Genomic DNA, 115641 nt, shown 5'->3' on the forward strand with positions numbered 1-115641 from the left:
CACCACCATTTTTGTTCTGTTTTTTCCTTTTTTTTTTTCATTCCACAAACAACTTTCCCTTTGTGTTGGTGTTCTTTAACTGCGTCCTCCATTGTTCTCTACTTCTCCAGTCACCATTTTGTTTTGCTTTGTTTGTTTTTTGAGACAGAGTCTCAATATGTAGCTCAGGTTGGGTTGAATTCCAGATCCTTCTGCCTCAGCTTCCTAACTGTTGGGATTACAAGTGTGTACCACAATGTACAACCCGGTTTACTTTTGTTTGTTTTTTCACTTATTTTGAGACAGGGTCTCACTAATTAATCATGGATGACCTGAAACTGTGTAGACTAGGCTGGCCTGGAACTCATAGACTCACAGAGATCCTACTTCTGCCTCCCAAGCACCCAGTAAAGGCACGTACCACTCCCATCCTCCCCTTCTGAACAGCACCTTATGATGGATCCCTTCTGCCTGAGCACCAGAATCATGTATGTGCCCACATAGACAGATCTTTATTTACTCTTTATAACTAATAGGTTTTCTGTACCACAATAATAGGATTCTCCGCCAATGCAGTAAGCCAGATCAAGCCAAATTGAAAAAGCAAAAGAACAAGTATATTTGAGCAAAGCAGCTCCTTGGTGGGTTCTCCAGCACCAGAGATCAGGGCCTGGGCAAAAGCAGGGAGGTTCTATAGCTGTAGACAAGCGGTGATGTCTCGTCCGCCACAAGCTAGGTTTGTGTCAAAGTATGGTCAAAAGCTGATGTTGGACAACTTCAGGGAAGGAGCTGCCACAGCCACTGAGAATGCAAAACTGGGTTTTTCGGTGCCTTCCCTTTGTTTGGAGATTTTTCTGAGTGGGTGGGTTTTGGAGAAATAGGAATGGCAATTTCCTTATGATTTGGTTCCAGCCAAATAAGGTTATGAGGATGTGTGTGTGTCTATGTGTGTGTATGAGTACAAGTGCCCACAGGGGTCAGAAGAAGACATGGATCCCCTGGAGCCAGAGTTACAGTTTCCAGTTGCTTGGTGGTGTTGGTACTGGGAACTGAACTCGAGTCCTCTGAAAGAGCTGAAAGCTTTCTTAACCACCGAGTCATATCTCCAGCCCTTATACATACATTTGGGGGTCATAAGTCAACATCAGGTATCTTTCTAAATAACTCTCCACCTTATTTCTTTGAGACACTGAATCAGGGAGCTCACCAATTTGACTAGAATGACTTGCCAGAAAACCCCAGGGACCCTCCTGTTTCTGTCCCACAGTGCTGGATTTACAGGTATGTGCCTGTTTTCATACCGTAGATTTTTTTTTTTTCAAGATAGGGTTTCTCTGTGTAGTTTTGGTGCCTGTCCTTGATCTTGCTCTGTAGACCAAGCTGGCCTCGAACTCAGAGATCCGCCTGGCTCTGCCTCCCAAGTGCTAGGATTAAAGGTGTGCGCCACCGCCACTCAGTCATATCATAGATTTTTAATAATTAATTTTTTGAAGCATGTTAATTTTCTGTAGCCCTGGTTGTCCTGGAACTCACGATGTAGAGCTCAAACTCACAGAGATCCACCTGCCTCTGGCTCAGGGTACTGAGTGCTGAGATTAAAGGCCTGTGCCACCACACCCATCTACTCTGGTTTTTTATATAGGTCCTGGGAATCTGAACTCACAACCTTGTGCTTGTGAAGCAAGAATTTTACCAAGAGGACCATAGCCTCAGGCCTCCTCCCCTCCTTTTCCCAATGCGTAAAATATCTAAAGAACTTAAATCTTTCAGCATTAAATTCAGAGGAAGCATCACCCCCAGCACCATGAAAACAATCAAATAAACGTTATAGGGATTTTACTTAAAGGAGGTGCTTAAAAGAAACCAAAACCACAGACCGAATGGTGGTTGCTAGGGGCTCAAGGGAGAGAATGGGAATTATCCTTTAATGGGGAGAGTTTCCATTTTAGAAATGAGAGTTCTGAAAATGGTGATGCTCTGGTGAGAGCAATATGAATGTACTTATACCACCCAACTGCACATATAAGGGGATAATTGGGAAGGGAATGACAGGGATTGAAGCCAGTGCCTTGCACATAGTAAAAAGTGCTGTACCAGTGAGCTGCATTCCCCGCCTAAATTATCAGATGAATTTACAACTCTAAGTTTTTTAAATGTCTGGGTGTTGGGCCTGTAGGTATGACTATCTGCCACTGGCATGTCTGGTGCTCTGAGGGCATCAGATCTGGAACTGGAGTTACAAATGGTTGGGAGCCACCACATTGGTGCTGAGAATCAAACCTGGGTCTTCTGGAAGAGCAACCAGTGATCTCAACCGCTGAGCCATGTTATATATCTATAAACACATATATACATATATATATATTTTAATATTTGAGCTCGTGTGTGTGTGTGTGTGTGTGTGTGTGTGTGTGTGTGTGTGGTTTCCACAAAAGCCAGAAGCAGATGTGTAATCTTCTGGAATTGGAGCTACAGGAAGCTATGAACAGCTTGATGTGGGTGCTGAGAACCAAACCCAGGTCCTCTGAAAGACCAGCAAATATCTTTACTACTGAGCCATCTCTCCAGATTCACAACCATAATTTTTTTTTAAAAAGGGCAGAAGGATGGCTAATAGGTGTAGTGGTTTATTCTTATAATCCCAGCATTTGGTATGCTCAGGCAGGAGGATCACTGTGAGTTCAAGATCAGCCTGGTCCAGTGATACCTTCTCAAAGACAAAACAAAAAAAGCAGGGCACAGTCGGTACAGTGTCTGCCCAACATCAAAGTGCTGGTTTTGGGGGTTGGGGACATGGCTCAGCAGTTAAGAGCAACTGGACCTGGGTTCAATTCTCAGCATCTACATTGTGGTTCACGACCATCCATAACTCCAGTTTCAGGGGATCCAATGCCCTCTTCTGACCTCCTGGGGCACCGGGCACTCATGTAGTACACATACATACATACATGTAGGCAAAACATACATAAATGAGTAAATGTAATAAAAAACAAAGTAGTGCTGGGTTTGATTCCTAGCTCACCAGAACACTAGGTGTAGTGCAGGTATTGGTGACATTTTTGATACACTATATTCACCTGGCACTCATTCATGCACCTAATTAAATCTAAAGAACAGATAAACAAACCCACAGAACAATTCTCAGTCTGAATTTCTTTGACTTTTAAAACAATTTGTTTAATTTCATGCGTGTGTGTTGCTTGTATGTATACATGTGCACTGTGTGCATGCCCAGTGGTGACTCTATAACTGGGTACTGGACCCCCTGGAGTTACAGATGGCTGTGGTCACCATGTGGGTGCTGGAAAATGAACCTGTGAGAACTGGGCATGGTGGTACAGGCCTTTAATCCCAGTACTCAGAGGGCACAGGTAGGTGGATCCCTGAGTTTGAGGCCAGACTGGTTTATAGAGCAAGTTCCAGGGTAGGGTAGCAGGACTATATAGAGACTCTGTCTCAAAAAAAAAAAAAAAAAAAAATTGTTTCAAAAAATGTTATTCTCTAATATTTACTTTTAAAGTATAGGTCCAGACATTTTCTTTTTCTTTTTGGTTTTTCAAGACAGGGTTTATCTGTGTAACAGTCCTAGTTGTCCTGGAACTCACTCTGTAGACCAGGCTGTAGACCAGGCTGGCTGTAGTCAGTTTTCCTGTGTCCTACCCGGTCCTGCAGCTGCTTATAAAATAATTACACAGAGGCTTCTATTAATTACCAATTCTATGACCTATTGGCTTAGGCTTCTTGCTAGCTAGCTCTTACAACTTAAATTAACCCATTCCTATTAATCTATATGCTGCCACGTGGCCGTGGCGTTACCTGTCGGCTGGCATCTTGTTGATCCCTGAGCGGCAGGCTGGTGTCTCTCTCACTTTCTTCTCTCTCTTCCATTCTAATGTACTGTCTAAGCTTATTCTGCCTCACTATTGGCCAAACAGCTTTATTTATCAACCAATCAGAGCAACACATATTTACAGCCTACAGGAAGATATCCCATAGCAGCCGGCCTTGAACTCAGAGGTCTGCCTGCCTTTGCCTCACACATGAGGGATTAAAGGTGTACTCCACCACCACCTATTTAAATCAATCTCTCCTCTCTCTCTCTCTCTCTCTCTCTCTCTCTCTCTCTCTCTCTCTCTCTCTCTCTCTTGCGAAGGTTTCATTGTGTAGCCTTGGCTGTCCTGGAACTTGATCTGTAGGCCTGGCCTTAAACTCACCAGAGAACCACCTGCTTCTGCCTCCCTTCTACTGGGATTAAAGGTATGCGCCACCACTGCCAGGCCTTCAGGCATTTCTAAATGCACAAAATAACTCGTGAGCAGTGAAATGGCTCAGCAGGTAAATAAAAGGTGCCTGCTGTCAAGCCTGAAGACCTGAGTTTGATCCCTGGGACCCACATAGTGGAAAGAGAGAACCAATTAATGTAAGCTACCCTCTGATCATGCCCACACACATACACAAAATAAATAAAGTACAATTAAAAGAAGTTATTAAAAATAATTTGTTGACAGTCAGGGCTACACAGAGAAACCCTGTCTTGAAAAATAAAACAAAACAATTTGTGAGTGGGGCATTATGGCTCCTGTCTGTGACCTAGGCATGGGAACACCCCACGATGCTATTTCTCAGGAAGGAAATTTTGACACAGGAATGCCTGCAGCCTTCCTCAAATGATGTCCCCATACATATCTCAGATGTTTTTCTGAAGACAAGTAACGTGGTCGTGCATTTAAATACCCTTGAACAGGTTGGCCTGTGGAGGAGTTGAACTGTAAACTCCTCACTCGCTTGTTAAAGCAGGTGTGATGATAAAATTGAGCCTTGCAGTACAAATTGCACGCAAATGCTTGGCAGCCTTGAGTCCCCAGGTTTCGGCTTCAGTTCTTCAGGCACTGATCAGGAGAGGCAACTTGGACAAGCTTTCATCATTGAAAAGCACGGCCCAACAGAAAACAGAACAAGTAAAATCGAGTAATTCTTTATTTTTATATGCTTGACAAAGAAGCTTTCGTTAAACTCCCTTCCCAGTGGAGAGCAGCATGAGAAGCAGCCTCCACCTGCTCTGCTCAGGGCCGGGACTCCCCCTTGCCCACGATGTGAGGTGGAGGGGTGTATTTCCCCTCCTTGATTAGCTTATTCCGCCGTTGTCTGATTTCCTCCAGGCGTGCCAACTGTCAAGAGGAAAAAAGCATTAAGGGAAAGGAAAATAGGCCTCAGGGCTGGAGAAAAAGCTCGATTTTAGTTTCACTGTTAAACTGGGGAATACTTTCATGCAAGAGGTCCTGTGAGACAGAGTTTACTTCTGTCTTTTGTTTTGTTTGTTTTTAAAATTTCCTAGCTGGGCATGGTAGCACATGCTTTTAATCCCACCACTCAGGAGGCAGAGGTAGAGGCAGGAGGATATCTGTGAGTCCAGTCTGGCTTATATAGCTAGGTTCCAGAGCATCGAGAACTACACCAAGAGATCTTGTCTCAATAATAAATAAATAAATAAAATAAAATAAAATTTCTGTGCTGGGGCCTGAACCCAGGCTTTGTACATGCTAGGTAAATGCTTCCCCATACTTGAAGTTTACCATTTTTCAAGAAGATTTTATTATTTAATCTATGTATATTTGTGTGTGTGTGTGTGTGTGTGTGTGTGTGTGTGTGTGTGCACATGTGCATGTATGCCCACAGAGGTGTGAACTGAGGGACAAGAAACTGTAAGCTGCCTGACATGGGTGCTGGAAATTGAATTGAATCCTTGGGAAGAGCAGCAAGTGCTCTTAACTGCTGAGCCAACTCTCCAGCCCACTAAACTAATTTTTAAAAAACTAACTGAAAAACAAAGAAAAGAACTAACTGGAAATCAATTCTCAGCTTTTTAATAGGTTCCTTTCTCTTTTGGTTTTTCAAGCAGGGTTTCTTTGTGTAACCCTACTGTCTTTGAACTTGCTCTGTAGACTAGGCTGGCCTTGAACTCAGAGATTTGCCTGGCTCTGTCTGAGTGCCAGGATTAAAGGCATGTGCCACCACCGCCCGGCTAAAGATTTCTAATATATATATATATATATATATATATATATATTACATACTTGAAAACTAATAATTCCAACAGTCTCAGTATATAGAAGAAAACAGGTAATTATACTTTGTGAGCTTGTAAGCTAGTGGGTAAAGGAGCTGCTGCCAGCCTGGAGACCTAGTTCAGTTCCTGGGACCCACGTGGTAGAAGGAGAGAATCAACTCCACAAAGTTGTCCTCTGACCTCCATCCTGTACTACCACACAAATGCATTCACCCACACAATGAACACACATGCACACACACAAATCAATACATTTGTACATGTTAAAATGTCTTAAAAATATTTAAAGACAGCTGGGCATTAAGAATCATGCCTGAGCTGGGTGGTGGGAGCACATGCCTTTAATCCCAACACTTGGGAGGCAGAGACAGGTGGATCTCTGTGAGTTCGAGGCCAGCCTGGTCTACAAAGTGAGTTCCAGGACAGGCTCCAGAGAAACCCTGTCTCGAAAAACTGAAAAAAAAAAAAATAAAAAAGCAAGCATCATGCCTGTTAATTCCAGCACCTGCAAAGCTGAAGAACTCAAAATAAATAAATAAACAGATTTAAAAAAAAGTAACTTGACACTCTTTCTTTTTTTTGGGGGGGGAGGGGGACCAGGTCTCACTATGTATCCCTGACCAGCCTGGAGCTTTCTAGGTGGTGATGAGATTAGACTTGTACCACCACACCCTTCAGTTACTAAAAGTTTTTGATCCAGATAACTTGGCTGTAAATTTAACAAAAATCCAGATTGCCTTCCTGAACTTGGAGATAAAATAAAAAATTTCAGCTAGGCATAGTGGTGCACACCTTTAATCCCAGCACTCTGGAGGTAGAGGAAGTGAGTTCGAGGCTAGCCAGAGCTACACAGTGAGACCCTGTCTCAAAAAAAAAAAAAAAAAAAAAAAAAAAAATCAAAATCAATCAATGAATCAATAATTTCTATTTGATACCCCTGCAACACAGAAATAGGCAAAATGATGGCCTAAAGCCAAAGTCTTCTTTTCTAAGATCAGGGCCCACATGTTATGCAATTCATTCAGTAAGACCTTTTCCTCCCTGAACCTTGGGTCAAGTTTGCCTAAAGCAATGTCATTAATGAATGCCTCCATCTTCTTCAGAAATACATCCAGTTGGTTGTATCATGTTCATTGTGCTAGATCTACAGGGTTTGAGAGTTTCTCCAAGGAGGGTTCAATGACTGTGAAAGTTCCATCCTAAATTGTTCTTCTTAAATTTTAAAAAATTATCTTATGTTATGTGTATGGGTGTTTTGCTTGCATGTATGTCTGTGCACCACAAATGTGCCATGTGCCTGTGGAGACCACCTGGTGTTAGATGCACTGGAAATGGAATTATAGACAGTTGTGAGCAGCCATGTGGGTGCTGAGACTGGAACCCAGCTCCTCTGGACGAGCAGTCAATACTCTTAATGAGTCCTGAGCCATCTCTCCAGCCCCATCCAAAACTTTTCAAGAACAACCAACCAAAGTCAGTGGGTACTTTTTGCTTTATATCCTACTGAAAAGATAAGGCCTAAATACACAGGCAGCTCTGGCTACAGCCAGGGACAGGCGAAGGAGAAGAGGAAGAATACTAGGAAAGAACAGGCCCTCCTCAGATCCAAAGCTCTTAACTTCCTAAGTGCATGATGCTTCATTACAAAAGTCTTATCTGTGAGTAAGTCACTGCCCAAAGACCAACTGAAAACACTGCAGATGGCCTAAGGGCCTAGAGATGTACTTCAGTGACAGAGCATTTCCCTAACATGTGCAAAGCCCTGGGTTCAATCCCCAGCACGACCAAAAAAAGAGTAAGGGGGAAGAGGAGTGAAGTAATTCGGCTCCCATATCCATTATTTCCTCACCGTTTTGAACCGAAGGTAACATTCTTTGTAGTCTTCATATTCTATCTTGCACTCTTCTTTAGCCCGGGTAGCCCCAATTCCATGTGAACATTCTATCCATTCTTTTTCAAAAGCATGGCATCGAGAGGGGATCTTGTAGGGCTGTTCAGAGCTCTGGTATACGAAGTGCCGATCTAGGCTGATGCCCAGCCTCTTCTGCAGATCGAAGAAAGGCATGGCTATAAAAGAAGAATAAGAGTGCGATAAAGTGAGATGTTTCTGAGAAAAACCAAGAGCTCATCCGTGAAGTCCTAGTCCCCAAATCTCTTCTCACCAAACCTTGTTTTGTTTTTCAAGACAGGGTTTCTCAGTGTAGCAGTTCTGGTTGTCCTGGAACTCACTAAGATCCACCTTCCTCTGCCTCTCTCTGCGCCACCCCACATAGCCACCAAACTTTTTTTTTTTTTTTAGTAATATCTCATCTTGCCCAGGCTGACTTCAAGTCACTACTGTAACTAAATCAAGGAGGGCCTTGATTTCTTCATCCTCCTGTCTCCACCTTCCAAGTGCTGGGAACACCAAACTTTTATTAGACGGGTTCTCCCAGTTGAATAATTAGGGGACTTTCACAGAACTCATGGAAAAGAAAATTAAAGTTATAAACATGGATATTTTTGTCTAAGGTGAAAGAAATTTGTTTTTACTCAAGAAAAAAAACCAAAAAACCCAACAACCAAGAAAATGGAAAACAGAAAAGTATTAGCCCAAATTATTTCTTTACACTGTTCTATACATTCTTTCCACCCCAACCTAAATGACACTTCTCTTCAGAAGCTGTCTAGAATCTAGTGTTTCTTCCTTCACAGAAGTAGTCAGTCTGTCCTGGGCTGGAGACATGCTCAGCGGGTAGGAGTGCATGCTGTTCCAGCAGAGGACTCAGGTGTGACTCTCAGGAACCAGGCTGAGTGGTTCACAAAACCACCTGTGACTCCAGCTTTGGGGATCTGACGCCTCTGGCCTCAGGGAGCAGCTCTACTCACATGCCCATATTCACACATCCACACACAATTAAAAATTAAATTAAAAAGTACTGTGTCCACTTCTGTAACAGAAATGTATGTCTTCCTTACTGGATTTTGCTTTTGAGAGCAAAATCAGAGCAGGTACTGGGCAACTGCTAAAAAAATAAATAAGTAAAATTTAAATAATATAAAAACCAAACAGGAAATTTCAAACGTACAACTATAAAGAAATGGGTAAAATTCTGGTGCTTAGTAGAATATGACAGGCATTGAGAAAAAAATAATACATGGATGGGGGCTGGAGACATAGCTCCGAGGTTAAGAGCACTGGCTGCTCTTCCAGAGGACCTGGGTTCAACTCCCAGCAATGGCAGCTCACAGATGTCTGTAACTCCAGTCCCAGGAGAGCTGGTTCCTGCATACAGACATACTTGCAGGCAAAGCACCAATGTATATAAATAAAAATTAATTATTTTTTTAAATAACAAATGGAAAATACATAGTGATGTTGACATGGAACAAAATAATCCCACATGACAAAACTGCTCTAAGACTGGAAAGCAAGGCAGCACACACAACAATATCATCCTGTATGCACAGATTTAGTGATGAATTTAATTTACAAAGTTCCTTCCCATTCTTTCAGTCATTTACTGTGCACAGTACAGTCAAATGGGGGAAACCAGCTCATTTGCTATAAGCACTGGAGATCCACATTGGGAACTCAGAAAGAAACCTAAGTGTAAGAGTTCGAGAGAGGAAGCCCTCAGGAGACTAGAAAAAGTCTACATGACAACTTACAACTGCTTGTAACTAGTTCCGGGGGGACCCATATTACACACACACACACACACACACACACACACACACACACACACACACCACACGAGCAGTGAGTTCCAATACGGCCAAGACAATAGAAGGAGTTAGGGTATGTGTGGGACAGAGGTGTCCTGGATCGGCTGCTGAGCCAAGCTCACAACACGAATGCAGAGGACTCAGGAGGACGGGGGGCCGAAATCACTGGAGGACTCGGCTAGGAAACGGGGTGCAGCCTGGTGTGGTGGCTAATTTCAGCACTTGGGAGGCAGAGGAAGGAGGATCTCCGAGTTCGAGGCCAGCCTGGTCCACAGAGTAAGTTCCAAGACAGCCAGGGCTACACAGAGAGACCCTGTCTCAGAACAGAAACAAACAAAAAAGAAGCGGAACGTCAGGGTAGGAGGAAGGCCAAGGCAGGAGTCCGGCCCAAGGCAGAGTTGACACGGAGGGCCCTCGGATTGTAGTTGTGGGGTGACGGGGCCTGGGAAGGAGGAGGACACGCCCCGGGCCCGGGCCACCCACAGCAAAAGCAGATTTGCCAAGGAGACTTCCTTGCGAAGCACCTTGGCTGTGCGGACACAGCAGCGCCTACCGCACTACAGGAGCGTCCTTGTCAGCTCCCCGGGCTCAATTCACGACCGCCGGCTTCAGGGAGACGCAGACGCCTGCCGCAAAGGACACTCCACAGTGCGACGTTTACAGCGCGACGCCGCAAGTCGATCGCCCGCCGTGCCCCTGCGGGAACCGTAGGAACCAAGCGCGTCGATCTGCGCCTGCGCAGTCAGCGGCCCTGCCTCCGACGCTGACAGCTGATAAACTAGGCGAACTGCGCCCGTGGTGAGTTCTCGCTCTCAGCACTGTCACGACAGCTGATTGTTGTGCTACTTGACCAAGGTCACACTCGGGAAGGAGTATGACTTCTCTCACCCCAAGCACACGTAGTACTTAAGCCCGTGGGCCGTGACCCCAAAACACGTGTGTACCTTTATGTTTCCTAACCTCACAGTGCCTGTTTCCCTTTCTATTAGTAAACGTAATAACCTGCTGGAGAGATAGCTCAGAGGTTAAAAACACTTGTTGCTCTGACAGAGGACGCCGGTGTAACTCTAGATTCAGGGAACCCAACATGTTCTTCTGAACTGGGCAACACCAGGAGCATACACGTGATGCACACACATACAAAAAACAACAACAACAACAACAACACACATACAAAAAACAACAACAACAAACAAACAAGCAAACAAACAAAAAACCCACACTCATACAACTCATACACATAACAAAGTAAATCTTAAAGATAATAGCGGCTAGCATGGAAGGTGCACCCCTTTAAACCCCAGCACTTGAGAGGCAGAAGCAGGTGGATCTCTATGAGTTCCAGGCAGCCAGGGCTACAAAGAGAGATCTTGTTTCAAACAAACTAAAAGCTACAGAGTTGCTATAGGAACTTGTTTATACTGTGACATGGTGAAAAATGTTCTTTGGCTGGGTGATGGTGGCTTACCCCTTTAATCCCAGCACTCGGGAGGCAGAGGCAGGCGAGTCTCTGAGTTTGAGGCCAGCCTGGTCTACAGAGCGAGTTCCAGGACAGCCAGAACTACACAGAGAAACCTTGTCTTGGGGGAGGGGGGAGAAGAAAGAAAGGAGGAGAAGAAAGAAAAGAAAAACGTTTCTTTGATGTTATCAGCTGACATCTGTATAAAAGCAATCAGGAAGCTGAGACAGAAGGATGCCTGTGAGTTGAAGTCCAGCCTGGTCTACATAGCCAGATTCCATTCCCCCCAAAAAGAGTCTCTGGAGAAAATCTCCAAGGTCCACAATATTAATTTCGATCACTCCAACTTGCTCCACCCACCACCTTCCCCATCAGCTAGGTGCTCCACATGAAATCAGTTTCAATTCAGTTAGTTTTCTGAGCACTCAATGTGTGTCCAGCAAAATACTAGCTCATTATGGAACTGGTGAAGCATGCTACAAAGCTCTAGTAGCAAGGGACTGATGACCACCCTTCAGACCCACCCCTCCCCTTGTTTTCCTTACAATCCTAGAGCTAGAACCCAGGGCACCACATGCTAGCACATGCTCTATCATTGAGCTACACCTCCAGCCACCCTTTATTGTTGTTTTTGAGACAGGGTTTCTTTTTGTAACAGCTCAGGCTGTCCTGGAAATCTCTTTATAGACCAGGCTGGCCTCAAACTCACAGAGATTCTCCTACCTCTTCCACCCAAGTCCAGGGACTAAAGGCATGCACCACCAATGCCCGGCTCACCCTTGCTTTCTTGTTTCTCGGTGGTAGCATCTTTTCAGTTCCTTAGGCAGGTAAATTCAAATTGTTGTTCGAATCTTAGATGGTCTTTTAATGAAAAACCCAGAGCTAGATATCAGGGTGAAAGCTGAAAGATCAGAGAAGCAGAACAGCCAGCCGCTAGTTTTTATCTCTATGAAATCCTCAGCCTAAAGAGAGTGAGTTCCTGTTTCTTCATGTCTTATATACCTTTCTCTTCCCTGCCATATTACTTCCTGGGATTAAAGACGTGTGTGCTTCCCAAGCAAAGGCATGAGATCTCAAGGGCTGGGATTAAAGGTGTGTGACCCCTATTGCCTGACCTCTATGTCTAATCTAGTGGCTGTCTCTGTCCTCTGATCCTCAGGCAAGTTTATTAGGGTACACAATATATCATCACATCACATTCTTTCCACAAATTTCCAATATATTTACTTCCAGTCCCCAGCTCTTCAATCCATCTTGCATGACCAACCTTCCAACAGTACAGACTTTATTATATTTCTACTCAGAAATATCATACAGCAACAGTGGAAAGAAGGGCAATTCTGATGTTTCCTGGGCCAAACAGGGCCTACTGTAAGAAAATGATTACAAAGGCATGTGATCAATGACGAATGATCCTTGCCCTCAGTTTGAGGAATGATAGTAGCAGTGGGAAATCCAACAAACTGGAGCCCTATATTCTGTCTAAAGGTAGAAACAGCTAGCCTCATAGCTCCATCTTATTGTTATGAGAGAAAATTTTTAATTTTTTTCCTCTTTTTTTTGGATTTTTGAGACTGGGTTTCTCTGTGTAAGCCTGGCTGTCCTAGAACTCACTATGTAGACAAGATTGGTCTTGAACTCACAGAGATCCACCTGTCTCTGCCTCCTGGGTGCTGAGATTAAGGGTATGTGCTACCACACCTGGCTCAAATCTTCAAGAGAATTTCAAATTTTCAAGAGAAGCTGGGAATCTGCTGTAACCCCAAGTACTGCCTAGGTGACTTAACTGAATTTCTACTTTGCATCAATCTTGTTTATCTTTGATGACAAGAAGTCCATAGGCAAGAATTTCCTCGTGGGTTAGCGATCATTGGTTGTCAAACAACTTCTAGCCTTATTAGCTTACCAGATTCAGGAGAGACTTGCAGCTGAGACAGTCGTGAGCAGGGCAACCACACCTTGGCCAAATTGATTAGTTATGCACATCTCTTGCTTTCTGTTTAATCCCTATCTTCATGTCAGGAAGAGGAACTTGGGGGACTCCCCTGACCTTTTTGTCCCTCTTTTCAATTTAACCACATTGAATAAATCTTTTTTTTTTTTTTTTAAATTTTGCTATTTGGCTCTTTTTATTGGTTTATTGAGGATGAGTAGCTGAACCCTGGCTTGCTGAGGCACACAGTCTGTGAGTCTGAGCCATTACCACATGCCAAGGTCCTTGTTGGGTTCCTGACAATAAAATAGTCCGATTGTTGTGGCAAGTGATGTTATAGAAAGACTGGGGGCATAGCACAGCAAGAGAACCCTACTCAGCATGGATGACGCCCTGAAGCACAGACACCACTCAAAAGAGGGAGTCCATTCATTCTGGCTGAACAATGGAGTCAATGTTTCAAAATGCCAAAATTCCTAGGTTTACATTCTATTTCCAAATCTTGAGATATACTGCCTTCCACTCCCTCCCAAACTGCCTTCAGTTATCCAGAAATAAAAATTACAGGGTGTGTGTAGCTGGAGAGTTTTCTCTCTGGGTCCCGCCAAACCCCGGCAATCCGACAGCCCACTTATAAACACACAGACGCTTATATTATTTAAACTGTTTGGCCTAATGGCTCAGGCTTCTAGCTATCTAGCTCTTACATCTTAAATTAATCCATTTCTATAAATCTATACCTTGCCACGTGGCTCGTGGCTTACCAGCATCTTCACATGCTGCTTGTCATAGCGGCAGCTGGCAGTGTCTCCCTCCGCCTTCCTGTTCTCTCAATTCTCATCTCTGTTAATCCCGCCTATACTTCCTGGCTGGCTACTGGCCAATCAGTATTTATTGACCAATCAGAGCAACACATTTGACATACAGACCATCCCACAGCATGTGTGTGTGTTGGTTCTATCCTTCTACCACCTGAGTGTGGAGAAGTGTTGAATTTGAGGGAGTGAGTCCCAGGGGACTGAACTCCAGGGACTCAAGGAGGATTCAATTCAGGTCGTCAGGCTGGATGGCAGGTGCCATAACTCACTGAGCCATCTCTTGGTCTTAAGTTTGAACTTCTTTTGCCTTGAATGCTACCACTATCTCCCTTCCAGTCCATTCACACCCCATTTGTCTCACCAGTTTCTGATGAACATTCCAATTCTTCTGATATTTTAAAGCACTTCATGAGGCCCTGCCAGCCCTATAAATGTCCGTTGTATACCTAAGTGTGAACAGGTCCCCATCACTGGACGTGTCATACAACAGGGTCCTCACAGGTAACAATGGCCTTTCCTCGAATGCAAAAGCTGGAAAACTACAACTCCCAGACCAAGCAGGAACCATGTCTGAGCCATTGTTGCTAAGGTGCCCAGGCTTCTGGAATTCTGTACTTTGGTCCCAAAGCAGAGATGTGAGCTTTCAGGTCCTCCATCCTTCACTTCCACACCTTCCCTCCTCAATGCTTCTTTAGGACTGTATAATGAAGTAAAGGACTTTATGCTTGTCTTCATCTCTGGGACATCAAGACTCCAAGATCCTTGTAACTCAGGCCTAAGGCCCCAGCCCAACCCCTCTGAACAAAATTCAGAGGCTGCCTGAGGACCAGATGTCTGCGCTTCACTGATGGGGCAAGGGTTATTATCTCAAGTACCCTAGGCATCCACTCACAGAACTTCTATCCTGGGCCATTCACATGGTGGAAACTTTATTTAGGTGTCTTTACTGTTATGCAGATCTAAACAGTGTTAGTTTAAGAAGCCTGGCACAAGGGAGGGCCTTGATATTGGAAACTCAGGCTGGTAATTGAGCTGTAGGATAGAAATCAAATTGTGTCGATTCCATTTGGAGATGGAGAAAATATCAAGTTGAAAACGAATCCGGTAATCCAGGAAAAGCAAAGTGAGTTGGGAATAAGGCTGTCAGGCTCAAGATGGAAGGGGTAACTGGAGGGCGATAGATACTCCATCCTTAGAACTCCCTTTTGTGAGCGTTGCAGCTTGGATGGAAAGGTATCCTGGCAGTCAGGAGCTAAGGAATGCTACAAAGTCACCATAAGCGTAGCAGTTTACAGCTCTGCTCTGGGGAAAGGTTTCCCCAGTGCAAGTGTGTATCCACTGTGCTCCACTAGGGGAGTTTCCCCAGTCTTACAGTCGAGCTCTGCTTCAGCAAAAATAGTCTCACTGCATAACAAACTTTACTTGAGAGATTTATTGGGAAGGAAAATTCCAGGAGGGTGGCTGCCTCTAAGGTGAGCAGCAGCAGCAAACTGAGCAGGGTACAGAGCTTATATAGGGCTTCTTAGGGGTGGGACAGAGCTTTCCAGGGTGGCTTAGGATTGGTGGGTTTTGTAGCCTGATTCTGGGGCAAGCTCAGGGACTGGTGAGATTTCAAGCCCTGGTCCTGAGGGTTAAGTCTGGGTCAGGGTGGTTTTCCTTGGCCCTTTTTACCCTACACCCTTGGGCCAGTGGGAGTCAGAGGCAGGTTGTTCTCTGTGAATTTGAGGCCATCTTAGTCTATTATCTATATAGTGAATTCCAGGACAGCCAGAACTATATAGGAAGAGTGTGCTGAAAAACAAAACAAAACAAAACACAAAAAAAGAACTCCCCCTTGGGCTAGGAATGTGACTTGGTTGGCAAAAGTGCTGGGTTCCATCCCCAGAGCCATATACAAAACCAGGTACTGTGGTGATGCAAACCCACAACCTCAGCACTTGGGAGGTGGAGGCAGGAGGATAAACTCAACATCACCCTCAGCCTCAGGGGAAGACAGCCTGGGCTACATAAAGACCCTGTCTCAATCCAAAACTTCCTCTTATCTTGATGTATGGAACTGCCTCTTGACTGGCAAAACGAGGGTCCCAATGTGGTATGACCCCACAAAGCCCTGGGAAAGGCAAGCAGGCAGTCTACTCCACCCGCCATACCTTCCCATCACAAATGAACACACTGGAGTCCGGGTTCAGAAACCAAGAGTTGCTCTTTCATGGAGGCACCCAACACCTAACAAAGCAGAGATGTACACCCTTCTGTCCATTAGACTGACATAGCCTAGAGAAGGCTTGACTCATTTGACCTGGAAGTTAAGGGGAGTCCTAGGTCACTGCTGAACAGACACGGCCTTCTGCTAGCCACTCATCAGTTAGGAGACAAGAGGTCATAGGTCAGAGTGATACAAAGAGCTCAGTGTAGTAGTGGAAAAGTCACACAGACAAATGCACTACAGGACGCTATAAAAGCATAAAATCAAGGGGTATGATGAAGTACTGTGTGTGCAGTATACCTAAGAAGTCCTTACAATCTAGTTTAGCCATCCAGCTACTACTATTACCATCTTATTTACATCACTTTAAATCTTTGTGTGCGCATACACATTGAGGCCCGAAGATGTCAGGTGTTTTCCTCTATCATTCTCTACTTCAAGGCAAGGTTCTTAACCCCTGAGCCATCTCTCCAGACCTTTTCAGTTTTTTGGTTTGTTTTGTGTTTGAGACAGGGTTTCTCTGTGTAGCCCTAGCTATCCTGGAACTGGGTTTGTAGATCAGACTGGCCTTGAACTCAGAGTTTCATCTGCCTCTGCCTACAAATGCTGGGAGTAAAGGTGTGCGCCACCACTGCTGGGCTCCATTTTGAGAACTTTAACTCTGACTGGCCTTCAACTTATAGTTACTATCTTGATCTTTGTACTTCTCAAATGTTGGTATCTTGGTGCGAGCAACCTTGCCCAGTGTGTGTAAACCATTTCATTAAAAATAACCCCAGAGGCTGGACTGTCTGTCGTTTCTAATTATGTCTATGCGTAGGGTATGTGCAGGTTGTATGGGTGCCTGAGGTCAGAGGCACCAAATCCCCTGGAATTGGAGTTACATGTGACTGTGAGTTACCCAAAGTGGGTTGTGGGAACCAAACCTGGGTCTTCTGCAGGGGCAGTACATGCTCTCACCACTGAGCCCTGTGTCCCTCGTCACTTGTTTTGTCAGACAGGCTCTCACACAGCCCAAGCTTCCAACTTAATTGTGTAGCTAAGGGACTTACCCTTCTCTTCTTACCTCCCCACCCTAAGTACTGATATACACAGGGGCCATGCTTTCATGTACAGAGCAAACCCAGGGTGTTGTGCATGCTGGACAAACACCATCAACTGAGCCGCCACATCCCCAGCCTACTCTAACCCTGCCTGATTCTTGGATCACCTGGTATTCTTCCTCCTGAGGCAGGCAGAGACATCACTAAGTGGATAGAGATAGCTCCGTGGTAGTGAACTTGCCTAGCATGTATAGAGTACTAGGTTCAACCCCCAGGATGGCCCAAAAGATAGACTTATTAAACACAGGTGTGAATCACCGCATCTAGCTGAGTAACTTAAGGAGCTCCCTGGACAGGTTTTTCTGAAATTACACATTCCAATACATCCTTGTAGTTTTTGTAGGTTTTATCCTTAAGTCAAGATTTCCGTAAGACAATGGAATTTCCCTAGCTGGGAAATACCCTTAAGTTCTAGCCCTAGAAGTCAAAAGTTAAAAAAAAAAAAAAAAATTTATATATACATGCATGCGCATGCACGTGTACATACAGGGTCTCATGAACTCACAGTCTAGACTGGCCTTGAATGCTATGTAGCCAAGGATGACACTGAACTTCAAAGACTCACAGGCTTCCAGGTCCCCAATGTGTAGCCTTAATTCCCTTAATGCCAACCATAGAGATATCATACTCCATGGTCCCAATGGGTAAGCTGAGAACAGGCGCAGGCACTGCTGGCAGTTGAGGGGGTGGCGTGACCGTCACTCAGGAAAGCACTCTTAGCCAGGAGCTGCTTATAGGAACACTTAGAGGGAGCACAGCACAGTGGTGTCTAATGGGCCGTGGGTGAGCAGCCTTCCAGACCTGGCATCCTCACAGCCCTTAGCTACCCCATCACAGCCATTACTATGGCTCTTCTTCAGGGAACAAGGAACTACCCTAGAGAAAGAAGAGATGAAACAAGCTGTCCTTTAAGTGAGTCAGTCTTTAATATGAAAAGGGCCAGGGTGGGCTCCAGGAGTCTGTAAATCCTCCACAGGGTGTTGAACTATGGAAATGGTTATAGCAGCCTCAGGGAGTTATCTGAATCCACATTATCACAGTACCAAAAAGGCAAGGTAAACAAATAGCTTAAGTATTTTATTTGTTTGCAACTAAGCTTGTTAACACTATATAATGAAAATGTACAAAGAATAATGTTGCAGTTTTTGGTTAGATTTAAGTCAAAGACATTCATTAATAAGGAATCTTCAAATGTGAATACCCCAGAAATGTCCATAAGCCATCGATCTCAACAACTGTCTCTGAATATCACCTTACTTTGGAAGGTATTGGCAAACATTTGAATTAAAACTCAAGAGTTTTCCAAAATAAAGCCGTAATTAATAAAACTATATTCTCAAACTAAAACAATTTTAATAAACTTTCCTTTCCAAAACAACAGTAAAGGAAACAAGGCATTTTGTAAAATGTGGTCCTGAACAAGTCACAGTAAAAATAAATGTGGACTTAACTCCCACCTCAACAGAGGCTGCTCTCTGGTCACAGCCTCGGGACCAAGGCAAACAACAGCCAATAAGCAACTTCAGGCAGGGAGCTGCCAAAACCAAGCTCTAACAGTTGAACACGGAGACCTTAGGGAGTTCCGGGGAACCTGGACAACAGGTCCAGATCCTTGCTGAAACCGATGAGAAGGTGAAGCAGCTCCTCCCAAGGAGCAGTGCTGCAAGGCCCGGCCCAGCCCTGCACTCCCCTGTGTTATACTCCGAGCACACCCTGATGTTCTGCTCCAGGGGAGAACTGTTCCCTGTAGAAGTTCAGTGTCCAGGGAGCTCCTTGACTGAATGAATGAGGTGAGCGCAGACTCCACAGGGTATTTTAAGGCTTGGAGTCCAAGTGTTTTCCAGCACAGCTAGGCAGAGTCTGTGTGTTGATGGCCCGTCTCCAGTTTGTTCTAATCTCTCACCATGTGTTTGCAGATTCAGGACAGCAGACCTTCCCTACATCATCGTAATCATGTCTAATGTCCATCCTAACTTATGATTCAATTTCTGTGCCTGGAAACAGTCCCTGTATTTAACGATAATACCTACACATACAACAATCCACTGTTACAACTTATATGGTCACCAAACATTAATGATCTTTTGTAGACCAAAAAAATGTTTCTAACCATAATTGTCGTGCATCAAATTCACAGCCAGAATCCCCAAGGTCAAAACAAGTTTTGCACAACACAAATAATAACTTAAAACACACAGACACACACGCGCACACACACACACACACACTCACACACTTCTCACAGAGCTGTGCTTGGGGAAACTCCACGTGTTGAGTGCCACTGAAGGCATTCTTTGCTAAACTGCTGCTCCAGGTACTTTTGTTTGGAAAACCTATCACAGTAGGGTACAGCTGTTTAGTGGATGAGCAGAAAAGAAAGATATGCTGTGGCAACCAGAAAGTTTTAAGGTCTTTCAAGTTGTATAAAATGGACCTGCAGAAACATTTAAGTGTTCTCAGGATGCAAAGTTGGAGCTGAAATGTGATATCAAACCAGTTGCAAAAAGTGTACAGCAGCCATCTCTTGAGGTCACACCTGGTACCAAGATAGGCAAGAAGGCTTCAGGATACATCTGCAAATTAGGGTTAAAAGACAAATGAAGAGAATAATGAGGATGTAGTCTCATTCTTTTTAAAACATACACTAGCAGTAAATGATCAAACTGTGCAAGCTACCACTTAAAAGGCAGGAATTAAGAAATCTGTCTCAAGTATTTCAAATATTTAGAAATAAGAAATCTTGACCACTCACTGCATAAATCAACTTCCATAAACTAACTGGACTCACCTTTCTGGAGGAAAGATATTAACAAAGAGACTGGTACTGGAGTCAAATGACCACAGGAGGCAATCTTGGCTAACTACAGAAACTTGAGCGAATTACCAATAAAAAACGGGGTTAATATTAAAAGTTCAATCTCATAGGATACTGTGAGGATTATATAAAATTAGAATTTATTGGTTTGACATTGTTGGATACCAAAGTATTCTTAGCCACTTCACTTTACAGAGCCTTTCAAAATTAAAAAAATTTTTTTTTTAAGATTTACTTATTTTATGCGTATGAGTGTTTTGCCTGCACATGTTTGTGTACCACATGTCTGCTAGGTGCCCTTGGAGATCAGAAGGAGGCATCAGATCTGGGACTGAAGTTATAGGTGTTTGTGAGCCACCATGTGGACATTGGAAATTGAGCCTGGGTCCCCTGCAAGAGCAATAACCCAGGGCCTTTTGCTCCCAGGACACAAAATACTCCCAAGCAAAATCTTGTCCTTTTTTTGTGTGTGTTTGTTTTCTGAGACAGGGTTTCTCTGTGTAGTTTTGGTGCCTGTCCTGGATCTTGCTCTGTAGACCAGGCTGGCCTCGAACTCACAGAGATCCGCCTGGCTCTGCCTCCCAGTGCTGGGATTAAAGGTGTGTGCCACCACCGCCCGGCAAAATCTTGTTCTTAAGAACTTGGAAATTTTAAAGAAAAACTTGGTATACTTACAGCTTGTTGGCCTTGTCCCATATCGCCGCATAATCTGATCATGTGTGAATTTCACAAAAGATTCATACTGTTCTGTGAAGATATAATAAAGAGTATATATTATCCCAGAAACCCATCCCTAATCCCTCAGGCAATTTAGGAAGCAGGGTGGCATCTGTCTTCCCTGTTTGTACTCTCTACTCAAACATTCCTTTTTCTCTCCTATCATTCTACCCACTATCCCGAAGAAAGATATGTGAACTTGAAATCCTGAAGTCCTTTTTTCATTACAAAATGAAAACACGAAGAGTGGGATTACAGTGGGATCAGTAACAGAGGGCTTGCAAATGGATGAGGTAGATCTCTAAGAGAGGAAAAAAAAAAAACGTTGAGGTAGCTCATGCTTGGAATCCCATTCCTTGAAGAACTCTTTAAGTTCAAGGCTAGCCTGGTCCACACAATAAGTTCCAGATTTATTTTTATTATTTTTTAAATTGTGTTCGTGTGTGCACGCTGGTATGTACATTTGAGTGCAGGTGCCCTTGGAATCCAGAGAGTATTGGATCAGCCAGAGCTGGAGTTATAAGTGGTCTTGAACCACCTGACATGGGTGCTGGGAATTGAACTCATATCGTTTGGGAGAGCAGGAAGCACTCTTTAACTGCTGAGCCATCTCTTGTCCAGCCTCAGCTGGTCTAGACTTGCTTTTTTCTATCATACCTCCCAAACCAAAGAGTGCTCAACTTCTACATCAACCAAGTGACTCCAAGGCAGAAGTTTGAACATGTGAGTGACACTGCCCTGCACCGATCCTGACACCTGTTAGGAAGTCAGTGCCATAAGCCAACCACCTGTTCACCAGCTGGTGGCCTACTCAATAACTATACTTCCAGAAAATTCTTACACATGGAGCTTGACTCATCTGCTTTCAGAAATGTAAATGAGTTCTTTCAAATGATGTGTAAATAACACCCATGACACCATCAAAGAGTAGCTGCAGTGTTCACAAGCCCACAACCCCTCTTGCACAAAGCCCTCTTTTTTTTGAGTTACACCAACAGGAGCAGCAGCCTAGGTCTCAGCCTACCTGCGAGTTTGGTACTGAGGATCTGCTCATACTCCTCTCGAACTTTATCTTCATAGTCTTTTAGGAGACGCTCACATATTATCCCCACTTGTCGAAGAGTAAAGGTGGGCTGGTCCTTCTTCATCCAGGAAGAACCTGGCAAGAACACAAACATTAGCTGGGTGCAGTGGCACATGCCTACAACCCCAGCTACTCAGGAGGAGAAAAGAATTGAGTTTGAGGTACACATGGGAAACTTAACAAGACCCTCAAAAATAAAAGATCAGTGTAGAGCACTTGTCTAATTCAAGGCTGACTCAAGCCCCAGTATTCCACATCCCCCTAAAAAGATAAAACTTCTTTACACAACATATTCCAGTTCAACCTTCATAGAAACACTCAAGATACACAAACCTTAGACAGGCTAGCCTAGCTGGCCAGGGAGCCCGGAGGATCTTTCCTATCTCCACCTCTCTACGTGCTAAGATTACAAATATGGGCTGCTACACTTGGCTTTTTTAAAATGTGAGTTCTAGGGACTCAAACTCAGGTCGTCCTACATGTACTGTACAGACAGGGCTATCTCCCTGGTCTGTGCTCTATAAGCAAGGCTAAAGGTAAACTGAGAAGCAGGGGAATAGATTTGTGCCGTGTGCTAGCTGAGCTGTGTATACACAACAGTTCTGATGTCCTAACAATCTGGGCTCATACTCACCCCATAAAAGACCAGAACCAAAAGCTTAAAGCTGAAGCCTCCAGTCTGGATTAGGAAAAGTACATTTAGAACATAAGTCTTTTGAAATCACTCAGATGTGTCCAACCTCACAATGGGACACACAACATTGCCATCTACAAAATTCATGCCTGAGAACTGTATATAATCAAGCTACAAAGAAAGGTTAAAATTTTTTCCAAGTTCTTTTTTTTTTTTTAATGTAGCTCTGGAACTTGCTGTGTCAACCAGGCTGGCTTGGCACTCATAGAGATCCACCTGTCTCTGCCTCTGAGTGCTGGAATTAAAGGTGTTCAACACCATACCCTGTTCCTCATAATGCTTATTGTTCATGATTTTGTACTGGACTTCATTCACAGCTACCCTGGGGCACATGTGGCCACTATGAGCATCAGATTTGTTTAATCTGACTGTAAAACAAACACCAAAAATACACTTTCTGATGATTCTGTAGCAGAACAGGGCCAGGGCATCTTTTATTTTTAGGATCCACAAATGATTTGTAAGCTACAGGGAGTCTGAGATTCAGGACCATTGGAATTGCTCAACAGTATAAAATAGGTCACTGACATTAACCTCTTACCACTCCTTTTGGAAATGGTCTCAAGAAGTCCAGGCTGGCCTTGAAATTGTTAGTACCCCCAAATAACCTTTAATTTCTGATCCTTCTGCCTCTGCCTCCTCATTTACTGGGGTTACAGTGTTGGTTTTATTTGGTGCTGGGGACCCCACCCAGGATTCATACATGTGAGGCAAGCACCTGACCAACTGAGCGCCCATTACACCTTTATTAACTCATGCTCCTTTGTGACTAATCAGAGTCCTGTAAACCCAGCACACTTCCAAGGTGGAGGCAGGATAAAGAATCGGGGTCAAGGTCATTCTCTGCTACTTAGTAATGAACTCTTACCTACAGGCCTCTTTCTCAGTTTTCCTTGTGGCTTTATCAGAGGCTGTGGCAAATCAAAACTATAATTTCCAGCTTCCTAGGAGCTAAGATTTCAGATGTGAACAGGTTTTATTAAACAAGCTCACTCAGAGCACTCAGCAAAAATGGGAGGGATAAAGTTATAGCAGCTTCTACTTTGGAAGGGAGGCCAAAAGAAGCAAGCAATAGCCTGATTCTGGAGCTGGCAACTGGAGCAACAGATTCCACAGGACTTCCTGCCTGCTGATGGTAAAATAGCAGCCTTAGAAATATAAGCATAAAGATCAAGCCGTAACTCAGGCCTGAGAACCTCTGAAGTTAGTCTAGAATATGTTTCTTCATTCCTGTAAGTATTTAAACTACTTACCACTTTGAAACAAATCTTTATGGCTTTTTCCAATTAAACCAAACACAGATTTTTTTTCTCCTCTACAAATGAAACATGACCAGAACATCTGGCCTCATCATTGGTTATTATTTCTCTACTCAACATTTTCTACTACTTTAACATTACTGTATGGGTGGTGGTAGCACACTCCTTTAATCCCAGCACTCGGGAGTTCGAGGCCAGCCTGGGTTTCAGGAAAGGCGCAAAGCTACACAGATAAACCCTGTCTCAAAAAACCAAAAAAGAGAGAGAGAGGGAGGGAGGGAGGGAGAAAGAAAGAAAGAAGAAAGAAAGAAAGAAAGAAAGAAAGAAAGAAAGAAAGAAAGAAAGAAAGAGAAAAGAAATTGAATACTTTGAAGAAACAAACTTTTCAACTGTTTTAGGACACAGAGGTTTGCAGCACTGGTCTAGTGACCATTTATAGGGACAAAGCAGTCAAGTCTAGCTCACTAAGTGACAGAGACAACCTCAAATCCTGAGATTTTAGAGCACTGCCCCCACAATCCATGTATCAAGATTACAAAACGGGACTGTCTAATAGAACTTTCTAAAACAAATTTCTTACATTTGTACGTCCAATACAGCACCACATATGACTACTACTTATGTACCTGAAATAAGTTTAATGCATATGAGCATTGGATTTTTAACACATTGGGCGTGATGGCTCAAGGGTGTAGTCAGCAAGAGGACTTCCACAAACTGGAGGACAGCTGGGTCTTTATATCGAGTTCCAGACTAGCCAGGGCTACATACTGAGACCTGGTCTCAACAACAAGGGACCAGGCATGGTGGCATACAACTTTAATTCCAACACTCAGGAGACAAAGGTAGGATCTCTGGGAGTTCCAGGCAAGCCAGGACTACATGGTGAGACAAAACAACTTGCTCAGAGGCTGGAAAGATGGCTCAATGGTTAAGAGAACTGGCTGTTCTCCCAGAGGACCTGGGTTCAATCCCCAGCACCCACATGGCAGCTCACAGCTGTCTGTAACTCCAGGGGATCTGACAATTCCACATACACATACATGCAGGCAAAATACCAGTGCACATAAAATAAAAACAAATCATTAAAATAAGTAAATAAAACTGCTCAAGCCAAAAGTAAAACCTCAAAGCAAACATAAAAAACAAAAACAAAGCTTAATTAGTAAGTTTACATAAGAAATAACTTAGTTCCGTGTTATGGTTTGAATCTAGAATATCCCCCATAACCCCATGTTTTAAGTGCTTGTTCCCTAGCTTGTGGTGTCTTTAAAAGACGAGGCCCGGCAGGTGCAAATAGGTCACTGGGCCAGGCCTTTGAAGTTTATATATCTGCATCTGGTTCCATGTCACCCCCATTTCCTGGTCGGTACCATATGAAGAGGAAGCCAAAAGCTCATTGCACGAACTGAGCCACTTCCCCAGGCCTCTGCCGCACAAAGGACAGTCCCACCTGAAACCATAACCTTCCCCAGGCCTCTGCCAAACCATAACCTTCCCCAGGCCTCTGCCGCACGAAGGATAGTCCCACCTGAAACCATAACCTTCCCCAGGCCTCTGCCGCACGAAGGACAGTCCCATCTGAAACTGTAACCTTCTCGACTGACTAATTTGTCAGGCTGTCACAGTCCTGAGAAAGGGACAGAACACAGGTGCTGAAGGACACACTCCAACTACAGAAAGGCAGACTGTTCGGAGACAGAGGCATGCTGTATACATCACAAGCTGGTTTCAAACTACAATCCTGCCTTTAGCCTCTTAAATATGCCAGGATTACAGGTGTGCACTGCCAACCCCCCCACAAACTCTGAAAATAGATTTTCCACACCAAAGTATGCTTACCTGGAGAACTTGGTGCGGTGAGTGCCGAGGAGGGAGGCTGGCTTTCTGAAGTACAGGCTTCACTCTGACTGAGAACAACCTCTAAATGTCTCCATCTCTGATAACGGCTATATTCTTGCTTTATGTTCTGAAAAATTTGCTCTAGTAAAAAAAAAGAAAATGAACTTGAGCATTCATTTTGTGGTCATTTCTCAGACTTCCCACCCTTAAAAACTTTCTTGAGAAGATAGGCAAGAAAGGTCGTCTTATTTTATTCTACAAGTTGCTTGAGTTCAAACTCCAAGTCTTTTCGACACTAGACAAATACTCTACCAGTAAGATACATCCCCAGTCCAAAGAAGATATTTTGACTAAATAGCCCCTTTATCACACAGGTCATAATCTCTTCCTCATCCTATGTTATTAACAGGTAAATGTTTACCCTGTACAAACCAGCCCTATAGCTCAAGACAGTGTTCTTATTCTGACTATTTATGGAGCTGGTGACATGGTCAGTGCATAAAGGTGTTTGCTGTGCAAGCCTCGTGCTGAGTTCAGTTCCCTACATAAAACTGGAAGGGGACAACCAACTCTACAGCTGTTCTCTGACTTCCACACACATATCATGCTCACAACAGAATACATTTTAGAAGGCTCAGCAGTTAAGAGCACTGACTGTTCTTCCAGAGGATCTAGATTTGATTCCCAGCACCCATATGGGGGCTCACAGCAGTTTTTAACTCCAGTTCCAGGGAATCTGAGTCCTTTTCTGGCCTCTATTGCACCAGGCATGCAAGTGGTACACAGTCAAACATGCAGAAAAACACTCATATATATAAAATAAAAATAACTAAACTTAAAAAGGTTTAATCCCTAAAATAATAGCTATTAGTCAAGCCCCTCATCCAGTTTCCCTTACTTTGTGCCTGCGGTAAACAAGCAAGTCAGACCTGCACTTTGCTGGATTCGCTGCTACAATTTAAAGTAAAATGAGCCATGCTTTTATTTTTAATTTGCTTTGTTTTTGAGACAGAGTCTCATGTAGCCTAGGCTGGCCTTGATCCTGCCGTGTAGTTAAGATGACCGTGGACTCTTTCTGATGCTCTCCTTCTCCATTTTCCAAGCACTGGGATTAAAGGTGTGTGTCACCACTGTCGGTTCTCTGTTTGAGAAATGGTTTAACTATATAGTCCACCTTAGTCTTAAACTCACAGCAACCTTTGCTCAGTTAAGTGTTACATTTCCACAAAACACAGTACTATGGGTGAGTCTCTTATCACTAAAGGTCTTTTAACAATTAAGTTTTTGTTCCATGAGAAGATGGTACATAGCAAAAACCATTATGTGTAACAGTCTGGACACAGGGGAGGAGCCGAGGGCTATTGTTTGGGATTATCAAGGCTCATTAAAAGTGTTTTTAAAAGCTAGGCGGTGGTTGGCACACCCCTTTAATCTCAGCACTTGGGAGGATCTCTGTAAATTCAAGGCTAGCCTGGTCTACACAGTGAGTTCCAGAATAGCCAGGGCTACACAGAGAAACCCTGTCTGAAAAACAAACAAACAAAACAAACAACAAAAACCCCACATAATTAAAAATAAAAATAAATTCTTAAAAGTTTCTGAGCTGGGTATGGTGGCAAACCCATGCCTTGGAAGGAGGGAAGGAGGCAGGAGAATCAGGAATCCAAAGTCATCCTCGATTATACAGAGTTTGAGAACAGTCTGGGCTACATGAGACACTGTCTTAAAAAACAAGCTGGGTTGGTAGCCCGTTCCTGTAATCTCTGTGATTGGGAAATAGAAACAAGAGGATCACTGCTAGGTCAAGGTCAGTCTGGGCTGAGTGAGACCCTGTCTCAAAAACACATGTTCTCAAGCCAGTCATGATCCCAAAACATTTCTGAGCTGGGTCCTGTGAGGCCAACTCGAAACCCAGTTTCTCTGGAGGCCAAGGCAAGGGGATCCCAAGATCAAGGCTACACTGGAGAATACAGCAAGGTGAAGAAGGCCAGCCCAAGCACCTCAGCAAGACTAGATCCAAAAAGGAAGATGAGGGCAGTGGCTACAGCGCAGTGGTAGAGCACTGGCTTCACGTGCAATCCCAGCACTGGAAAAATAAAGAAAGGTGATATAACACAATGTTTGCTAGGACTCAAATGATTATTCTCAGTTAGTCAGCACAAACTGAACTTGCCAACATGCAGGAAACACCAGCTAGCAACTATAAAACTATACTCCTGGAAACAAGAGAGTCTAGAAGGATGTGGATTTCAAGTTTTTATATATGGTGACGTAATACTGTATTCCTTCTCCTGATACTATAAAGCCCCCCATAACAAAAGCAGAGACTGCATCCATGATGATGAATGCCCGTGATTCCAATGCAGGGAGGTGGGGGTGTGGGCAGGGGGATCACTTCAGAAGTTGGAGGCCATCCTGGCCTATATAACAAGTTCCAGACCAGCCAGTGCTACAAAAACCTATCTAAAAACCAGGAAATTACATTCCTCAACTCAAATTGTTCCAATGTAATTTGCTTTAACTGAATTTATCAGGGGTGGCAGGTGTAGATAATGTCACTTTGTTTGCTACGAGCAATTTTAGGAAGCCATTTCCAATCTTTAGTCTAGTTATTCAAAGTACATGGGAAATGTCTATCTAAACAGGTAAACAATCAAAATCACAGAATGAATGAATAATAGTGCCGGTGATGGTATGGTCCAGTAGTTGCACATTTAGGTAAACAAACTCTGCCTAAATGTTAGAACAAACACAGTACTGTTTTCCTTTAACAAGACCACGAAATCCAGCCTCTAGATCCTCGACAATAGGGAGGCTTCTCTTTCTTTCTTTCTTTCTTTCTTTCTTTCTTTCTTTCTTTCTTCTCTCTCTCTCTCTCTCTCTCTCTCTCTCTCTCTCTCTCTCTCTCTCTCTCTCTCTCGTGTACACCTGCCAGGTTCATTCAATACAAGCATGTATGCAATGGCTATGAAACAAGAAAGGACAAGTATGAGGGCAGAGGGCTCTCGAGGACTCCAACTGCCTCCTGCACAGCAAACGGACACTGGGAGGAGTACACAACTTCAGGGCTGTCCAAGATTCTAATTACACTCTACACAGGAAGAAAATGGTGCAATCTTCTTCTCAAGACCACCTAAAGCAGGAAACAGCATTTATTTTTAAAAATGCAAATTTCTTTGTAACAGTTATGCTTTTAATCCTAGATTCTATTATTTGCCTTTTAGCTTCCAGGTTATTTATCAGGCTAAATTCCTCCCCAAAACTTTTCAGTGTTTCTGGATTACTACAAGTCACAACTAAATGTCTTTCAAGACTCAGCCCTATGTGGGACATGGTGGAGCACACCTTGAATCCCAGCACCCAGGAGGCAGAGGCAGGTGGACCTTTTTGAGTCCCAGCCAACCAGGGCTACCTAAAGAAACTTTGTCTCACCCCCCAATTCCCAAAAAACTCAGCCCTAAGGCAGGCATGGTAGCAGGAGTCTGGAATTCCACTCAGTACAGAGGAGGTAGAGGCAGGAAGAACAGGAGTTCAAACATCCTTAGCGACATAGCAATAACAAGTGGGATGCTATTCAAATAAAGTCAGGTTGATTAAAAATCAAACAACACATGCCTGAAACCCAGAGCTCAGGAGGCGTAGAGTTCAATCATCCTTAGTTATCTACTGAACTCAAGACCAGTCTGTGTTACATGTCTCCCCTCCCACTACCCCCAAAAGTGAGGAAGAAGAGAAGGAACATTTAAAAATGAGATTGTTGTTTATATCCCTTTAGGTGGTGTCATTGTTTTTTGGTGTTCTGTGACAGGGTCTGGGTAAGACCTGGGTAGCTTGGAACTCATTATATAGACCAGGTTGGCCCTGAGTTTGTAGCAATCCCGCTTTTGCTTCTCCAGTGCAATCAAGAGATTACAGCATGGAGTGCCAAACCTGCTTATTCTATTTGTAGAGCAACTGACAACATCTCTTATTTTACCCTTGAGTCCAGAAGGCATTTTTTACTTAAGATAAAAAGCATTAAATAATGTATCGATACTTCCTATTTCTTTCATGACTGACAGAACCAAAATCCAATAAGCACTAAAAAACATGGGGTTGGGGTGTGTTTAATCAATTAAAAACTTAAAAAACCTAACAGAGTTCTGGGCATTTAGTTTCCCCAGAACATGGCTGAGGCTCTGGGTTCCAAACCCACACCCAACAACAACGAAAGAGGCCTCATTACAGCACTCTGCCGTAGTCAGTCTTCTGAATACATTTAACAATGGTCATTAAACAACTGAGATCACCTGAGCCACACACTAATGGTACAGAAAATTTAAGTACTGAAGAAATAAGACTTCTGGGGCTGGGGAGATATTTCAGCAGTTAAAGAGCACCAGCTGCTCTTCTAGAGGACCCAGGTTCAATTCCCAGCACCCATATGGGAGCTCACAACTGTCTGTAACTCCAGTTCCAAGGGATATGGTACCCTTACACAGACATACATGCAGGCAAAACATCAATGCACATAAAAATAAATCTTGAAAAAAAAAAAAAAGAGAAAGAAAGAAAACTTACAGACTTCCAGGCCCCTGCCCCCCCCCCCCCACTTTGGTTTTTTTCAAGACAAGGTTTCTTGGTGTAGTCCTGGCTGTCCTGAACTCCCTTTGTAGACAGACCAGGCTGGCCTTGAACTCAGAGATCTGCCTGCCCCTGCCTCGGATTAAAGGTGTGTGCCACCGCCGGGTGGTGGTGGCGCATGCCTTTAATCCCAGCACTCGGGAGGCAGAGCCAGGCAGATCTTTGTGAGTTTGAGGCCAGCCTGGGCTACAGAGTGAGTTCCAGGACAGGCGCAAAGCTACACAGAGAAACCCTGTCTCGAAAAACCAAAAAAAAACCCCCAGAAAAACAAAAAAACAAAAAACACAAAAAAGTGTGTGCCACCATTGCCTGGTGCCTATGCCTTTTTGAAATGGGGTCCTCCTATGCTGCCCTGGCTGGTGTGGGGTTTCTAGGCTCAAGCAATCTTCCTGTCTCAGCCCTACCTCCCCCCCTGCTTTTGGGGCCCTTCATTTAAAACACACACACACACACACACCCCAACATAAAAAGCTTCCAGTGTTCAGTCATTCTGTGAATAAGGTTATATATAACATTAAGTCACCAGGGCATTTAAATTGAAAAGATTCCATTCTGGGTCAGACTAGGTAATGGATGTGAAATTCTATTTAGAAATGATTATTTGAATCAGCCATGATGGTTTTCAAGTCTGTGATCGCAGCACCTGTGAGACTGAGGCAGGGAGACTACTAAGCTCAAGACAGGCCTGGGCCACATTGTGGGTTGTAGGCTAATCTAGAGAGTGAGACACTGTCACAAATCAGCAAAGGAAATGACTATTGAGATTAACAAACTCAAGGGAAAAGACGCAGCATAGTGGGTCTAGGGAAAAGGACAGTCACAGATTAAGAAAAATGTCCGGTATTTCTTTAAATTCTAGGATTAAGACGTGAACACAGCTTGAGAGAGGTCTGCTGGTGGCAGCGAATATCCTCGAGTGGACATCGAGAGGAAGGAGGAAATGAAAACTAAAGGCACTAGCGACTGAAAGAGGTGAGGAAAAAAAATGATTTAAAGGGATTACAGGTTTTGCTAACGCTTGAGGAATAAGAAAAAAAAAAATACAAAGAAACGACTTGACCAAATCCACGGTTTAAGGCTCATTTCTGGGACCCCTTTAAAATTGCTGAATATTAATGCTGAAGCATTGTCCCTCCTCCTCCTGCAACACGATAGGTATCTCTACCGTCACATGAGTCCTTCCTTTTGCCTTGGCCAAAATGAAGAGCCTTACTCATGTCAACTCACTGTATTAGGTATTTGAATTTCTGGTACAGATTCTCTGTATACTAAAGGATTCTTAAATACTAGCCAACGAACTACCCACTTCAATACATGAGACAAGACAATAGCCATACAATAAAACATGGCCAGTCCCTCCCTCTAAGAAACAGATTGAAATCATTTTCCACGACTGCTGGGTGGCTCCTGGTCCCTAAAGACTTCTAGAAATCAAGTCTCCCTAACAAGCTCCAGCACGGTGCGGCGCCGCACACACTCACGCCCCCTCCTCTCTAATCAGTCTCCCTCCCCACTCAAGGCTGGGTTCGTGAGCAGAATCCAATTTTCCATGGCCCACTGGATCTGCTGGGAGGTTCCGTACAGCGGAGGCAGGAGGGGCTTCGTTCAGGGACACCAAGAGCCTTCGGCGACCTGGGGTATCCCCATCTCATCTTGGTGCCCACCCCTCCAGGCTCTCCAGCTCCAGGAAACCCCGAAAACCGACACTGTGGGGCCATTGCCCTTCCCGGATGTCTCTCGTCCCCGGAAGCAACCGAGCCCAGCAGCACCCCAGTTCCTTTTTCTCCCAAGGCCGATATGAGGAGCGGAGGTGATTTCGGCCGGCGTCCGCGACCCCCGTACCCTCCCCACCCCCCACGCCCCAGCCTGGCTTCCTGCCAAGTTCGCAGCAGCAGCGCAGGTTACCCGGAGTTGGAAGGCGACGCTCGCTGCCGGGCAGGGCAGGCTGCTGGAGACTCGCCGGCGGCATCTGCATCTGAAGCGGCGGCGGCTCGGCGTCCGGGGGCCTGAGGCCCGGAGTGGGGCCGGGTAGAGGGGCACAGCGTCGCCGCTTCGGGGAACCGGGGCTCAGCAGCGCTGCCTCGAACTCCATGGGCCGCTTCAATGTCGCCCCGCACGCCATCCCGCGGAGGGGCCAGGGACCAGATGCAGACGCGGCAACAACGGCGACCCAGGACCCAACTCCTGAGCTACGGCTCCCAAGCCAAGCCGGCTCCAATGGCGCCTCCGGCACCCGGCAGCCGCGCTGGCCCCGCCTCCTGTGACGTCACGGGCGTGCGCCACCGCCCGGCGGAGGGGGGGTAAGCCGGAAGAGGGCCTCTCCGGGAGGTCCGCAGGCCTGGGCCCGGCCCGCGGCGCCCCCTGCGGAGGAAGTGGGCCGGTCTGGGCGGAGAGCGTGGTCGCCTAGCAACACTGGGAAGGCCCCCCGCCCCCGCCCCTCTCGGGGGCCCCCCTTTCACCGGCTCGGCCGGGGTGGCCTCGGAGGTCTTTCGCACCTGCGCGGCAGGAGTTTGGGGGGGATGGGAGAGACCTAGGGAGACCCGGGGTTCCCGGTGGCCGCGTGACCCGCTTTGGGGCAGCCCTTGTCCCTGATAAAAGAGGTGATTCTGAAGGGTTATCAAGGGCTTTTCGCCGAGTCCCAGGAAATCTTCACCAGCGTAGCCGGGTTATCTGAGGATAGGCTTTATTTAATCCACGAACCCTGTGCAATCATGGGCAAAATTGGAAGAGGTGTGTTACGAGAGAATGTATTTTGGAGATAGATGACCCGTCCATTAATCAGCTCACTAAATGGATGTATTACGCAAAAAGGATTTAAAAAAAAAAAAAAAAAACTACCAGAGAACTCGCTGGCTTAAACTGTCTAAGCAAGTGATACCAGAGTGTTTGGAACTTCCCCTGATAGCTGATTTGGCAGTTGGCTTCCCCATCTGACTTGGCAACTCAGGAAGGTTCTTCCTCCGGCCCATCTAGATGCTCTGCCGCACTGTTGGCTGGAAAATGCTTTTGATATTCTGCAAAATGAATAGAACACAGGGAGGTTCTGCTTTTAGAAACTGTGTGGTTGTTATTTTTTGGGGGAGTAACTCCAGTGCTTTCAATCACATCAACAGAGCAACCTGCCCTGCCCCCGCCCCCCATTCAAAGCCTTTACGTAATTATTCATATATTAATGGTCGTGACTCCTGTAATTTGGCTTCACATATTTCTGTAATCGATTTTCCCAGAATAGTCCAAATTTGAGATACTCATTGCTAATAGCCAAGATGGCTGTCAACGTACTTCCCACTTGGGTTAGAGAAGAGGCGAACTACCTCCAGTCCTCTGCTGCTGCTTTTTTTTTTTTTAAGTCCTTTTTTGGTTGCTTTTCTCTGAGTCCTCTTCCATTTCTACAAACTCTTGAAAAGATCATAACATAGGTCATGCATTTTCACATTTATTTTTGTAAAATATAAGAAACAATTCTATTATGGCCCAGCATAGCAAATTGCTGGTTTTCTTTTTGCTATTGCCACATTGAGGTTCAAACCTCGAGCCTTGCCAGGCACACTATCCATGAACTATGTCTCTAGGCCCTGGTAAATGTATTCTAGCACATTTGTTGTCTATATAGATGTAAAGGTGGTTTAAACTAAAATCTAGAAATAAAACACTAGAGCTAAGCCAGGCAGTGGTGGCTCACACCTTTAATCCCAGCACTCAGGAGGCAGAGGCAGGAGGATCTCTGTGAGCCTGTTCTATGGAAGGAGTTCTGGGACAGCCAGGTCTACACACAGAGAAACTATCTCGAAAAGCCAAACCAACCAAAAAAACAAACAAACAAACAAAAACCCAACCAACCAAACAAACAAAAAACTCGAAACAAACATTAGAGCTGAAGAGAAAGAACACAATTATCTTGGCATTCAATGACCATAACTGAGTTTAAAATTTAGTTCTGAGTTTCTTGGATGTCAAGGGCAAATGAAACCAGAGTTGAGCTGAATAGATGTTGTTATCTGAAAGGAATCAGTTCACCAGAGGACACAGACCATCATTTTGTTTTGTGTATGACTTAATTCTAAAGGTAGACTCTCGTGACTTTAGTGGGAACAGTGAATGATGTAATTAAGCCTTCAAGACGACATGTATGGCTGTTTCTTATGTTCAATAAAAGCCAAAGACATGAAAAACCACTTAACGATGGTTATTTTTTAAGGGGACTTGTTTAAGAGCTCCAAGTAAATTGTTTTCTTGTGGTATAAACAGATCCAAAGTGAGAGATTAGAAGATTTGAAAAGTATGTCCCTTGGGTAGTCATTGGAAACACACCTCTTTTAGCTAGGGTTTTACTAAGTGCTTTGATAGTTACTCTGTGATCCTTTAAAACATTGAGCATGCCTCAGAATATTGGTGCTTTAACAGAGGAAGCTATAATTTGCATATAATAAGTGCTTCAAAACCATACATTCCTTGAGAATAATAAGGAAGCCTTATTCATCTGTGTTTCCCCATTACCCACACAGTGTTTGAATGCAGCAGGGAATAGGCACAGAATAAATATTAGTCAAATGAATAAATGGCAATTATTATTCTATCGCTGATAGAAAGCTGATAGACCACATTGCTGAACGAGGGTGGTTGCAGATGATTCAGAAGCCAAACAAGTAGGTGGTATATCCTATTATATGTTGCAGATGACAGCGGCCCAACCAGAGGGAGGTGGATGGGCTGCTCTGACAGGATGGAAACTCAGTCCTTATGAGGTCACCACACTCCAGGTCAACTTTGTTGTAACTTATACAGACACTTGACTAGGCCTGTACATGCATGCACCCCACACACGTAATTGAGTGTCTCCATGTGTAAGGCATTATGCTATCAAGCTTTTGTAGTTGTAGATACTTTGGTATAAAAAGAGGCTTGCTTCCTGCCCTCTAAGGTTTTTCTAGTCTGCTAGAGATGACAGCTACTAATGAAACAGTCACAACAACAAATACCTAATTATAATCTGTGACAAGCACTGGGAAGGAAAAGAACAGGATGTGAGAACATACAGCTGGGAGGCTTAACCTGTCCTGGAGTCAATGAAAACTGAAGAAGCAGAGTTTGAGTTAAGAACTGGAAATGAGTACCAGGTAAGTAATTGAAAAGAGGGCGCTCGTCCAAGGAGAGACAGCATATAGAAAAGCCTATGATGGAATCCAAACCAAAAATATTGGAGGAACCAAAAACGTCTCAAGCCGCTCTAGAAAGACCATGAATGAATTCAGAGAGAAAACAACTAGAAATTTGTAGTCAGATTTACATGTGAAAAGATTCCTGGCTACACTATGGAGAACAGGTTGGAAGAGATGAGAAATACATGAAGGAGATAACATTTTTTTTTTTAAAGACGGTATTGAAGCCAGGAGTGGTAGCCTGTAATTCCAGCATTTAGGAGGTAGAGACAGGAAGATCAAGGCTACCCTCAGCTACCTGGCAAGTTAGTGGGCTGCCTGGACTGTAAGACTTCGTTTCAAAACACAAAATCAAGCCGGGCAGTGGTGGCGCACGCCTTTAATCCCAGCACTCGGGAGGCAGAGCCAGGCGGATCTCTATGAGTTCGAGGCCAGCCTGGACTACCAAGTGAGTCCCAGGAAAGGCGCAAAGCTACACAGAGAAACCCTGTCTCGAAAAACAAAACAACAAACAAACAAACAAACAAACAAAAAAACCCATAAAATCAAATCTCCTTACATCTATACCACTTGTGTCCCTCCCTCTCCACTAAAATAGGTAATGGACCTGCATGCAAGCTCTGGAAGAAAGCAGCTGGAGATAATGAGGGAAGGGAAGAGAGGAAATCAACAGAGCTTTGTGCATCTCAGTGTGGAGGCAAGGAGTGGCGGGGTTTGCATGTTACTGCTAGGCTTTTGATTTTCGCAGAGCTATTCCATGAGAAACTTTGTATACATGGGTGCATGCACGAGTGTGTGTGTGTGTGTGTGTGTGTGTGTGTGTGTGTGTGTGTGTGTGTGCGTGCACACATGCCAGCCACAATACACATGTGGAGGTCAAAGGACAATTTATGGGAGTTATTTCTCTCCTCCTACCACGTGGGGCCCAAGGATTGTCTTGTCAGGTTTGGTGGCAGGTGCCTTTCCTCACTGGGCTATCTCACCAGCCCTTTTATTTCTTGAGACATGGTCTCACTTGGATGGCCGAGTAGGATGACTCTCATCTGTAATCCCAGCACTTGGAATGCTGAAACAGGTAAGAGGATCAGGAGATCAAGACCGACCGGCCTCAGTTACATAGCAAATTTGAGATTAGTCTTGGCTACATGAAACCCTGACTCCAAACAAAACCAGACCTTGTCCAGGCTGGCCCTAAACTCACTCTGTAGTCTAGATAAGCCTTGAATATATGATGCTCCTGCCTCTACCTCCTGAGTAGCTGGGGTTAAAAGCCCATGCCACCAGGCCAAGCTCCTTTTGAGAGTCAATCTTCCTGTATACCCAAGCCTAGAACTCACTATCTAGGTGTGGCTGGCTTTGAACTTGAGGCAATTCTATGGATTCAGCTTCTTGAGTAGTGGAGTCACACCAAGCTCAGCTCTTTGAAGGCTCTTTTTTAAAAGATGTATTTATTTTAAGAGATTTATTATATGTGTCTGTATATTGGCCATGTTTGTGTTGGTACCTGTGAAGGCTAAAAGAGGAACCTGGGTATTCTTAACCACTGTGCTATCTCTCCAGTTCCTATCTATGAATGTTCTTAAGTGAATAAAATTTAAAAAAAAAGGACAGTAATCGAGGTGTGGTGGCTTATGCCTATAACCCCAGCACTTGAGTCAGAAGGACCTTAAGTTTGAGAGTAGTTCTGAATACACTGATAGACCCGGTCCCAAACCAAACTGGATGTGGTAGCACATACTTGTAATCTCAGCACATGGGAGGTGGAGACAGGTGGATCAGAAGTTCTGGTTCTGAGCTACATAATGAGTTTGAGGCCAGCCTGGGCTACATGAGACCTTGTCTCAAATGCAACAAAACAGTAGGTTGGGAGTGTGGAGGAGGTGGCTCAGCTGGTAAAAACACTGCACAGACATGAGGATCTAAGTGCGGATTCTCATCACCCACATCAAAAAGCCTCGTGTGGCCAGGCGGTGGTGGCGGCGCACGCCTTTAATCCCAGCACTTGGGAGGCAGAGGCAGGTGGATCTCTGTGAGTTCAAGGCCAGCCTGGTCTACAGAGCTAGGACAGCCAAGGCTACACAAAGAAAGAAATCTTGTCTCAAAAACAAAAAAAGAGAGAAAGAAAGAAAGAAACAAAAGAAGGGAGGAAGGAAGGAAGGGAGGGAGGGAGGGAGGGAGGGAGGGAGGGAGGGAGGGAAAAAAGGAAGAAAAAGAAAAGAAATTGAAACACAGAGATAGCCACACTGTGTGGTGAAATCCTGTGGTCTTAGCTACAAGACTCAAGCAGTGGATCACAAGTCTAGGATCCTGCCTAGACTGAAGAGGAAGTGAGACCAGCCCAGACAGTTTATCAAACCCTGTGGAAAACAAACAAATAAGACACAAGTGGGCTGGGATACAGCACCAATGCTGGAGAATTGCTTAGCAGGGTCTAGGCCCTGGGTTCAGTTTCTATTACCATAGCGTTAAAGAGGAAGAATGGACGGAGTTGGGAGTTCAGAAGGCAGGACGATTGTGAATGCAAGGCTAGTCTGGGCTACATAGCAAGACTGTGTCTGGAAAAAAAAAGTTAAGGGCTGGAGAGATGGCTCAGCAGTTAGGAGCACTGGCTGCTTCTCCAGAGGACCTGGGTTTGAGCCCCAACACCCACATGGCAGCTCACAATTGTCTAAAACTCCAATCTTTGGGGATCTGATGCTCTCTTGTGGTCTTGGTGGGCATCAAGCATGCATGTGGTGCACAGACATATATGCATAGAATAAAATAAAAGTATCTGCTCACATAAATTTTGTTTTGTTTTGTTTTTCGAGACAGGGTTTCTCTGTGTAGCTTTGCGCCTTTTCCTGGAACTCACTTGGTAGCCCAGGCTGGCCTCGAACTCACAGAGATCCGCCTGGCTCTGCCTCCCGAGTGCTGGGATTAAAGGTGTGCACCACCACCGCCTGGCTAAAAATTTTTTTTTAAAGTGAAATAAATAAAAGTGTAAGCAAGGCCTGCCTGGCAAAGCCAATGCAGGGAGACTCAGCGAGGCAACACTGACTGCAAGAGGGATCTAAAGCACTAAGACTGAATTCATTAACAATGTAACAGTAAAAGACATAACTTAATGACCTTCAACAGCCTTACACTAAACAAATGGCAGCTACATACGTGCAGACATCTTAAAAATATGCAAGATGGCTCAGTGAGAAAAACTACTTGCTATGCAAACCTGATGACTTGAATTTGATTCCTGGAACCCATGGAAGAAGGAGAAAAGTTGTCCTCTGACTTCTGCGCATGAACTGTGACATGCATGGGTCAGCACTCACACAGGCACGTCATACACACACACACACACTGCTAAAAAGAAAATCATACAAAACAAAAACTATTATCTTAATATGTCAAAAATGCTTTATTAAATTATATTTATTTAATTTTTGTATTGGTTTCTCTAAGTATGTCAACGGGCATGTTGCATATTATAGCAGTTGTGTGGAAGTCAGAGGACAATCTGCTGTAGCTGGTTCTCTCCTTCCCGCTTGTGGTTGCTGGGGATGGAATTCAGGTCATCTGGTTCGGTGGAGAGGGGTCTTTATTTGCTGAGCCATCTCAGTGGTCCCAGCTCCCCGACACAGACTTCTGTGTCACCATGGAGGAGGGGTGAATAGAGAGTTAATAAATGATGATGATAAGTAAAAGAGAGAAAAAAAGGCAAAAGAAAAATGTATATTGCTGAATGCCATGAAAGTTCCAGAAGCATGAAGTGAAAACGGAGTAATGACCTGGTAGCAGTTGAGGTGCGTCCCTATAGTGCCTTCCTATTGTATACTACTTCCCTGCCCTCTGTATGGCATGGCAGTGTATGGCACAGGACTGTAGCTTGTCTTAGGCCACCAGAGGTCACTCCATCTCCCTCTGTCACAGGGTACGGAACCCTAGGTGCCACGGTGCCTTGGGCTTTCTTTCTGTGGCTCCTGGGCTATTCTGTGCCTCTTTCTCTGAGCTGGTGTGGTCGCTGCTGGAACAGTTTCTATCATTATTGGGGAGTTAGCTCTCTCCTTTCTGCCAGATTGCCAGGTGACATGGTTAAAACTCAGAGGAAGGGACCAAGCAAGTGTGGATTCAAATGCCAGCTCTGTTACGCGCTACTTTGTAAGTCTAGGGCAGTCGTAACCTATTCGAGCTGCACTTATAAAATGAACCTGGGGAAGCCGGGCGGTGGTGGCACACGCCTTTAATCCCAGCACTCAGGAGGCAGAGGCAGGCGGATCTCTGTGAGTTCGAGGCCAGCCTGGTCTCCAAAGCGAGTTCCAGGAAAGGCGCAAAGCTACACAGAGAAACTCTGTCTCGAAAAACCAAAAGAAAAAAAAAAGAACCTGGGGCTGGAGAGGTGACTCTGTGGTTAAGAGCACCAGCTGCTCTTCCAGAGCACCCACGTGGCAGCTCACAAAGGTCTGTAGCTCCAGCTCCAAGGAACCCTGATGCCCTCTTCTGGAACCAAGCACACACATGAAGCACAGACATACATGCAGGCAAAACAGTCAAACACACAAAATAATAATAAAATTAGAAAAAAAATAAACTAAAAAATAAAATGAGTCTGCATTACCAGTGTCAGAATTAACTGGATGGTGTATCTCAGATGGTTAGGATGACTCATATTTTGTTTCTTTCATTATGTCTGTTCTGGGATTGAACCCAGGACCTTGTGCATACTGGGCAAATCTCTATCACAGAACCTCATCCCCAGCCCCTCTGCTCACATTACGAACTGGGCAAGAATATTTTTGCACAGTGCTGACACTAATGTTCAGTTAATTTTCCTTTACTTCTCAGTCCCCAGCTTTTATACATTTTCTTTCTTTCTTTTTCCCCATATAGCCCTCAGTGGCCTGTAATTCACTGTGTAGACCAGGCTGGCCTTGAACTCACAGAGATCCTCTTGCCTCTCCTCGAAAGTGCTGGGGCTAAAGGCATGCACCACCACAGTCAGCATTACACTAACACACACACAATTTAAAAAAATAAAAAGATTGAGAAGACAGCTCACTGGTAGAGTACTCATCTTACATGCAGGAAGTGTTAGATTTAACTCTCAATAAAGAAAAAAAAAAGCAACTGGAATTCCCTCCTTCACACAGCAAGGAGCCGAACAGACATCCATAGGCACAAGTTTATCTGGATTCATCAGCTTATTGTCATAACTTGGTCAAAGGGAAGTTGGACACAAGGCAGCTTCAAGAGCCATATCATTCTTTACCACTGACGCCATGGTAACAGTAAAAGTTGTGGAACAGGCCAGGACTAACGGGAACCATGATGACTCAAATGATCAACCAACATTGCTCCACGTTCCCCAAAGGTCGGAGCGTCTGCACAGATGGTGAGGTCTTAGGAACCACCTGGGTAAGAGCCACACTGGAAATACACTTGCCATCGCATGAAGCCCGTTACTGGGTTAATTGAGCGGGACTTTGGAGAGTACATCTCTGCATCTCTGAGATTACTTGGGGTCTGAGGATGCCTGTCCATTGCTATGATACTTACCAAATAAGCAGGAAACCATGGGTTCATAACACTACATAAACTGGGTAGGGTAGTACAGGCCTTCAATCCCTGTACTGGAGAGGTTGAGGGAGGGCCATTAGAAGTTCAATGTCATCCTCAGCTACACAGGGAGGTCAAAGTCAGTCTGAACTACAAGAGACTATGTCAAACACAAAACAAACTAAGTAAAACAAAACAAAACAAAACCTACCTGAAAGAAATTCATATTCGAGTGGAGACCTGAACAAACCAAGCTGTGTCTAAAATGTGTAGACCAGGCTGGCCTTGAACTCACAGAGATCCTCTTGCCTCTCCTCGAAAGTGCTGGGGCTAAAGGCATGCACCACCACAGTCAGCATTACACTAACACACACACACACACACACACAATTTAAAAAAATAAAAAGATTGAGAAGACTTTTTTCATCATTATTACTGAGACAGGATCTTTTTTTTTTTTTTTTTTTTTTTTTGGTTTTTTCGAGACAGGGTTTCTCTGTGTAGCTTTGCGCCTTTTCCTGGAACTCACTTGGTAGCCCAGGCTGGCCTCGAACTCACAGAGATACGCCTGGCTCTGCCTCCCGAGTGCTGGGATTAAAGGCGTGCCAGGATCTTTCTTATGTGTACTTCAGGCTGACTTTGAACCTGTGATTTTCCTAGGTCGGCCTTGTGAATGCTATGATTACAGGTGCACCATACTAAACCTGGACCTTCTTTTGTTTGTTTGGTTGTTTTTGTTTTTGTTTCTGAGACAGGGTTTCTTTGTGTAGCCCTGGATATCCTGGAACTCTGTATTACCTTGAACTCACGGAGATCCTCCTGTCTCTGCCTACTTAGTGTTAGGATTAAAGGCGTGCACCACCACCGGTCTAAACCTGGCTCCTTTAATAATTAACACAATCCCAGTCTTCCTGCAAAGTAGGGTAACCAGGCTTCATTTACCTGAGGGTGTTGAGGGATATATTTAAGTTCCCGCTTACTTTCTGAGTTCTACTTCGCAGGTAACGTATACACCATGAATCTAGTAAGACTCTTTGTTAGTTTACTTTTAGTATTTTTTCCCTCCTTCAATCATAAGCTTGAAAGATAACACTCATATTTTCCCAGATGTAGAGTAGGCAAAATTCACTTAATTTATGAGCAACCTGTTGATAGATGATGAGGCGACATCCTGCCTTCAGGGTACAATCAAAACAGAACTTAAAATAAAAAATTCTTGAACTGGATCAAGCGTGGTGGCTCATACTGTCGCCCCAGTACTCTGGAGGCTAATGCAGATGTTTGAGCTTGTGAGTTTGAGGCCAACCTGGGCTATATAGTGAGTTCTACCCTAGTATGGACTATAATGTAAGACCCTATTTCTTTCTTTCTTTTTATTTTATTTATTTAATATTTTTGAGACAGAGTCTCACTATGTAGCTCTGATTGGCCTGGAACTCAAAATGTAGACCAGGCTAGTCTTGAATCACAGACTCAGCTGACAACCTATTTCAAAAATCAAAACCAAATAAAACAAAACAAAAAAGAGCAAGGCAGGGTGGTGCTTGGGAGAGTGAGGCAGGAGGTTTAAGAGTTCAGGGCTGGGTGTGGTAGCTCACCTCTTTTGGCCTCCTAGGCAGCTGTACTCATATGCAGGTACCCACTCCACAGACTTATATACATACACATGAATTAAAAAAAATAAAAAAGGCCCTGCAGTGGTAGTGCATGCCTTTAATCCTAGCACTCAGGAGGTAGAGGCAAGTGGATCTCTGAGACTTTCAGTCCAGTCTACAGAGTGAGTTCCAGGACAGCCAGGACTACATAAAGAAATGCTGTTGTGTTGCCAGGAGTTGATGGCACACACCTTCAATCCCAGCACTTGGGAGGCAGAGGCATGTGGATCTCAGGGAGTTCAAGGCCAGCTTGGTCTACAAAGAGAGTTCCAGGACAGCCAAGACTCTTACACAGAGAAACCTTGTCTCAAAAAACCAAAAACCAAAACCAAAAACAAACAAACAAACAAAAAAACCCACCAAAAAACCAACCAAACAAACAAAACCCCCCCACAAAACCACAACTCCTGTTGTAGAATATTATTTTAAGGTGTGTTGTGTTTTTGTTATGTTGCATTTGTTTAACTCTGTGAAGCTATGTTATTTTGCCTGACTAAAACACCTGATGGTCTATTAAAGAACTGAACAGCCTATAGCAAGGCAGGAGAAAGGATAGGCGGGGCTGGCAGGCAGAGAGAATATATGGAGGGAGAAACCTGGGAGGAAGAAAATAGATGGAGGAGTGAGAGGAGTAAGTAGCCAGAGAAGGAGGAGGACTTCAAGGGCCGGCCACCCAGCTACGCAGCAAGCCACAGAGTAAGAGTAAGATTTACAGAAGTAAGAGAATGGGAAAAGCCCAGACACAAAAGGTAGACGGGATAATTTAGGTTAAGAAAAGCAGGCTAGAAATTAAGCCAAGCTAAAGCCGGGCATTCATAATTAAGAATAAGCCTTTGTGTGTGATTTATTTGGGCGTTGGGTGGTGGGCCCCCCAAAAGACAAAAAACAAACAACAACAAAACTCTGTCTTGAAAAAAAAGCCAAAAATCCCAAAAATAAATAAATAAATAAATAAATAAATAAATAAATAAATAAATAAATAAACAAAAAAATATTTCAGGGTCATCTTAGCTATATTGTGAATTCAAGATCAGCCTGGGCTCCATGAGCCTCTGCCTCAAAATAAGAACAAAAACAAAAATTCTTTTTTCAAAAATACACATCTATCTTTCTACCTACCTGTATAGATATAAAGACATATATGTGTGTATATAAAAAGTTTCAGAAATTATCACAGGAAAACTAGAAATAATATCAAAAAACATAAAACCGTTCAGTTTTCCAACAGAAGCTACAAAGTATTAGCTATATGAAAATGGAAACACTAAGTGTACACAATGAATGTCAAATAGCTAGCATGTCAGTAACCACAGGAAAAAATAATACAATAAATTTTTTTTTAAAAAGATTGACATGTAAAGAACTACTGGGCAGAGGAAAAGAAACCCTTTCTCTGCTGGGCTACAGGCAACTGAACTTACACAGAAAAAAGCCTGATTGAAGAGTTAGCTCAGAGGTCAAGAGCACAGAGGATTGGGGTTCAATTCCCAACACCCACGTGGCAGCTAACAGCCTCAGTCCCATGGGATCTGATGCCATCTTCTAACCTTCTTAGGCATCAGACATGAACATGGTACATATATGCAGACAAAACACCCATACACATGAAATAATAAAATAATAATAAAGAAAAAGGCCAAGTCAAAGAAACTCTGGAGAGGCAGTTGCTATGGCGACGACCTATAAAGGGTCAGGAGACTCCTGGTCCAACCTATGTCTTTTCTCCACTCAGTAACTTACCCTCATCCTCAGAAGTGCTGTCTTCTTCCTTAATAAATTTTATTTCCATTACTGGCTCCTGGTACAATTCTGCAGGAACCTACATCTAGGTGCACACACACTAAAATGAAGGTTCCCTAGTGTGGTGGAGCACACCTCTAATCCCAGCACTTGGGAGACAGAGGCAGGTGGATCCCTGTGAGTTGGAGGCCAGCCTGGTCTACATAGAGAGTTCTAGGTGAGCCAGGGCTACATAGTGAAAGTTTGTCTTGATTTAACAAAGAAATAAAAATGGTAGATAGTTCCTAGGGAAGGACTCTGAGGTTTATTTCTGACTTTCACATGTGGGTGTGCGCACACACACACACACATTTTGTTGTTCTTAGGTCCTTGCCTTTAACAGTTAGGTCATCTCTCCAGCCCTACATACATTTTTTTTTAAACTGACTGTCTTTCCAAATTCTCTTTGATATGTTTTGGTGAAAATATGTTAGTTTTTTTTTCTTTTGTAGTGTTGGGGAGAGAACACGGGGCCTCCAACATGCCAAACAAGCACCCTGCCACTAAGCCACACCCAAACCCAAAGACGATAATTTGGGGGATGTGTGGGCCAGGGTTCCATATGTTGCCCAGGCCACCTTCAATTTCTTGATCTCAGGGGGTCCTCCCACCTCCGTTTCCCAAGTGCTGGGATTACAGACAGTGCACTATGCCTGACTCTGAATATAGTCATTTTAATGTAGTTGGGTTTGTCAATCATTTCCTTAATAGAGTGCTCGGCGTTGAAGTTCTTGGAAGAAGCTGTGTCTGTATTAAAGATCCCACAGACTGACCTTGGCTGAGTAGAAAGAACATCATGGTGATTGTGGACACTTGGGAGCCTTCTATGCCCTCAGGGCAAGTCTGGTTCCCAACGCTTACTCCTGTTTTCTGTCCTCCCAACCAACAGGATTCTTTACATTCTAGCAGAAGTCACTCTTAAGTCAAAAGAAAACTTCTTTACATTTTAGCTACCCTTCCTTCCTTCCTCTCTCCCTTTCTTCCTTCTTTCCTCCCTCCCTCTATCCCCTCCCCCTTTTAAAAAATATATAGATCAGGCTGGCCTCGAACTCACAGAGATCTACCTGTCTCTGCCTCCCAAGTTCTGGGATTAAAGATGTGTTGCCAACATTCTTCCTTTCCTTCCCCTCCCCTTCCCTCCCCTTCCTTCCCCTTCCTTCTCCTTCCTTCCCCTTCCTTCTCCTTCCTTCCCCTTCTTTCCCCTTCCTTCCCCTTCCCCTTCCTTCCCCTTCCTTTCCTTCCCCTTCCTTCCCTTTCCTTCCCTTCCTTTCCTTCCCCTTCCTTCCCCTTCCTTTCCTTTCCTTCCCTTCCCTTCCCCCTTCCTTCCTTCCTTCCTTCCTTCCTTCCTTCCTTCCTTCCTTCCTTCCTTCCTACTGAGAAAGAGTCTCGTATAGCTCAGGCTGTTGTCCAACTCTCCACGCAGTTGTGGATAACCTTTATCTTCTGATTCTTCTTTCTCCATCTCCCAAATGCTAGGACTGATGTGGGCCAGTGGTGCTGGAGATTGAATCTGGGGCTTGCTGTATGCACTAGGTAGACAATGTTACTCCCAACTCAGAAGCAGCAAGCACTCTAGCAACTGAACTACATCTTTCTCCTTCTCTCCCTTCCTCCCTCCTCTTGTTCTTCTGTATACTGGGTTTTCCATGAATTGTTAGTGTATCATACTTCATAAACAGAATGTCTTTGAATTATATATGTATATAATGCTACAACAGGCTTGACAAAAATGAAGAAACTCTAGAGAGACACCTGGGTCTCTCAATCTATCAACTATTAAAACAACGGACCCCAAGAGAATGGGAATGTCCCCCAGAATCTCATGCTGGGAATAGGAAAGGACCCCAGGCAAGGCAGAGCTTGTCTCCCAGAGATTTCAAACAGCTGGACAACTTGTCAGATCACCTTACAGGATGAGCCTGAAGCCCAGACACTCCTTGGTCAGTGGTGGGCAGGACCACACCTTGACCAGGATTGCTTAGACGTGCATATCCAGCTCTATCATATCGGCTCTATCAGATTTAAACTCGGCTCTATGAGATTTAAACTTGGATCTCACTTTAGCAGTCTGAAGACTTGAGAGCTTTGCTGGCTCTCTCTGTCTCCTTACCTATGTGTCCACTTTGAATAAATTCAAACACCAAATGGTGCCAAGGGGAGACTTGACTCTTGGGTTCAAAACCATTCCATCTCCCAGTAGGAACACCTCAACAGATAGTGTTGTTTGATTTGACCTGGGGCTCCAGTGAATGCAGAGAAAGCTTTGCTCTTGAGAAACACACAACCTTTGACTCGGAGAAGAATGCCACGAATGCTCCAAATCTCTTGAAGGCATCATGCGGGCGCCTCTATAGCACCTGCTCCAGGGTTCCTGCAATTCCAGACTTGCTGCTTTCAAGGTCGCCTGCCGCAACAGAGTGCCTCTTTCTACTGCACAGTCATGTTCTCAGAAAAGGGAAGGCACTGGTCTCCCCTTGGCCAAATGTTCCTTTTTCCTGGTCCAGTGTCTGTGAGCGGTGCTGGTCATGGAGGATGTTGGTGGGGTGGGAAGAGGCAGCAGTTCTTGGAGAGAGGGTAGGCTTCTAGGAACCAGATGGGCTCAGCCAGTGGCACCTACCTCCTTCTCTGGTCTTTGCTCATTGCTGTTGGAAACAGTGAAAGCTACCCAACCATTTGTAGAAAACTCAAAGGGAAATTTCAAATAAGAAAAGGCCCCTTGGGTCTCACTCAGCGTTGGCCGGACCCTCAAGGATTAGGTATGGCTGGCACAGTGAAGACTGGTTCATTGGCTCCAAAGAGGTAAGATCTTGTTGAATTCACCATAGCTCACTATCAGCCTCTGGACTTCACAAGCTTGGTCACCTGATCCCCATTGGTGAGATTTCTAAGGAACTGATACCCAGAGCCAGCAAGATGGCTCGATGTGTTACGGCACTTGCTGCTGAGACTTGAGTTTTGATCTTTGGAGTGTACAAGATAGGAGGGAATCCACTTGCTGGTTGTCCTCTGACCTCTACATTTGTGCTGTGCATGAGAGTATGTGTGTGTGTGTGTGTGTGTGTGTGTGTGTGTGTGTGTGTGTGTGTATGTTTTGAGACAGTGTTTCACTGTGTAGCCCTGGCTATCCAGGAACTTGTGTGTGTGTGTGTGTGTGTGTGTGTGTGTGTGTGTGTGTGTGTGTGTGTATGTTTTGAGACAGTGTTTCACTGTGTAGCCCTGGCTATCCAGGAACTTGCTCTGTAGATCAGGCTGGCCTCAAACTCAGAGTTCCACCTGCCTCTGCCTCCCGAGTGCTGGAATCAAAGGCATGCGCCATCACCATCCACTTATGTGTGTGTGTGTGTGTGTGTGTGTGTGTGTGTGTGTGTGATTTTACCAAAGAGACTGGTATATAAGGGGACTGGGGAAATGGCTCGGGCTGCAAAGTTCTTTCCTTACACCTGAGTTTGAGTCTCCAGCACGCACATAAAAAGCTGAGTGTGGGGGTGCGTTCTTGTACCCCGGCACTGAGGAGATGGAGATGGGCTGACTCCTGGGGCTCAGTGTTCAGCCAGTCTAGCAGAAGTAGAATCAAGAGCTCCAGGTTCAATGACAGACACTATAGAAAAGAATAAAACAAAGAGTGATCGAGGAAGACACTGGACATCCACCTCTGGCCTCTGCATGCATATGTACGTGCATGCTCGTGTACCTGCACACCCAATGTTCACACCTATGAACTTGTATGCTCATATACATCACACACATAAAATAAAATAAACCGATGCCCAAATCCTAAATGAAAATGTATCAACTTAAAATGTTTACTGTGAATGCATTAGCCTTCCCAAAATCTGTTTTGCAAACACCTTTGAAAATCCCAATTTGCTGGGCGGTGGTGGCGCATGCCTTTAATCCCAGCACTCGGAAGGCAGAGGCAGGCGGATCTTTGTGAGTTCCAGGCCAGCCTGGTCTACAGAGCAAGATCCAGGAAACGTGCAAAGCTACACAGAGAAACCCTGTCTCGAAAAACCAAAAAAAAAAAAAAAAAAAAAAGAAAAGAAAGAAAGAAAATCCCAATTCAACGTCAAGCCCAGTTCTGGTTCTGACTGGTATGGAGACAGAAATAGGACTTTTTTTTTTTTGCTTCCTAAGGGCTCCCTATCTTGTGTATGCATTGGCTGTAGGTAGATGCTTCTCTGAAATCACATGGCCAGTTCTTTACCAGGAAGTAGCCTGTTCCACATGAAATCCTAACAAAGGCTGGCTGCAGGACCTCTGCAGATGAAACAACCACTCTCTGCCATGTAGTTTTGGGACCTGTTGCCTCCCGGTGCTCTTGGATCCTTCCCCAGCTGCTGACAGGGTGCACACAGCTGAAATGACTTCCTTCAGAGAGAGTCTGAGGGATTTTTCTTCCCCCACTTCTTTTTGGTGAATGAGATCATGGGATGGTTACTGCAGTGCCTTGGATAAGATCACAAACTGATAAGGTCAAGCCATGGCTCACAAGGTCTGTGCAGGCAGTTAAGACACATATTTAATTGTATGGACTTGTTTGTGAAGTTCCTCGAAAATTGCAGGCTGACATCTGGGAAAAGGGGACAGATGGTACTGGGAGAAAGGTTACACCAGATGCAAAGGCCATACAGTAGAGGAGAAACAGCACACGTTTGAATCTTAAGCACGGTTCATTCTTAGCTGAAATGTCTATATAAAAGGATTATTATCGAGGGCCAGGGATTTAGCTCAGTGGTAGAGTGCTTGCCTAGCAAGCGCAAGGCCCTGGTTCGATCCTCAGCTCAAAAAAAAAGAAAAAGAAAAAGAAAAAAAAGGAATATTATCGCTATAGGAAATCTTCACAGCAAATGTTAATTGTGCTGGAATTCTCGACTCTCAGAAACTGAGAGACTTGAACAAGGCTCTGGAGTGAGAAATCCCTTTTCCTCCTCGTGTTCCCTTAATTTGCTGTTCTTGGATCGTGCCTCACAACGTTCTTTCTTCCTTCCCTCCCTCCCTCTTCTTCTTCCCTCCCTCTCTTCCTTGTCTCCGTCCATTCTCCTCTTCTTCCTATTTCGAGTTTTCACTGTGTGTAAGAGCTCGGTCTCCAGTCCCAGCAGCTAAAGAGTCAGCGGCTCCATCTGAGCGTTACTGTGTTGTATGATTGTACTAAGTTATTACTCGGGATGCTCCCCAAGTCCTTAGTGGCTCATTCCAAAGGGCCCTGGCTCCCGCTGCTTGTTGCCCCTTGACGGGATTCTGGTGTTCCTCTGTGAGCCTCGTTTCCTCATTGCCTTGGTCACTTTTCTTACGGTCACCTATGTTTTGGCAGTGACCCTTTCTCCTGCCTCCCCATCAGCTCCCATCCTCTAACGCCTGGCAAGTAACTTGTGCCACTTACTTCGAGAAACAAGAAAAAAGAAAAACAAAGGAGTTGACTTAAGTCTCTCATATGTAGGTATAAGATCTTTGTAAAAAGCCTCAGCCATCCATCTCTAGTGCCCAGAGCAGCCCATTCTACTCGGTGGCCCGATTCTCATCCACTTTCCCTCCATCTGAGTCTTGCCTGTCTACTGAGTCCCTGCTGTGGTTGGGATGCTTAGCTCTGGTCTCTGGCCTCTCTTCTAGCTTTCCCTTGCCACATCCTTGGCACGTTCCTTGTCGGAATACCTTGGTTTAGCTAGAGTTTTCCTGCCTGGCCCACAGTCAGGGCAAATCTCTCTCACCTGCCAATCCCACAGCCGCTCAGACCCTACCAAGTAAACACAGAGACTTATATTGGTTACAAACTGTATGGCCGTGGCAGGCTTCTTGCTAACTGTTCTTACAGCTTAAATTAATCCATTTCTATAAATCTATACCTTGCCACATGGCTCGTGGCTTACCGGCATCTTCACATGCTGTTTGTCATCTTGGCAGCTGGCAGTGTCTCTCTGACTCAGCCTTCCACTTCCCAGCTTTATTCTCCTCCTTGTCCCTCCTATACTTCCTGCCTGGCCACTGGCCAATCAGTGATTTATTTACTGACCAATCAGCAACACATTTGCCATACAGAACATCCCACAGCACCTTGGAGTTCTGTCCTAGATCCTCTTTTTTTTTCTCTGGTTTCTCTCCCTGTGTGAGCTCATCTCTTCTGTGGGTTCCCTCGCCATTTCTATGCAAATTCTCCCCCTTTAGATAAGCTTCATTACATAGCTTTCAGTGGTTAGAACTCACTGTGTAGACCAGGCTGGCCTCCTAGTCATGGAGACCAGCCTGCCTCTGTCTCCTGAGAGCTAGGATCAATGGTGTGTGACACCACACTCTCTGCAACTCTCAAATCTCTATTTTTCTCAGTGGTTTGCTGCCTCTTGAGACCCCCATCCATTCTTAGTGTGATCTGTGCCTTGAGGAGCAGCAGCCAGTGAGAGGAATGGGGACCAGCAAGGTGGGAGGAGGAAGAGGTCAGGGCATCATTTCCCTGGTCCTGCCTGCTCCATCAGTGACTGTTTCCTCTGCAGCAACCCTTACAACCTTGTCTCCAACTCCGCCTCAAACTGAGTTCACTAAACACTGCTGCTTTCTGTCCCTGGAGAGCCAGAGGATGGTTCCTGGATCTTCAACAGCTCTTAGCTGCTTCCTTTCCCCTTCCCAGATCTCTGTAAAGACTTTTACAATGATTCACTTACTTATTATGTAATGTATGTGTGGCTGCATGAGTTTATGTGCACCATGTGCATGCAGGTGCCCTCAATGGTCAGAGGGCACCAAACCCCTTGGAACTGGGGTTCCAGGTAGCCGGGTCCTGTTTGGTGTGCTAAGAACAGAATCTGTTTCCTCTGAAAGAGCAGTAAGCACTCTTCACCATGGATCATTTATAACAGTCTTATTCATTAGTTTTCTCTTCATTCTGGCTGAATGTACCCTCCCTCTCCTTCCTGTTGGGCCCCTCAGTGATGCATGGGTTATCTTTCCACCGAGTGACTGCTTCCTGGGCCTTTGCACAGGTGTTCTTGAATACACAAGTCCAGAACTGAGTGAATTCCCTTCAGTGGTGCTTCCTGATTAGTACCATACAATCTGGTTATTCAGGTTTGAACCCTGGTGTATTAGTCAGGGTTCTCTAGAGTAATAGATAATGGCTGCCTATGAACAGAAGGTCCAAGAATCCAATAGTTGTTCAGTCCACCAGGCTGGATATCTCAGCTGGTCTTCAGACCCTGGAAGACTCTGGAATTCCAAAGAAGCAGGCTCTAATGCCAGCGAAGGAATGGACTTGCTAGTCAGGGTAAGGGCAAGCAGGCAAAGAGAGAGGCTTCTTTCTTCCATGGCCTTTGTGTAGGCTTCCAGCAGAAGGTGTGGGGCACATTAGAAGTGGGTTTTCCTACTTCAAAAGACCTGGATTAATGATGTCTTTTTACTACCTCAAAGATCCAGACTAGAAGTGGATCTTCCCATTTGAGATGATTTAATTAAGCAAAAATCCCTTACAAGTGTGTCCAGCCATTTTGAGGTTTTAATTAATTCCAGATGTAGTCAAGTTGGCAGCCAAAATAGCCATCACACCTGGGATTCATCCTAGCTAGCCAGACTCCTCCCTTAGACATTAGGTTCATCACTGCTACAATGTTCTTATTTATTCTGTGTGTAGGGGTGTTCTGCCTGCCTGCATGCCTGGTGTCTGTGAGAGCCAGAACAGCATGTTGGATTCCCTGGGACTGGAGTTACAGATGACTGTGAGCTGCCATGTAGGTGCTGGGAAATGAACTTAGATCCTCTGGAAGAGCAGCCAGTACTCTTAACAGCTGAGCCATCTTTCCAGTCCCCAGTGCTACAATCTTAACATTTTTTTTTTTTGCTTCTTTTCTTTCATGTTACATTGCTATGTATTAAACACAGGGCCTCACACATGCTGGGCAATTGCTTGACCTCTGAGATAAATATATCCAGCTCTCTCTCTCTCTTTTTTTAAGACAAAGTCTTATCATGTAGTCAAGGCTTACCTCAAAATTATGATCCTCTTGCCTCCACATCTCAAGTGTTAGGATGGTAGGCATGTGCCACCATACTCTGCCTTCCTCTTAACACCTGATTCTGTCCCTTCCCTTCTATACTACTGATCAGTGCCCTGGATTAGGAATCCATTATCCAGGGAATCCAATATTCTCCTGCATCTGCAGATATCTCTCTCTCTCTCTCTCTCACACACACACACACACACACACACACACGTACACGGTCTACATACAAGCAAGCAGGCACACACATATACACATAAAATTAATTAGTTATTTTGTTAAAAAAAAAAACTAACCAGGGCTTGGGGATTTAGCTCAGTGGTAGAGCGCTTGCCTAGCAAGCACAAGGCCCTGGATTCGATCCTCAGCTCCAAAAAAAACCCCCCAAAACAAAAACCTAGCCAGATGGCGGTGGCACACGCTTTTGATCCCAGCACTCAGGAGGAGACAGAGGCAGGCGGATCTCTTATGAGTTCGAGGCCAGCCTGGTCTACAAAGGAGTTCAGAATAGCCAGGACTACACAGAGAAACCCTGTCTTGAAAAACCAAAAACCAAACCAAAACAACAAAACTAAAATGCCACCTTAAGGTGAGGGTATAATTCAATGGTAGAGCAGCTGCCTGGCATGTGTGAGGTCCTAGGTTCCATGATCAGCACAGAAAATAAATCCAATCTGAATCTGACTTCATGTTTGACATCCTCTTTGAGTCTCTCCGTGCCTGTGGTGTAAAGCCTGAGTAGTTCCCAGCATGCCTTGCAAGCCCTTCCTGGCCTGACACTTGCTCATAATTCTAACTTCAGTGGCTTGTCTGATATGTCATCTCTGGGAGCTTTTTCTAGAACTCTTCCACACAGGGAAGTCCTCCCCATCTTGGGCAAACCTTCAGCCGGAGTACTCCGTTCTTTGTCTTGCTAGCACAGTAGCAGGGCAGACACCAGCTTAACCTACTTCCTCGCTACCAGGACCTGGCACAAGGCCAGTCGTCCTCAACGTACTTTAAATGGATAATCAGAGACCGGCAAGCCCGTTGCACCAGGGCGAAGGCACATCCAGTCTGCGGGCAGAACCTAGGAGCCTTGTGACTAAACTTCTGTCCAGGGCCATTGAGTCATTTTGTGGAGTACCAGGCCTTGCTCACACTAGAGTGTGATCCAGGACAATCCCATGCAAAGTAACTGAGAGCTCACAGTGCAGGCCTTTCCCAGAGAGCTGAGAGCAGAAGGCCGGCTGAGTCACGGACAGGAAGGCAGGACCAGGAGGAGGCATGGATAGCAGCGCCCAGGAGGGAGGGCAGGGCGGCTGTCACAGGCTCCCTGGCACAAACCCAAGTAGGAGGAGGCCAGGACTCATTCATCCAGGGCCAGCCCAGGAGAGACTGCCTAGCAGGCTGGCCCAGCCTAGGCCAGGCCACTAGGCGGAGAGGGGATTTCCTTCGGCTCCCTCCCGCTTAAGAACCTGTCTGGACGACTTTAGTTCAGGGAGAGCCGAGGAGAGAGCCTGGCAGGCTGCAGCTCGAGCCAGCACGCCGCTCGGTTTGCTGTTTGAAGAGCAAGGTCGGACCGCAGTGTGGGACGGCTGTGCCTCGGCCTCCCCAGGTAAGGTGCAGGGCTTGGGGCTGGGCGGTGGGAGGCTGAGTGCTGAAACTGGAGGCGGGTGGCCGGAATTCCAGGCATGAAATAAAGCTGGTGACCCGACCGATGAGGGGAAGGAAGGGTGCTGCTTCCAGAATCTACCTTCCGGAAGAACCTAGAGTGGCCGCTTCGGGTTCTGAAACTTTCCAAGTTGGCAGCGCTTTGTCAACGTTTGGGGAGGTGACCAGGGGTTTAACCCTGCTCCCTTACTGTTCAGCCACTGCCGCTCGCTTCATGACTTTCTCGGATTGTCAGGATTTATTTTTATTTTTGGCGGGAGGAGTGCTGGCGTGTGTGTGTGTGTGTGTGTGTGTGTGTGTGTGTGTGTGTGTGTGTGTGTGTGTGTGTGTGATGTGTGTACTATCGTGCCAGATACCACTACTTAGCTACACCTGCGACCAGACCCACAGGTAGGGTCTCTGCCTCCACCTGAGCCGGATCCTAGCCTGTGCTTCCCTAACCTCTGCCCCTGCCCCCAGGACTGAGGGGAAGACAGTCTCTCCACTTCCAGCAAGGCAGCTCCCCTGGACTGTTTCCTCCTTCCTGGGACAGGCACCTGAGGGATTTCCCTCAGTCAAGCCAGCCTTCGTTTACCAATGTTCAGTTGTTTACTCGTTAGTTGAGCGTGTACTTCAGTTGTCTGGAGAGAGGAGCGTGCCATTTCTCCTCCTATGAACAAGAACATTGAAATTTCTCCGCACACATCTACCAGCTGACAGGCAGGCAGTGGGGCATGGTGGGAAGTTATGTAGGAGTCATAGAGAGGCCTGGATTCATAACCCACATCTCCTATTTACTTCCTGGGCCTCTGTGTCCGCATCTGTACGATCACAGTTTTTGTTTTGTTTGTTTTGAAAGATAAGGAACTGTCGGAATCAAGGCCGGGCTGGGTAGCTGACGCATCATGCTTTCTCCTTCTTTGTCCTCTTTCAGCCACTCCTCCCTAACTGCACTCCGTTGCTGCAGGCTTGTAAAGATATAGAAGACAAACCCTGGCCTTGACAGAACCTAGGTGGCTTGTAAACTGAGCTGAACAGTGGAGGCAGGTGCTCTAGAGAGCTGGAGGCCAGAAGGTGTGAAGCAGAGAGGAGACCAGCTTCCGGCTGAAGGTATAAACACTGGGCCAGGCCTAGGACCAGACCCTTATGTTGTGGTTCTGACTTGGGAACTGCCAAAAACATTATTCTCCTCCCATATTAAAAAAAAAAAAAATTCTCTTTTATTACCTTTTTTTTTTTTTTTGAGATAGGATCTCACTATGTAGTCTTGGCTGGGCTTCAACTCACTATATAGATTAGGCTGGCCTTGAACTCCCAGAGATCCTCCTGCCTCTGCCTTCCCAGTGTGCCACTACTCCCAGCCCTCCCTTCCCATTAAAAATTGTTTGACAATTTTGTACATTCATAAAATAAATAGTAGTCATTTTCACACCCCCATTCCCCTCCCTCATCCCCATCCCCCTCCCTCATCCCCATTCTCCTTCCTCATCTCATTCCCCTCCCTCATCCCCATGCCCCTCCCTCATCCCCATCTCCCTCCCTCATCCTTCTCTATCCCACTGGTACCCTCAATGAATCTCTCTTCTACTTCAAGTGTGTGGCCACTAAGTTTAATTAGAGTTATTTGTGGAGTTGGGGTGGGGGTCGTTCAGTGTCAAAGAGACAGATTATCTGTGGCACACCACTGAAGAAAGTGACATGCCTTCCCCAAAGGTGGTAACTGTCTATAATCCCTCAGCCCCAGTTGGGTCTGAGAGCTCAGCCGTCTAAAATGCATCACCTTGGGCTTGTGCACGCCTGTCATCTCAGCACTCAGGAGGCCGAGTTCAAGGTCAGTCTGGGTTACACAGAGCTTGCCTCAAATGCCAAACCAACCAAACAAAAAGACATTATTTCATGAAATCATAACCATACTATACTACTCTCAACCCCATAGGATTTACCTAAGGCCACATGGCTAGTAAATAATGGATCTAGAGTTCAAATTTGGAGATCAGACTCCATGCTATCCACTCAGTTCCTTGTTGTCTTTTGAGGTCTGTACAGAGGGCAGAAAGGGAGGTGTCATCATCCCCTAACTACAAAAACACCAGCCTTTTCCCTTCTCTTCTGGGCTCTTTTATCCAGGTGGGAGGAGACACGTCTGGAGCTGGTTGGTTGGTTGGTTGGTTCATTCATTCATTCATTCATTCATTCATCCATTCAGTGCTTTATCTGTCCCAGGAGACCCAAAAGTTCCAAAAGGGCAGTGATTATCCTGGCATGATGATTCATGCCTGCAGTCCCTGCATTGGGTGGTGGCAGCATGCATATTTGGGTGAGTTTGAGGCCACCTTGGGCTACATAGCAAGTACTAGGCCAGCTAGGGCTGCACAGCAAGACCCTGTCTCAAGTGAACAAAACCAAAACGACCTGGGCAAAGCAAGGAGCAGGGATGGTGTTTCTATCACAGTTACACAAGCAGTGTGTCTTCTGTGTTCTTGCTGTAAGAATGTTCAGTGAGTCATTTGTGACCAATGAAGCTGACCAATATTTAGTGATACATTCCTTGGACTGTGTAATAGGGATTCAAAATGGCTCAAACAGAAGTCTTGATGCCCACAGTCTGTTAAGGAAGCAGTTACAGCACTAAGAAAACATCCCAGACACAAGCAGAGGTTGCTAAGGGGCCTTACATGGGCACTCACTTCTGCTATGTCTGCTGTGTTCGAGCCCCAGCACCTCCACAATGCTAATATATGGCAGGGCTTTGAAGAGGAGATGGAAAGGGACTTACATTGGGACAACAAATTGGGAGGGAAAATGTTCCAACAGAGGAGACCTACCGCAGAGTGGGAACCCAACCTGCTCAGGCTCAGTATGACCTCAGTACGGGTGTGGTGGGGGGAAAGCAGGAACTGAGATTGGCTGGAGATGTAGTTCAGTTGGTAGAGTGCTTGCTTAGCACACACAAGGCCCTAGGTTCCATCCCTAGTGCTGTGTAAATAAGGAGTAGTGATGAGTGCCAATAATCCCAACACCCAGGAGGTGGATACAAGAGGATCAAATCCGAGGCCATAGCCTCAGCTACAAACTGTTTGAGGCCAGCCTTGGGTACATGAGGCCGAGAGGCTGACAAGAGGGTCAGTTGGTAAAGTGCGGGTTGTGTTAAGTATGAGGACCTAAGATTGATCTCTGGAACTCTTGTAAAAGCTGCGTGTGGTAACGCATAATTGTAATCCCAACTCACAGCTCTAGGGGGTGGAGACAGGAGGATCCTGGGGCTCCCTGGCTAGCCAAAGAGCCTCTCAGTGAGTAGCCACGATGTCACTGTCACTTGCTGTTCCTGACTGTGGATTCAGTGTGATCATGTAATCAGCTACTTCAAGCTCCTGTTGCTGTGGTTTCCAGCCACGAGTAACTGAACTCTCAGACTGTGACAAGGGAAACATTTCCTCCCTGAAATGGCTCATGTCAGGTATTTTATTACAGTGAGTAACTAATAAAGGCAGTGAGAATCGACTGGACTGGTATGGTCTGAGTGTTCAGTAAGCTTTTTTTTTTTTCTGTGAAAATCCTTAGACTAGTGTCTGGCTCATAATTAGTATCAATGAGTAGACTGAAGTAGAATCAGTACTATGAACCTGTAGTAAGGCATAGCTCCCTTCCCTCTACTCACCAAATCTCTTTTGTTTGCTCTTTCTCAGGAACAAAGCAACCTCTGGTTATCTTTATAAGCTTTTCTGGCTTCTTTCTTTCTCTCTTAAGATTTATTTATAGGAGTGTTTTGCCTGCATGTATGGATGTGCACCATGTATATGCATGTTGCCCATGGAGGTCAGGAGGAGTTGTTAGATCCCCCGGAACTGCAGTTACAGAAGAACAGCATGTACTCTTAATGGTGACCCATCTCTCCAGCCTCAGTGTGCAGTCCAGGCTGGCCTCAAATTCATGATCCTCTTGTCTGCCTCTTTAGCACATCCTACCAGTGTGTGACACCACAACTGGCTTGTTCTATTTTTATGAGACAAGGCCTTACTATGCAGCCAAGGCTGGCCTTGAATTCTAAGTCTTCCTGCCTTGGGTTCCAGAGCACTGGGATCACAGACATGCACTAACACACCCAGCTTTCCAGCTGTCCTTCTAGATATTATGCTGCAGAAAGCCTGGGGATAGGTAGAGGTGTGATCATCTTTGGAAAGACAGAGAGAAAGAATGAAAAGATAGCTGAAGCTTTGGAGATGTAACTTGGTTGGCCGGGTGCTTGCTTAGTAGGCATTATGTATATACATGGAGTCCTGAGTTCAATCCCCAGCACTGCATACACTGGGCATGGTGGTGCAGGTGTAATCCTAGCATTTGGGGGCAGAGACAGAAGGATTGGAAGTTCAAGATCATCATGAGGAGTTTGAGGTCAGCCTGGCCTATATGAGCTGCTTTTTTTTTTTTTTTTAAATCCAGTCTGGGACCCCAGCCAAAGGAATGGTGCCACAAAGTTAGGGTGGGACTTCCTTATCTCAATGAACTAAACAAGAGAGTCTCTCACAGGCAAGCCCCAGAGGCTTGTCTTTGGTGATTCAAGTTGACAGTATTAACCTTCACACCATCCTTTTACAGATGAAGTACCTTTGCTGGGGGTATAGCTCAGTGATATAGCACTTGCCTACCATTCTAAAAGTCCTGGGTTCCATCCCCACAACTTTAAAAAACAAAAAGGTTTAGTACATTGCTTAGGTTGCAGAGCTATTAAATGATGAAATCAAGGTTTGTATTCAGGTCCTTTGGATTCCTCTGGAATTTGTGTTCTTAGCATGTAAGTCTGTTAATTCTAAGATCCTTTGGTCTTTATATATTGTAAAATTGGAAGCAAGAAGAGCCAATTTGGGAGGTGGAGATAGGAAGATCAAGAGTTCAAGGCCAGCCTTGGCTATGAAGCCATAGAAGACCTTGGGCTACATGACACTCTTTCTCAAAACCACAAAACAAAAATGAAGTCTGGTGGTACAGGGTAAGGATCTCAGCCACTCAGGAGACTGAAGCAGGTCAAGGTCAGCCTGGGCAACTCTGTCTCAAAAAGTTAAAAGAGAGCTGGAGATATAGCTCAGTGGTAAAGTGCTTCTTTTGTATCACGAGGTCCTAGGTTTGATCTCTAGAACCCTTCCAGAAAGAGAACAAGAAAGGGCATAGTGTCTTATGGGATTCAGGGGCAAAACCGTGGGTGGACAGCATACATGGGCTTTGCTAGTGGAGATGAGCTCCTGGCCTGGGTTTGGGGAGCTGACTTTTCCACAGGCAAGTAGAGGATGCACTGGAGCCGGAGCCAGGGCTTTCTCCTCCATATCCTCCCTCCTCTTTCCTTCTTCATTTACATGATGGTCCATTCAGGGCTCACTGAGTGCCTTTCACTGTGGTCAGATGCTGGGGTAGAGATGGAATAGAAAATGCACAGTCCTGACCTTCCTGCAGCTAGTACAGACAGACAGTAAATATGCTAGATATTTTTAGGTATGATAAGTGTTTGGAGCAAGGAAGCAGGAAAATGTGCTAGAGTATTGGGGTGGAGGAAGGCGTAGGCAGGGGAGACTTCCTAGGGAGGTGCCAGCCCTTTGGGGGGGATTGCTGTGTTGGGGTTGGGGGGCTGGTTAGAAGGAACAGAAACTGTAATGACTCTGAGACAGGAGAGTATCTGATGAGTTTCAGAGACAGAAAGAGGTCCCCATGGCTGCAAGCCATTGCTGGGAGAGATTGGTGGAAGCTGGGTTCTAGAAAGAGGCGGGAGCTAGGTCACACACCTACTGTATGTATCCTGAAGACAATGGAAACAGCTATGGGTTTGTTTGTTTTTCTTCTTTGGGGTGCTAGGGATGGAACTGAGCGTCTTGTGTCTGTGAGGCTAAGTGCTCTACCGGCAGAGCTACACCCCAGCCTTGCTATGGCTTTTGAGCAAATTGACATACTCGACTGTATGGTTCATTTTAAAAAAGGCAGGCAGAGATAGGGATGGAGGTGAAGGCTAATTTTGGAGGCTGCTTCCGTTGAGTTATCTGCAGTCTACTGTATAAAAGGATGCAGAGGTGACCGGTGTCAGTGGGATGACACAGTGAGATGTCCTCTTTTCATCCAGTTCTTGATAACTAATGCTGTGTCTCAAGTAACTCCAAATAAGTGTTTTAACACAACTGCCATTTTGTTTTGCCATGATTCAGTGGGTCAGGAATTTAGGGAGGTTGGACACTTTTTCTGTACCCTTTGCTGTCAACTGGTGTCATCCTGTTGGCTGTATTCTTGACTGGGAAGTCCAAGAAGGTATCATTATTGGTCTGGTGGCTTGTTGCTCTTCTACATGACCTCAGCTTCCATGCAGGGAGTATGGGCTTCCACAGAACATGGTGGCCTGAGAGTAGTCAACACACACATCTCTTAAAGCCTGGCCTTGGACAGTCCCCAGTACTGCTTCTGCCATGTGGAACTGGTTAAAACCAGCCCATGACTTAAGAAGAGAGGAAACCAGCGCCATCTCTCAGTGGGAGGAGTGGTAACCAGTGTGCCCATCTTCTGTCAGCCACAATAGGCTCTGGAACCTGACCAGCCACCCCGCTGCGCTGGTGCTGACCCACTTCTCATCTACATCACAGCACACTGCTGGCTGCGGCAATTCTTAGGACTTTTTATTTCCCTCTAAATAGGAAAGGAGCAGACTTTTTTGTTGTTGTTTCTTTCGCTTTTTCTTTCTTCTTCCATGTCTTTCTGGAGCCTGACACATACCAGGCATCTAGGGACTGGCTGCCAAAGCACACACGTGGCACATGAGCTTTGGTGGTCACTAGAGAGTGGCATACGTAACCACACAGGGAGAGTGGTTACAAATATATGCTGGTTTTCGATCTCTCTCTCCCCCTTCTCCTCTCTCCCCCTTCTCCTCTCTCCCTGTCTTTCTCCTCTCTCCCCCTCTCCTCTTTCCCCCTTCTCCTCTCTCCCTGTCTTTCTCCTCTCTCCCCCTCTCTCCGTTCCCCCTCTCTGTACTTGTCCCTCCTCTCCCTTCCTCCCTCTTTTCCTTCTCCTCTCCCCCTCCTCTGTCTGTTTTTCCTCTCTGTGTTTCTGTCTTTCTCTGTCTCTGTTGCTGTCTGTCTGTCTGTCTCTCTCAACCAGGCCCACAGACCCTGCTCGCCCCTGCCTCCTGACCTCCTGAGTGCTGGGATTACAGGTGTGTATCGCCCGTGCGGGATCCAGTTCAGGGAGCATTTCACCTTCTGAGCCACTTTCTCAGCCTTGAAAACAAACCTCTAGGGCAGGAGCTGCGGCCCGGCCTCCTCCTCCTCCTCCTCCTCCTCCTCCTCCTCCTCCTCCTCCTCCTCCTCCTCTTCTCTCTGCCTCTATCTCTCCTCCCACGCCCTGGTTTTGTTGTGGGGTATCCACCAGAGAAGACTGGCGGGACACAAGTTTAAGCCAATAGAAAGTCTTTATTAGCCAGTCGGCGACTACTCTGGGTGTTCGGGATCCCAGTGTAGCCCGAGCCTTTCTCAGGGTGAGCTTTTAAGCACAAAATCCATGTCCTGGGTTGACATACTTCAGCTAACTAGAACATTTAGCCAGAAGCAGAACTGCAGAAGCCAAAAAGCAATGTTAGTGCATTTAGAGACTTTCCCAGGACTAGGGACTTTGATGGACTAGGTCTTTGTTTTCATTTTGGCAGGTAGTGTGATGTCTGTGTATTGAGTTTTATGGCCTCACTGGTATGTCCATCATGGAGTCAGTTGTGCTAAGGTCTGGGGCCCTGTTACAGTTCTTGTTTTTTGTTTTTTCTTTCTGTCTTGGATGCCCATTTAAAACTCTCATGCCCAGGAGCTGAGTGATTAAGAGCACCCGAGTTCAGTTCCCAGAACCTGTACTGGGAACCTCACAACCTCCTGCAATCCCAGCTCCAGGGGATTCAGTACATCTGGCCTCCTAGGATACTGTACTCATATGCACATCTCCCCCTAACCACACAGTTAAAAATAGAAATAAATCTTTAAAAAAAGAAGCTGGGTATGGGGTGGTCAACTTTAATACCAGCACTTGGAGCTAGCCTTGTCTACATGTAAAGAGGAGTTCCACGCCAGCTGGGGCTGTATAGTGGGACTAGAAAAAATAAATCCTATGTGATCCTGTCCCCAAAGACTTCCATTGAGCAGAGGTGAACCCGGACAAATAGGACCTTAGATAATTCTGATGTGAAGGTAGGATTAGGAACCATGGCCCTACATGGAGGATTACCTATCAACACTTCCCCTCCCAATTAGTCTGAGGAAGGTATTCCAGGGCAGCGTGACCAAGCATTTTAGGTTTGTCCACAATGGTTCCAATTTTAGCACTGTCAGATACACGTCCTGAGGAACTCCTAGTCCTGTGCAAGCTGGGACAATTGTGACTGTGATGAGCCACTATTTGAAAGGCATCTCACAGCTGGGTGAGAACGCCTTTAACGCCAGCACTCTAGAGCAGAGGCAGGAGGATCTCCTTTGGTAGGAGGAGTTTGTGGTTAGCCTGGTCTACATAGTTCCAAGACAGCCAGGGCTATGTAGAGAGATCCAATCTCAAACTATAAATAAACAAACAAACAAATAAATAAATAAAAGTCATTTCAGTAGGTGTGGTGGTACATGCCTGTCATCCTAGCATTTGAGAGGTAGAGGCAGGAGGATCAGAGTTCAAAGTCATCCTTGGCTACATAGAGAGGATCCTGGGCTACATAGATCCTGCCTTAAAACAAACAAACAAACAAACAAACAAACAAACAAACAAAACAAAAGGAGGAAGGGCTGGAGAGAAATCCCAGCCCTTGAGGAGGCGGACAGGAGAACCTCTGGGGCTAGCTGGCTAGCCAGCCTAATCTGTAGTCAAGTCTCCTAGGTCCCAGCGAGAGATCCAAACTCAAAAAATCAAATCAAGACGGACAGCTCCTGGGGAAAGACACCTGCGGCTGACCTCTGGTCTCCCCACAAGAGCACGTGTGCAGGCATACCAGCACATACTTGAACACATCTACATACGCAGTAGTGAAAATATTTTGGAAGAATGCTTACAGATTTCTTTCCTTCCTTCCTTCCTTCCTTCCTTCCTTCCTTCCTTCCTTCCTTCCTTCCTTCCTCCACTCTTTCTTTTTGAGACAGGGTTTCTCTGTGTAGCTCTGGCTGTCCTGGAATTAGCTCTGTAGACCAGGTTGGCCTTGAACTCAGAGATCCAGCCTGCCTCTGCCTCCCAAGTGCTGAGATTAAAGGTGTGCACCACTACTGTCTAACTACAGATTTTTAAGAAAGGCAATGATTTTACCTTCTTAAAGTACTGACATGGTATCAGGGTTTCTTTAGTCCTATGCTCTGGAATGCTAGCTTGGTCAGATCACTTCTGGGGAACTGTATCTGCTTCCAGGGAATTATTCTAGACTGTCTCTCAGTGTACGGGGCAGCTTTGAAAGCTCAGTTATGATCCAAAAGGATGATGACGTGTTGAAGATAATACAAGGTCCAGAGTGGAGTCCTCTGTCCTCTATAGAGGTGGGTACTTTTAAGAAATATTTATTCAGGAGCTCAATGGCTAAGGGCACTTGTTGCTTTCTCAGAGGATCCAGGTTTGTTTCCTAGCACCCACATGATGGCTTACAGCCCTTCATAACTCTAGTTCCTCTGTGGGCACCTGGCATTCGTGTGCAGACAAAACACTCAAACACAAAATAAATTAATCTAGAAAATTATGAATTTTATTTCATGTGCATATATGTGTGCCTGAATGTATATAAAATACCACATGTGTGCAGGAGTCTGTGGAGGTCAGAGGAAGTGTCAGATCCATTGAAACCTGAGTTATAGACAGTTGTGAGCATCATGTGGGTGCTGGGAACCAAACCAGGATCTTCTGTAAGAACAGCCAATCCTCTTGACTGCTGAAACAGTTCCATGGCCTCCCCTTCCCCACCCCTTTTTTCCGAGACAAGGTCTCTATGTAGTCTTAGCTGACCTGGAACTCACTAAGCAGGCCTGGCTGACCTGGAACTCACTATGCAGTCCTGGCTGTTCTAGAACTTACTATGCAGGCCTGCTTGATCTGGAACTCAGTATGGAGGCCTGGCTGACCTCACAGGTGCTGAGATCACGGTGTGTATCACCCACATGCAGCTCAGCATTGTTATGTTGTTATCACTATTATTAGTATTTACTGGGGTGCATGCACCTACATGATGTGTTAAATAGCTCTGGGAGGAGCAATGTGATGTAGCTGTGGGCCCCAGGGAATTGGCTTCACGGCCACCTGAAAGGCAAGCTTTGGTGTCTCCTTTGCTTTATCTGTAAATGGGAACAACAGCATAGGGTGGGAGGGAGTGTCTCCAAAATAACATGAGTAGGAGGGACTCTGAAGACTTGATGAGGGAGGAATTGCATTAGTCTTCGAATGGAAGTAATACGAACATACTATTGTGCACACCACCCAAGCTGTGGTAATACTAACATACTGTTGTGCACACCACCCAAGCTCTGGTTCCTCAACCCTGAACCACAGCCAGGCCAGTGGAGTCCAAGAAAGGAGCGTTGAATGCACAGTGAGCCATGGAGGGGCCTGGGGAAGCAGAACTCCCTACCTTAGTTGACCTCGCCAGTGAGGGACAGTAGGCTTTGCCCCCAGAAGGAAAACTTTGAGTGATGGAGGTTTGTGAAGGCGATTTTTGTTTTTAAATCTTTTGCCTATTTATTTCAAGTTGTGTGCTCATACATGGAGCTAAAAGAAAACAGCCACAGCCACAAACCTATAATACTGAAAAACCAGTTCTTAATTTCTGTAGCTAAAAAAGCATCCTTTCAGGCCATGACCACAGAGAGATCACTGTGGGCTCTAGACCAAGGTATAATGATGGCTTGCAGTGTGATGAAGGAGGCTGTTAATCTCTGCGGCTCAGAAGCCCAATCCCTGGCCTCATCAATTACCCACGTTGCCTAGCAACGCCACCGAAAACCTCCCACTAGTCCCAGCTGGGCAGCAAGTGGGTGCACCCAGCACAGACTGCATGGCTCCCTGGCCACATCAAGGCTGGCCTCAGCCCGGGGAGGGACTTGCCTGGTACTGATGAATGGGTGGGACCAGCTGCGTGAAAAAACCAATCCAGCTATTTGAAACCTACTTGTGCGGCTGCAGTTAGGAAACGATAAAAGCGGATGACCGAAGTGTCTTCCATCAAAGAAGAGTTGTCCAAAGGGCATTAGCCCAGCAACCTTCCTGAGCTAGGTAAAGAAGAGAAGGTGAACCTGACTTGGTCTTTCCGGTTCCGAGAGAGAGGCAAGTCCTGTTCTTGTGTGGGCACTTGTGTCCACTTGGTGTCCCTGTGGTAGCAAGGGTGGTGATGGGAGTTTCCAGCTTTAACTCAGGGTGGTGATCTGAAGATCAGATACCATTTAGAAGCCCCAGAGTTTGGTCTGGACCTGTCTGGGCAGCCAGAGGGAGGAGATAAGGTGGTGTGTGTGTGTCTGTGTGTGTGTGTGTGTGTGTGTGTGTGTGTATACATCGTCCAAATGAAGATGTGCACTTCCGTAATGTGTGGTGCTTAGAGAACATGAAGGAAGGGGCTGGAGATATGGCTCAGCTTCTAAGAGCACTGGCTGCTCTTCTGGAGAACCTGGGTCTGATTCCTAGCGCCCACATGGTGGCTTGCAGCCATCTGTAACTCCAGTTCCAGGGGATCTGATACCTTTCTTGTCTGCCACAGGCACCAGGCATACACATAACACACAGACATACACACAGGCAAAAACACCCATACATATAAACTAAACAAATAAAAATTAAAAACCAAGAAAAAGGAAGAAAAGAAAATGTGGAGGAAGGGAAAGATCCAGGAGTTTCAGAGGCAGAGGTTTCAGGCTCTCTGCCAGTAAGTTACCCCGGAAGTCTGAGTTTCTTTATCCAGGAGATGGGGAATTAGTGCCCTACTTTACAAGAATGTTCACAAACTGGGCACGGTAGCTCCTGCCTGTAATCCCACCACTAGGAGGCTGAGTTAGGAAGGTCACTGTGAGTTCAAGGTCAGCCTCAGCTACAGCGTGAGGTCCCCATCTCGAAAACACAAACCAAAACGTGAAAGGAGCTGGGGGATGGCTCAGTCAGGAAAGTGATGCTGGACAATCATGAAGACTGGAGACCAGATCTCCAGAATCCGTGGACAAAGCTGGGTTTGGCGGTACACAGCTGTAATGCCAGTGCTGGGAAGACAGACATAGGGGGATCCCTGGAGCTCACTGGCCAGCCAGTTCTGCTGACTCAGTGAGAGACTCTAAACAGTGATGATGATGATGATGATGATGATGATGATGATGATGATAGTACCCATAAAAGAAGACACCATATGTTGGACCTCTAGCCTCTACATGTACACACATGCACATGAATATAGACATGGGCATACACCACACACACACACACACACACACACACACACACACACTCAAAAACAAAAAGAATGCTCGTAGCTAATTAAACTGAGGCCCAGGGATACTAGACATGGATGCTGGGAATAGAACCGTCTTCACACTGCTCTCCTCGGCCCTTGGGCAGCTGTCACAGCATGGTGGCTCCATAGGTCTCTGGTGACTCTCTGAGATGCAGAACAGTGATGGTCTGTGTGTGAGGAATCAACACATGACATAAAGACTGGGCCGTGTGGGTTCAGTCTTTCTCTCCTTTCCTTACCTATTCTCTCTTCTTTTTCTTTACACTTCTCCTTTCTTTTCACATTTTTTAAGGGAGGAAGGGCTTATTTTGGCTTACAGTTTTAGAAAGGATACCATCTCTCACGGCTGGGAAGGCATGGCCACAGATTGTGAGGCAACTGGTCAATTCCTCAGTCAAAAGTAGAGAGTGGACAGGAAGTGGGACCAGATTATAATACCTCAAGACTCACCCCAACACAGGCATGGTGGTGCATGACTTTAATCTCAACACTTGAGAGGCAGAGGCAGACAGATCTCTGAGTTAAGCCAGCCTGGCCTACATAGCAAGTTTCAGGCCAGAGTTAGATAGTAAGACATTGTTGTTGGGTTTTTTTTTTGTTGTTGTTTTTTTTTTTTTTTTTTTTTTAAATCTAAGCAAATACAGCTGACTGCCCAAATTTAGGTCACACCTCAACTCTAGCTGCCTAGAGCCTAGGAAATGGGAACATCAGGCATGCTTGGCTTCTGTGATAGGAGATGGTCCCTGCTGCCCATTAAGAAGAGATTTGGAATTCCCCAAGAAAGTAGACAATGGACCAGTGTTATCAAAAGAATTTACTGTAAGTTCTTGACTTTCAAAGATTGAACACATATGGTTGGGTATTTCGGCTATTGCCTGCAGCCTGAGCTGTGGGAATGAATGTGAGTTGAAAGGCTGGCTTTGCCTGATAAACCTTTATGTATTATGTATTTTCTGTGATCTCAGTGATTACAGCCTTTGTTTCTTGTTTGGGGAGTAGAAAACTCATAATGGCTGGGGACATAGCTCAGTTGGTAGAGTGTTCAAGTAACATGCAGAGTCCCAGAGTTTGATTCTCAGCATTTCATAAACCGGGCGCATGTCTTTAATTGCAGCACTTGGGAAGTGGAGGCAGGAAGAGCAGATGTTCAAGGCCATCTCTGCCCACATAGGGAGTTCAGGACCAGCCTGGGCAAGGCTAGTGATAGAAATGAAGAAAGTTAAGGAGGCCTGAGAAAGTGAGTTTTGTTGTTGTTTTTCTTCAGCTACAAATAAAAGTTTTGGATGGAGTGGGTAGAATGTCAAATTCAGTGATGTTTTGGATGTCTGATATACGTAGGTCCACTCTGTATGTCTCTTTGGTACGGGCAGGGCTTTGGAAGTTGTTGGTGAGTGTTGGTCAGCACAGGAATTACTCGTCAAGAGGGAGATGAGGGGCTGGGGGAGGGCACAGTCCGAAAAGGGCTTGCTGTGCACATAAAAAGCTGGATGCAGTGGTGACTGTGTGTAATCCCAACATTGAGAAGGGGTAGGTGATCTCTGATGCTCATGCTGGCCAGTCTAGCTAAATCGAGGTTCAGCGAGAGGTGGAGATCTAGGGAGATAGTTTAGCAGGTAAAGAGGCTTGCCATAAAAGCCTCACAAGCTGAGTTCAGATCCCTGGAAAAGTCAGATGGGCTGGTGAGTGTCTGTAGTCCCAGCACTCCCATGGATGGAGGTGGGGACAAGAGAGTCCCCTGGAGTATGCCACACAGTGGTAACCAAGAGAGAAGGTGAGCGCCAACACCCAAGGTTGTCCTCTGACCTACAGATGCACAGCGTAGCATGTGTGCATCCTCACACACAAACAGGTACACACACATTTTACACACACACACACACACACACACACACACACACACATAAATATAAATAAAGTAGAGAGCAATTGAAAAGAGACACCTGATGTTGACCTCTGGCCTCTATTTTCACACACACTTGCATACACTTGCACACACATGCACACACCCACTTGAACATGTGCAGACACTACACACACACACACACACACACACACACACACACACACACACATACAGACCCACATGAAAATTGAGATGAGCTGGGTGTGGTAGCACTTACCAACACTAGGGAGATAGAGGTCAGGAGTTCAAGGTCATTTTGTCTCCAACAAATACAAAAAGGAAACAAAATTTTACTAACAGATAGAGACATATCTAAATAACCAAGCATTTCTTTTCTTCTTTGGGACCTCAGGTGCTATAAGTATTCATACTGCTGAGTATTAGCATTGCTGAGTATTAGCACTGCTGAGTATTATTATTGTTGAGTATTATTACGCTGGATAGTAGCACCACTAAGTATTAGCACTGCTGAATAGTAGTACTGTTGGGAGTGTTAGTACTGCTGAGCACTATTGCTGCTGTGTATTATTGCCAAGTATTAGTACTGTTGAGCATTATTACTGCTGACCATGAACATTATTACTCCTGGGTATTATTACTCCTCAGATAATTTATTTCAGAAACAACTTTATCTCTGTGCTTTTAGACTCATGTAGGGACTAAAACGAAGTCACTTAAAATTTTCTGGCCATAATTTAAACTGTAACTTTAGGAGATATTATATGATATACAGTGATCTGAGGCAGCTGAAAGGTGAGGGGGAAGTTCCCTTGCTGATGTCAAGAGTCTCTAAGGAAGCCCTCCCACCCCCCTTTGGTTTCCTTTGTCCTGGGAATTTAACCCAGAGCTTCATGTATGCCCGGCAAGTGCTCTGTTACTGAGCTCTGTCTCCAGACATCTTCTTTTTTTTAACTGAGTTTTAATTTTGTTGTTTTGTTTTTTGAGAAGGTCTCTCTATGTAGCCCTGGCATAGAACTCCCTATGTAGACTAGGCTGGCATAAAAAAAACCCCACAGAAACCTGCTTGCTTCTACCTCCCTAAGGGCTGGCATTAAAGGCTTACATCACCACAATCTGCCCTACTGATCTGCATTTTTAAAAGATTGCACTTAAAAATTTTATTTAGTGTGTGTGTGTGTGTGTGTGTGTGTGTGTGTGTGTGTGTGTGTGTATACATATGTTTGGAGGTCAGAGGACAACTTAGAGTTGGTTCTTCCTTGCCACCCCATGGGTCCCAAGGATTGAACCCAGTTCTTCAGGCTTGGCAGCAGATACCTTTTATCCAAGGAACCCTACTGATTTTTTAAAATCTAATTATTTTATTCTACGAGTATGGGTGTTTTGCCCACACATATATCTGTGCACCACTTGTGTGCGGTGCTGCCCACAGAACACACGAGAAGCTGTAGAATCCCTGGAACTGGAGCTCCAGATGCTGTGAGCCTTCACGTGGATGTTGCTGGGATTCAAACCTCGGTCCTTTGGAAGAGCAGCTAATGCTCTTAGCCACTAAGCCATCTTTCTCCAGTCCTGATCTATTTATTTTTAATATTTTTAAGGCAGCTGTTTTGATAGCAGAATCCTACCTTTTCCAGTGCGTGGACCACGTGAGGTCCCAAAGGAAGAAAGTACTTCCTATATTTGAATTCTTTTTTAAAATGTTGCTTTACCCTTGAGATAGTCTTGCTAGTGCATATCCCAGGCCTTGAAGTTGCAGTCCTCCTGCCTCAGCCTCCTAAGTGCCTGGACCACATCTGACTCAAGTTTCTTTTTTCTCTTCTGCTTCTACCTCTCATTCATTCATTCATTCATTCATTCATCTATTTTAAGGGAGAGGTTCCAGGAATCAACCTCCCATTGTCAGGCTTGCCCTGAATGTGCTTTTACGGAGGGAGCCATCTTGCTGGTTCTTTGTTTGTTTCTGAGACTGCGTCCTGCTATGTGGACCAGACTGCTCTGAAGCTTTCAATCCTCCTGTGTCAGCTCCAGAGAGCTGGCATTAAAGGTGTCTGCTACCGACTGTGCTTAGATTTTTATTAAAGACTGCTTGCTAGCTGGGCCTGCTGAGGTATGCCTATGGTACCAGTATTAAGAAAGCTGAGGCAGGACTGTAGAGTCAAGCCTGGGACTATAGAGTGAAATTTTGTATCACAAAACCAAACTAGGGGCTGGAGAGATGGCTCAGATGTTAAGAGCACCAACTGCTCTTCAAGAGGTCCTGAGTTCAATTCCCAGCACCCATATGGTGGCTCACAGCCATCTGTAGTGAGATCTGGCAACCTCTTCTGTGTATATAATAAATAAATAAATCTTAAAAATAATCAAACAAACCAGGGTATCTGCTAACACCGGGGGTGGGGGGTGGGGTGGGGGAGGAGGATTCCGGCTCTTGGTTCTCAGGAGAACATCTCCATTGTAAACCAGAAGGCTAGAGGCATCCTAACTGCCCACCCAGTTGTTCCCCTGGGCAGGGTGAGACCATTTCACAGCAGTGCCATCCAGTTTTGGTCTCTGTGTGTGTGTGTGTGTGTGTGTGTGTGTGTGTGTGTGTGTTTCAACAAAGAATAGGCAGCAGAAACTGGCAGCACATTAAAGAAAATGCCAGAAAGCCTTGTGATCTTTGCTTAATGACTAATACAGTGGTCAGAGGAGTAAATATGCACTCACGTGACACAGTGACGGAGTGACTGAGCAGGCACGGGATAGCTGTGGGTGCATTTGTATCTCAGACAGACGACAGTGGGCTGTGATCATTGCCACCTGCTTTGCCTTGACCGCCATGCTGCATTTCCCATAGGCCTCTGGAAATGTCATGTTGCTTCTCTAACAGGTGCTTTCCAGCCAGCTGTGGTGGCAGGAACCTATAATCCCTGCACCTGGAAGGCAGAGGCAAGACGATCAGGAGTTCAAAACTAGCCTTGGCTCTATAGCAAGATAATGGCAACCAGAGATCCTGGGCTATATGAAACTTTGTCTCACAAAACCAAAGTTAATTAATTAATTGTGCTTCTACAAGCTGTCTGGACCCCATGGAGTCTATACACAGACTGGACCCAAGTGAAACTGTGTATAATGAATAAATCACTTTAGATTAGACTTGCTTTGGGAGGCCCTACAAAGGGGAAGTTGATATGATGCATATTGTAAAACAAACAAACAAACAAACAAACAAACAAAACCTAAAAGCCTTGTGTGGTGGTGCATGCCTTTAATCCCAGCACTAGGGAGGCAGAGACAGGTGCATCTCTGTGAGTTCAAGGACAGCCTGGTCTACCGATCAAGTTCCAGGACAGCCAGTGCTACATAGTGAGACCTTGTCAAAACAAAACAAAACAAAACAAAACAAAACAAAACAAAAACAACAACAACAACAGAAAACCTAAGAATTAGAACTGTCATAAAATGCAACATCCAGGACTGGAGAGACTGCTCAGCACTTAAGAGCATTGGCTGCTCTTGCAGAGGATCCAGCACCCACATAGTGGCTCACAACCATCTATCTGTAACCCCGTTCCAGGCCTTCTTCTGGCCTCCATGAATACCAGGAACACATACGGGGCACATAGATGTATGCAGGCAGATACTCATATACTCATTCTTAAAGAAAAATAAAAGCAACGTCCTCCTTGAAGTACATTTGGGTTGTTTATGCCTTTTTTTGTTTGTTTGTTTTGTTTTTTCGAGACAGGGTTTCCCTGTGTAGCTTTGCGCCTTTCCTGGAACTCACTTGGTAGACCAGGCTGGCCTCAAACTCACAGAGATCTGCCTGGCTCTGCCTCCCGAGTGCTGGGATTAAAGGCGTGCGCCACCACCGCCCGGCTGTTTATGCCTTTTAATTACTGCAAATAGTTCTACATTTTACATCCTTGGAACATAGCTTTGTGTACTTACTCAAATACCTTTGCTGGGTAGAATTCTAGAAGTATCCTCTTGAAAGGCTTTTTTTTTAAAAATTTATTTAAAGACAGGTCTCACCATGTAGCCCTGGCTGTCCTGGAACTAGCTATGTAGACCAGGCTGGCCTCAAACTCTTAGAGATCCACCTGCCTCTGTTTCCTGAGTGCTGGCAATAAAACTGTATGCTACCACACACACCTGGCCTGGTATGTACTTTTTGTATTTAAATTTTTATGCTACTGTATTGTGTGTGTGTGCATGTGGAGGTCAGAGGACAACTCTGGGAGTCCGCGCTCTCCTTTATGTGTGTTCTAGGGGTCGAACTCAGATTGCCAGGCTTGTGTAGTAAGTACCTTTACCCATTAAACCATCTCGATTGGGAGAGGCCACCTGACACCTTCCAAAGGCTGCGTCAACTTGCGCCTCACGTACTGCTCCTGTTATCAGTCTTTTTCACAATGTGCTTGCTAATATTTCCAAGGTACTTAACTTCACTCAGAAATCCAGGCGTGGGAGATATCAAAAGGAATAGGAGGACTTGGGAGGCTGGCCGAGATTTGGAAGGGACCCCTGTGAGTGTCACAGGCCCACGTGTTGGAGATAGGATGAATCAGGGAGGGACGGACAGGTAGGGAGGTCCAAGCAGGATAGCCACCGAAGAGAGGTGAAAACAAATGACTTCTTACGGCCGGTCTGTTGTTACAGCCCCAAGTAGCTAGGATTCTGTATCAGGTCTCATCCTCATTGCAACGCCCGGGAAGACCACAGACATGCACAGTCTTGGCTCCTCCAAGTGGTCCTGGTATCTTTTCACCACAGGATGTATGTACAGGCATTTACATACCTAACATGGTGAGCTTGAAGTCTTAGAACTTCTGGTATCTTTTCATCACAGGACGCATGTACAGGCATTTACATACCTAACATGGTGAGTTTGAAGTCATAGAACTTCTGGACATTTTAAAATCTGAAGGAAGAGAAAAATCTGAGATCATACCTTAGGTTTCTATTTCTGTGATAAAACTCCACGACCAAAAGCAAACTGGGGGGGGGGGCATGGGTTTATTTCAGCTTACAGCTCACAGCCCATCATGAAGGGAAGTCAGGACAGGAACTCAAGGCAGTGACCTGGAGGCAGGAACCAAAGCAGAGAGCATGAAGAAAGCTGCTTATTAGTTTGTTCCTCACAGCTCACTCAGCTGGCTTTTTATACTGCTCAGGACCACCTGCCCAGGAGGGGCAGTGGCCCCCCAGTGGGCAGGGCTTACCCACGTCAATCATCAATCAAAAAAAGCCCCACAGATTTGCCCACAGGCTGACCTGGTGGAGGCATTTTCTCAGTTGAAGTTCCTCTTCCCCTCTACTTTGTGTCAAGATGACAGAAAATCTAATCAGAACACAGGTCATCCTTATTTTTCTGGTTCCTTTTATAAATGTAAAGTCGCATTGTCAACAATGTGGAATTTTATTCCCTCATACAATGATCATATATGGTAATTAAGTTTATAATGGGGCTGCTTCCTGGGAGGGTCATAATTCCTAATTAGACTTATTCGTTTGTTTACAGTGCTGGAATCCACCCCACAACATGCTCATGTGGGTGAGCACTTTACTACTGAGCTATATTCCCAGCCCTGACCTTATTTAAATGCTTTAATATTTATGACTTAAAGCTGCTGATCTCAGCTACTACATATATGAATCTAATGTCTGATCCTGGGTCATGTGTGAGTGGAAAGGCAGAAGGTACTGGATGGGAAAGACTTTACTTTCAGAAATATTGCCATAAAAAGAAAAATGAAAGAATTTGCTTCCTTCCTGAATTCACTGAGTATAACCCATTGTAACATGGAGTCAGTCATGCCTGAGGCAATTCATCTGGAAATAAATTGGATTTGATCTGATTTCCAATCAAGTCGCTTGTGAAAATAGACCCATTCAACCTTTCCTTCCATCTATCCCTCTCTCTCCCTCCCTCCTTCCCTCCCTCCACCCATCCATCTATACATCCATCCACCCATCTACACACTTACATACCCATCCATTGCCAATAATAATGAATGATGATGGGATGTCTACTGTGTGGTGTGTCAGTTATTGTCCAACTGTCCTTTATATATTAGCTGAAATCATGGCCCCAGTTGCTGTCATCGTCTCTGCTTCAGAATGGAATCCTAGGGGGCACCTAATAAGTCAAACAGAATTTCCATGACTCAGCATGTAGGTTATATGCACCAAAGAATTAAAGACAGGCATTCAAACAAAATCTTGTACAGGGATGTTCCTGCAAGCTTAGTCACAATAGGTACAAAGTGAAAACAATTTACTATCAACAGATGTGTGGATCCCCAAAATGTGAGGTACCTGTACACTACAATATATTCATGCACATAAAAAAGAAAACTGTAGTTCAGGCTATAAGACAGATGACTCTTGTAAACATGGTAAGAGAGAAAAGCCAGAAAGAAAATACAGGATGGGTTTCCCGAACTTTCCAGATATTGATAATTCACAGAAGCAGATTAGTGGTTCCAAGGGATGAGGGTGAGACTATAAGGGGGCAGTGAGTGCTTAACGGGTGTGGGCTTTTTGTGGAGGGCGATGAAAATCTTTGGGAACCAGATCGTGCTAATGATTGCACAACATTGCAAATGTGTTCAATATCACTGAACTGCTTAAACGGTGAAAATAGTTTCATGTCACTCAAAACTTCTTTTTACATTTATTTATATATTTTATGGACAGAAGGGCAGAGTCTCTCCTTTACTCTTGATTCTAGGGGTCGGTTTCAGCTTATTGGGCTTGACCACTGAACCATCCTACCAGCCCAAGGTTCCTGTGATTTACCACAGTTTTAAAAAGGTAACTTGGGGCCAGACGGTGGTGGCGCACACATTTGATCCCAGCACTGAGAGGCAGAGGCAGCACTCTGAGTTTGAGGTCAGTCTGGTCTACAGAGTGAGTTTCAGGACAGCCAGGATTGTTTCACAGAGAAACTCTGTCTTGAAAAACCAAACCAAACCAAACCAAACAAAAAAAGTACTTTGGGGCTCAATGTATATAACTTTCTTGAGGTACCCTTACAGCTGTTACGTGGACAAATTCAGCTTTTCTGTTGTTCACATGGAGTCTGGCTGTTTGCTCAAGCTGGTGTCACACCCCCGGTTCAAATGCACTTCCCACTCAGCCTGCTGAGTGTTACAACTGCAGGCCATGTGGCCACACTTGCTAGGCAGAGGATGACCTTGAACTTCTGATCCTCCCACTGCTATCATCTAAGTGCTGGGATGACAGAACAATCACACCTAATGTGTGTGGTGCTGGGGATCAAACCAGAGCTTTGCACATGCTGCACACGTACTCTACCAACTGAGGTACGTCCTTAGTCCCCAGACTGTCTGGCTCCACGGATATGCTATTTTTTTTTATTTAAAAGAATATATTCCATTATTTATCTACTTTACTACTTATTTGTTTAGAAAAGGTCTCTTAGCCTAGGCTTGCTTTTTTCTTTCCTTTTTAAAAAAAACTATTTATTTATTTATTTATTTTGAGGCAGAGTTTCACTGTGTAGCCCTGGCTGTCTTGGAACTCCCTCTGTAGACCAGGCTGGCCTCGAACTCACAGAGATCCGCCTACCCCTCTGCCTCCCAAGTGCTGGGATCAAAGGTGTGCACCATCACTTCCCCGGCAACTTAAGCTTACTTTGAACTCACTGTAAGGCTAAGGGTGCTCTTATCCTCTTGCCTCTGCCTCTCGAGTGAATTACAGGTGTTCACCACCACATTCGACTACTTATTGTAAGTTACACTTCAAGTTATTCTCTGTGTATGGTGTGGAAGTCAGAAGAGATCTTTCAGGAGTCAGTTCCCTCCTTCCACAGTGTGGGTCTGGAGGATCGAACGCAGGTCATCCAGCTGGGCAGCAGACCCCTTTACCTACTGAGTTCTCTCGCTGGCCCATGGCTTTTTATTGTTGTTGTTTTGTTTTTATAAAGAAAAGAACACACAGAGTTTGCTACATGCCTAAGGTCTATGAGCACTAGACTCCCTGTTTAAGCGTTTTTTAATTACTTTCATTTATTGTGTGGGTGTGTACCACAATGAACACGTGGAAGTCAGAGGACAATTTGCAGGATTTGGTTCTGTTCTTTTACAATGCAATGTGGATCCAGGGATCAAATTCAGGCTGGCTGTCAGGTTTGGTAGCAAGTGCCTTTACCTACAGGCTGGTTGGCTCTCTCTCTCTCTCTCTCTCTCTCTCTCTCTCTCTCTCTCTCTCTCTCTCTCAAAACAATATGGCAAAAACGTCATTTGGGGCCACTTAGGAGGTTTGGACCATTTTGATCATCTTTAGCTGCCTCCTTCCTAGCTACACACACAGGAAGGACCAGGAAAACAAACAGTTTCCCGAAGAGTCCAGGAAAGAGCCACATTCTGCAGACCAAAGGCTCATCTTGTTTCCCTGACATTCATATCTGTTTTAGGTGGAGGGAGGACCAGGCCCATGGCTGCTGCCCACGATGTGGAGATGGAGAGCGTGAATCTGAACATGGAGAGAGAGGGGAAGGAAGAGCTGGAGGAGGAGAAAGTGAGAGAGGACAGGGAAGGCAAAGACTTGCCCAGGAGCAGAAAGGTCCACAGGATTGTCTCAAAGTGGATGCTTCCTGAGCCCGTCCGAAGAACATACTTGGAGAGAGCCAACTGCCTCCCGCCACCGCTGTTCATCATCTCCGTCAGCCTGGCTGAGGTAAACACCATGAGAGGGGCCCTCACATCACTTCAGACTGGAAGCTGCAAACAGAGTGGGATCGAAACCGACATCTGGAGGAGAAACCATGTAGGAAGAGCATAGAGGGACCAGGGCTGCACACATGAAGCCTCTGCCCACTCCGTGCTCCCAGAGCTGATTTGCTCAGTCGCTGCCAACCCAGGGGTTGGTTTCGTCCATGGTGAAAATCCACTGCCTATTGCTCACTGGCTCTACTAGCTTCATTTCATTTTAGCTGGTGGGGTCTTTAGAAGCCAGGGAACTTTGGGCCTGCAAATTAGCTTTTTTTTTTTTCCCTGTGAGGTAGGATTTGGCATTGTAGCCCAGGCTGGCCTCCAACTCACTATGTAGCTTAGGCTGGCTGGCCATAAACTCATTATAATCCTTTTGTAACAACCACCCAGGTGTTGGGATTACAGGCATATACCACCATGTTCAGCTTGCAAATTGGCTTTGTTTCATGAAACAAAATAGACTGGTCGGTCAGGTCGGCCTGGGGTATATATTTAGAACAGTCACCAGCTGCCTGAGCAGGAAAACTGTGGCATCTGCTGTGGGTGTCTACTTTGGGCTGATGGGATATGTTCTCAGTCTATGACCTGCTCAGCTTTCTTGGTTTCCAGAAAGAGGGCAAAGCTCAGAGAGGTGGGGATGAGTCACCCAAGGGTGTGTCTTAGTGACTGGGGAGGGCCAGGCCCTTTGTGACACCTTTGTGATACCAAGGTTTTTCTCCTAGACTGCTGTCTTATGAAAGAGTTGGTGGAGATGGCTGCCCAGAGGGTGTCCCTAGTATAATCCTCTTAATTCCCACTAATGCTCCAGCTTTGGTGTAAGGGACTGTAGTAGTCAGGGTTCCCTAGCAGAACAGAATCAGCAGGGTATGAGGGAGGGAGCTGAAAAGTGAGGGAGGGTTCAACTCTCCAATCTTCAGGGCAAGCTGGAGACCCACTAAGGGTTTTGTGCTGAGTCCAAGGCCCTTTGCTAGTGTAATTCTTTTCCTCATGAAATAGTCTTTTTCTATTAATGCTTTCATCTGAAACCCATATATAAGAGGGAGGGAAAGGGGTACTAAACTACATCCTAATCTCATCTCAAGAAATGACCTCAGGTGGGCATGGGGGCATGATCTTGTAATCTCAGAACTTGGAAACTGAAGCAGAAGGATCTTGAGTTTAAGAGAGCCTGGGGTACAAGTAAGTTTGAAGCTAGCCTAGGCTATTTAGTGAGATTCTGCAACCATATAATTTACTAGCTAGCTAACTAACTAGTTAATGGGTAGGCAATATACAAAAAAGCAAAAAAGTCACAGAAACATCTGGAATGATGTTTGAAGATATATCTGAGCCTGTATGAACTTTGTCAAATTGAACATAAAATTAACCATTGCAGAAACCAAACTTTTTATGGCAAATGTGCAAGCTTTTCCTGTAGCAGGCTTTTTTTGGATTACCAACCAGCTCCCCAATCAAGACAAAAAGACTTATTAACAATTATGAATGCTCCACCTTAGTTTAGGCTTGTCTTGCTAGCTCTTATAACAAGTGCTGGGATTAAAGGCATGTGCCATCACTGCCCAGTGGCTGAGTATCTCTTAACAGAAATGCTCACACCAGAAATGGTTTGTGTTTCTGAATAATGTCTTTCTTTCTTTTTTAATCGTTTAATTGTGTGTAAGCACAGGTGCCTGCAGAAGCCAGAGTTATGGATCCCTCCTGGCGCAGGTGTTACAAGTGGTTGTGAGCCACCTGATATGTGTACTGGGAATTGAACTCTGGTCCTCTGGAAGAGCAGTGTATGCTTTTACTTACTGAGCTATCTCTTCAGCACCCATGTTTCAGAATATTTCCGAATAATTTTTAAAAATGAGTCTATGCGTGTGGGAGTAGGGAGGGTTGCGTGTGAGTGCACGTACCCTTGGATGCCAGAAGAGGGCACTAGATTCCCTGGAGCTGGAGTTACAAGCAGTCTTAAGCTGTTAGATGTGGATGCAGTGAACTGAACTCAGATCCTCTGCAGGTGCAGTGTACATGTTCTTAATGGCTGAGTCATCTTTCCAGCTCCAATTTTGGCATATTTATAGACTTCAGTACTCCCAAATCTAAAACTTTGGATCTGGGGAGATAATTCAGTCTGTAAAATACTTCCCATGCAGGCATGTGGACATGAACTTGATCCTCAGAGCCCATGTAAAAGAGCCAGGAGTTGTGGCATGTGCTTGAATCCCGGCACTTAGGGAGCTGGAGACAAATGGATGGATTCCCAAGGCTTGCTAGCCAGCCAGCCCAGCCTGCTGTTTGAGCTCCAGGTCAATGAGGGACTCAGTCTCAAAAAGCAAAGTGTTTGGCACCTGAGGCATGACACCCGATGTTGGCCTCGGCCTCCAGCTGTGTGCACACACATGAAGGTCAGCACATACACATAAACCTAAAACTTGTTCTCTAAATTTTTATGACTTTATGTGTATGGCGTTCTGCCTGCCTATGTATCTGTGTACCACATGTATGCCTCATGCCCTCAGAGGCCAGAAGAAGGCAGTAGATTCCCTGTAACGGGAGTTAGAGATGGTTTTGAGCCACTGTGTGGGTTATGGGAATTGAACCTGGGTCCTCTAGAAGATCACTCAACCACTGAGCCATCTCTCCAGATTTCTAAAATTTTTCAAGTGTCATATTGGTGTTCACAAACTTCAAAATCTGGAGCATTTTTGGATTTTATATTTTATATTCAGGAGGCTGAACCTGCACCATTAACTAAACTCCAGGCTTTACTTAGATTTGATTGATTTTTTTCACTAATGTCCTCTTTCTCATCCTCTGGTCCCTTCCGATACAGGGTTCCGATACAGGGTTTCACACTGCATTAAGTTGTCCTGCTTCCCCTGGCTCCTCTGATTCATGACAACTTCTCAGTAGTCTTTCATGACCTTGATAAAGATGAAGTATACTGGCCAGGTACCTTGTAGAGTGTCCTTGTCTGGGGCTGTCCAAGTTTTTTTTTTTTTACATAGTTAGCCTAGAGTTGGGAGTGTAGAAGAAGAATGACTTAGATAGGGGTAAAATGCCCTTCCCACCACATCCCAAGGTAGGACCTCACATGACATCACTGGGGCACAGGACCTCACATGACATCACTGGGGCACTGATCTTCATCATTTCATTAGACCATCTGCAAGGTTTCTGGGCTGTGGAGTCTGAGTGAAGGTGAGGGACACAGGTTATGTGTTCTGGGAGGGTGCTAGAGAACGTAATAATAGGCAGCAGAGAGTCAGGAAAGCAAGGAGAAGGGGGCTCAGAAAGTCTTCGTTACAATCTGGCCTAACACTGCTCCTCACTGTGGGGGATGGTGGAGAAATTTAATCCAATGTCTTCTGAGCTAATCACTCAGCCACAACTACTGCCTGGGGGTTTGAATGGGGCCCACCTCCAGAGGAAGCTTGATTAACCGCCATGATTACTCCCCCTTGACAGCTGGCCGTGTTTATTTATTATGCTGTGTGGAAGCCTCAGAAGCAGTGGATCACCCTGGACACGGGGATCTTGGAAAGTCCCTTTACTTACCGCCCCGATAAGAGGGAAGAGGCCTGGAGGTTTATCTCATACATGCTGGTCCATGCTGGGTAAGGAATGATGAGCAAGTCAACAATGTCAGAAGAGATCAGAAGGGATCGTTAGGCTGGGCAAGGTGATGGGTGCCTGTCATTCCAGCACTTGTGAGCCAGAGGCAAGAAGATCAAGGCAAGCAGGACTTACATGTTGAATATCAGGCCAGCCAGCCAGCCAGCCCAACTCGGTCTTGAAATACAAACAAAAACAGGGGGTCTGTGAGATGGCTCAGAGGGTAAAGACACCTGCCAAACCCAACAACATGAGGTCAGTCCCCGGAATCCACGTATCAGAAGGAGAGAACTAACTCCTGAAAATTGTCTTCTGATACACATGTGTGCATGTGAGCGGGGACATACACACACACACAAACACAAATATAATAAGATTTAAATTTTTTTTTTTTCGAGACAGGGTTTCTATGTGTGGCTTTGTGCCTTTCCTGGGACTCACTTGGTAGCCCAGGCTGGCCTCGAACTCACAGAGATCCGCCTGTCTCTGCCTCCCGAGTGCTGGGATTAAAGGCGTTCGCCACCACCGCCCGGCTAAATTTTTTTTAAAAAAGAAAACAAGGCAGGGTGTAATGGAGCACACTTTGGATCCCAGCACTAGGAAAGCAGAGGCAGGCAGATCTCTGAATTGAGATCTAGCCTGGTTTACATAGAATTCTGGGTCAGCTATGGCTATATATCAAAATCCTGTCAGAGGAGGGGAAGGGGTAAAAGAAGAGAGAGAGATAAACAAGAACCCAAATTGCCACTAATCTATTTGGAACATGTGTTATTATTATTATTTGTGTGTGTGTGTGTGTGTGTGTGTGTGTGTGTGTGTGTGTGCCACATGTGCCCTTGGAAGCTAGCTGTACTCTGTATAACTGTCTAATGTTGGTATTGATATAGGAATGTTAATGATCTGGACACTCTAGAAGCAGAGAACTCCATGAGTTTGAGGTCAGCCTGGCCTATAAAATGAGTTCCAGGACAGCCCGGGCTACACAGAGAAGCCCTATCTTTAAAACAAAAAGGAATATCAATGACTTGAGACCAAACCACTATCAGACCAAAAGTAGGTCGCCCTACGTGTTGGATGCTGTCCAGTGCACCATTTAGGTGACTGAAGTGGTAGAGCTGAGCTGAACCACAGTCTGCCTCCTCCAAACACACTGCAAAAATTAATTGTGAGCATTTTGATTGATGTGCACTATGGTTTAACTGACTCACTACCAGTTAAATGGTAGCACAAGGAGGTATAGAAGCAGTATAGATGGAACTGGAGAGGAGGCCCAGTGGTTAAGAGCTCTTGTTGGGTGTGATGTCATGTGTGTCTGTAACCTCAGTGCTCTGACAAGTGGAGACAGGAAGATGGCTGGTGCTCGTTAGCTGCCAGCCGGGCTGAGTACCACAAGCTTCAGGTTCAGGAGAAAACCTGCCTCCATAAGGTAGAGAGAGGATGACAGAGGAGACCCAGCGCCCTCCCCTGGCCTCAGGGGATACAACTACACAACACCTGCCCATACAACCCCCCCCCCCCCCACACACACACAAAGGAAGGAAGCAAAGCAAGAAAGATAATGAACAGGGGAGGCTGTTTGTCTTCCAGGTTTGTTTACAGTTTCTCCTTCCTTCCTTCCTTCCTTCCTTCCTTCCTTCCTTCCTTCCTTCCTTCCTTCCCTCCCCCCTTCCTCCCTCCCTCCCTCCCTCTCTCTTTCTCTCTCTCTCTTTCTTTCTTTCTTTCTTTCTTTCTTTCTTTCTTTCTTTCTTTCTTTCTTTCTTTCCTTCTCTCTCTCTCTCTCTCTCTCTCTCTCTCTCTCTCTCTCTCTCTCTGTCTTATGTAGTTCTGGCTATTCTAGAACTCACTATAAGACCAGGTTTGGCTCAAACTCACAGAGATCCGCCTGCTTCTGCCTCCTGAGTGTTGGGATTAAAGGCATGCACCACCACTGCCCAGTCATTTACAGTTTCTTAAATGTGAGAGCCTTTCAAGACCTTACTCAGAATCAGATGATGGTGCTTGCCTGCAATCTCAGTAGGTGGGAGGTAGAGGCAGGAGGATCAGGAGTTCAAGGCCAGCATAGGCTACATGTCTCAAAAAAATTTTAAAAAAGTGTTTACTCATCATCTTTGGTCCCCCATGCCTACCCACTGTGGTCAGCAAATAGCTTATGGCTATCCTACTTCCTTGGGGAGCCCTGTGGTGTCAGGTGAATTGAGCTTCACCCACGTGACTCAGCCCTCCCCCCATTTAAAATGATCGCATTTTGGGTCAGTGGCTAAACAGACATGGGGGGGGGCTTGGTGCTGAACACAGAACCAGGAGCATCATGTATGCTGAGCAAGTGTGGTACCCTCTGAGATGCAGCCCGAGACCTTGAGTTCTTTCTTTCTCTCTCTTATTTTTTTTAATTAAAAATAATTTTTTTTTTTTTTTTTGGTTTTTTGAGACAGGGTTTCTCTGTGTAGCTTTGTGCCTTTCCTGGAACTCACTTGGTAGTCCAGGCTGGCCTCGAACTCACAGAGATCTGCCTGGCTCTGCCTCCCAAGTGCTGGGATTAAAGGCGTGCGCCACCACCGCCCGGCTAAAAATAATTTTTTTGAGACAAGGTCTCACAGATAGCCCTGGCTATCCTGGAACTAACTATGTAGATCAGGCTAGCCTTAAACTCACAGAAATCCACCTGCCTCTGCCTCCCAGGAAAAGGGATTAAAGTCCACCATGCCTGGATTTCATTCTTTAAATTAGCTTCATTGGTCTTTGTTTCAGTAATAATCGTTGTAAAGCAGAACTTATAACATACATTTATGTTTCTGAAAGACTTTTATTTGCTTTACATATGGAAGCATCATGTAAGATTTTATTTCAAAACAGACAAGGGCGGGGGTGGCTGGAGAGATGGCTCAGTGGTTAAGAGCATTGGCAGCTCTTCCAGAGGTCCTGAGTTCAATTCTCAACAACCACATGGTAGCTCACAACTGTCTATAATTGGGATCTGATGTCCTCTTCTAGCTTGCAGGGATACATGCAGACAGAGCACCATATACATAAAATAAATCTTTAAATATTTAAAAAAAATAAGAGAAAAAACAGATAAAAGAGTTGCCCACTTAAAAACAAAAACAAAAAATTAAAAGCTGGGCAGTGGTGGTGCACGCCTTTAATCTCAGCACTGGGGAGGCAGAGGCAGGCGGATCTCTGTGAGTTCAAGGCCAGCCTGGTCTACAGAGTTCCAGGGCAGGCTCCAAAGCTACACAGAGAAACGCTGTCTTGACCCCCACCCCACCTCCCCACTCCCACCCCCCCCACCCCCTGCCAAAAAAAAAAAAACCCTAAAATGCAGGAGCTGGAGAGAAGGCTCAGTGGTTAAGAGTGCTTGTTGCTCAGTCATGAGGACTGTAGCTTTGATCCTAAGACTGGCATGGAGTGCCGCACAGCTTCAGTGACTCCAGCATTAAAGGATCTGGAATCTGGAGCCTTCTTCTGGCTGCCATAAGTTCTCTCTCTCTCTCTCTCTCTCTCTCTCTCTCAAGACAGAAAATAAAATTCTAGCAAGTTCTTAAGTAGAACTATCACATGCAAATCTCCCATGACAACAGCTGCTTTGTTATTTGACCGGTGTTTGTCTCTGCAGAGTCCAGCACATCGTGGGGAATCTCTCTATGCAGCTCGTTCTGGGTATTCCCTTGGAAATGGTCCACAAAGGCCTCCGAGTGGGGCTGGTGTACCTGGCAGGAGTGCTTGCAGGTTAGTGTTCTGACGGTAATGTGGAATCAACACTTCTGGGCTCTTGGGATTGAAGCCAAAGGTAATAGATGTTTACAGAGGGTTTTTTACTGAAGTCAGTATATATTGCACCCGAGCATATGATATGCAGAATTATAATATGCTAGGGAATATGGTAAGTGTTAGAGATAATTTAACTAGAGATTAGATATTAGAGATAATAAAAGCTCATGAAGAAAAGTCCCAGTGGCTGGCCTCAGATTATCTCAGTCTCCTAGCATTTACACAATTCGAAACTACAAGCAGCTTGGTGTTTGGATCTTGGAATGCTAGACTGAAGAGGCTGGAAAGTAACACGGCCAGATTTGCATGTAAGAAAGACATTTTTGCTGGGTGTAGTGGTACACGATTTTAATCCCAGCACTTGGGAGGCAGAGGCAGGCGGGTCTCTGTGAGTTCAAAGTCAGACTGATCTACAAAGCAAGTTCCAGGACAACCAGAGCTACATAGATATCCCAGAAATAGATAAATAAATGCTTTAATTTTGAGAAAGCTGGAGATTGACATGAGTTATAAGAAATGATATCTCAAGATCCCAGATACCTTTGGCCATTTGTCCCCAGTGTTGCTATCCTGTAAATTTTAACACAGCAACACATCCAAGATATTCATGGTCGTGCAGTGGAGACAGTAACACCCACAGCACCCCGAGGAGCGCTCACTCTGCCCTCTGATGGCCCAGCCCCTTTCTTCCCACCTCTCGCCCGTTTTTGCCATTGACAAGCACTAATCTGCTCTCACTCCTTTGTTTGTGTCATTTCAGGAATACACCGCAGTTAATTTTTTTCACTGTGGAGAAGTAGTCTGTGTTATGGTCTTGTCTAAGCTCTTGTAGCCCAGGTTAGCCTTTAACTTACTAAGTAGCCAAGGATACTCTTGAATTCCTGATTCTTCTCCCTCCACTTCCCAAGTGGTGAGATTATGGTTTTTTTTTGTTTTTTTTTTTTTTTTTTTTGTGGTATTGGGGATTCAGCATCTTCCTGAATACTAGGCAAACGCTCTGCTGAGCTACATTCCCAGTCTTTCTTTCTGTCTTTCTTCCTTTTCTTTCTTTCTTTCTTTCTTTCTTTCTTTCTTTCTTTCTTTCTTTCTTTCTGTCTGTCTGTCTGTCTGTCTTAAGACAGGGTTTCTCTGTGTAGCCCTGGCTGTGCTGGAACTCTCTCTGTAGACCAGGTTAGCCTGAAACTCAGAGATGTACCACCAGTCTTTGCCTCCCAATTGCTGGGATTAAAGGCATACATCACCATGGCCTAGCCTTTCTTTCTTTTCTTTTCTTTCTTTCTGGTTTTTTTTCGAGACAGGGTTTCTCCATGTAGCTTTGCACCTTTCCTGGAACTCACTTGGTAGCCCAGGCTGGCCTCGAACTCACAGAGATCTGCCTGGCTCTGTCTCCCGAGTGCTGGGATTAAAGGCTTGCGCCACCACCGCCCGGCTATTTTTTTTTTTTTTTTATGAGACTGATCTCATAGCTCAAACTGCCCAAGAACTCTCTAATGTATCCCAAGCTGGCCTCGAACCAGATCCTCCTGCCTCAGCTTTCCATGTACTGAGATTACAGGCATGAGTCATGTCTTAGTCAGGGTACAACTGCTGTGATGAGACACCATGACTAAAAGCAAGTTGGGGAGGAAAGGCTTTATTTGGCTTACACTTCCACATCACTGTTCATCAGTTGTGGAAGTCAGGATAGGAACTCGGCTGGATCCTGGAGGCAGGAGCTGATGCAGAGGTCATGGAGGGGTGCTGCTTACTGGCTTGCTCCCCATGGCTTGCTCAGCCTGCTTTCTTAATAGAACCCAGGACCACTAGCCCAGGGATGACATCACCTACAATGGGCTGGACCCTCCCCCATCAATCACTAATTTAAAAAATGCCCTACACCCCAATCTTTTTTTTTTTTTTTTTTGTTTTTTTGAGACAGGGTTTCTCTGTGTAGCTTTGCACCTTTCCTGGAACTCACTTGGTAGCCCAGGCTGGCCTCGAACTCACAGAGATCCGCCTGGCTCTGCCTCCTGAGTGCTGGGATTAAAGGTGTGCGCCACCACCGCCCAGCTGCCTACACCCCAATCTTATGGAGGCATTTTCTTGATTGAAGTTCTCCCCACAGATGATTTTAACTTTTGTCAAATTGGCATAAAATTGTCCAGCACATGCCGCCACAACTGGTGCTCACATTTTTTCTCCCCTGGGTAGCCTTATTTTCAGATAAGGTTTTGATGGGCTGTGGTGGTACATGACTTTACTCCCAGCACTTGGGAGGTAGAGGCAGATCTCCGAGTTTGAGGTCAGTTTGGCCTCCAGAGCAAGTCCCAGGACAGCCAGGGCTACCCAGAGAAACCCTGTCTCAAAAAAACAAAAGAAACAAACAAACAAATCAAATCAAGTAAGATCTCCTATTTTGGGGGGCTGGAGAGATGGCTCAGAAGTTAAGAGCACTGGCTGTTCTTCCAGAGGTCCTGAGTTCAATTCCCAGCAACCACATGGTGGCTCACAAATCAAGTAAGATCTCCTATTTTGGGGGGCTGGAGAGATGGCTCAGAGGTTAAGAGCACTGGCTGTTCTTCCAGAGGTCCTGAGTTCAATTCCCAGCAACCACATGGTGGCTCAGAACCATCTATAATGAGATCTGGTGCCCTCTTCTGGCCTATAGGCATATGTGTAGGCAGAACACTGTATACATAATAAATAAAATTTAAAAAAAAAAAAAGATGTTTTCAAATATTGTTCCAGGGAATTGGATGTCAATGTGTGGCTTAGGGATTACAATTCAATTCAATTTAGTGTTGATGGAAGGTATTTGTCAACTGCTATTTGAGAGAATTTCTGGAGGGCCTGATTTGTAGTGTGCAGTAGTATGGACAGCAGGAAGCGGTCTTGAGCTATAGTAAACAGAGAGCTTTGAGAAGGCATGATGCCAAGGCTTATCAGATAACCCACCTTCTGTCAGATACCCCACCTTCTGTCAGATACCCCACCTTCTGTCAGATACCCCACCTCTGTCTGCATCCCGCTTCTCCACTCCCTCTTTCTGTTTCTTCCTGTGTCTTTTTGTCCTGTCCTTGAATGCAGAGGTGTGGACTTGCGGGCCTCAGGCATCTACTGTACATTCCTGCTCTGCTCAGGGCTTGATTTCAGCCCGTGGACGCAGCTCTGCCCCAGCATCAGAGCACAGAAGTCCTGGGAGAGAATGTGAAGGGTCAGCCCACGTCCTCTGGTGGCTTTGGCAGTTGCTTCTTGGCAGGGTTCTCTCACCATTCGGGTCTATGCTTCCCACTGCTGTTGGGGTCATCTGCAAACAGACCAGTCCCTAGCAATTCACGATTCACGGCGGGCAAAAGAAAGCCAAGATGCCGTGAGAGTTCTCTGCCACCCTCGCCTTCTCTGTGTGTTTCCACGTGCAGTGTCACCTAGGGTCCTTACTCTTGCTACCTGGAGGTGTGCCCGCTGATCCACAGTGCCAGCAATCAGATGACACTGTTAAGGCAGAGTGATGGGACCAGACCAGTTCTGATCCTTAGACTTCTCCTTTCTGTAAATTCACAGGAGCACATTAAAAGACAGACATGGGCAGTCTGCCTTCAGCTCAGCACCCCCAAGCTGACTGATAGTCACAGTCGCCCGGAGAGCTCAGGTCACCTAAGGCCTCTCAGATCCCACCAGACCTACCGACTCAGACACTCTGGGGATGTGACCCTGGGATCCACACTGTGTAGGGCACATGACAGTAAGGCGGCCCGTTTCGTGTCCTCAGCAGAAGTCCCTGCTCTTCCCTAGGCTCGTAGTTTAGTGTGGTCACTTTTCCTTATATTAGCCTGTCTGTCATGTGCCTAGTGCTAACAATGGGTTTAAATTTCTGATGGCTATTGACTCCCTCCTGCCATTTCATTGTTTCTGTGAAAGACTTGTTTAAGTCATCTGCCCATTTACATTTTTGCCTCACATTCTCTATTGAATGCAACTATCTCTGACATGCAGATATCTGTATTTTGTCATCCATTCCCTTCCTGGCTTTGCTGTGGTGGGGACTGAGCCACGGTCTACATGCTTGCTGAGCAAGGCTGTACACCTAAGCCTCAGCTGCGGCTTCTTTTCTTTCCCCAGCCCAATCTTTTTATTAACTTATTTTTTGTTTATTTATACCATTTGTCCATTTTGGTTTGTAATATGAAGATTGACATTGACTGACTTTCCAATGTACACCAAGCTTGCTTTTGGAAGGTCATAGGTCATATTTGGTCATAGTATATTATGACCTTTATAGACTTTATATTAAAGTTTTAAAAGGCTTATTTTGTTTGTTTGATTTGTTTTTGTTTTTTGAGACAGGGTTTCCTCTGTGAGTAGTCCTGGCTGTCCTGGAACTCACTCTGTAGACCAGGCTGGCCTCGAACTCAGAGATCCACCTACCTCTGCCTCCTGAGTTCTGGGATTAGAGATGTGTGCTACAACCACTTTGTTTTTAATTATGTGCATATGAGTGCAGGTGCCAGCCGAAGCCAGAGACCGTGGTGTCGTTCCCCCCCCCCCCCCACCTCTTCCTTCTCCCCCCTCCCTTCCTCCCTCCTTCCTTTGCTGGAGATTGAACCGAGAGCACTGACAGATCTAGGCAAGTGCTCTCCTACTGAGTCAGATTCCACAGTCAGCGACTGTAGTTTTCTTGTAATGTCTTTGCTCACTTTGCACTAAAGTCGTGCTTGCCTCATACAACAAGTAGGGACATGTCTTAGCCTCTTCAGCTTTACGGAGAAGGTTTGGCGGAATTGGTATTACTTGGAAAGAGGCAGTGGTGCTGAGAACCAAACCCAGAGCCTTGCACACAGTAGGCAGGCACTCCACCACTGAGGCTCATTCTCAGTCCTGGCTATCACTTCTTATTTAAATGACTGTTGGGATTCAGTGAAGTGGGGGGTGTGCCTATAATCCTAACACTCAGGAGATGGAGGCAGGAGGATCAGGAGTTTAAGGCCATCCTCTGCTACATAGCAAGTTTGTAAACAGCTTGGTCTATGTAAGACATTGTGTCAAAAAACAAACCAAAACAAACCCCCAGCAATAAAGTCACCTCAGCCTGTAATTTGCTCTGTGGAAAGATTTTAAAGTTCAATTAAATTTTAAAAGTAGTTTTTAGGTAGCACACAACTTTAATCCCAGCAACTCAGGAGGCAGAGGCAGGCAGATCTCTGCCAGTTTGCTTTTCTTAGTAGATTCAAGGCTACATAACAAGACTCTGTTTAAAAACAAAAATAAGCCGGGCGGTGGTGGCGCACACCTTTAATCCCAGCACTCGGGAGGCAGAGCCAGGCGGATCTCTGTGAGTTCGAGGCCAGCCTGGTCTACAGAGTGAGTCCCAGGAAAGGCACAAAGCTACACAGAGAAACCCTGTCTCAAAAAACCAAAATAATAATAATAATAATAATAATAATAATAATAATAATAAAATAAAAAATTAGACCAAAACAAAGAAAAGAAATCCAACAAAATCCATTTATTATCTTTTTATTTATTATCTGGTAAATACACTATGGTATAATTTCCCCTGTTTATTTTGTTTTGTTCTTGTTTTTTTGAGATAGAATTTCACTATGTAGACCAGATTGACCTTGAACTTGTGGCAATCCTCCTACCTCTGCCTATCATGTGCTGGGATTAAAGTATGTGCTTCTATGCCAACTTCTCATTCCATTGATGTATGTATGTATGTATATATGTATTTAGTGTATTTGTGTATTTGAGAGTACCATGGTATGCGTGTTGAAGAGATGTTTCTTCTCATCCTCTTCCTCCCCTCCCCCTCTCCTCATAATGGAAATTCCTTCTGAGAAAGTCTTTCCTTCTTGAGTGCTTCCTCAGCACATCCTTTATTTATTTTCATGTGTGTGGGCGTTTGCCTGCATGCACACATGCATACAGTGCCTGCCGTGACCAGAAACAGGCATCAGATTTCCTGGGACCGGAGTTATGGGTGGTTGTGAGCCACTAAGTACACGCTGGGACCAAACCTAGGAAGAGCAGCCGGTGCTTGTAACAGCTGAGCCATATCTCCAACCCCCAAACATTCCTTTTCACACAAAATAAATATGTATTACATCCTAAGGAAGGAAGGGAGGTCATGAGAGGAAAAAACCAAACAGTAAAAGTAAGGAGTATAGAGAGGGCATCTCAATGCTCACCTTCTTTTGGCCCAGGTGTCCAGGACTGGGTTAGGAAGTGAGTTTCATCTTGCTTGGAGAATGTAATTGGACCTTATGTCAAGAAGGATTCTGAGGCCACCTCCAGGGAGATGGCTCAGTGGGTATGGCTCTTTTCTGTAATTCTAGGACATGAGCAGAACACCTGTAGTGCACAGAACATGGTTTATCACACTTACTTATTTTTGTGTACGTGTGTACGTGCGCGCGCGCGCGCGCACGCGCGCGCGTGTGTGTGTGTGTGTGTGTGTGTGTGTGTGTGTGTGTGTGTGTGTGTAGACCCTTGTGGAGGTCAGAGGACAACTCGGAGCTGGGTCCATCCTTCTACCTTGTGGGTCCCAGGGATCAAGCTGTCAGCTTGGCAGCAAGCTTTTACCCACTGAGCCACCTCACCGGCCCAGTTGAAATAAGAGCTAGCAAGGCTACGACACACATCGCACAGTGCCTTCAGATGGTATGTGTATCAACTCTTTACGTCGCCTCACAACCTTATGGGAACTGTTTTATTAATATTTCCACGTTACAGACAGGAGAAATAAATAATGTCCTGAAGTCATGGCTAAGGAGTCTGGCTCCAGAGTCTGAGCTCTTGTCTCTGATTTACTTCTAGCAAATGTTTAATGTTTTAGAAATAACCTGCATGCCTGAATCTATACGGCACACAAGGGCAAGGTGGAGTTGTTGTTTGCTAATATGATAATGGTCAGAGTGTCCCATATTTTTACTTTAGATCTTTTTAATCCTACTTCATTCATAATTCTTATAGCTCCATCTGATCTTTTGTATTTTATTTCTCCAGGTTCCCTTGCCAGCTCCATTTTTGACCCCCTTAATTCTCTTGTGGGTGCTTCAGGAGGAGTCTATGCGTTGATGGGAGGCTACTTTATGAATGTTATAGTGGTAAGCATTGTGGGAATGGAAGTTTTAAAGGCAGGATTTCATGTAGCCCAGGCTAGTCTGGAACCTGATATGTAGCAGAGGCTGGCCTCTACTTTGATCCTTGTCTAGATTCTGGATCTTTGCCCATGACAAGCACGAATTACCACACCCTATTTCTGGACTTAAAAAACAGATTTGGTTATTTTGTTTTATGTGTGCGAGTATTTTCTATACATGTATTTATGTGCACTGTGTGCATGCCTCGAGCCTGTGGAGGTTAGAAGAAGGGATCTGATCCCCTGGAAGTTACAGATGGTTGAGGGCCATTATGTGGGTGTTAGACTCGAACCCAGATCCTCTGGAGCCATTTCTCCAGCTCCTGGACTTTTTTGTTTTCTTTATAAATGAATAGTTGTTTGATTCAGGGGATCTGGATTTATCAATAGTTACTGAGTTCTTATCATCTAAGAATTGTTTGGCCACTAGAAAAAACGACCCCTGTCCTGCTGTCGTAACCCCTTTTTACCACACGGTCACCAGGGCACTGTTTAGTCAGACGTCTGTATTCTGATTTATTGAGTTGCTTCTCCCTCCCTTTCAAATAATAAACTTTCTTCCCAGGGAGCTAAAGTTCAATTAAAAACAACAGCGTAGGGCCGGCGAGGTAGCTCAGCAGGTAAAGGTCCTGCCACTTGAGTTCGATCCCCGGGGGCCGCGTGGTGGAAGGAGAGAACCTATTCTCACATGTCTGATGATCTCCACATGTGAGGCATGGGCATGTACACACACACACAGGCACACACATTTTTGAAAATGTAATTTAAAAATGATAGCCTGGCATTTCCAGTCTCGTAAAAAATGAAAGAAATGCTCAAATATTGGCTAAATCTCTCCTAACTCATACTGGGAAAGAAAGAAGATGGAATAGTAAAAGACTATTAACCAGAAAGGCTTAGAAATAGTTTACCAGACTTATTTCTCCATTTATTGACACATTAAATATTGATTTTATGTTACTTGTATTTAACTACTGGCTAATGAAATTGTGTCATTTACATTGTAAAATTAAACATTATGTTTTGTTTTGTGGTCCAAAATACAGCAGCACTGTCCTTCTCTGTTGCATTTGAAAACTGGCTCTTGCATCTGTGGTTTGCCTTGCAAGTATTTGACGCATAAACATTGCTTTAAGCTGGATGTGGTGGTGCACGTCTTTAATCCCAGCACTTAGGAGGCAGAGACAGGCAGATCTCTATGGGTTTGAAGGCAGCTTGGTCTACAGAGCAAGTTCCAGGACAGCCAGGGCTACATAGAGAAACCCTGTCTTGAAAACAAAAACAAAACCAATAAACATTGCTTTAAATGAAACGCAAACGAAGAGGGAGTCAGGTTGAGATGCCGTTTGCTTATAGCTTATAGTCTTCTTATCGCTTTCTCAGAATTTTCGAGAAATGATTCCTGCCTTTGGAATCGTCAGACTACTCATCATCATCCTGATAGGTAAGTGAGCTTTGTGAATGCTTTACACCCTCAATCTACTCTTCAGTCTTCAGAAGGGCTCCTCGGGGTGCCCTGCCCTACCATGAAGGACGATTGATAGTCTAATGTTGGGGAGAACTGTCCGATAGTAGAGATGCCTCCATGATGTGCCCAGGAAAGCTCTGGATGTGCTCTGTGCCTCTCACAATAGTCTGTGTCTTGGATTCTTTGTACATAAAATGCCGCCCTTATCCTCACTGGGATTATTGCTAAGGCAATCCTCTATGGTCTCTCTGCTCCTGTTTCTGCTTCCCATTTCCCATTTAACAGCCAGAATGATCCTTCCCCAGCACTATGAAGGCAAGAAATCTCATCAGACTCATGTCACTTGTACTCAATCCCCTCAAAGTCTTCTGTCATGAAGATGTCAGTCAAAGTCCCTGGCTCATAAGAGCCCTGAGTATCTCTCCCTAGCTCCTTCCCTGATCCCGTCACCCACCTCTTCCTCCTTAATTCAAGTCCAGAATCACATGGAACACAGGAGGCTGACTCTCAGCTTTAGTTCCTCATTCACCTGTCTAGGGTGAGCCAGATAATTTCATCTTTAATAATAAGTTCCTGGTGCCAAGTGTCGTGGTTCCTGCCTGTAATCTCGGCACTCTGGAGGTCAAAGCAGGAGGATTCCTGCAAGTTCGGATCCACTTGGGCTAGACAGTAAATTCAAGACTAGCCTGGGCTATATAGTGAAACCCCATCCTGAGCAAAAGAAAACAGGAGTTCCCAGATGATTGTGATATTGCTGATTTGGGGGACATTTCTGCCTCAAGGATTCATGTTTGTTCTTTACTCTGTCTGGAAGACTCCTGCTTCACACAACAGCATGACTTGCTCCGTCCAGTGAAGGATTCTTGGAGAGCTTCCCTGACCCTTCTATTAAAAAAATGACAACCTGGCTGATGAAACGTTTGGCTCAGTGTGTAAAAGCGCCTGCCGCCAAGCCTGACATCCTGAGTTCAATTCCCAGGACCCTTGTAGTGGAAGCAGGGAGCTGATTTTTTGCAAGATGTCCTCTGACCTCCATACAAGCCCTGTGGCACATGGGCACACACCCACACGTCCACATCCACACTTACACACTAAATTAATTAAAAATAATATTTTAAAGTTCAGCCTATTCCTGACACCCCCAATTCTTCTTCGTCTTTATTTTCTCTGTAGTGCTCTGTATAACATGGCACACTGCTGTCTTTTGATTGTTTGCCTGACTGGTTTTTGAAATAGAGTCTCACTCTGTAGACTTGGCTGGCCTGGAACTTGGTATGTAGACCAGGCTGGCCTCGAACTGACAGAAATCTGCCAGCCTCTGCCTCCAAGTGCTGGGATTATAGACGTGAGCCAATATATATACCTGGCAGTGCACACTTCTCTCCTCCGTCCATAGGTCAGGGCCATCGGGTCTGCTCTTTGTGTCTACCGTGAGAATAATGCCGTCAGGTGGAAGATAGTCAATAACTACTTCTTTGATTAATAAATCCATAAATGGGTGACTGATAACGTCCGCTTCATTGGGCTGTTATGAGAATGAATGAATTAGTGAAGGGAGGCTCTAAGAATCGCAGCTGGCACAGTGACAGAGTAAACAAGACATCGTTGAGGGGAACTTCCTGCCCGATGTGGAGATCCTGGGCTTCATCGGGGTGTCTTCTCTTCTAGTTGCCTCAGATATGGGATTTGCTCTCTACAGGAGGTTCTTTGTCCCTGCAAACGGGTCTCCGGTGAGTTTACTTCTTTTCCTTCCTTCCTTCCTGTGTGCTTGAGTGTGTGTGTGTGTGTGTGTGTGTGTGTGTGTGTGTGTGTGTGCAGTACATGCACATGCACACATAAGTTCATGTTGGGTATGTGGAGGTAAGAGGACAACTTTCAGAACTGGTTCTTGCCTTTCATCCTATCTCTGTCTCCAATCACACCATAGGAATTCTGGGATTTCAGATATGCGCTGCTGTATCCAGCTTTCTTTTCTTTGTGTGTGTGTGTGTGTGTGTGTGTGTGTGTGTGTGTGTGTGTGTGTATGTTTTAGAGACAAGGTCTCTTTGTATAACCCTGGCCATCCTGGAACTTGATCTGTAGACCAGGCAGGCCTGGAGATGCACCTGCCTCTGCCTCCTGAGTGCTGGGACTAGAGGTGTGCGCCACCACCACCCAGCCCAGCTTTCTTAGAATATTCACTGCTGTATCCAGCTTTCCCACATGGATCCCAGGATTCAGACTGAGGTCATCAGGCTTTTGAGACAAGAACTTTTTTACCTGCTGAGACATCTCTCCAGCCTCAATTTCTTCCTTTTGTGTTTGTTTTGTTTTGTTTTAAGGAAAACTTATTTTCCCATCAAAAAGAGTTGTCATGTGGGTTGGGGATTTAGCTCAGTGGTAGAGCACTTGCCTAGCAAGCGCAAGGCCCTGGGTTCGGTCCTCAGCTCCAGAAAAAAAAAAAAAAATTAAAAAAAAAATTAAAAAAAGAAAGAAAGAAAGAAAGAAAGAAAGAAAAGGCACAAAGCATAGTATGATTTTTTAAAAAAAGGGGGCTGGAGAGATGGCTCAGAGGTTAAGAGCACTGGCTGTTCTTCCAGAGGTTCTGAGTTCAATTCCCAGCAATCACATGGTGGTTCATAACCATCTGTAACGAGATCTGATGCCCTCTTCTGGCCATGCAGACAGAGCACTGTATACATAATAAATAAATAAATCTTAAAAAAAAAAAAAGAGTTATCATGTAATCTCAGCACTCAGGAAACTGAGGCAGGAGGATCAGGTGTTCAAGGCTACCCTTCAGCTACACAGCAAGTTCTGGGCAGCCTGGGCTAATGACAGCAAAATGAAACAACCAAACATGAAAAAAGGGATATCAAATAGAGGTTACAACTCCAATTTAAAGCAATCAAATATCCATTGGAAGTTAAAAAAAAATTCCCAAGGCAGATGTGAGGAGATGCCTCAATGGATAAAGAGCTTGATGAACCTGTGGGAGGACTGGAGTTCAAATCCCGGCACTCACACAAATGTCAGACAGGCCATGGTTGCCGGCCTATATTCCCAGCCCTTGGTAAGTGGAAACTGGGATTTCCCGAGGCAAGCTGCCTAGCTAGACTGCTGCAGTCATTGAGCTTAAGGCTCAAGTAAGAAACCTTACTTCCCTGGGCATGGCAGTGTGTTGTATGATATTTTGATCATATTCTAAAATAAAGCTTGCTTGGAGTCAGAGAGTGGAGCTAGCCACTAGCTGACCAAAATTAACTATAGAGATTTTGGAGGACTGAGGACAGATAGGAGACAGGAAGTAATAAGGTGTGACTGAGAGAGGCTCTCAGCCCTTTTGGATGGAGGAACAGAAGATGCAGGAGGTCACTGGTGGCTGCTCCCTGCTTCTCTAGTCTTTCAGGTTCTCTTTTTTTTTATTAATTAATTTTTTTTATTTTATGTGCATTGGTATTTTTGCCATGTCGAGTCCCCCGGAACTGTAATTACAGACAGTTGTGAGCTGCCATGTAGGTGCTGGGAATTGAACCCGGGTCCTTTGGAAGAGCAGTCAGTGCTCTTAACCACTGAGCCATGTCTCCATCTTACCCCAATATCTGACTCCTGATTTTTCATTAATAAAGAATAAATAGGTAAACTCTTCAGTAGTGCATGCCTTTTATTTCAGCATTGGGAGGCAGAGGCAGGATGATCTTTGTGAGTTCGAGGCCTGGTCTACCTAGTGAGTTCCAGGACTAAATAGAGAGATCCTTTTAAAAAAAAAATGGAGAGAGACCTACCTCAATATTTAAAGTGGATAAATGGAGAATTGAGGGCAGCTTGCATATACACATGTACCCACAGACATGTAAACACACATGCACACACGTCTCAAATACACATATATGCACAACCAAAAACAAAAGGGAAAAGTTCCCGAGGAAACCAGAGTTCAGACTGTGGGCCACTTGGCTCGTGTTGTTTTTTCTGCCGTGCTGGTGGCCACTCAAAAAGAAGCAACAAGGGCTTCCTCTGCCCTCAGAGAATTCAAAGCAGATTGGAAAACTGGCTGTGGCAATGCATGCCTGTAATCTCAGCACTTGTGTGGTAGAGGCAGGAGGATCATGAGTCAAGATCAGCCTCAACTACATCGCTAGTTCAAGGCCAGCATGAGATATATGGGGCTCTGTCTAAATAATGATGATGATGATGATGATGATGATGATGATGATGATAATAATAATAATAATGGATCAATATAACAATGAAATTTTGTGTCCAAGCATACTATAAAGCTGACAAAAGTAATTTTCAGTGGTTAGTCTTTGAATGTGGTGGTTCGTTTCTATTGCTATTTAATGTTATTTAATTCTGTGTCTCATTTCAACAGTTTATGACAACAGAGATACCTCATGGCCGTTCCCACTCTGCTCTCTTGGCTTTCTATACAGAGACTCCCAAAAGCAAAGCTGATCAAGAGAAATACAAAGGAACTGTTGTTCTGTCTTGTGTGCTAGAGAGTGGGTGAAATGACATGTTTTCTTAGGGTTGGTGGTATACACCTATAATCCTAACCCTCAGGAGACTGAGGCAGGAGAATTTCTTTGAGTTCCAGTCCAGCCAGGGTTATATAGCAAGACCTTGTCTCAAAGAGAAAAAGAAAGAAAGGAAGAAAGAAAGAAAGAAAGAAAGAAAAGAGAGAGAGAGAAAGAGAGAGAGAAAGAAAGAAAGCACAGAGATAGAGATAGATAGAGATAGATAGATAGATAGAGATAGAGATAGAGAGAGAGAGAGAGAGAGAGATAGAGAGAGAGAGAGAGAGAAAGAAAGAGAGAGAGAGAAAGGAGAGAGAGAGAGAGGAAGAGAGAGGAGGGAAGAATTGGGCTGGCGAGCTGGTGAGCTGGCTCAGGTGTACCTCGCCTCCTATGCAAGCCTGACAACCTATGTTCAGTCCCTGAAAGCTGTGGAAAGAGAGACTCAACCTCACTGTCCTCCACATGTGCTCTGTGGCATATGTACCCATCATAATACACATACACAATAATGATAATAAGTTACATAAACAAAAAAGAAAAAGACTTTTGTTTTTTTGGAGATAGGGTTTCTCTGTGTATCCCTGACTGTCCTGGAACTCACTCTGTAGACCAGGCTGGCTTTGAACTCACAGAGATCCACCTGCCTCTGCCTCCTGAGTGTTGAGATTCAAGGAATGTGCCACCATGCCCAGCTTTAGGTGCTTTACATCACCTTCTCTGGGAGAACAAAGGGTTTTGTCTTAGCCCAGAGACCCAGACTTTCCAACTATGATATTTGCACTTGAGTAGAAGATCCACAGCTGAAGCACAGAATTAGCATTTCCCCCACCCATTTCTATTTTTTCCCCTTTCTCTAAAGGTGTCCTTTGCTGCTCACATCGCAGGCGGGTTTGCTGGGATGTCCATAGGTTACACTGTGTTCAGCTGCTTTGACAAGACGCTGCTCAAAGACCCCAGGTTCTGGATTGCAATTGCTGCATATGTAGTTTGTCTCTTATTTGCTGTGTTTTTTAACGTCTTCCTGTCCCCAGCAAACTGACTCGCCTCTATTATAAGCCAGTTAATAAAAGTGCCACATGGGGGAAATGGAAAACTCTGTGAAGAAACAGATATCCCAGCATATGCTAAGAACTTTATAAAGATGGACAGCACCCGATTCATCCCTTCTGAGAGGAACTTCCAATAGGAAGGTAGAAGAAAAGACAGAAATCAAAGACTGGGTCTTCCGTGCACGGAGTATGTATTATTCTATGACAGAGACTTGATATCCTTGGGAGATGTAATTTGGAGTTTGTTTGATAGACTCCACGAGAACTGTACTATCCTGAGAATAAACACTTTTCGTATCTGTGTTGGACCCTTGGTTCTTGTGGCTCTGAGGCACAGCCTCCTGTATCCCAAGATGGCCAAGAACTGGCTGGATCCAAGGAGGACCTAGAACTCTGGTCTTTGCTTACACCTCTGCAGCTGGGATTACAGGCTTGTGCTGTCACCCCAGGGCCTCCAGCCTTTGAGCTGGCACTCCACTAACTAAGCCATATCCCCCATGTCACATGCTCTCGCTCTCTCTCTTTTTAATGATTCCTTTTTTTTTTTTTTTTGGTTGTTTTTTGTTTGTTTCAAGACAGGGTTTCTCTGTACAGTCCTAGCTGTCCTGGATCTCGACTGCTGGGATTAAAGGTGTGTACCACCACCGCCCAGCCACCCTTTTTTATTTTTTATGTGCATTGGTGCTTTGCTTGCATTGTGTGTCTGTGTGAGGGTGTTGGATTCTCTGGAAATGGAGTTGCAGACAGTTGTGAGCTGCCATGTGGGTGCTAGGAATTGAACCTGGGTCTTCTGGAAGAACAGCCAGTGCTCTCAACCACTGAGCCATCTCTCCAGCCCCCTGTTTGTTTTTTAAGACAGAGTTTTATCTGTATAACAGCCATGACTATCCTGGAACTCACTTGGTGTATACCAAGCTGGCCTCAAACTCACAGAGATCCATCTGCTTCTGCATTCTGGGTGCTGGGATTAAAGGTGTGAGTCACCAGGCCCGGCTCTTTTGAGTAAACAGAGCACAGCTGTTTCTTGTCCTTGTTTGTTTTCGAGATTTATTTATTTTACTTTTATGTGTATGGATGTTTTGCCTGTATGCATGTATGTGTGCCACATGCATGTCTGCTGGATCCCCTGGAATGGGAGTTACCAATGGCTATGAGCCACCTTATGGGTGTTAGGACTCGAACCTGGTTCCTTTGCAAGAGCAACAAGTGCTCCAACCATTGAGCCATCTCCAGCCCCCCAAAAAGACTATTTTGAGGCGTTTTGTGTGCGTGGTTATTTTTTTTCAACCTAGAAATGTAGATATAATTTTGTATCTTAGATGAAGACATGGGAATGCCTAAAAAAATCAAAATACAGCCGGGCGGTGGTGGCGCACGCCTTTAATCCCAGCACTCGGGAGGCAGAGCCAGGCGGATCTCTGTGAGTTCGAGGCCAGTCTGGGCTACCAAGTGAGTTCCAGGAAAGGCGCAAAGCTACACAGAGAAACCCTGTCTCGAAAAACCAAAAAAAAAAAAAAAATCAAAATACAGTTGCATACCGGTGGGTTCACAGTCACAGATTCAATCAACCTTAGACTAAAAATATTTGGAAAATAATTATATCTGTATATAACATAGGTGTGTGTGTGTGTGTGTGTATGTGTGTGTGTGTGCATGTGTGCCACACTACACAAGTGGAGGTCAGAGGACAATCTTGAGGAGGGAGTCAATTCTCTTCTTCCATTGGTCTAATAAAATGCTGATTGGCCAGTAGCCAGGCAGGGAGTATAGGTGGGGCAACCAAACTAAGGATGATGAGATGAAGATGGGTGGAGTCAGAGAGTTGCCAGCCAGATGCAGAGGGATGTGGTGGTATTGTGTTCCCCAAAACATTGTGTACCCTAACAAACTTATCTGGGGTCAGAGAACAGAAAAGCCACTAGATACTTAGGCTAGAAAATGGTGGCACTCACACCTTTAATCCTAGCATTTCAGAGGTAGAAATCCCTCTGGATCTCTGTGAGTTCAAGGCCACATTGGAAACAGCCAGGCATGGTGACTCACGCCTTTAATCTCAGAAAGCAAGCCTTTAATCTCAGGGAGTGGTGGTAGAAAGCAGAAAGATATATAAGGTGTGAAGACCAGAAACTAGAAGCATTTGGCTGGTTAAGCTTTTAGGTTTTGAGCAGCACAGTTCAGCTGAGAGCCATTGGGATGAGGACACAGAAGCTTCCAGTCTGAGGAAACAAGATCAGCTGAGAAATTCGCCAGGTGAGGTTAGCTGTGGCTTGTTCTGTCTCTCTGATCTTCTAGCATTTCACCCCAATAACTGGCCCTGGGTTTGATTTTATTAATAAGACTCTCTAAGATTCCTGCTACAGAGGGAGCAGAAGCTGAATGTGTCATGCTAATAAAGGTACTGCCACCTGGTAGACCATGAATAAGAAATATGGGTTAACTTAAATGTAAGAGTTAGCTAGTAATAAGCCTGAGCTATCAGCTGAGCACTTAATTAATATTAAGCCTCTTTGTGGTTATTTTGGAGCTGGCAGTCAGGACAGGAAACTTCCTCCAACAAGGGCCATTCTTCTTCAAACCACACAGTTGTCTAGAGCTCACAGGAGGACGTAAATAGGCAAGTACTATGCCATCTTGGACACAGCAAGGCCCTGGGCCCCTCCAGATTGGGGGATACTCTCAGGGTCCTGAGTGAGCCTCCCACAGACTCTGAGGGAGGATTGGACTCCCCCCCCCCAGACAGGGTTTCTTTGTGTAGTTTGGTGCCTGTCCTGGATCTCGCTCTGTAGACCAGGCTGGCCTCGAACTCACAGAGATCCACCTGGCTCTGCCTCACGAGTGCTGGATTAAAGGCGTGCACCACCAAACGGCAGGGTTTCTTCAGTGTTACTTCAGAAAGCCCTTTATTTTCTGGATTCCCACAGAGATGCGTGATAACCGTTCCTTCACATTAGCTTGTTGCTAATTTTGTATGATTCCTTAGGGGTCGCACACATGAAGTGCACATACACATAAATTATATGTATAATATATAAATTGCTGCTCTTACAGAGGACTTGGGTCCTTGGGAGACAGTACATTATATCAGAAGCAGTGGGGTGGGCCTTAAAGAGAAAAATAGGCTTCTCTGTAAAACCTAGAGAGCGCTAGCTAGGCATAGCGGCACTTGCGCTTAATCCCAGCACTCGCGGGGTGGGGGCAGGGTAATGCGGAAGCAGTTTCATCTCTGTGAGTTGGAGGCCAGCATCATCTGCATAGGGAGCAGAGTTCCAGGCCAGCTAGACCCCGATGCAAACAAAAATAAGCAAACAGACAAACAAACAAAAAACCCTCCTAAAACCTAGAGAGGAAGGATAGCTAAAGTATAAGAAAGATAGCCTTCGCCATGAACAGTGTGAGAGGGAGCAGGGCTGAAGGGGCAAGAGGACCTTCAGAAAATTTCCCAAAGAAAATATGACTTTAAGTTCAGCGGACCATCGCTGACTTCATTTTACACAGCCTGCGTCGCAGAGAGCATGAGGGAACCAGATACCATAGTCAGGGGCTGTTCATCCGGCACAGGGTGGCTTTTAAACTCTCTTAGAGAGAGAAGGGCAGGAGGCGTGGCCTGATCTCTAAGCTAGCTGCTTAGAGTGACCAGAGTCTTAATGGGACAGGTCTGCGATCTAACACCAACATGGCAGACACAAGGACTTCTTCATAAGTCTCCCAGTGCTTGTGCGCCTGCGCTGTGTTGAGCTCTGGCAGGTGAGTCCAAACAGGACAGCTACAGACGGAAATGGCCTAATACACTTGTAGATGACGATGTCATGTTGCAATGTCAAATGTTACATTTCCCCACTCTTTAACATCTGAGGTGACACATGTCTGTGTCTAAAGTAAACACCACAACAGGAATATAAGAACCAATGTTACAACACGTTCAGGTAGTTAACAGGTAACCAGGCTGGCACAAGCTACTCCATCCTGCTGTCGGTGGGAAACAGTATCTCGTAATAAAGCCCAGGAGAGCCTCAAACAATTCTCCTGCCTCAGCCTCCCAAGCGCTGGGATTACAGGCAAGCACTGCTAAGCCCACTGTGACTTTTGAGTCTGACAGCCCCACACCCCCTTGTCTCTGAACACTATTCACTGAAGACACCACTGGTTACCAATCAGGTGGTTTGAGCTCCACTGTTTCTTTTCGATAGGATCAGATCTATCCCAGTTGGTCCAACTTGTTCACACACTGAGGGAGAGGGGACTGACACATGTCAAGTAGTTAAGTGCCAATTAACTTTTTATGGCAGTTTCAAAGTTTATGTATTTGAGATAAGGTGTGGTGGTTTGAATGAGAAAGACTCCCGTAGAGTTGTATATTTGAATGCTTAGTCACCAGGGAGTGGAACTGTTTGACAAGGAAGCATTAGGAGGTGTGGCCTTGTTGGAAGAAGTGTGTCACTGGGGTTGGTGGTGGTATGGTGATATACTGTTTGGTTTCTAGGAAATAAAGCTTGCCTGAAGATCAAAGCAGAGAGCTAGCCACAGAGTTAGCCATAGAGATCAGGCGGTGGTGGCACACACCTTTAATCCTAGCACTCGGGAGGCAGAGGCAGAGATCAGTCTGGATTTCTGTGAGTTCAAGGCCACACTGGGCTACATGAGATTAATCCAGTCTCAAAGAGAAACAGAGCCAGGCAGTGGTGGCACACACCTTTAATTCCAGTACTTGGGATCACACACCTTTAATCACAGCATTAAGAAGGTTGAGACAGGAAGTGATATGGCTGGGCAGAGAAAGGAATATAAGGTGGGAGGAGACAGGAAGTCAGTCTCTTTAAGGTTGAGGAGTTGGTGAGGTAAAAGGTGGTAGCTATGGCTTGCTCTGCTTCTCTGATCTTTCAGCTTTCACCCTGATATCTGGTTCTGGGTTTTTATTAAGGCCAATTAGGATTTGCTCAACATCTGGCACCCAATGTGGGGCGCGAGATCATGAAAAAGCCCTTTGCCTGCGGCTTTGCAACCATCAGCACAGGCCAGAGCCCCGCCTGAGCCGGAGTCCCCACCCTGCCGGCTAAGTTTCTATTGCAGCCTCTCTGCAGCAGACTCCACAGGCTTTTGGGCTCCAAAAGCCACAGGAGTTTGCCGCTTTCACATGTTCCTCCGTGCAGATGGCTGGATCTTTTGCTTCTTCCCTCTCGCAGTGGGTTGAGGCTTTCTTTGGACCCTCTCTTGGGCTGCTGACCCACTGTCATCTGAATTGTCATTGTCAGCAGATTTGGTGAATTAATTGGGATTTCTTGAAGGGAGGAATTAGTTAAAAGAGAGTTTTTTCCCACATTAAAAAATAGGAAACATTAATATAATATAATGGAGGGAATTTTGTCTCTTTTTGACAATAAATTAGACGGTCTGAAAATGGAACAATTAAATGAGAGGATAGTTAATGTTGATGGGATTCATGTAATATCAATTATAAATATTATTTGTTTGACCATTCTGTTTTATCATTAAAAAAGTTGGTTGATATGAGTGCCAAGTACAAGTCTTAGGAAAACTTATTAAAACAGATCATAGAGATATTCAGATCCAGACAGAGGAATTTAAAGGAGAACCAATATTGGAGGATTTATTAAGGCAACTCCACATAGTTAAAAGGGAGGTTTATTTTGTGGGATAACTTACAACAAGTAAAAGGATAGGTTACAGGATCCAGGAGAGGTGACGTGCAGTCCAGCAGTGTTCTCTGGAGAATTCTGCTTGGTCTACATCCAGCATCCAGGATCTCCAGGAACCAAGAGAGCCAGCACATCTGAATCTCCAGTCTTAAGGGCTCCTGTCACAGCCCTGCCTCAGGGGCAGGCCATAGGTAAGTGTGACAATTACCAGAAGCCTCACTGGGGGTAGTACTTCCAGGTCAAAGCTGGAACAGCTACCCACTACAAACCAATCTCAACAGTGCATTGTAAGGTTACAGAGAAACAGCCTAAGGCTTTCAAACAGCCAACCTTAATCTATCCAGTAACCTTATAGGAACTGCCAAATGATACATATCCCCCAGACTGTGTAAGAGGTAAATGGACTCCTGTGCAAATGTTAGATTTGAGGAGATTCAAGGAAACAATAGTCCCATATGGCATGCACTCACCTTTTGTGAAGCAGATGTTAAACTCATGATCAACTTGTAATAGAATTATCCCTTAAGACTGGAGAGATTTGGTTACAGCAGTCTTGGAGGCTGGACCCCAATTACAATGGAAGACCTGGTGGAAAGATGAGGCTAAGATCATTGAACAATGAAGTAGAGCTAGAGGTATGGAAATTTCCCAAGATCAACTTCTTGGAGGTGATTATGCTGATATATAAAGACAATCTTTATATGATGACCAAACCCTGGCTTTATGCCACCCAGCAGCCTTGAATGCTTGGGACAGAATTGAAGAAGCAGGAAAGAAAATTGAATCATTTACTAAAGTTATACAGGGCCCAAAAGAAATCTTCACTGATTTCTTACAAAGATTGACTCCAGCAGTAAAAAGAATGATACCAAACTCAGAAGCTAGACAGATAATAATCAAATCTCTGGCTTTTGAAAATGCTAATACACAATGCAACAGGGTAATTAGGCCTTTAAAGACATGATCAGCACCTTTGGAGGAATGGATCCGAGATACAAACAATATTGAATCTCATGATCTTGATGATGCTTGGATAGGAGAGGTGATTTCCAGAGCTTTGAAGAAAAATTGAAATGTTAGGTGTTTCAGTTGTGGTAAACAAGGTCACCTAAAAAGGGACCTGTAAACAGGGCATTCCTAGGATCTGGTTCCAGGTTTTTATTAAGACCAATTAGGATTCACGCAAGAGGAGGGAGGGCCTTGAGGTTTCAAAAGCCCGACTAGCCCTGTGGATCAGGGTGTGAAGCTCTCAGCTGCTGGGCCAGTGCTATGTCTATCTGCTTTGCACCATGATAATCACGGATTAACCCTCTAAAATAGTAAGCCAGTCCCCAGTTAAATGCTTTCTTTTTATAAGAGGTGCCTTGGTCATGGTGTCTCTTCACAGCAATAGAACAATGACTAAGACAGTTGTTTTGCCCCTGTGCATGTCTGTACACCACATGTGTGTCTGGTACCACAGAGGTCAGAAGATATGGAGGTTTGTGGGTATTGGGAATAGATCCCAGGCCCTCTGGAAGAGCAGCCAGTGCTCTTAAGTGATAAGCCATCTCTTCGATCCCTAGTTCAGGTTTCTTTTTAGAGAATCTTAACTAGTTACAGACAAGGTCAAATAGAGGAAAACAGTTTGAAATATAAGTACTTCTTTACAGATATATTCCTTGGGTCATGTATGGCCAATGTGCTTGGCTTGCACAGTGTCCAAGTGTGTCTGACTATCTTTGCCTAAAGAAAACTATCAGAGTATGCTGTTGGTTGTTTTTACCCAGTACTCTTTGGGGGCCTACCACCCAGCTCCCAAATAAGTACATGGAGGTTTATTCTTTCTTATAAATGCCCAGCCTCAGCTTGGCTTGTTGCTAGCCAGCTTTTCTTAAATTATCCTGTCTACCATTTGCTTCTGGGCTTTTATTTCTGTATATCTTTTCTTCTCTTCTTATTCTGTGTCTGGTTGGGTGGCTGGGTGGCTGTCTCCTGGCATCTTCTCCTCCTTTTCTCATTCCCCCCTTTAGATTGGCCATGTGATTTTTCCTGCCCTTTCTCCCTCCATGATCTCTAGGGGCTGGAGGGGTCGCCTGGAAGCTGCTTTGCTCAGAATAAACCTGGTCTGTTACTTTTTAATTTGGCTTGATCTGGCTTACTGGGTTGGCAGAGAAACCTTCTATTGGGATACAGAAAACCTATTACCTCTGAAAGTGTAAGCCACCCCAACTGAGTATTTTTCTTTTATAAGAGTTGTCATGGTCATGGTTTCTCTTCGTAGCAATAGAAAGCCTAAGACAGAAGTTTGTACCAGGGACTGGGGTATTGCTATGATAGGCCTGACCATGTTCTTTTTGGAGGAAATCTGGACTTTGGTATTTTGAGTTAGGAAATCAGTGAAATGCTTTAAGCACTTCTTAATGGGTCATACTAGTAGGAGCATGGAAGACAGTGGTGCTGAGAGTGATTTGAACTGTCGGGATCAAGAGGTATCAGAGGAAAAAAATGTTAGTATGTGGCCTAGAGACCTGTCTTATGATATTTTGGTGAAGAATGTGGATACTTTTTGCCCTTGTCTGAAAAGTCTGCCTAAGGCTAAAGTAAGGAGTTTTGGATTAATTCCACTGGCAGAGGAAATTTCAAAACAGCCTAGTGTAAACTCTGTCATGTGATAGTTAGTGTTAACTCTGATGAAGATTTTGAATGAAAAGGAGCAAACTGAGCAAATAAAAATACAAAAAGTACAGATTGAGAAGTAGTGCAACAAGTGGAATAGCTAAATCCTGTATTCAAGGAGATAAACAGATTAAGAAATGGAATAAAGGGAGTGGTGACCTCAGGGCAAGATCCAACCCAGCTAGGTTTCCAACTTGTGAAAGGGAATTAAAGAAAAGCTTAGAGCTAGGTGTGGTAATGCAGGCCTTTAATCCCAGCACTTGAAAGGCAGAGGCTGGAAGATATCTGAGGCCAGCCTAGTCTACAGAGCAAGTTCCAAAACAGCCAAGCTTAGGCAGTGAAGGAAACCATGGAAATCAGAAAGCTAGTGAAGATGTAATTGAACAAGGGAGCCATGTTCTAGCCCCAGCAAGCAATAGAACCTGGCAGCTTTGGCCATGTGGTTCTGGCTTTCGAGTCAAGGGTAGAAGAAAGGCATTATGGAATCTTCCTCCATGACTAAGGAAAGCTGCTGAGGCCTGGTATGTGGCAGGAGTGTCTCTGAATGCAGGCCCAGAGAGGCCATTGTGTGAAGCTATGAAGCTGAAGCCTGGATTGCCTTGGAGACCCCAAGATGTTAGAGATGCCAGAGTTGTGGGACACCAGCTGAGGAGAGTTGCTTAGAGAGTGGAACCAGCCCAAAAGAAAGAAGTGTGTTGCTGTCAACAAAGTGGAACAGAGTTGGAGATCTGAAGAGTGTTTTTTGTTGTTGTTTTTTGAGACGGGGTTTCTCCGTGTAGTTTTGGTGCCTTTCCTGGATCTTGCTTTGTATACCAGGATGAACTCAAACTCACAGAGATCCACTTGGCTCTGCCTCCTGAGTGTAGCAGGAATCTTAAAAGTTCTTATTAATAAAAACAAACCTGAAGCCAGTTATTGCGGTGAACACTGGAAGATCAGAGAGACAGAACAAGCCACAGCTAACCTCACCTGGCTAACTTCTCAGCTGATCTTGTTTCCTCAGACTGGAAGCCTCTGTGTCCTCATCCCAATGGCTCTCACTGAACTGTGCTGCTCAAAAGCCTGAATGCTTAACCAGCCAAATGTTTAACCAGCCAAATGCTTCTAGTTTCTGGTCCTCACGCCTTATATACCTTTCTGCCTTCTACCATCACTCCCTGGGATTAAAGGCGTGAGTCACTATGCTTGGCTGCATCCTTGAACAGATGGATTTCTGCCTCTGGAATGCTAGGATTAAAGGCGTGTGCTACCACTGCCTATCCTAAGTATCTAGTGGCTTTTCTGTTCTCTGACCCCAGATAAGTTTATTAGGGTACACAACGTTTTGGGGAACACGATACCACCACACCCGAGTGCTGGGATTAAATGCATGTGCAACCTCTGCCTGGCCTCGAAGAGTGTTTTGACATCAGACACAGAGATGCAGAGTTTGGAGTTTGCCCAGCTGGTTTTCAGTCTTGCTTTGGTCCAGTATTTCCTCACTATGCTCCCCTCCCTATGTTTTGAAATGGTAATGTAGATTTCGTGCCATTATATGTTGGAAGTATTTGATTCACTTTTTTGATTTATAGGAGACTACAGATTCAATGAATCTCAGAAAAAGACTTTAAACTTTGAACTTTGAAACAAGTTTGAGACTGTCAGAGGCTATGGGGACTTTTGAAGTTGGACTGGATGCATTTTGCATTATGATATGGCTACAAGCCTTTGGGGGCCAAGGAGAGGAATGTGGTGGTTTGAAAGAAGATGTCCCCAAAGGGAATGGCACTATTAGGAGATATGGCTTTTATTGGAGTAGGTACGTGTGGGAACCTGTTTTCGGGTTCCTCGTGGCTTTACCCTGCAGGTCCGCATAGAGGATGATTAGGACCACGGGCCTGAGTGCAGGTGTCTGAGATGATCTGCACTTGGATGTGCTAGGGGAGGAGGTCTTTTGCTCCACTTCTTGGCGTCTCTATAAATACCCTGGGGCAGAGACAGTCGGGGCCCATTGGAAAAGGTTCCAAGCCCTCTCGAGGCTATCCTTTATTTTCTGTTTATCTCTGCAAGATTCTCCACAATATAAATCCTTCTATCTAATATTTCCTGCTGCTCACACTCAAGAAAACTCTGGGGAACTGTGGGGTTGGTGGGTAAACGCCCCACAGGTATGCCCTTGTTGGAGGAAGTGTGTCACTGTGGAGGTGGGCTTTTAGGTCTCATATATGCTCAAGCTTCATTCATTGTGCTATTCAGACCACTTCCTGTTGCCTGTAAGATGTAGGACACTCAGCTACTTCTCCAGCACCATGTCTGCCTGCATGCTGCCATGTCCCACCATGATAATGGACTGAACTTCTGAGCTATAAGCCACCACAATTAAATGTTTTCCTTTATAAGAGTTGCTGTGGTCATGGTGTCTCCTCACAGAAACAGAAACCCTAACTAAGACATATTCTAATTATTGCATGGTTATCACAGGTTACAAAAACAAAAGACTCATTTAATAACCACACTGAAAACATGCTACTTTGCATGCATTAAACTAAATGTCTTTAATCTGTAAGATTTTGAATTATATATTAAGTTCTGACACAGGTCTGCAGTTTTTAGAGTTCCAGGCATGCAGGGAACTAAATGGACTAGAATCAGTTTAAAACAGCTATTTACAAAGTAATCATTTAAAGTGTTTTGATCTAAACAGATATTTGAATCCCAGCTTTATTAAAATAATTTTCTAAGCAGTCTGAAAAACTACCAGAAAACTTTTTTTTAACAGTCTTGGTTTCAATCTTTGGTAAGTAAAGACTCGTCAAATTCCCCACCTAAGTACAGAAAGATCCAACAGTATCAATTAAATGACATATTTAAGTTTCAAGATGTCAGAAGATGATATTTAAGTTTCAAGATGTCAGAAGATGACAGGCAGCTATTTATGGCTGTGGACTGTCTTGTATTTTCCCCAGGCCTCCGACAGGCAAATACTGTACAAAGTACACAACCTATTTCTTTAACAGCCACCCGTATCTACCTGCTACACGTTAAGAGCTCAACACCCTTGCAGCCACCTTCCTCTATGTGAGAAATGTTTCTTCTAGCAAAGGCTGCTAGCTTGACAAGTGCCCACCCATATGTCCTGGATCTCCCTCATCTCCTTTGCACCAACATTAGCCCGTGGTAAGATTAGGAAGCTGAGCTCTCGAGGGTGAATAGGGTGAGATACAGTCCTCACCTACATCGGAGACATAAGAGAGGCCATTTTGGCTGTGTGCTTGCTTTGGGTCGCAGCCCACGCTTTCTGGAGAAAGGGATTTCCTTGCTGAGCTGCTTGCACTTTTGTGTTCCTTTGTGACACAGAGGTTCCTCTTTGTTTCTAACATCTACAATCCTCGTGAGCCACCATTGTTAATGAAATAATTGGTGTCTGGAAAAGAAAAACCTAATTTTTAAATGCAGTCTGGGCACCATTCACTTATATTTTGAGTCCTTGAAAGGCTGAATTACATTCAATTTATAAGATTTTTAAAAAAATTACTTTCAATTACATGTAGGTGTGTGTACCAATGAGCACCCGAATGCAGGTGCCCTCAGGCTAGAGGCATCAGATCCTTTGGAGCTGGACTTACAATTATATGACACCGACAGGGTGCTGGGATCCAAACTCAGGGCCTCTGGAAGAGAAGCAAGTGCTTTTAATCTCTGAGCCATCTCTCCAGCCCCTCCGATTTTATTGTCTTTTATTTTGATTTTATGTAGCCCTGGCTGTGCTGGAACTTGCTCTGTAGACCAGGCTGGCCTTGAACTCACAGAGATCTGTCTGCCTCTGCTTCTTCAGTGCTGAGATTAAAGACGTGTGCCACCACTGCCCGGCCAATTTATTTCTAAGATTTATTTTATGAGTGTTTTGCCTGCAGGTATGTGAGTACATTGTGTGCATGCCCATGTCACCTGGAGCTGTAGTTATACATGATTGTGAGCCACCACGTGAATGCTGGGGAATTTCCTCTGCTTAACTGGCTGCCTCTCCAACTCTCCCATCCAGTTTTAACCTGCATGTACTCTAAGGCTTTTACAAAGACCAAAAGGTTAAAATGTATTATTTTATAACAATAGACAGATGAAGTTTTTGGCTAAGTAACAATCTTCATGTACTTTGCCAAATGAAAACTTACAAAATTCCTTCACTCTTTACCTTGTAATCTCTACTAAGATCTTAAATCATCGCCTTGAGATGAAAACTCAAGACACACGGGCCCAGCAACCCTTTCAAGCCATTTAACAAGTCCAAGGGCTGAAAATGGTATGGAGGTGGGCAGTTCACAACTGGATTTAACAAGAAAGCCTTTGCTTTTCTTTTACCAAGATGTCCCGTTGCTGAAATTCTGCCTCATGGCAGTCTTCATTCCCAGAAACGGTTCTTTAAAATAGACTGAGGTGAAAAGGTAAGAGGAGACTGCAAGCTGCTTCCAGGTTGGTCCATTGTTCCCTTCCAGAGTTCACCTACAGTTCGTGAATAAATGCCTTAACAAGAACACAGAGCGCAGCAGGAGGGAGAGGCCACAGCCTCAGAGTTTCAAACACACAAAAACAGTTTCGGCACAGGCTGCCGTCAACAAAACAGCTAACAAGACTCTCACCGAGTTGCATGGATCAGTTGGAGAGCATATGACAGACATATTTACAAACACAGATACTGAATTATCTTATCAGAGACCGTGCAGCTAATGTCCCTGTCTTCATAAACAATACTAGTTTGAGCTTGGTGATTTTTATCTTGGACATGCTTGTGACGTTGTTGGGTAGACACAAGACAGGCATTAGCAGGTGTGGAGGCCACTGAGGATGGACCCCCTTCTCAGCACCAGCTTTGGATGCCGTCACCCATTTTCTTGTCAAGAAGGGACTCATCACAATTGTCCCTCCTTAAGATTCAAAATATGAATCTTATGAAATGCAGGAGGGTGGAGGGATCAGGGCTTTGTTGAGTCCACTGAGAAAAAGCCGCTTCTTACTGGTCAAAAGAACACGGAGTTCCACCTCTGGCTCTGGGTGGTGACACGCCATTCTACTCTGTCTCAAATATGAGAACATTACATATTGTCCCTCCCTTCTCGCAGGCTCACACTGTTTGCCCACTTTTATGAGTTCTAACTCACAAGCAGTAGCTTGCCCTGCACTCAACCTCTGTATTTTTTCATCAGACACTTAAACATGTCTACCCTCAGGGTGGCCTACTCTCCATGGAGACGCTCACCCATGCAGCTTTTTGCAGACCTCTCTCTCTGAGCTTGCTTGCTTTTTTGGACCCTGACTCAACAAGGAATATCTCTTCCTCTTCTCCATCTCCTTCCTCCTGACAGCAAGACTTCTAGCATGCTTGCCCTGTTTTTCTTTCAAAACTTCAATAAAATGGTCCTCAAGCTTCCTTCTGAGTTCATTTAGAACATTATTTATGAATGAGATCCATAAAGAACCAGTAACTCTTTTCTGATAAGATAGCCATATATTTTAAGACATTATTTTTATTTTTTATTTTATTTTATTTTTTTTTTCGAGACAGGGTTTCTCTGTGTAGCTTTGCGCCTTTCCTGGAACTCACTTGGTAGCCCAGGCTGGCCTCGAACTCACAGAGATCCGCCTGGCTCTGCCTCCCGAGTGCTGGGATTAAAGGCGTGCGCCACCACCGCCCGGCTTAAGACATTATTTAAACAAAATGTTGGGTCTGGTATGGTGGTGCATGTCTTTTATCCCAGCACTCCAAAGGCAGAGGCAGGCAAATGTTTGTGAGTTTAGGCCAGCTGGCTCTACAGAGTAGGTTCTAGGCTAGGCAGGGCTACATAGTGAGACTGTCTCAAAAGAACCCACCAAAACCAACAAAATTAAATAAACAAATACGTTATCAATTAGCTGAATAGAAGAATTATCTCAATGATGACAAAATACATAGTATTTTATTTGAATGAAGGCCCAGAATTCATGCAAAAGTATTTTTACATAGGACAACCCTAAAATTAATCTTTGAAATTTACATTTTAAGTTTGCCCAGCAAAAAGCAATTTGGACATATCTGAGTACTTAATAAAAGCACATTTTAAACAATTTAATCATCGTTTAGCCTGTAAGTTATCTCTCTGGTAAATCCTGTGAGATTTTCTCACAGCCTCAGCATGGACCATACACTATGCCAGAAACACATATGGACATGTCTGTGTCTTTCCACAAGGGCAGAATTTACTGAATAGCAAATAAAATCACAAGGTTTAGCAGTTTCCTTTAATTTTTTTCTCATTAATTTTTTAAAATTATGTGTATATGGTATGTTGTCCATGTGGGAATCGGTGCGTGTGAGTGTGGGTACTGACAGGGGCCAGTGGTGTCAAATCCGCTGGAGCTGGAGTTACAGGCAGTTGTGAGCCACCTGATGTAGGTGCTGGGAGCTGAATTCAGGTCCTCTGCAAGAACAGTATACTCTTAACCATCTCTCCAGCTCTACTTGAGCGGTTTCTGTCATCATCTGTCTACCTTGGTAGCCTGGCCAAGGTGAATGAAGGGTCTTTTATTCCAATCTTAATTACTAGCATAAACTCACCTATCTCACAGCACCTATGCCTATATATGTCTACGTAGATTACAGAATGAGTTGTAGCAGAGTTCGAGAGGTTTCAGAAGTGGGCAGAGGGATGAGATAATGAACTGGTTCTGGGAGGGGGTTGCTGCTGGTGCTGCTGCTGCTACTGAGGCGGGGTTGAGAGCGAGGCTGCAGAGTTCAGCCAGCTGTGAGGGGAAAGCAGGAAACTGGAGACTCAGATCAGCTGGGTGCACAGGTGGCAGGCAGTTGAGTAGGCTGTGTCCACAGCAGGGGACAGAGCCAAGCTGGAACTCAAGAGATGCTCAGGGGATAATCGGGAGTCCTTGATACACACACTGGGTATCAGATGACAGGTGGAGGTGGGATCATACAACGTTAGTGTTAGGAGTTCATCGTATGGCCTCCAGGTGAGGGAATACACCCTTTCCTGCCTTTGATGTATCTAATAAGCTCTTGGGTCTGGTGTTCCTGATACAGTTTTAATACATCCATGCTGTAGGGTGAAAAGGGCCAAGGAAAAACACCCTGACCCTGACTTGACCCTATGACCAGGGCTTGAAATCCCACCAAACCCTGAGCTTGCCCCAGAATCAGGCTGTAGAATTCCACCAATCCCTGAAGTCCCTGAGCATAAAATCTCGCCGATCCCAAGTCATGCTCCACCCCCACCCCCCATCAAGAAACCCTATATAAGCTCTGTACCCTGCTCAGTTGGCTGCTGCTTCTCACCCTAGAGGCAGCCACCCTCCTGGATTCTTCCTCCCCAATAAATCTCTTGAGTGAGGTTTGTTGTGCGGTGTAACACTTTTACCGGAGGGAGCCCAGGTGTTATACTCCCAGGGATATCACTGGACCTGAGCAGAGCTTTAACAGCTTCAGCGAGGAAACCCTCCCCTGCCAGAACAGAGTTGTTTCACTTGAGCTTGAAGTGAAGTTGAAACCTTTCCCTGGAGCAGAGCTGTAAACTGCTGTGCCTACAGTGACTTTGTGGCATTCCTTGGCTCCCGACTGCCAGGATACTTTTCCATCCAAGCTGCAATGCTCACAACATGTGCCTCCACAGATTAAATCCTCCCTGATAGACTCACAGCATCATTCCCTGCCTAGTTCCGGGACTAAGTCTTTCGTCAGTCTGTGCTGGATGGGTGGTAGACTTGCAGTTTTATCCACCCAGGGGACTGCTCTCACCCTTTGCTTGTAAAAGCGACACGCAGCCCGAAGGAGAATAAACCACGGTGTTATAAAATAGAGAGTAACTCAGAGCAGGGCCTACCCTGACCTCAACACTTCATTTTCAGACTTAACAATTTAAAGTTTCAGATGCAATTCCACAAGGAAGCAAGCTCAAAATTAACATATCAGTTAGTTAACCTTTATGAGAGTCCCTGAGGGAAATCCAGTAAAATCAGTCTTTTTTTTTTTTTTTTCTGGTTTCTAATTTGCTAAGTTCTTGCATCTTTGCCAACCACTTTTTTTTTTTTTTTTTTTTTTTTTTTTTTTTTTTTTTTTTTTTTGGTTTTTCGAGACAGGGTTTCTCTGTGTAGCTTTGCGCCTTTTCCTGGAACTCACTTGGTAGCCCAGGCTGGCCTCGAACTCACAGAGATCTGCCTGCCTCTGCCTCCCGAGTGCTGGGATTAAAGGCGTGCGCCACCACCGCCCGGCCGCCAACCACTTTTTAAAGGGAGAAGAAATACAGAGACAACAACTCCAAGGATTAATATAGCCTAAGAAATAGCTCCAAAAGATGCACACAATGTGAGTGTACATACTACAAACATGCACATTTTGTAAAGGCATGCCAAGAATTTTTTAAAAAGAAATGCAAACACGAAGTGGCTGGAGTCTGTTACTTGTTTTTAGGAATGCCAGCCACAGACTGATTGCTCCACGCTGCTTTAGATGCCATCGTCATAACCTCAGGAAAGACTTCATATGTGGTCATGTTACTCGCACCAGTGACCTAGTTGATACACCTGCCTCCATATCTCAGATGTTTCAGCAGAGCCATATTGGTTCAGCATAACCCTAAAAGCTTTCCCTGTTGTAGGCCAGATACGCAAAGAGTCTAAGACCCACCATACAAATGGCATAACAGTTCAAAAATAGCGCCACAAAACTGAAACAGTTCAGAAGACCCGGGAAAGACAAAGTCACCAGAAATGGTTCCAAAGGAACC

General features: G+C 45.1%; 3 protein-coding genes across 7 annotated transcripts; 1 reads left to right on the top strand and 2 right to left on the bottom strand.

Annotated features, from left to right (window-relative positions):
* Nucleotides 1-4938: 4938 nt before the first annotated feature.
* On the bottom strand, nt 4939-14471 carry Ndufs5 (NADH:ubiquinone oxidoreductase subunit S5). 3 transcript variants are annotated; one of them, XM_059254920.1, is made up of 3 exons: nt 14326-14471; nt 7896-8113; nt 4939-5147 (listed from the first exon to the last, which is right to left on the bottom strand). In XM_059254920.1, the coding sequence occupies exons 1-3, from the start codon at nt 14372-14374 to the stop codon at nt 5043-5045; spliced, it is 372 nt and encodes a 123-aa protein (XP_059110903.1). In that variant the 5' UTR covers nt 14375-14471; the 3' UTR covers nt 4939-5042. The 3 variants fall into 3 exon arrangements, with proteins under 3 accessions (XP_059110903.1, XP_059110904.1, XP_059110905.1); XM_059254921.1 differs by lacking the exon at nt 14326-14471 and adding an exon at nt 10308-10508; XM_059254922.1 differs by lacking the exon at nt 14326-14471 and adding an exon at nt 10279-10508.
* Nucleotides 14472-18329: 3858 nt separating this feature from the next.
* Nucleotides 18330-32558, bottom strand: Akirin1 (akirin 1). The gene is made up of 5 exons (XM_059254923.1): nt 32213-32558; nt 25685-25825; nt 21830-21964; nt 20764-20835; nt 18330-19846 (listed from the first exon to the last, which is right to left on the bottom strand). Exons 1-5 carry the CDS (start codon nt 32427-32429, stop codon nt 19836-19838), a joined length of 576 nt encoding a protein of 191 aa, XP_059110906.1. The 5' UTR covers nt 32430-32558; the 3' UTR covers nt 18330-19835.
* Nucleotides 32559-32756: 198 nt separating this feature from the next.
* Rhbdl2 (rhomboid like 2) lies at nt 32757-98887 on the top strand. Of its 3 annotated transcripts, none has more exons than XM_059254924.1 (9): nt 32757-33037; nt 36065-36163; nt 76784-77046; nt 80535-80683; nt 84295-84407; nt 91434-91534; nt 92953-93013; nt 94706-94767; nt 98396-98887. In XM_059254924.1, the coding sequence occupies exons 1-9, from the start codon at nt 33019-33021 to the stop codon at nt 98573-98575; spliced, it is 1047 nt and encodes a 348-aa protein (XP_059110907.1). In that variant the 5' UTR covers nt 32757-33018; the 3' UTR covers nt 98576-98887. The 3 variants fall into 3 exon arrangements, with proteins under 3 accessions (XP_059110907.1, XP_059110908.1, XP_059110909.1); XM_059254925.1 differs by having other exon boundaries at nt 32757-32907; XM_059254926.1 differs by lacking the exons at nt 32757-33037; nt 36065-36163 and adding an exon at nt 53745-54008.
* Nucleotides 98888-115641: the final 16754 nt, after the last annotated feature.

Source organism: Peromyscus eremicus, chromosome 2 (genome assembly GCF_949786415.1).
Source record: "Peromyscus eremicus chromosome 2, PerEre_H2_v1, whole genome shotgun sequence".
Lineage (NCBI taxonomy): Eukaryota > Metazoa > Chordata > Mammalia > Rodentia > Cricetidae > Peromyscus > Peromyscus eremicus.

What these genes read in the sequence shown, in the direction of transcription:
- Ndufs5 (XM_059254920.1), bottom strand. Translation starts at nt 14,374, where the DNA reads ATGAAGTGCTTTAAAATATCAGAAGAATTGGAATGTTCATCAGAAACT. An exon ending in GGAATGTTCATCAGAAACTG is followed by an intron (nt 8,114 to 14,325) that starts GTGAGACAAATG and finishes CTTCTTTTATAG; the next exon opens with CCATGCCTTTCTTCGATCTG. An exon ending in GTTACCTTCGGTTCAAAACG is followed by an intron (nt 5,148 to 7,895) that starts GTGAGGAAATAA and finishes TCCTCTTGACAG; the next exon opens with TTGGCACGCCTGGAGGAAAT.
- Rhbdl2 (XM_059254924.1), top strand. An exon ending in CCTGGCAGGAGTGCTTGCAG is followed by an intron (nt 84,408 to 91,433) that starts GTTAGTGTTCTG and finishes TTATTTCTCCAG; the next exon opens with GTTCCCTTGCCAGCTCCATT. An exon ending in ACTTTATGAATGTTATAGTG is followed by an intron (nt 91,535 to 92,952) that starts GTAAGCATTGTG and finishes TCGCTTTCTCAG; the next exon opens with AATTTTCGAGAAATGATTCC.
- Akirin1 (XM_059254923.1), bottom strand. Translation starts at nt 32,429, where the DNA reads ATGGCGTGCGGGGCGACATTGAAGCGGCCCATGGAGTTCGAGGCAGCG. An exon ending in GCGTCGCCTTCCAACTCCGG is followed by an intron (nt 25,826 to 32,212) that starts GTAACCTGCGCT and finishes TTTTTTTACTAG; the next exon opens with AGCAAATTTTTCAGAACATA. An exon ending in CCTCAGTACCAAACTCGCAG is followed by an intron (nt 20,836 to 21,829) that starts GTAGGCTGAGAC and finishes ATATCTTCACAG; the next exon opens with AACAGTATGAATCTTTTGTG.